The sequence below is a fragment of the Micrasema longulum genome, unplaced genomic scaffold (assembly GCF_059751315.1).
Source record: "Micrasema longulum isolate JH-2025_06_02 unplaced genomic scaffold, ASM5975131v1 h1tg000708l, whole genome shotgun sequence".
Taxonomy (NCBI): domain Eukaryota; kingdom Metazoa; phylum Arthropoda; class Insecta; order Trichoptera; family Brachycentridae; genus Micrasema; species Micrasema longulum.
This window is the reverse complement of record NW_028277904.1, coordinates 418,503-562,681: the sequence shown is the minus strand read 5'-3', so window position 1 is coordinate 562,681 and position 144,179 is coordinate 418,503. Positions and strand designations below refer to the sequence as shown.

At 31.9% G+C, this 144,179-nt stretch overlaps 3 protein-coding genes across 19 annotated transcripts in view; all 3 read left to right on the top strand.

The window, feature by feature from the left end:
* LOC148279531 (uncharacterized) overlaps nt 1–10,572 on the top strand; it is an 18,054-nt gene extending 7,482 nt beyond the window's left edge. For 3 of the 14 annotated variants that reach the window (XM_088229786.1, XM_088229785.1, XM_088229787.1), the window contains 9 exons: nt 1,378–1,404; nt 2,234–2,399; nt 3,210–3,251; nt 4,463–4,629; nt 5,640–5,732; nt 6,899–7,061; nt 8,017–8,101; nt 8,288–8,440; nt 9,098–10,572. In XM_088229786.1, coding sequence (XP_088085912.1) covers nt 1,378–1,404; nt 2,234–2,399; nt 3,210–3,251; nt 4,463–4,629; nt 5,640–5,732; nt 6,899–7,061; nt 8,017–8,101; nt 8,288–8,440; nt 9,098–9,237 — 1,036 coding nt within the window. In that variant the 3' untranslated portion in view covers nt 9,238–10,572. The remainder of the gene's footprint in view (nt 1–1,377; nt 1,405–2,233; nt 2,400–3,209; nt 3,252–4,462; nt 4,630–5,639; nt 5,733–6,898; nt 7,062–8,016; nt 8,102–8,287; nt 8,441–9,097) is intronic. The other 11 variants (XM_088229797.1, XM_088229796.1, XM_088229798.1 and 8 more) reach the window with 7 other exon arrangements.
* A 2,881-nt stretch (nt 10,573–13,453) lies between these two features.
* Nucleotides 13,454–28,837, top strand: LOC148279530 (UBA-like domain-containing protein 2). Of its 2 annotated transcripts, none has more exons than XM_088229803.1 (4): nt 13,454–13,659; nt 19,042–19,119; nt 23,238–23,441; nt 24,294–28,837. In XM_088229803.1, the coding sequence occupies exons 1-4, from the start codon at nt 13,549–13,551 to the stop codon at nt 24,318–24,320; spliced, it is 420 nt and encodes a 139-aa protein (XP_088085929.1). In that variant the 5' UTR covers nt 13,454–13,548; the 3' UTR covers nt 24,321–28,837. The 2 variants fall into 2 exon arrangements, with proteins under 2 accessions (XP_088085929.1, XP_088085928.1); XM_088229802.1 differs by having other exon boundaries at nt 23,235–23,441.
* Nucleotides 28,838–50,074: 21,237 nt separating this feature from the next.
* LOC148279529 (transcription factor Sox-8-like) lies at nt 50,075–106,274 on the top strand. Of its 3 annotated transcripts, none has more exons than XM_088229781.1 (3): nt 50,075–50,982; nt 77,580–77,726; nt 104,300–106,274. In XM_088229781.1, exons 1-3 carry the CDS (start codon nt 50,549–50,551, stop codon nt 104,976–104,978), a joined length of 1,260 nt encoding a protein of 419 aa, XP_088085907.1. In that variant the 5' UTR covers nt 50,075–50,548; the 3' UTR covers nt 104,979–106,274. The 3 variants fall into 3 exon arrangements, with proteins under 3 accessions (XP_088085907.1, XP_088085909.1, XP_088085908.1); XM_088229783.1 differs by lacking the exon at nt 50,075–50,982 and adding an exon at nt 73,417–73,473; XM_088229782.1 differs by lacking the exon at nt 50,075–50,982 and adding an exon at nt 73,423–73,759.
* The last annotated feature ends 37,905 nt before the right edge of the window (nt 106,275–144,179 follow it).

Here is a 144,179-nt window from a genome sequence, read left to right as displayed (position 1 = left end):
TTCGCGCATGTGTGATCCTTTCCATGATCTATTGAGAAAGAGTTGACGCCATTATGAGTTAGCTGACTGTTGTGTATGCTTCGTGGTGCTTGTTTCAAAAGCTAAATAAAATTGAAAATAAGGTCAGCAATAAGTTTCCTTAATACCAAGAACATTAAACCAGTCCACATTCATTGTAAGATTTGCAGAGAACATGTGATAAGTGATTCAATAGTTAGGAAATGGGTAAGACAGTTCAATGAGGGTCATGATAATATGCACGACGACGAACGAAGTGGGTGTCCATCTTTGGTTAATGATGAACTGGTTCGTCAATGTTGATGAAATTGCACTGGTTTAATATTCTTCTCATTAAGGAAACGAATTACAGACCTTTTCCCACAAGCTGTGGGATTTTATTCGGCATTTCAAACAAGCACCACGAAGCGTACACAACAGTCAGCTAACTTATGATGGTATCAACGCTTCAATAGGTCAGGGAAAATACCACACACGTGCAGAACTGCAAACGCAGTGCTGTGATGGCAAGAAATACTCCCTTGATTTCCTGGTACAGAAATATTCCACACCGGGAAATCACATGAAAATAATGTGTAATATAATCATATTCATTTGTTACTTTTTAGACTAATTTCAAAACAGAAAAACGTACTGCCCAGTAGTAAAAATTTGCAAAATTAGCTACAAGATATCTTGTTCACTTTTCTGATTCACGTAATGTGGCCAAATCTGTAGCTGCAATCCTTGGTACACATTTAAAAAAAAAATTACGTTAGTCATTGGTTTTTGCTGCCTACTTAATAAGAAAGTTCAGTGATTTTTTTCTTTGTTAATAGACTATTAAACCAAAACAAAAAAAATATATATACAGTATTATCAGCGCTATAATTTTTTTAAGTTTTGTATTTCTGAAATTAGTCCGGATGTGACACCTCAAGTTCCTTCCGCTTCTTCTCGGTCAGTTCTGTGGAATGGTCCGTTGACGACAAGTAAACCGGAAATCTTTTCACAACTCTTTTATCAGTGGTTGATTCATATGAACTAGTGACGTAGTTCAAATTAGTTAGTTTTTATTTTAAAAAAATTTGTACGTTTTCAAGAAACTTTGTTTTACAATTTAATGCTCTAATTTTTACTGCGCGTAAGAAAACATTTTTTATATCCAATTTCCCTTAGGGATGAAGTTCCTCATTATCCAATACTTGTGAAATCGCAAAAAAAAATTCTTACATAAGTTGATTATTTCAATGTATGTTTTATATATTCCAAATTAATAGTGTTATGTGAAATTATAATGTATTATGTACACATTTATGTTTTTTTTTTTTAACAAATTGGCTTTCGCTTTACTAAACAATACCGTGTTTTTTTTTTCAGGGAAGAGTATTACAGACAAATTGAGAGGTATGCACTTGCAATATTAGTGTATTATCATCTTTTTCTTTCTATTTTTAAGAAATTATAAATCCATGAATAAATAAATAAATTTTTAATTATTTGAAATACCAAATTTAAGTTGATTGATCATTCCAAGTTTAGTGATAAAAGAAGTATAAAATTATAAAACCTCATTACATTCTTGACTCTATTTAAGGCTCGTAAAATTTTATTGCATTCTAGTTTACAAAATTTCAATATCCACTTGATAGTTAATTTTTTTTAAACATATTAAAATACATATTAAGAAGCATATATATGTCATTATTGTGGATTTGATTAAGGGTATTTAAATCAGAAGGATATGGTATTGATAAATTGAAAAACATGTCATATTTACTGCATTATTGTGGGTATTTAAATTTAAATAATCATCATCATTCCTCTTTCCTCACCTAATGGTGCATAGAGCTCTGAATTGGTGTACCAATTGCAGTGTACCTTGATCGTTTTTGTTACATGAAGGTAAGATGATCAGTCTTACGCTTCAGATTCCAGTCCAGGGACTATGAAATATTCCAGCCTAAAACAACTTTTAAATACATATGTCAACCATGTCAGAAATCAAACAGGAGGCCCTTTGCATGGTAGGCAAATATAGTAAAAGTCAAATTCAAAAATCACACTATTCGAATTTGGAATGTTTTGGTTATGAACTACAATTCGTTACCATCGCCTGTAAACTAGTTTTTTTGTGGGCAAAAAGATATCATATCTTATCAATTCATATAGTTCCATTTAATTTATTTCAATTTTAAAAAATTTCGTAATTACTTAATCTTCGTTTGGTTGACAGAAGGGCAGTTTACGAGGAAGTTCCACGCGCCGTAGTCTACCCACCCCGCGAGCGTGCGCGTGTTCCAAGATATTCCTCCCGTATTGAAGGACCCCCGGAAGACTCTCCCCCTCACCACTACTACCAAGAAAAGGGGACGCCGGTAGACATAGCGCATCATAAATCTGTAAGAATAAAATAATAATTTTTCATTTCATTAAAAATAATGTAATAGCTACCTATATGTAAATATATAATAAAAAAATAACTATGTTAACTTTAAATGCCAACCAAATTTAACAATTTTTTTATGCTTTTGGGGAAAAAAATAATATTGTGAATGGTGATAGATATTTTTAACGATATCATGCGGGATTTAAAGTGGAATTGTTTCTATTAATTTTAGGTAGTTTTTTAAAACGGCGGCAAAATATTATTTGTTATAGGCAGGCAGCCTTTGCTGGTGCGCCTATATTTGTGTTCTGGTTTTTGTCTGCGTTCTTCTTTCTGTAAAAAAGTATCCAAACTGTTTTAGAACTGCTAAACCGAAATTAAACGGACAACTGGGCTTGGAAATTTATTCAATTCTGAAACCACCCTGCTTGAAAGAAAGTTTTTTTTAGGATTAATGTGGAATTGAGGACGATAGAGCTTCCAGTTATGACCCTGTAAATTTGTGTTGGGATTTAATTGATGCATCTCGTGCAGGGGGCAGTCATAGTAATCATTGAGTATCTTAGTTTTCTATCAAGTCTCCCCTCTTCCGTCAAAAATTTAAAAAAATGCATTAATCTGTAATGATTTCTCGTCATTAAATTTATTTGATGAATGGATTTTAAAAATCATCTTTGCTTTGATTTCAACATAAATTGTTTTAGTCTTCTAAAACATGTGATAACAACTCTAATAATTGTGAATAGCTTGAGGTTGAATGTAATTGATAAATCTTAATTTCATTTGTATTACTAACATTGTTTTTTATTTCCTGGGAACGAAGATTGAAGAGAGGCAAGTTCAACCCCAAGGACAACACAAGCCTGTAATTACTTTCTTCATATTACAATATGTAGATAATAACCACCATTGTATTAGTTTCAAACAGTTGTAGTGAGTGTCACATGTTTGTTTTTTTTTTAGAAATATTTTGATGTTTACAAATTTATTATATATTATTATATATTATGTGTATCTAGAATTTATCACTTTTACAAGGGTGAAACAATTTTAAAAAAAAAGTTAAAACAAACAGGGCACTTAAAAAGTAAAGTAAATCATCATGTAGATTCGCCATTGTAATATTTAGCCCATATTTTTTTTTTAAACTTGTTTGTTTGTACTTTACAAATTATGTAATAGAATAAAACCACAGTGAAACCTCATTTTTTTTATTTTCGAATATGGGGAGCCTTACTTTCTTTGTGAATTCAAAAAATATTTACAATAACAATTACTTTGTCCCAAGATCATAAAATTAAGCGCAGTTGGCGAAATTTATAAAAATTTTCAATCTTAAATCACTTACCTGAAATAACCACGTACAATTATTTATTGAAAAATGCCATTTTTACGTTTATTTTCAATTTTACAAACCTAGTTTTGTAAAATTTCCATTGAAAATAAACGTAAAAATGGCATTTTTCAATAAAAAAATTATAAAAGTGCCACCTATGAATAATTAGTTTCATATTTTCGTTTAGAATCACCTTAACACTATTTTTTGTGTTATGCAAAATATCTATAAGTATATTTTTATTTCCTAGAATGTCATAATAGTCACTGCTTTCTTCTGTAACATTTATAAAAGCATGTACATATCATCATGATCGTAGAACAAAGATGCATGAGATTTTCTTTAACTTTACTTGTGAGCGGTTCAAATTTTTACACTACTATGTCATAACTTGATAAGTACAAAGATATGTAATTTGATACTTGTGTTGGTTAAATATATACATTTTTTTAAAACCTGGAATATAAAGCTTTTATATAACCTTTTCAAGATCAAATATGAAAGAAAGTCAACGTCGCATTTTTCGCACATCCGTCGTTGTTCTACGATCATGACGATATATAATCTAAGTAGAATTAATGTATCACTTTGTGTGCGTTAAATGTATTTATTTATTTAGTGGTAGCGTGTTTGATTACTATGAATAAAGTCTCTTAAGTTATGAGCTTTTTTGAAATATGTACCTACATCATTTTTTACATTAGACTGTTTGATAGAATGGGTTCTGGTTATTATTCTAGCGCCGACCACGCACAACACGTGAAGTAATCGTCCAAAAGGCCATGGTGTCTGCTCGAGCGGACGAGTGGGCGGATCCGTGGATGAGGAGTGGCGGTCGCAATGCTCCGGCAGAGAGGAGAAGGAAGCCCGGAAAATACAGTTCAGCAAGCTCATATTCTTCATCGAGGTATGATCTGACTCAGATCTTAGTCACAAAATATATTACGAACAAAGTCGACATCCGCGTGGTCATTCATTAAAATTGGACACAGCTTTTTTCATGTCCAACGTAGATCCATAAGTAGAACGTCTTGACCGAGGACCGAGACTCGACCATTTGAATGGCGAAGTTGCGCGACACTAAATGTACCCCAACTGATTTTTTTTTTTTTTGCGATCGTAAAGAACAGAACATAATCGCGGATGGATTGCAATTCTTAGTTGGTCTCTATATAAACTGATTATTTTTGTACATAAATATTATATTTTCAAAGTAATACATAACTAAAATTTTGTACTCTCTTCTGATGTGAATTGACTTATGCAAAATATTGTGCCATAATATTGAATTACTGTCTTATGCAAACGAGAGGCAAAAAAAACAATGATTAGAAGATTTTTTACATTTTAATGTTCTTGGTTAATTCTAAAAAATGAAAAGTTCTATACTCTTGAAGTGCTTTTGAATTTATTGATTTTATTTGTGTGCCATTACCAAGTTTCTCGTCAACTTGCTGCATTTAGTCATTCTATCAATAGTTTAGTTTTTAAAAATATCCAATGAAAAAAAAAAAAAAATTTTTCAAATATACATGTTTTGCGCACTTTGTTACTAAGTTAAGCACCTTGTTTGGATTGACTAACTGATTTGTGTTTATATTCCTTCCTTCCCACACATCCAAATATCCATTCCTGTAACAATCACACCATATATCATAATACATTTCCTCTGCTTAATTGCTTAAAACCCTTCACTTATCCATTCACCTATCGTATCCGGCGTTGCTTACTTGATTATCCTATTGGCAATTCATATAACATTACTCGGTGTAATATTCTATCATTCTTCCTGATAACTATTCCCGCTTCCCGCTCGGTTATGTCATTTCATTGGTGGTTTACTAATACGGTTGTGTATGCGGGTGATTGTTTTCATCTGGTTTCCTTTGGTTGACATGTCTACCTCTGTTCCACCAGTTCCTCTGATTCTAGCTCTCGGTCGTCAAGTTCAGCTAAGTCCCCGTCACGACCATCGACCAAAAGGAATGCGAGATCGCCACCACGACAAAGGTAATAATAATATCCACTATACTACCTATTATGCTATGGACTTTATTTAGTTTTTGCGTTAAAACTAATAGCATGAAAGTGGAAGCAGCTAACGTAGTATATCAAGTGAGTAGCATTCCGTTCTCACTGCCAGAAACCACAGAAAAATGTCTGTGAAATTAAAATCTTCGTCCAACAATGTTGCGAGTATGTTCAAATGTTTGCAGACAGGCTGGATTTCCTCCCTGGGGAGTTATGCATAGTTTCAGCTCCTTTACTTCACAAAAGTCAACAGATGGAAGAATTGAGGAAATGTAGATGTTTAAACATGGGCAGAATGGTGAATGTTACACAGTGTGTAAAGTGGCCGCTTAAACCAGCCAGGTCATAAGCTCTGTAAATGCCTAGACTTCCATATCCCCTTCTCAAAAATGATTTCCCTCTCTATTGCAATAAATTGAATCTTTATCATAAAAAAATGGAAGTACATAGTCATTGTCCTGCGGTGTTATTCTGAACCGCCCTCGCAGCCGTAGAAAACACTTTCATCTTGTGTATTAACATACAAAATAAAAGTGTTTTCTACGGCTGCGAGAGTGTTTAGAATATCACCCCTGAAATAATATAAAATGTTATTTAACAAAACAAATCTCCACTTGTGGGGTAAGTCACTGGAAGATGTCTCTTTGGATTCCACTTACTTTCCAGCAGAGCAATCATTAATACTTTATCAAGCATTTTTGAATATTTCTTAATGACCTACTAATATGTACATATTTCAAAGGCATTTTTACCTGTCCACATGCTTAATATTTAAAGCTAGTATTATAATTTTAAATCTTAAAATTATGGTGCTAAATCTTAAAACTGGTCAAAATGCATATCGTTGCCTTAATTTGAATGCAACCTAGGTCACTAGATGATAACTTTACAAGAGAAAATAAAAATGTCATAAATCATTTATTTTTTATGAAACTTTAGTGTCTATTTTACTAAATATTTATGATTACATGATTTTAAAGAGTTTTGTCCTAACAAATGTAAATTACTGTACTACTGACCACTTGCTGACTTGCACTGTATTCCAAGGCATATACATCTTCTTTGAGATACGCGTTTTACAAAAATAGTTTTACAGTAATAATATTTATTTTCGGCAATTAGTAATCGTCATTTTCTATCAACAGAGTGGCTCGACCCGCACTGTCTCCCTCTGTGATAGTTCAGGAGCGCCGGGCGGCCACCGCGCGTGCCCTCGCCATGAACCCCCCCGCCCCCTCAGCGCGGCGCCGCGTACCCTCCCCTGCTGCCGCCCGCCAGCACGCAGCCAACCCCCCTCCCCCACCAAAGGTACCACTGCGTGATTTCATTTATCGCGATGTTCATTTTGATGCAAAATAACAATCAAACTACGATGATATGTCTCACTCCCCTGTCAAGAGTCCCACAAGTCTAAAATTTCATAGAGTAATAAAATGGCAGCCTTCGTGGTGTAGTGGTTAAGATGTTTAACTCACGCACGGAAGATTCGAGGTTCGATTCCTGGTGAAAACACAATCAATTAAATGTGTTTTTTTTTTAAGCCTGGGTAATGTAATTCTACACTGTAATTGGGCCTAAATTAGTATGTATTCAAATGGTTTATTTTGCAGACCGGTAACTCTGGTATAAAAACATTAATTTATATATTATTTTATTTATTGGTTTTCAATATCAAAACAGGTGCAGAAATAACAAATGACGCTTTTTTAGTACACAAATGGGCCTCCTGGCCTGTTGTGCAAAAAAAATATTCAGAAAAAGAATGGTCTATGCTCAGAAGTGAAGTCTTTGCGGGCATTTTTTCAAAATTGCACTTATCTGGCTGAAGTTGTATTTTTTGTAAGATCAATTTTTTTTTGTCAATAGTATTTTTGTATTTTGCGAAAGTTCTAATGTATTGTAGTTTGGAAAAATAAACAAATAAAAAAAATCTGTGTATGTTTATCTACTACTTTGATTTCCATTAAAAGCTGAAGTGCATTGATGTTTATTGTCCATAAGTGATAGTATAGTGCCCGGAGGTTTAAAATGAAATTAGTTTATTTATAATATTGTACAGTATTGAAACAAGATGGCATTCTATTAACATGGTCAAAGAATTAAGATTTACTGTGGATGCTCAAAATGTATAATGTTATCTGTGGTGTCTAACAAATGGAATATCACATGTGTAACAAAAGCATCACCTACAGAGTAACATACATCAAAGATACTACAAAGATATGTCTGTAATTTGTACTAATAATTTGGATTTCCTTACCAGGGTGGAGTAGATGCTTTTGGAAGAACAAAACCAACCAAACCAAAACCACGAAAGCGATACTCCAAATCCTCGTCATCGGGATCAGGTAAAGCAATATTTTTCATTGATTATTATTTTTTTAAATTAAAAAAATTTCATTATAAGATGGAATAAAAATTGAACTCTATTTTTGTGGTTTAAATTCGTATTTTGATTCACCTATTTAAATTTTGAGGAACTTTTGTAATTCGTAAAGAATTGTATTACTTACATACGCATGTTCTTGTTACAGACTCATCATCAAGTTCCAGTGATTCTGACTCAGAGTCAGGAAGCTCTAGTACTACTTCTGGTAGTGCCCCTCGGCGCACTGCCCCTCCCCCCGCCCCTGCCCCTCCGCCTACTCTCCCGCCCAGACAAACAGACACCAAAAAAGATGGAATAGGTATAAACTTACCACTCATAATTTATTTATTAGCTCTTCTTTTTGTACATTTTAAAACTTAACAGTACATTTTTAATTACAGAGTACATTTATAAATGTAACGTTTAAATATTATTTATACATTTCAATTGATTATGTAATTCTAGTGAACGAAAAATTGGATCTTTGAATATAATATGGCAAGAAATCTCAATAGAAAGCTAAATATGAAATCTGGAAAGTTAAATGTTTTTATTTATTATGATTTTTGTTATAATAAATAAAAACATCAACAAACATAACTGTATTGATGAATAGTACAGTTCTGTGTGTGTGAAATGGAATCAGAATCCTGGATGTTTATTTTCCGGTCAATGGCTACTCTAAGGTAAAAATCCCGGAAAAGGAAATTGTCCGCTCCGTAGTGTAATGGTTGAGGCATTCACTTACCACACTTTGAGATCCTAGGTTCGATATCTGGCAGGGTGGAGATTAAATATTGTTATACGATGTTTCTACACTGCAATATTTCATCGTTCCTGGACTGGCACCTGAAGTGTGAAGACTGAAGACTGATTTACTCCGCATTTGGTTTACCGAGACAGTGCCCTGTGCACAATTGGGCCCGGATAAGGGCGTGATGATAGTGATTATTTATTTACTACCATTTTTTTTTAGATCCAGTTTCCAAAAAGAGGGCAGCTACTTCCCCAGTTAACAATATACCAGCGAAGCGGCCAGTTTCACGGCGGGAAGAACTCCTCAAACAACTCAAGGCTGTTGAAGACGCTATCGCCAGGAAGAGATCTAAGATCTGAGGGAGAAATTGTCTCGTGATATAGGATTCTTCTCTAGTTCTCTCGAATGTTAATTGACCCTCATACATTCCCCTTTACGCTTAAAGTCGAATGGGTCTTTCAAGATTTGGTGTTTGCCAAACACATCCGTTTGTTTATAGAGTTAAAAAGTATTTTTATTATTCGTAATTACTACATTCTCGAAGTATGAACGCACTGCTTAATTTAGTACCATATCAGAATGTTATAAACCGCATACATTAAAAATAGTTTGAGTGTTCCGGAATGTGTGGTTGTTCAAATGTTTTTTTTAGGACAGAATCGTGTCAATTACATCAATCTTATTTCTATTGTTTGTTATAATATTATGATAAAGGAAAATGATTCCACGAGTGTAGTTTGTTCTTGTGCTTCAATTAATTTCACTACTTACATGACTTGTTTGTTGACTGATTTACCACAAAATGATTAGTTAGCACTTTTTTGAATTGGCTTATTGATGTGATATTTTTTTAACACAAGTTGCCAAATACACAATTCATTATTGTATTGAATAAACAGTGATATGATGATATTGATGACGCTTGCGAGTAGAATTTTTGTGTAAAGATTAAAAATAAAAAGTAATCAGTTATATTCAACAATTTCCCATTTTTATGTTTTGTGATACAATCATTTAGACTTGTGATTTCAGTAATACAGATTTTAAATAAATCTAGCTACATACTTGGTTATGTATTTATATTTCTCAAATCATCAACAGAATTTGTAATATATGTATGTTGTATGTATTTAGATAGTAAATACTTATATAATATCCACAAGTATTAAATTGATAATCTTGTTGTGTTAAAATAAATATTTGTCAAGATGTGACACAGTTTAAAATTTGCAAACCTTAAACAATCAGGCTTGTAATGCTATGTTTACCAAGGAAAGGTTCATTTAAAACAAATAAAGTATCTAAATCATTATTTAATTGTTCACTATGCACTCCTGTTGATTTTCCACAAGTACTATTACAAATTCCTGTTTTTCAATGTTTCAAAATCTGTGAAATAATCACAATTTTGTTTTTGAAGTAACAAATATATCCCTTATATATAAAAAATAAATATTTTTCTTGTGTAGTTCCGTAGAAAGTGCTCCAGTTTTTCGCTAACTCAACTTGAGGTTTTTCAGCCCAGTGAACAAATTTGCTTTAGTATTTTAACTCCCAATGAGCATTCTTTTATATAGGGCTGTAGGATTTGCCATAACCCATAAAATATTATGTAAAATTACAACCATTTGACATATTAAACTGAATTCTTAAATGTCTGTAATTAAATTGCAAGTAAATATTTTTACCTATAATCCTGGTGTTTTAATTTTACATGTATGATTCCTTTTTCCCATCCTTTAACACATCTTAATTTGACTGAGAGATGATGGAAACAGAGTTAAATAGCTCATTGAATTGTTCAGAAAAATATGATGGAATAATAAATGTAATAAATAATTGAAGTAAAATGGAATAATCTGATCACTATTGTCAGAGGCGCGAAAAAATCAGTATTTTGGGAAGCACAAATATTTCTAGGCAAGCGCTGGATAAACATCGGCAGAATAGCAAATATCATACAGTGTGTAAAGTGATCACCTAAATCAACCAATAGCAAGGTCATAAGCCCTGTAAATACCTAGACTTTCATATTCTACCATCATGAAGAGCTTCACAATATCTGCTAAAATTATAATAAAAATACCAAGTCAGTCCTTCAATGCTGAGGATCATGACCACCATGAACACTTCTGATTAGTCCGTTCCACTCCAGTCTGTCCTCAGCCCGACAAACTGACACATCAAATTTTAGCCCCATAGCCTCCTTTATTTGGTCAGTCCATCTGTATGGGATTCTACCCCGGCTTCTCCTTCCTTCAACTCCGCCAGACATTATTGCCTTTTCTAAATTGTCTGGCTCACGTCTAGCAAAATGTCCAAATTAATAATAAATACATTTCATTCAATAGTAATTAAACTAAGGAAACATGTGTATCTCTTTCTTACATGAATTATTGCATGTGTATCATGATTCAATAAATCTCTATGTCTGCCCTCCGTATGAAGAGTGCAGTAGGTACCGCAAAACCGTTTGGTACCAAATTTACCAAAATCAGATGGAAATATGTTTTTTTAAAGGTTGATCATAGATTTGACTGTTTGGGCGAAATATCTATCCAGGGCAAAATTGGACGGTTTCGCGGTAATAGAAAATAATGTTGTTTTTTATGTAGTTTCAACACTATGCATGTATCACTATATGCCATATAGCAAAAGAAAGGAAAAAACTGAGATTATTTTAGTTTTTATTTTATTAAGATAATTATTAAATTTATAACATAAATAAAACTAAATTAAAGATAATAAACTAAAAATCTAGTTACTGCAGTTTTGTTTCCCGGATTTCATGGTTCGTGAAGGAATATTGATATGTAAGACTAAAATAAAGATCTTTCCTTCGTGATTCCGAATCCGTATGTCGTCAAGAATGCTAGATATTGCACTCGTAAGGACGGCAGATGTGGCTAGTATAGGAATAACGTGTCTATTTACGTCGCAGACTAAACTTTTACTAATAACTGATAACCAAGTAAATAAACATATTGAGTGACCTATAAATATTTAAACGGCGATCACGAAGACGGGAGATATAAATATGGCTAGTAAAGTGGATACATAGTGCCAGACAGTGGTTTGTATTCCAAATAAATAATAAAAACGCTGGTTGAAAGATATGATGTACCAATTTCCTCAGAAGTTAAATAAAGCGAAAATGACAAAATTCAAAATAGAAAAAAACTGACGACTCGACATACGTCAATGAAAACATTATTTTTTGTGATATAACATTTGCTTGACGCTCAAGTAAACAAATCTGATAGATTTATTGAATATTTGAAACACCTCGAAATACAAATTTTAATTGTTTTTATTTTATCGTATGAAACTGGTAATTTGAAATTACCCTAAAGCAATAAACCCGCCTCTATATATTATAACAAATTAATTATAGCATAGGTATATTACAAATACACAGTGTATAATAAATCAGTATTTAATTTTGTAAAGCCCCTTGTGGTTATTAAAACACGAAAATGGGATAACATCTTTATTTAGGTACTTGAAGTTATCAATAACATACCTACAAGGAAATAAGAATATTTATTATCTACTACTCTCAAAATTGAAAAAAAAAACATATTACTCATATAACTTGGGGTAATTACTAAAAGTCGGCCTCGTGGTGTAGTGGTCAGTGGCCTACCATACAAGAAGTCTCGGGTTCAATTCCTGACATGGTTGAAATTATATATTTTTTTAAAAGGGTGCTTTCACTAGAATATTTCATAGTTCCTGGACTGGTACCCGAAGCGTAAGACTGGTCACTTACAAGAATGTAACAAAAGTGATCAAGATACATGGTGATAGGTGTACTAATGTAGTGTCCTATGCATCATTAAGTGTGAAAAGGGAATAATGATGATAATTACTACAACTAAGTATGTAACTTAAAAATCAGCATTTTTGAGTTACATGAATGCTACAAATAGACAAGTCTTGATTAATTGACATTATATATTATTATGATGATTTCAGTACATGACTAATCTCTTTGTAGCATTCGTAGAGGAGTGATAATATAACATGGTAGGTAAAGTACAAGAGTTAAATCAAAATCAACGTAAAAAAGAAGTATGTTCCTTATTAGTTTTCGATAAAAAAAAACAAAATATTCTTTTATAAGAAATTTATGTAATAATTTTTAGCATATTCAAATATTGATATTAGTTAAGTGCAAGTCTTAAATTATAATCAACGAAAGAAGGAAGAATACTGTTTCTTATTATTATTATTCATTGAAAAATTCAAAATATTATTATAAAACAGATTTAAGTATATAATAGTTTTTTTTAAGTAGGTATTGTATGTTTTGATAACATAATCAGCATAAAAAGTTATAATCTATGTATGACTTTAGAAACACGAGTTTAAACAAATTATTTAGAGTTGATTTATGATGTGTATATAATTAAATATCCAATCGAATCTGGAAATTAATGGCTTTGACGTGGCACAGGCGGTCACATGTTCGCAATCACAATAGACAAAATCGTGTCGGGAGAAAAAACGGCAGTTTAATGTTATATGTTACAGATTCAGAATGATAGTACGTTTTCTTCTGAGCAGCCGGAGTGGAAGGGTGAAGTGGGGGACAAGTAAAAACAGACCATAACACGGACCGGTGGTAAAATTGTGCATTGTGTTGAAATTTATTAACAAAATTAGAAATGGATACATCATTGCGCGAGCAAGTTATGATAAATCAATTCGTCCTCGCTGCGGGATGTGCTAGAGAACAAGCAAAACAGTTATTACAGGCTGCACATTGGCAATTCGAAGTGAGTATTTCGGTTTATTCACATGTAAACAAACATTGATCATGAAATGGCTGCTTCCTTCCTTGCGGTGGTTTTGTAATCGGCGTATTGTTGTCTCGCTTCGGATTATGATTCGCATGCGCGAGAAAGAGATGGTTAACAAAAATTGTCGTAAACTTTTGCAAGGACACATAACGCGATATTTTGATTTCTACGAAAAAGATATTTGCGATTACGTTGCAACAACAATTATGTCCACTGTAGCTTACGATTTTATCTTTAGCTTTGTTTATTTACGCATGTATCAACTTATCATCATCAGCTATTAGCCTGTTTGTCAACACTTTGGCATGTGTATTGACCCCAGATTTTATAAGTCACAAGGTCAGGGAAGTATCCCGAACTAAATACAATCCCGTCCAGATATAGGATTATATTACATAGCTTTCGAAATGTTATAATGTCCGATGATATTAACTGAACTTTATTACTATTTACTTCTAAGTAGAACGCGCCTTTCTCAGATAAGTCACTTATGAAAATGCTGATGAAATTGCCGTGAAATTATATTTACATTCATAAAGACAGCATTTTAGTATTGATTCGCTGTAAAATTAAGTATAATCCATGTTTATGTTTTTTTACGATACTTAATGATGAATATTTTCTAAAACTACTTATTTATTTATCCACCTGTCAAAATATTGTTTATTGATCTTAATTATTACAATCAATATTCAAATGACACTTTTAGTCACCAAACTACTTATAATTTGTAACTGGTTATGTCCTTGAAGATTTATTTGTCGGAATAAACATTTGTCGACCAAGCATAAAGTTTATTTATCTTATTAGAGTTAGGATTGTAGTTCCGCCTGTTGAAATAACCTCAATCTTTTATTTTTATCAATACTTAGCCGTTTATTAGTTTACACCAATATACTCATGAAAGAGTTCAAAATATAATTCTCAGATGCGTTAACTTTAAACTCTGAATCATACATGAATTTATTATCTACGACTTTCTATTAAATACTTAAAACTTGTTAAAACTAACTGAGAGAAGAAAATCTATAGATTTACTGAATTTATTTAAGATTGTTAACTTTACATAAAGCCGCCCAAATCTATTAGCACTCATTAACTTCAAGGTACCTGGACGAAGGACTCGTCAAGTACCTCCGTTTAGTTGCAACAAATCGCTAACAGTATACTCATATAATGCTATTCTGAATCGACTCCATGTACTCGGCAATAGCTATTCCGACGTTGCTGATATTTTTAACATAAAGTATAGTTTATATAAATCAACTCTATTTAATAATTTCAAAGATGGTGAATGGCAATTTATATTTGTTAGATTATAGTGCTTTCTATGTTTACTTTTGTATGGGTACTATTGTGTACAATATTTACATGTAAACTTAATTTTTTAATTACTTTAATTTTTATTATTATTACTATTTTTTTGATATTTTTTGAAATATAAGAATTATATTGTATTTTACATACTTTAATATATTATGTATCTCTAAAAAAAAACCCCTTTTCTTTTTAAAGTTTCAACAAAAATATAATTTATTTATTTACGGACTTATTCAGTCCTTTCAACAATGGCTTCTGCTTACATATTTCCTTATAATACATGCGGGTACAATTGAAATAAAATACAACCAAATCAAATTAAAGCTAGGACAAAAAATTTAATAATAATTACTACTTCGAGACAAGATCTGGTCTATTTTAGTGATAGTTTAAATCTTGAAAGACTTACACCATAAGAGTTCAGATCCTGTATCTTTTTTTAATTTAATTTTTATAATAAAATATTGTTGAATTTTTTTCTTGCAACTGGCGGGAATCGAAGCCGCGTTGCTAGTTTCACAGTTGGTCGTTTAACCAACTGCGCTACGGCGCCTGTCAATGTCGAGTTTACAATGCGACACAATCAGGACATTGGTACATGCAAGCCATAGTTTGAGCTGTGCTGACCAAGGAACAGCACATTGTTATTTCGCAACCGGCGGATCGGAACATTGAATGCCTCTCGTTCCAGTAATGACAGTACATCAATTAAGCCATTTAGTAAATTAAAAATAAATATGCAGTCAATGTTATTTATACGTTTTTGTAGACAGATTTTTAACATTGACTCCATTTCTCCGTAAGTGTTGTCTCCCTTCTCGAGGCCAATCATCTATGCTACTTTTCTTAGCAGACGATGTTGCACCTATTCGATACTATTTATCTAGCCTATATAGAAGAGAGACCAGATCACCGAGGCATATTCTAAAAGAGGACGAACAAGTGAGCAATAGTGTTTTAACTGTGAACATATTGGTAAAGTCACCAGATGTCCTGCTAACAAAATCTATACTGTTAACAATTCTTCAATCTTTCACTCTTGTGTGGCTGTGATGTCACACTAGTCTACATACGATACAGGACTTGATATATCTCTCTTATTTTTTTTAATGATGATGTTGTATTTTTTGTAATGGTTGTTGTGTTTCTCTCCAAATGGACATTTTCACACCGGAATTGGGAAGTAAAATTTGTATAACTGCTGGATTTTAATACAAAAAATATTTATCCTTGCTATGCGAAGAATGAATGTCCGCCAATACAGAAATAAATCTGTATAAGAGAGAGAACAAAGATAGAACTCATAACAAGGAAGACAGATACGCTGTTCTGTGGCCGGTGTTTGTGTGAAACAGATTCGGTCAGTTATTGATAGTGATGGGGGACGCACGCATGTAAGATGAACGGCGTTATGATTTTTAATTTATTTTGCTCTAATAGGTCTAATTTATATGTTGATTGTTATAAATTATGGAAAAGCAATTATGTATGAAACAGTATGTCTCCATGTTTTTTCATATTTTTTTTAATGTGATCTGAACTTGAGAACATTCTGTGTTTTGCTTGTGGTAACATGATGTTACATCATCGCGCGCAAAGAAATGATTTATTTATCACAGTTTTTTAAGAGTCAAGAATGTAATTTTCGAAATAAGAACCTAAGTAATAAAATCCAAATGGGTGGCTAACTTAGGACTGACGCGGCTGAGCGTTGGGATCGGATTACATTTATAACACTATATAGTATCCTAATCGGTATCACCCATATGGTTGAAATTGCATGTAAAAAATTAAAGCTTTGTGAACTCAGTAAGTACGGACTCAGTGGCGCTTCATTACAATTTATGTAGTTGACATCCTTGTATCAGGGTTTTTATGTTTTTTTTCAGTTTTTAAAATATTCTATGGTCAGTGCGTATGGGTGATGTCAGATTAGTCAAAAACCCTCGAATTATAAACTTGTCTGCTAACAAGAGGAAGTGTCTCTCAATTCGTGAAAAATTGTCAATATTTTATTTTTTTTAATTTTGAAGGGTGTAAAAAGTTTTCTTATCTGGTGTCAACATTGTGGAAAAATAAGAATGTTTATTTATCTGCATTTTAAAAGAACAGCATGGAGACAAACAAAATTAGAAAGTGGTATGTTTGTAAGCATTTATTATTATTTTCCTTAACAGTTTTATTTTTAAATTATCTGCATGAATTATATGTAGGTATATTTATTTGTTTACTTAGTGACAATATGCAATGGTGATTGTATTAAAAAAATACCTTTCTCTTGTATAACGGGTAATGCTTATAACAAACAAATTTAGTCACTCAATAACCAAGTTTATGTAGTACCATGTTTTGCCGGTAGGATTGTGTAGAGCTACCTTTTCTGTCAGTGTGAATTTTTTGTGACTTGTTTTGTATGCTCATCGTTTTTTCGATGAATGAACAAGTACGCGGCCGTAAAGTTTTGCATCCTGCTCGGAAAAAAATCATACAGAAACTCTTGAAATATTAATAATGGTCTACAAGTATGATGGTTTAGGGAAAACTCAAATGTTTTGAGTGGTTTTCCCGTTTTAAAAGAGGTGCAATGTCAATTGATGACTAACCTCGCTCTGGACGCCCTTCAATGGCAAGAACTGACAAAAAAGACGCTGCGATTGACAAAATTATCCTGGAAGACCGACGACAGACATGGAGTCCAGTGCAGCGATTTTAGGTGAGGATTTAGGGATGGGAAGGGTGGCTGCCAAATTTGCTCTCATACAGCCCTCTATTTGACCACAAAAGGTATGGCCGCTGCGTCCCAGCCCCCCCCCCCCCCCTATTCCCCCGATATAGCCATTTGCGACTTCTTTTATTGCCTCTATTGAAAAGAGACAAAAGATAGCATTTTGCCGACCATGCTGAAGTGAAGAAAAAAACCACAGAGGCATTGTCAAGCATCACATAAGAGTTTTTTTTTCTTTCCAACAACGGAATTGAAGATTGGATAAATACATTTTCTCCAATGGGGAGTACTTTAAAGGTCATAAGTTTTTTTTAGTAAAATAATGACTTTTATTAATATTTGTCTAATTTCTTTTGGGTACCCTCTCGTTTGATACGGAACTATTACGATTTGTTTATGTTGGCTCAGTTATTGTTCTGTTTTAGGTGACAATTTTACACCTTCTATTTTATATTATTTCCAAAATAGAAAATAAACATGTAATATGAGAAAGCTTTTTCTCACTGACTTCCATTTTTTTTTTCTCGTGCCACTTCTATCGGAGGTTGGCGATTGAAACTTCTATTACATGGCATTCTCAATTGAAATTATCAGATATTCTTATTTGATCTGTATTATTTCTTCGGTAAAATGAAGAATAAAATTATTTGATAGATTTTTATTAATGTTGCCTGAGCCGCGATTACAAACGCTCTCTTCGAGACGGTATAAGGTACAATTGATATTTTTGTACGAAAGTGTGTATATTTGCATGAAAATTTAAAGTACTTTCGTCGGCAATGTATAATTAAACATGTTTAGAAAAAGCTATTGTATACATATTCTATTTTTCATAGAAAATTTAATTTTACTCTGTAGATTAAATTTTTTTTTATTTTTTTTTTATTTATTTTTCAAAAATATTTACAAAAAATTCTTAAATTAAAGTCCTGCTGAGTTGCATACATACAACTCGTCAGCAGGTTCTTATAAATTACATTAATTATTTACACTTAGCCTACATTAACAATTGAAGATAAATGTTAGCTTTCCATTGTAATGTGTGCCCTGGAAAGACTTAAAGTCTACCTTTAAATTAATCAAAGTTTATCTTACTAGTAAAAAACTGTATTTGTTCAAATGAAAGATGTTTTTCTACCATTCATTTGTTATTTTAATTGCAGATTTTTTATAATTCTAGATAATTATGCAGATGACTTATTATAGTAAAACAATTCAATCAAATTGATTTGTTTATCTGTTTAGGATGTTAGCATTGTATGTAAATTATTGTATTGAAATTTTTACCTAACAGTTGTTTTGTTCAATTTCAGACGGCGTTATCAATTTTCTTCCAAGAAGTTGCAATACCTACTGGACCTAATGGAATAGCTGCTCCTCACTTTGGACAGGTTTTAATAAATATTATACTTTCATAATAGAGCTCGCACAAAAATATGAAGGGTACACGGCAAGAACAGACTCATTAACAAATAACAAATTTTACAGGAGACCAAAAAAGTGAAAATAAACCACCGAGATCATATGTTTAATAAAATAAGTTTTCAATGAATGTAATATGTATATATTTTTACATACGATCACAGAAAAAAAGGAACAAAAATGTCTACTTTTTATTTAAAATGGCAGCTTTGAAAAGGAATTCGGAGTGTGGCTAGGAATAGTAGGCGCCATATTGAACAGTATGAAGGTTTGGTAAGGTATCTAAAATAAATAACGTTTATTGGATTTAATTCTACTTTTATTTTTAATAAATACATGTGACGCGTTTCGCCTTGTTAGGACATTATCAAACTAACTTAAATATTTACAAAGTTTCCTTACATACTCACAATAGTTGCTGTTTAATGATACGGGTGCGTAATAGTGTTAATAATTTATGGGGGGTATTTAACAAATATTGAGGATTTATACACCAAGGAAAGTAACATAATTAAAAATCAATAAGAATATACTGAGTACATTATGGGCCTTAGTTATTAGATTTCCTTATACCAGGTTTATATTAAGAAATAACTATACCCGGTTTAACTATTTGTTACCGATATAAAAAACAGCTTACTTATAAAAATATTTATTACCTAGAATAACAATTCACAGGTTATTTCATGCTTAATTTTTTTAAACAGTCAACACTGATATGTGCTCATGCGCAGTAACTTTTATAACAACACAAACAAACGTCAAAGTCAAATCGAGACTACTGTCAGTGTAATCGAGAACATGGAGAAAGCCGTTAGAAAAAGAAATCAAAATTAGGAAGAAGAGGAGAAGTTAAAAACCAATTCTATAGTTTATTAGTGTTTCTTTTTTTATCACAATTAATGAAAACACATACAAACATATAACATATCATATTTAAACAAATAATTAAAAATCACTTGAATCGCATTGAGAAGGTCGCAGGACTTCGAAATTGTTTAAAATTGAAAAAAAAAACTGATGAACTATCCATTTTGATTACCGAAAAATATGACTTTTGACAGATCGCGTGCTTATTCCAGCGTTATACCACTTAATGTGCAGGTATAAGTTTCTATGGTCACTATCCCAGATTCAAACTGAGTTTAACTCTATGCGAGGTTTATAAGTAATACTTTTTGCTATACCATCATTATTCTACCACTATTCTCAAGCTTAACTTTATACCCGATTTATAAGTAAGGCCCTATGGGTATATCGGGAAAGCCTTGCATTATTTAAAATTTATTGTACGAAGCCATATTTTGATTTGAGTATTCCGTCTATTGAACTTATTCAGGAGAAAAAAGTTGGCATTAATATCTTGACCATCGAAAAAATGCAATGAACCCGTTTTAGCCGTGTACCCTTCGCATGTTTATGTGTGCACTATTTATGTCAACGAACCATATTTTAAAATGTTCTTTATAAACTAGAATACAAGGTTAGATTTCCATTTTTTCCTCTATATTTTTTTGGTTTTTAACAATTTTGATATCTTTCGATTATATATTACGTTACGTATCTTGGTTTATCATTGTGACAGATATATTTATGTCTGTGTCATCTGGCAAATTGACAAAATATGTAACATCTATTTTCATAGGGATGGACAGGTTCGTTTTTTTTTTTCCAATATGTTTTACAGTGAATTGTCAATTAGGAGAAGGCTTTGAGTCATAATTATAATAATTAGTATTTATCCTTCATTTCAATATGAATTGAATGAATGATATACAGTCAAACTTGGTTATTACCAGGAAGATGGGACCGACTGAATTAGCTTGTTATGAGCATTATTCGAAAGGTTTTTTTTAATATAATCACCATTGGATATTTATTGCCACTAAGTAAACAATTGTAGTACATATGTCATTCTTAAATGATCTGTCCAAAATTTCGTGTGCATTTTTTGAAATTTTTAAACAGTAAAATTTATTTTTTTACTCAATGGTATATTTTCCTATATTATCTACAATTTCTTGCCATCTAATCAGTAGATTTTTCATTCCATTAGTGTAGAAAGACTCTAATTTTGATTCAAAACACTTGAAAGTTCCTTTTGTACTTTAGAATGTTTTTTCCTTAGTAGATAAATTTGTAGGGAACGAAATAAGACAAAATCACTAGAAGCAATATCTGGGGAGTTAGAGACAGGCCTCATTAGTGCGTTGTGTTGCTTCGTCGCAACGGATCAACGCACTGTATGCCACACCCGTGTTAAATATTGATAGTCAGTTTTTTATGCGGCAGTATTGAGTGTCACCAACTTTGAGAATCTTGAAAACTTTTTTTCTTGAAAATTTGAAATCTGTATGAGATCAATAATTCAAAATCTGTATAAAATTTGTAAAATTAAATAAAATATGGTAGTTTATAGGAAAACTTACCTTTTTGAGAAAATAAAACTAGCAGTAAAATCTGTAACAGTAGCCTAAAATCTGTATATATGGCAACACCGGCTCCGACAGCGCAGTGCATCACCCTTCTCCCGCTTCGTCTCTCGTACGTCAATCCGTTCAAAGGTCGCCTGCGATGACGCAACGCATAATGTGGCATGTCATCTAAAAATATATGTAAAATGACGCAGCGTTGACGCAACGCAACACACTAATGATGCCTTTCTTTAAGCAGGATGCTGCAAAAGCTCCCTATTAAATTCCATAATTTTTTGTAGCATTTTCCAAGCTGTGAAATCATGATGAAATAACGCTTTCTTGATATTCACCAATCGCGGTCGTTTTTTAATCCATTTTGAGTTTAAATGACAAATTTGTTCACTGCATTAATGGTTTGATTTGGTTTTAACAGTTCATAAAAAAGAACACCCACCAAATACTTGATAGTATCTTCTTAGAATGCAAAGATGGCTTTGCTGTTGGAGTGGGCTGCTTGTCTTTATCTGTCCACTGTCTTTTTCTTGTGACATTGTGATAAACAATCTATAATGGCCTAAACAGGGCTCTTGTTGAAAACGAGATAAAAGAGAAGTGCAGTTGTTTATTCGCTGCTGGCAATTGTTTTTTTAAGTTAGCTGCCCGTTTGGGTTTTATTACTTAGGTTATTATTTCGAAAATGTTGTTTTCAAACCATTGATGAGTTTTTGCTCAATTGTTGACAATATTTTACGGATTTTTGTTGCGGATTCATGAATCAGGGGTCTGAGGTTCTAACTCCACTCCATCCCCAACTTGATTCCCATTTTGTGAGTTATTTGTAACTTGTTGAAAATGGGCCCTAAAATTAAAATATTTGGGTAAATTATAGGAACGCCAACAAATGTTTCCTTATTACACCCGATATCTTACTCCATAACCAAGTTCGACTTATATAAACATTTATCGTTTTCCCCGACTTTGCAGTGACACAATGGCTAAAGGTCCATTTTGACTTATACGTGTTTGCATTCAGTTCATATAAAAAGCTTCAGTGGTGGTTACACAGTACTGCCATGTTTGCGCAAAATTTAATGTGGAAAAGAATTGTTATCAAAATTTATTACAGAATCAGATCGATGTGACAAATTGTTTTCATTATAAGTATTATTATTTTGTTTATTGATGAGTTTATCGTCATCTCATATCGGTGGTAAAAAGAATTGAACCATAGAATTGACTTTTGAGAAAAGTGCCTTAAGTTGACAAATGAACAAAATATGCTTCATTCGGCAGTCTCAAATGCAGATGTTAATCCTTTGTTCCTTAACTTAACTTTTTTAGGAAGGAACATACTGTAAATATAGATTTATTTACCTCGACTTTGACGCAATTTAAAATGGAACTTTCTTTGAGACATTTGCGGACACTTTTTTCATAGGATCCACCACCCATACACCACATATTATGATATTATCATAACATTCTTATTGTTTGCAATATTTCCAATCGTTATCATATATGTGTCTATAAGAGTAGCTAAGAGAAAAACGTGTCCGTAATTGTGTTAAATAAATATTTCCAGACCTCTTAAATGGCCGACTGGACTTACTCCAGTATCCCAAAATCTTGCTAAAATAGAGTAAATGAGTATGTATGTCTTTGTACAGCAGCTGATGACTCCGTGCAACACTCCGGCCACCCCGCCCAACTTCCCCGACACCCTGGCCGCCTTTGGGCGCATGTCCGCCGGCAGCCCGCAGCCCGGTCCCTCTGCCCCTGCGCCCTCTCCTCTTGCCTGCCCTCCGCCGCACCAGTCCTGCGGGACGACCCCCCCCGACCAGAGGAATCGGACTACACTACACTTTCCCGCCACTGTGAGTACTGCTTCCTTCTCATACAAAGGCTGCTGTACGGTGTGTAATGTGGTCACAACGCGCTGTCCGTCCATAGACCGTAGCGATCCGAGATGGGTTCGGTGTTCATTCATTAGGAACTTCTAAAAAATTGCAACTAATCCCTCGTACAACCTTTCGCCTGCGCAGTTATGCGCGAACTGAATTGAAAGTCACCACACTTTGTCTAAATTATGGAATGGGGAACTGCACAAGTCTGTTTCTTTAAGGCGGGCGCTTGCAACTGAATTTAAATTAATTTAAAGCGTAAATTGAGATCTTTAAAAGCTCTGTGGAAACAGTTTTAACAAGCCAATCCATGTATATTTTTCCATATATTGTGACTGTTTTCTAACAAATTTAGCACTAGGTTGAGACAATGGTATTTTAGTATTAAACTTTGGAATAAAGTAAATATGGTTAATGAGAAAGTTTAGTGGTTTTTTGTTTATTTGTTGATAGACTATTAACCTAAGCCAACAATTTTTTCAATAATTTTTATATATCGTATTATCAGCGCTATAATTTTTGTTTTGTATTTCTCAAATAACTCCTTGTGTGACATCAGAGGTTCTTCTCCGCTTATTCTCGATCAGTTCTGTCCATTGGTCCATTGACGGCAAGCAAACTGGAAATCTTTCATAACTCTCTTATCATTGGTTGATTCATATAAACTAGTGGCATCGTTCAAAGTAGTTTTTTTAAATTAAAACATTAAATTTATAATACTTAATTGTGTCATTGCACAAAGTTCATACCGATTGCAAAATTCTTATATTAAATTTACCTGTATTTAATTTACAAGTATATGATGCATGGAATTTATAATTCTAGGTAGACGGACAATGCATGCAGAGATAAGTAGAGTTCGGAGCGTGTCCGCATTAGTTGCCAAATTGGGTAGCGTTCATACTTAGTAATCATCAAAACATCAGACACGGGATCCAACTTCGAGGACTTGTGAAGAATTATTAATGGTGGACGCTGGACAGATCTCTGTCTCTAGCCAACCCGAGTTTGTAGAGAGGAGGGGTGTTCATGTTTGTCAAAATTATTTAACATTATACATTTTGTGTTTCACCTCGTTATAGATAATCGTTTGGGATTTATTTTAATGGTGTTTTGGAAACCATCACCCGACGAATATCAATAGAGAGGTTAGTTGTTGAGGTTTTGCTCTCATTTATAATGGTATTCTCCATTTATAGTTCAATTTTTCATATGCTCTGACTAAAGTCACAATACTGCTTATGTTATGTCAATATTTAAAATATATATTCATCGAAATAATCCACAATCTAGGATTCATTCTTTTTGTAATAGTCAAAAGCGATTACGCAAATATTTTTAATAATTGTATATTTAAATATTCGAGGTGAGGAATCCTCACTCTAATATTATCATCAGAAGTTGTTTTGATGATAAATTATTTATACGTGTAGAGATTGTAACCCTCAACTGATTGACTTCGATACGACCTATACATATATTTAAAAATCATAATTGAAAAAGTTTAATTTATGTTCTGTGATGTGATCGATAATTCTTTTAAAATTATATTTGTGTTTGAGAATGTGGAAGAATGACAATGAGACCCTTAGAACAATTTTTCTTGACTTACTGAACTAGAAAGTGTAATTAACAGGATCTGGCTGAGTTATTTGGAATTAATTTACATATTTTCCTTTGAAGTAGTAACACAGCTTAAAATGATTCAAATTTGATGGCATTTCTTATTTGGATAAAGTTTTATGATTTGTTGGGTGTTGTCAAATATATTTAGTTCTACTCACCTCCATGTTCATGTACTTTATGGGAAACTACTCTCTTTGGTAATTTTTTGATGAATCGTAAATATTAAGTATCAGTGTGTATGATTTTAAATGATTTCTTGTTAAATATTAGGAGAAACCAAATTATATCAGCTCGTTCATATTGAGCACTGTAAATAGTATATAGGGATTTCTTTTTTTATGTTTTCTTTAATATCTTTCGATAGTATTGTATTGCCGAAAGTTACTAGATATTATAATGCAACCAATTTCTCGGTGTGTTTTGTCAAGTAAATATAAATCTTAAATATTTATTACGTAGATCACTTGATATTAAACTGCTTATTAAATTATTTGCCTCTGCATTGGGATGCTAATAAAGAAGGGTAAACATGTATTTGTACACACAAAACATTAATTAAGGAATTTATTAGACTACCAGGTTTCTTCAATCATGCGAAATTGTGATCAGCCGGTAATGTTTCTATTATTGTTCAAGCTAGATGATGTAGAAGAAGCAATCATCATCTAATTTGTTCAATTGAGGCTACCACCGAGACATTCTGGTTATCTAATACTTCCCAAGTTTTTCTTAAGTCTGATAAAAAGTAAGGAAATCATTCAGTTTAGGCACATTAAAATGCCCTTTTTTTTTAAAACTGTGCCATTAAAAAAATAACAAATAAATATTTCATAAATAAAATGTTTTTTTAAGGTATTTTTGATAAAAATTGATGTTTTATGTAATTGAAACATAATTACTTTTCGACTGACAGATAACACCTTTTGAAATTTAGACTACACTCAGGTACATTGGTATTTATATAAAAACAAAATATTGAAGCAAAATTAGTTAAATAAATCAAAGCTAATAAATTGAACACGAGTTGTGGGAAAAAAGATATAAATTTCCGTTTTTAAAAAGAAAAGCAAACATTTTAAAACATACAAATTTTGCGCTATTTTTTCTTAAATTCTGGAATATATCTTCAATTAAATCGTTAAAAAAAAAAAACAGTAAAATATGTTAGTTCCTCCCTTTTTGAAAAAAAACTTTTTTGGTTGTAAGTTTTTAATTTCTACCATATGTTTTTAGCAAAATATTAATGCTCAAATCTTAAACAAATTTTACTTCAATATTAGGTTTTTTTTTATGAGTGCCAATGTACCAAACTTTAGTCTAATCTACTGGTTGGAAAGTTTTAAATTATATTTCAATTACATAAAACTTTTAAGTACATTTTTTATCAAACTGCTATTTACTGTATGTATGTTTATTTACTTTCTTTTTTAACGGCACAATTTAAATCATAATGAATCATATGATTTCTTTACTTTTTATCAGACGTCTCAACTGTTTTCCTCAAAATGTAGGAGACATTTATTTCAGTAACATGCTGAGCATTTTTTTTAAAACACTTGATTCAGAATAAAAACATTAATTAATTAATAGAATTTTAAAACTATTGAATTTATTTATTTGTTAATTTAAGTGAAATATTCATTTTATAGGGCATTTTTTTTTCAAAATTTATAAAGTTTCATAAGTATCTACAAAATTTATTTATCATACTATTTAACTAAACGTGTAAAGGTTCATACATTTTCTGTGTATAAATATATATATGTAGTAATAATATCTGTCAACAATATTTTGAGTTTGTCCAAATTTTTGTAGACAAGAACTGGATTCAACTCCCTGGGGAGCTGTCAATATTAACATATTACAACAAAGATGAAGAACATTTTAGAAAGATAATATAGAAGTCTAGGCATCTACAGGGCTTATGACCTGTCATTGACTGGTTTTTGTGGCCTCTTTACACACTGTGTAACATTCACCATTCTGCCCATACCATGCAAATACGTTCAAATACGGGCAGCATGGTGAATGTTTCACAGTGTGTAAAGTGGCCTCTTAAACCAGCCAATTACAGGTCATAAGCCCTGTAGATGTCTAGACTTCTATATTATCTTCTCTAAAATGTTCTTCATCTCTGTTGTAATATGTTAATAATATCTGTTATGATAATGTATTATCACTAATTTATAAAGAGTTTCTTTTAACATAAAATTTGCATCAACAATAAAAAAATGTAAAAGACATTACAGTAGGGCCTCGACAATCCGGACAGGACCTTGGCAGAATTCCAAGTCATCCGTATTGTGGTCTAATGGTAATAAAATATGTATGTTTTAATTTTTTTCCTTTTATTATTAAAAGTCAACTTCAACAATATAAACAATTGCGAATAATACGAATGGAAGACTCCGCGTTTGAAATGAAACTAAATAAATAACAGAAGTTTAAGTAGTTGTCTTAAAAAAGTCTGTAATACTCTTCTGCATATGTTTTACCAACTTCATTTCAAAAGCACGGTCTTTTAGTCAATGAACACGTATAACTTCGTGGCTATCAAATTTGTTATCTTCAGCCCGATTTAAAGCAGTAATTATTGACTTCTGCAAGTAAATCACTCAATGTCTGGATTATCGCAATCACCGTATAAGCGGAGGTCCGGATTAGCGAGGCCCTACTGATTTATTAGCAAGTGCATATTTTTTTACTTTACCACATTGGTCTATATTATTTTATTATTTGAATGGAAAATTCTATTACTAGTGTTTATACTAAATTTGTTTATAGTACCTATACTTCTCTCTCACTACAACCAATGTGATGTTATTATTTTATTTGTTATTTAAAAATTATTAATTGGCACAGTTTATTGTTTTGTTTTTAGATATTATTTTTATTTTTTGAATAATGGTGTTTTGAACCAAATATTGTCATTTTTAAATTCACAAATGTAATTTAGTAGGTTTTATTTTTTGTATTACTTTTCTTCTTTAAACAGTGGTTTAGTAAACGCAGTATATAATCAGAGAGGGTTAAATTTATTTTCAAGACATACTCTTTAAATATAATCTCTGCCTTATGAATTTATTATTACTTACAAACTCATATTACACTTTGAAGAGAAATATAATATTTTTATTTTGTTGTAAGCGATAAGGAAATGTCTGTATTTAAAATGATGGCTGTTAAAATATATGAGTGGCAATGTCTTTACGATAATTCTCACATCCTAAATTGGAATGTTTCGGAGAAATACCAATCTTCACTTTTCTTTCATAATCGATTGTCATAATGTGAAGATTTTGATAGGAAACATTTAGATGAGTGCATTTTTAATCTTGCACTATTATGTATTCATAATCTTTATATTATACATTGGATATTCATGAAATTAAATGTCGGGATAAGAAAAATTCTCTATAAATTTTCTTATATGTATCTTAAATGTATAAATAAATATATAATGGTGTTTTTTAACGCCGTCTTCTGTAGAATAACTTGTTAAATAGTTGGGGACTCCACTACTGTAAATATGTTAATAATATTAATTGAAATTGAATTATTCAATAATTATTTGTATTCAAGCGATATTTAACATTTTTAGTTTTGTTTAAGACACTTTTTCTTTGTTTTTCTTGGTACACCCAGTTTGCTTCAAATCTTGCGATTGGATAATTGGTTCTGTGTACAAAACATGCAAAGGCTAATAGTATATAAGTATAAACTGAATAAAGACAAAAAACAAACTTGTTCTTTTATTATAATCTTCCTCGAATGTGTATTGATTACTTTATTTTGCCATTTTGAAAGCTTTTCTGCCGAGGATTTACGATCAAGAAAAATGAAACTATAAAAAATTTCAAGATTCCAACAAGGACCTTACGTAATATTTAGGTGAAGTTGATTTTTAAATCATATCTGTAGAAACATCTTCTTTCTATTTATTAATTTCACCTCCTTTCTTTCCTTATTCCCCTTTCCTATTGAATATTAGTATTGATTTGAATTAATCTATATTAAGTGTATATACAAATATTGCTATTTCTGTTTTGTAATTGAATATCGGCCTTGTGGTATAGTGGTCAGTGCGTTTGCCTGCCATGCAAGAGGTCTCTGGTTCGATTCCCGACATGGTCGATGTGATTTATTTTTTTTAAAACATTGGTTTGACACTAGAATATTTCGTAGTTCCCGGACTGACATTAAAGTGTAAGACCGATCATCTTTAATTCATGTAACAAAAATGATCAAGATACACTGCGATTGGTGTGCCAATGCAGTGTCCTATGCACCATTAGGTGCGGAAAGGGAATGAAGATGAAGTAATTGAATTCGTTTCGAAACTTAAATTAAATAAGTAACTCTTTTATTTTATTGATCAGTTGGAAGAAATAGCCATATTATTGCCCGCCAAAGTACAATAAAATGTATTGCGTACAAGTTAAATAAATAAAAATAATTATAGTCTCAGGCAAAAATCCTGAAAGAGGGAATCGAGTTGAGATAAATCCGCTTCGTAATTTCAGTAGTCGGAAGCAGCAATGCAACGCCAAGGAGACTTACGTCCTCGGATGCGGTGTGCGTTTTTTAAAAACTATTTTTATTTTTTGCCTTGCTTATTGTGCGGGGTGCGGGGTGCGGGCGGTATGTGGTGGGCAAACTGTAGTAGTAACGCGTATTTGGCCAGGAATTCAAATTGAAAATATCTTTGTATCGATTTCGAAACAGGTGAAATGAAAACATAAATATTACCTAAAGTTAAATATGGGGGCGTTAAAAGAAAAAAAATGCCACTGCTCATGATGACTGTTTTTGAGAAAACTAACAAAACTAAGTTCGCTAACTTGCGACATCTAGTTTTACAAGTTTTCATAAATAATAATGGTTATTGTGTCTCTCTTTTCAGGCCATGGAACGTTTCTGCGTACTAACATAAAAACTACAATTTTGTCATTTTATCCTACCCACAGAAACCCTTTAATTGTTCTGTTTATTGCAGTATTTAGGCGCAAATGAATTTCTAACAATTAGATAATAATACACATCTATTCTGCTTACCAAGGTAAAAAAATCTACTGCTGAATAGGACGCTGAAATATCGCGATTTTTTTGCAATTCAAACTTAATAAGGGTTTATAAAATACTGTTGAGAAAATGTTTTTTTGGAACTTAACAGCATAAAAAATATTTTATAATTTTAAATTCCCGCGAAAACGGTCCATTGCATTGACCACGCCCCTAATACGCCATGATTCGGTTAAATTTTGAAATTTGTTTGTGACCGTTTGAATTTAAATAGAACATCGTCACGAATCTTGATGTCACAATCAATTATTATATTATATGTCGACTTTTCGTTGACATATTTTTTTTACAATTTGATTTTAAATGTTATGTGGAAATCATTTCTCTACAATATCCATATTATGGATTTTGAAAATACAATTAGTCCACTTCACATATTTTTATTGGTGTTCACACTACGTGATATTTCCCTATTCATATATGTATATATATTTTAAACTGCTTAAAGTAACTTTTTCCGTGAAAGGAGGATAAAAAATTGGAATTGGAATCAAAATCCTCGACGTGTTTTTGAGTCTCATGGCTACTCTTTGGTAGGTAAATCCTGTAAAAGGAAATCAAGTGAAGTCCCGGGTTCTATTCGCGGTAAAGACAAATATCAGTGTAATGTTGGTTTAAAGGGGAGTTTTATAGTGCAATATTTCATTAAACTACTTAAAAAGAAGAAAAAAAAAGAAAACGTGTTTCTGGTATTTGTGAATATCTTCAAATTTTATTGTTATTTTATTTTATTTGAATAACCAACAATTCTAAACATTTATAGTTAACATTAAGAAATATTGCATGGGCTCAGACAGTGACGCACTCAAGGGGTCAAAACCGCCCCCCCCGAAATTCAACAAGTATGTACTGAATATAAATATATATCAACTAATTTTTTATTTATTTAATATTATATTTTTAAAACATTCTTGAAATTATTTTACAGGACTCCCCAAGCCAATTTATATGGCTTGTCGGTAAAGATCCTTTACATGAAAACGTATGATCACACTACATAGTTGTATAATAATAATTACTACTAACTTAAATATAAGGAGCGGAAAAAAAATGTACATATATTATGTTTTCAAATAATATTTTTAAAAATGTTTAAAAAAAAACATAAAATAAGCATATGATACCGCAATTGTAAGATAAAAAATAAATACAAAAAAAAATGAATCTCTGTTCAGAGTAATAACATGGCACTGTCTAGTAGAGTTGCCCATAGGGACAAAAACCATTCAACCACGAAATTAGCTATAGTTTACAACAATATAACGGGCCGTAGGTATTCAGGTCGAGAATTGGAAGCGCAAGCCGAAACCATCTGTTACGCATTAGTTGTTAAACTAAAAACCAAACACAAAAATTTCAACGCTTTTGTTCTCTATGCTAAAGGGCTTATCTAGTGAATTGTTACTCTGAAGTTCTAATACTATTGACAAAAACATGAAATACTATTTATTTTAAATATGGGTATTTTTGTACTTAAGAAGTTGCTAATAATATTTTCTTGCTATTTTACATTGCTAATTTTTTTTAATTAACAACTTTATATGATTACCAATTATTTTAATTTTGTTTTTATATTGCAATTGAATTATATGTACCTTACCTATTATTTTTTAAATAGGTGCGAAGGTTTTCACGGTCACTGCTATCAATATGTTTCTTTTTTGGGTGATACCGTGTGTGTTGGATTTGTTCCGGCGTTCGGCTACCATTGCCGGAGCCATCTTCGTGTTTAGGTACTAGTAATTTGTACCGTGTCGCAGTCGGCAGTAGGCACATTTCTATTAGTTTTTGTAGAATGTAGTGCTGGGAACCAGGTTGAGTTTAATTTAAGCCCGTCGTCTTTGTTATTTGTTATTTGGGTGTCTGTGTATTTCAATTGCCTCTTTATCATTCGTGCACTGTAATTACTGGGTTTATGTAAAAAATTTTGGTTCGAAGGTGAAAAAATGTCCGGTGTTTATAAAGTGTTTCGCTATTGCGGATTTGTCAGAGTGCCCAAGTTTACACGCTCTTTTGTGTTCGTCAATCCTTTTCTTTGCTGTGTGCCCTGTTTGTCCTATGTACACTATCATATTCTTGGCAATTTAGTTTATAAACAGCTTCCGTCTCTAGGGGATTCTTATCTTTTGGGTTTGCTATTTTTTGACAATAATTTCTAATTTCTTCCGAAGATATATATATATATAGATATATAAACATTTTAAAGTTAGTAGGTATGTTTCAATTGGCGGCACAGAATTGGGTGGTATTTCTCTAGACCACACTGACTTGCGGAATGCCTAATGATTGGTTTGACAAATTCCAACAATGTTTCCGCATGCCACCAAATGTGTCAAATTCCATCATTCTTCGTTCCCCGTTGCTTAGTCTACCGGAACAAGTAAAAAAAACTTTGGCGGCCCCTGTAGTATTATTATACTAGCTATTGCTAAGACGCTTGCTTCATGCACAAAGGATTCCGGGTTAGATTTCTCGTGGAATTACAATAATTCTCAATTCTGGGTGTTTTGTGCTTACAACTAAAATTGGGCCTAAAAGTCGTAACTGAAAAAAAATCGTTCTGCGTTTTTTCTCAATATTTATTTATACTTTTACAATGTTTGTATTTTTTTATACGGAATAATGTTCCCTCACTGGGGTGTCCCGTGCCGAGGGAAACATTTTACAATAAGTGAACATGCCTTAAATTAGTTATTCAACAAAGTTAACATAATAATAAAGTTAAAACGTAATAAACCTAATTATCGTTAACATAATAAGCAATATAAACTAAAATAATCATAAAAAACGTAACCAATTTATATAGACCTGTAGACCAAATTTTATAAACAGTACACAAATTTTACCTATTTGGTTTGATCCACTTATCGATCCGTGCGCAACCCACCTCCACTATTTATTTCTTAATAGCAATTTTATATTGAGAGTACTTACTAATTGTCCTTAAGGATAACGGAAGTGGATTGTACACTTTAACCGAGTAGTATGTATATATAAACTAACATTTCTGCTTCTCAAATATGAGATATTCTCTTTTTAAAAACATAAAAATAAAGAAATCAGACCGGCAAAGCACAAAACAGTAATATAATGTGAAATTTGTAATTCAGCAGATACAATATTTAGCCTAATCTGGGCAGTAGGTAGCTATGGTGCAAAAACAAATTATAAAGTTATTTGCAGGTATTTAAAATAGTTTATAAAATTATACCATTAATAGTGGGATAGCTTAATAAATATAGGAAAATATAAAATATATGTATTTTTAAAAGTAATAAGGGTTATGAAATACTGTAGAATAAAACAAATATTTTTTACTACTTATTAGCCGCATAAAAAATATTTTTTAATTTGTAATTTAGAATTTCCGCAAAAACAATCATTGCATTGGCCATGCCCTTAATACGTCACGATTCATTTTTTCTTTCAACATTTTGTTCCAAACCATTCAAGTTTTTTTAGAACATCGTCACGAATCTTGACGTCACGTCATCAATGCCAAACATGTCGCATTTTTCTAGTGACATATTTTTTAATTATTTTATTTTATTAAGTTATGTATAAAAACTTTTCTCCACCAATATATGTATATTGGTTTGGAAAATACAATGAATTATTCTTAATCCATTTATTATATTTTTATCGGTATTCGTAGTACGTGATATATCCCTATTAAAGCAACGTGTTTAAATTAAAAATCACAGTCAAATTGTTAAATTAGAGCCGATTTTTTAATTATAATTTAAATAATTTGGTTGTTTGTTTTTTTAATAGGTTTGTTCTTTATTCACATTTAAATCACGATTGAAATGGCACGATCTGAATATTTAATAATTTTCTTTCCTCTACTTCTTTCTTTCCCATTTTTACCCCCCTCTTCTCCTCGTAATATAGTGTAGATTTTTTACTTAATAATTTAAGTATATTAATATTTCTGTTTTATTTAAAAATAAAATTTTATCCGTGTTTTGTTTTTTATTGATTTATTTCAACATAAAAAATAATCATTTTTATAGAGTACATTTTAGATTTTTAGGTAAAAAAAACCGCGTTGAGTTTCCACTCAATTTCACATTTTCACGTTTTAGGTACCTACCTGCAAAAGAAAATATCGAGGCTATACTGAAAGAATACATCAAGTCAACAGTCTTTATATATTTTTAAATATTTTTTAATATAGGGTGCAAGATGTCGATTTTCAACGTTATGCAATGCCTAGAATAAAGAAGACTCTTTCGAAGCTTAAAAAAAAAGAAAATTGCGGGAGGAATAATGCGTTGAAACAATAAAAAAATCTTTAAATGCGAGTATTTCGGAACTTGATTTAATGACTTAATGCATTTTGTCAGCAAAGCCTCGATATATATATATATATATATATATATATAATGTATATTATATCTAGTTGTTAATCACATACTCTAAATTACAATTACAAATCATTTTAATTATAATAAAACTATACATAGGTACATACGTACCTATATCTTAAATTAAAAATACCAACATTTTTTTAAACTGAATTATTAGTATCTATTAATGTATAATTATAGATAAAACAATACTGTTAAAAAAATAAAAATAATAAGTACATTTTTGTCATCAATAATTATTTACAGCAAAACTGTAAATTCTTCAACAATATTTTGAGTGTGTCCAAATTTTTGTAAACAACTTCACAAACATCAACAGATGAAATAATTAAAGGAATATAGGTGTTCAAATATGGGCAGAATGGTGAAAGTTACAAAGTATGTAAAGTGGCCACTTAAACCAGCCACTGACAGGTCATAAGCCCTGTAGATGCCTAGACTTATATATTACCTTCTCTTAAATGTTCTTCATCTCTGTTGTAATATGTTCATGTAAATTCTTCTTTTCCACATCCGCTTTTAAGCGGAGAGTGTGGACGTCACTAGACGCCTCTTAATTTAGTTAATTTCTTATTAAACTTTGGAGAAATAAATATAAAGTATTAAATAAATCTGAAAAGTTCATCTTTTTAACATCAAAACAAATAAAACATTTTTTTTCTTTATATAAACATTGAAATAATTATGAATAAAATAAAAAAAAAAAAAAAAAAGTTCATTGAGACTTGACACTCATCCACGTTTCCCCATGCTTAACATTTTATGTTGTTTTGTAGTCTAGGTATAAAAAACATTTATAAAAATTAGCTGCCAAAATTTGTCTATCATGAAAAATGTGATAAAAGTCAGAAAACCAAAAACCGCTATCTATGGCGGTTTCAAATGTAGACTATTTATGAAAAATATATTTGAATTAGTTTGTTATTCAATTTTTGATTATTTATTGATAGGTATTTGTCATAGTCTGTTGACGGTGAGCAAACCGTAAATCTTTCACAACTCTCTTATCATTGGTTGGTTCATATGAACTACTGATGTCGTTTAGAGCAGTTCGTTTTAATTATTTTTTTCGTACATTTTTAGGAAACTTTGCTGTACAATGAGGAGTTCAGTGTCTTTTTTACTTTTTTTATTTGTCAATAGGATATTAAACGAAGACATTTATTTTTATTTTTATATGTATATCGTATTATAAGCGCTATGATTTTTTAAAGTTTTTTATTTCTGAAATAACTCCGCGTGTGACGTCAGAGGTTGTTTTATGACAGTTCTTCCGATTGGTTCGTTTACGGTTACCAAACCGGATATCCTTCAATGCTCTCATATTATTGGATGGTTCATATGAACCAGTGACGCCATCGAAGTAGTGCGTTTTTATTAAAATGTTTATTATTATTTTTTTCGTACATTTTAAAGAAATTTTACCTTACAATTTAGTGCTTAAATTTTTACTGCGCACAAGAAAATATTTTTGTATCAAATTTTCCGTAGGGCTGAAGTTCATCATTCGAATTATTTTCTTGACACTTTGACAGTTGACAATGCGTTGGAATCCGCTCCCAACACGTGTCAAAATCTTTGGACACGTGAGAATTGCGGAAATGAAGAGTACGTACCGAGAGCCAAGATAATGGGGAGACGAGCCAACAGCCAAGTGTGCAACAGTTTAATAATCTGACGTTCCCTATGTGCCGACAGAGATAATTAGGATGACTGAAGCAGACATATTGCTCATTAGGGAGTTACAGACGGAGGGCGGGCGGGCCGGGCCCTTTGATCTCCGAGTGTCGCCGACTAAGCGTTTTATGCTTATTTTGGGATATTGTGAACCAATTTTGCTACAAAAAAGCGGTTTTGTAGAATACTATTATTTAATTTAATTTATATATATTTTTTTATATTTTCTATTTTTTATAATGTTGATAAATCGAAAGTGATGGTTTTTGAAAGGGATGAAAATATAACTAAATGTGAGATCAGCGTGGACAAAGATATTCTGAATCAGGTAGAAGAATTTGTGTACCTGGGAAGTATGTTTACTAGGGACGGAAAGGCCGAGAAAGATATTGAAAGGAGGGTGAGTGCCGGGAACAGGGTGAACGGTGCACTAAAATCTACTTTGGCAAACAAATGTTTATCGCAGGAGGCTAAACTAGCAGTTCACAACGGAGTTCTAGTTCCAACTGTAATGTATGGGAGCGAAGTACGGAATTGGAAAAATAATGATGGAAGTAGGTTGAATGCTGTCGAAATGCGATCCCTCAGGCGAATGTGTAGTAAAACGATGTATGATAGGTGCACAAATGTCGAGATCCGTGAAGTGTGTAAGGCTGAGACATGCATTATTGACAGAATCAAGAAAGGGGTGCTGCGTTGGTTTGGACATGTAGAGCGAATGGACAGCGAAAGAACGGCTAAAAGGATCTACGATGCAAATGTTGATAGATGCAGAAAACGAGGAAGACCGAGAAAGACATGGCACGATCAAGTCCATCAAATACTTGAAGATGGACATGTCAAAAGTAGGAATAATCGGCGTGCGTGCATTAGAAGATGTATGAATGTAGAGGAAGCGAGGTCTGTATGCCAAGGTAGAGTGTTATGGCGTTCTATCCTCTCTGCCTACCCTACGGGGAAACAGCGTGATGGTTTGTTGTTTGTTGTTTGTTGTTGTTGTTGTAATTTAATTTTATTACAAACGAGCTGAACCCGCCAATGCTTTGCTATTGCTAGATTTAAATACATAGTAAGTTAGATGTGTACATATCAGTGGCGAATGGTGATTTTATTTTCAGGTAAGCTATAAAAAACTATCATATATTTGTACCTACATAGAAGGTACATAATATTATAATGTAAGTAATACATACTATAAATTGATATTTTTCTGTGGTCTATGTGATACTACAACTCTCATCCATGAAATCAACTCGAACAACGTAACTTCGTGATATATTATATTATATAGATATATTATCCATTACTTTAATACATAACTCACTAAAACTAAATAAAAAAATATCTCTATGAATTCAGTCGATATTAGGCATTCAATTGAAATGTCAACTAGCCGAATTGTTCTAGAAATAATTAGTGCTAAAAACGGCCGCGTCGAGCGCCATATGTCCTGCAATATGACGGATGAAAGTAATTATGGTCTTATGTCAAAAGTACCATCTAAAAGAAAAATAGCCCTTAAGAAATAATGTTTGAAATACTGTTTTCCAAATCAAGAAAGTTTAATATAGGAGAAAAGACCCACACTGGGGTTAAGACATTAAAAATATAGTACACTTATTTGTATGAAAAAATAAGCTGGAATAATCGGCTAGTTTCTTGGCTCACCGCACGCGCTGGGCGCGCTTTATTAATATTAATATTTATATAAGGATTAAAATACGAACGGTGGAAATGATTGAAAATAAAAAGTCATTAGTTATTTGTTTTTCTGTAAATAAAGTTACAGTAAAACATTATTATGGTTAGTCAAATATAATGGTAAGCTGCGCATAATCGCTTCTATTCACGGTTCGCCCCTGGTACATTTACACAATTATTTTTGTGTTTCGGATTACATAAATTGTGAGGATATGCGGTAACAGGGAATTTTAAAAAATTGGAATTTGTACATTATTTTCTTGTCACTGTCTTGAAGATTCCTCGCCGATGCCATGCGAAAAAGACAACTGTATTTCGGACCTTTTATGCCTAACTAAAATTGTCAAAATCGACGATTCGCTGTCCCATTTTCCGCACCTCAAAATTGAACGGATTTCGTTATTTTTTTAAAACAGTGTATCAGAATGAAATTTTCTGTATCGGTGCGTTTTGTGGTATTAAAAAAAATGTATACCGTGCGCCCGAATACCGCTGATAAAACTGGACTTTTTCATGGGTTTTTAAATGGTTCTAGTTCCCATAATAAACTATTAATTTTATACATTTCAAAACAAAAATAAACCCAAACTACTGAGACACGTCGATGGTACTTATTTAAAGTGTCATAATCCAGGGTGAAAATATGGAAATACGTTTGTATGATGAAAAGTCAGACCGCGTTTCCCCTCAAGATTAAACATTATTAAGTATACTTACAAAGTTTGCTTTATAATGTTTTTACGTAACCAAAGAAACGGGTTCGGTTTTCTTAAATAAAACCATTGATTTATATTAGTACACATAGACGCACCCCGAGCTCTCTAAAATTATGACTCTTAACTCATGCCCAAACGCTCAGTCTTGGCCAACGCATATTTAGCCGTTCTTCAACTGCCAGCCGGTTTCGACGTGAGCTTGATATTTCATTTGAAATCCAAATGCCGGATTGTGCGTGAAAACGTGTAAAAACTGCCCGTATTAAAGGAAAAAAGATGGTGTAACTTTTCGTTGATAAGTATGATCCTAAGTACTTGTTTATGATTGAATTTTATATCTAAAAATAATTAATATTCAAATATTGCATTTGAGTAGGAACCTACCCAAGTACTTGTTTATGTTTGAATTACAAAACATAAAATAATTCGTTTTCAAAAATAGAGCTATTTTTGCATATGTCAAACTCTGCTCTTCTCAAACAGGGGAGCACTATATTTTTGCGATTTTCAAAAATGTATTGAATGTCTGTTAATATAATTTTAGTTTTACCAAAATCCAATAAAAACAAATAAATGGGTATAAATTATTAGGGATTTGAAGAAATAATTATGTGATTGGGATCCATAAAAAACGAATGTTGTTTGTAAACATTCAAAAACGATTTTTTTCAGAAACAAAAAAATTACATTTTTCAAATCTTCTGTACATGCATTCTTGGCGAATGCAGCCCTGGTGAACGATGAAAAAACATTTACACTTCTAACTTTTTTCAACTTAACACAGATTAAAGATTTTAAAAGCTCATGGCAAAGTTCATTATTTTGCTGAAAACTGCACGCAAATCGGTCCAGTAGTTATTTAGTCTATCGAGGACACACATACGAACTTTTTATATACATAGAATATAACAATACCTAATAATATTATCACTAGCAAAATGGCAGACGATCCAATTTCATAACACAAAAAATCGAAATACACCTTAATTGATCAAAATATATATTCAACAATGATTTGAATATATCCAAATGTTTGCAGACAGGCTGAATTTTTTCTCTAGGGAGTTTTTTTTTAATTAAAATGTAATTTTTCTAGAAACTGAAAGGGAAAAAAATCACACAGGAAGTCTAGGCATTTACAGGGCTTACGACATTAGCTGATTTAAGTGCCCACTTTACACACTGTGTAAACATTAATTATTCTGCCTATGTTTAAACATCCATATTTCCTCAACTCTTCCATCTGTTGACTTTTGTGAAGTAAACAATATTATGAAATAGGAAAAAACATTTATGAAGAAAAAAAAAAAAATATAACAGAAGTTTAAGAAATATGATTTGTGTTAAATAACTTATAAATTAAATATGTATATGTACCTTAGAGTATATACATATAATATGTACATTGTTATTATAAGAGCACACATAGGAATATGTTTATGTGTGCACTTTTTCAAGAATAAAAATAAAATATAAAATAAAAGAGACGAAACCTTTATCATGTGAGAGAGATTTGAATACATAAAATGGAGGATTTAATGTAACTGGGAATCTCATCAGTTTTTTTTCAAAGTACCCGCCTATCTATATTCATTTATAAATGAGCAAATTTATTTAGGTACTTACTTGAGCAGGTGTGGATTGGTAGGTATTATGTATATTGCAAAAAAACGATTCAACTTGTCTGTACTACGTGAGTTCTTACTTCAAATTTATTACCCGCCGTCCACCGTACACTCCAGGTATAGCCAACCGTCGACATTTGAGCGCCTTGAAATTTATAGTGAAGAGGGAATGAAAAATAACGTTGGAACAATTCACGAAATAAAGTAAACAGATAAGTGTTTGTAATAAAACCAAAACCCCGGATGAGTGTTTTTGACCCTTAAAAAAGACTAGTCCCTCTCGTAGTGTATTGGTAAGTGCGTTTTCTAGTAATGTATGAGGTTGCAGGTTCGATAACTGGGAAGGTTGATATGAAATATTTGTTTGAAATGGTATTTTTACACTGCAAGTGCCTTTTTTTATACACCTCCACTCGATTTTGTCTATTAAAAACAAGAATAACAAAGTTGAAGAACGCTTTAATGAAACGACAAAAAAAATACTCCGAAAAAATATATAATGTGAGATGTTTAAAGAGTTAAGTGACAGTAAAATATTATTACCGTCTAAATTAAACGAACATATCACATGTAATTGTGGGCTAAAAGTAAAGAGGGACATTCAATTAGTCTTCATTTAGGTCAAAGAAAAATATTTTTTGTGTACTCGTGTACACATTTGTGTAAAATGTCAAAACAATTATATATTTCTTAACTCTGTACATATATGAGTATATTCACATATTCCATGTAAAACTATTCCCTATTTATCCTGCCTTCGTTAGTACAACGAATGATCGAGATAATAATTCATTACATTCGGGTTTTGACCTCATGGTAACGTCGTGGACTCACAGATCAGATCAGAGATCCGATTTTAAAACCCCGATGAATCACAATTTGATTCACATTTTTCACCGAAAAACAGTTTTCAATAAGTCTACACATATATTTTCACTATCATCTCTATCCGCATCCAACGGCGCATAGTCGCGCCAGTCCAGGAACAATAAAATATTACAGTGTAGAACCACTATTAACCTTAACGCTACGAGGCGGAATTATCTCCACTCGATTTCCATTTTTAGAATTTTAATCTGAAAGTGGCCATTGAGTCAAAAACACGTGTCCGGAATTCTAGTTATGTTTCACACACAGTACTCCTCTCGGATATTGAGACCTATCGAATAATTATTGAGAAACATTGGAAGTAGATGCGTTTTGTTATTATATTACGAGTACCTACATAAAAAGGTTTTGAATCCCCGATAGAGAAAACTTTGTATTTCATCTTGACAGCTGACAGAGCCAATAAGAAGCCGTGGGAGTGGCTTGGTCCACCGGTCAGCCGTGATTGGTCCATCTCCAGTCCAGTGGTGGCGGGAGGATGTCTATTTGAATGATGCAGCCATCAATCTATTTCGCTTTTCGTAAAGATTCGAGGAGATAATTTAAATTAGGAATGCATAGATTTACATCTCTGGCGTTTGCAGCGAAGCTGAACCAAAAGTATCAATTTGTTCGGAGAAATCGGTAGTTTATGGCGGGGAAGATTTAGATCTCAAAAGAAAGTAAATTTATTTATGGCATTCCATATAATATACATATATTTGTACCTCAGAGGCAGACGGATGCAAATCCAGAATTTGATGAAATGACATTTCGATTTTCGTATCCAGTTTATGATCATGTCCATTGATTTTGAAGAAATGTACCTAAGTCTTAAAATGAAGGAACCAATGTAATAAGATACTAAAAATACAAACTGATGTTCTGAATTATTAGAAATCACTTAGAGAAAGTAGATTCTTTAGGTTATTGTTGAACATTTGACGTTTGGATTTGCATCCGTCTGCCTCTGAGGTACAGATATATACTCGTAGGTACCTCAATAATTAAAAAAAATAACCTCCCGAGACTCTATTTTTGACTTGTCAACAGAGGATGTGGAAGGAAAAAATACACAACACTTAAACCAATTGAGAAAAAAATCTTTCTTGGATTTCTTTCTTATAACTGGCGTGAATTGAACCCAAGACGATAGTTTCACAGTTAGCTATCTAACCCTGCGGTTCACTTTTTTTTACTATGGAACCCTAACTGATCTACCTTTTTTTAGCGGAACTCCATCTTGACAGTAAAAAAATAAATTGTCAAAAATATATTTTCAAGACCCATGACGATCTTAGTATTTGCATGTTGCAATGTTCCAATTTAAAAAAACGTATTTTGAATTCAAAGCCTTTACTGCACGTATTTAATATGAATGAAATTTTTTCACAGTTTTACTTATAATACACCCTACACCCTAACACTCCAAACCCTGTGTTCCTTTCGCGGAACCCCAATTGGTCTAAGCAACTACGCCACGGCTCCCGTTTAAATATTTTAAAGCATTAAAAAAAAAAACATAACACCGGAATGCTTTTAAAATTACTCATCTATTTATTTATTTATTTTTTACATATTTATGACAGCAATTTACAATGAATTATTTGTACAACAAATAAATTAAGTACTAAAAGTAAACATAGGTATATATTTTTTATTTTTGCTGGTTGTTCATCTAAACTGCCTAACTAGGGATAGCTTCCCCGTTCTAAGGCACTAAATGATGTATTTTATAATAATATTAAAAAGTAATTACAGTTTTATTATTTTGTGTGCTTTTTCAGTCTTAAAAGTAAATAATAAATATAGAGCGAAAACATAAATAATACCAAAATCTCTATATCCTAAGTCCTAAGTCATTACTAGTAAAACAGGAAACCAGCTTACGTCCTTCTACATCGGACAACAATTTCTCTGACTCCCTCCGACCAATATGGATCAAAAATGCAGTCAACACCTTCCTCAGCCTGGCAATCCCACCATATTTCCGTGAATCTGGGACAAGGTTATTATATCTATTAGAATTTTTGATATTTACGAAATACGAAGTACCTACCGAAATTGAAAAAATAATATTTTCAGGCTTTGCCTAGTATGTAAATGAAATAATGCAATTAGATGAATCTCAAAGAATTGAAGGAATATAGATGTTCAAATATGAGCAGAATGGTGAATGTTACACTGTGCGTAAAGTGGCCACTTAAACCAGCCAATGACAGGTCATAAATCATGTAGATGCCTAGACTTCTATATTACCTTCTCTTAAATGTTCTTCATCTCTGTTGTAATATGTTAATAAAAACATTACTACCTACAAGTTAATTTATTATACAGTTAAAAAATATTGATTTCTATCATTTTTTATTTAAGAATGTTTTTGAGTAAATTTTTCGATTTTTCTCTAGTAACCATTTTTTTTACATATTTATTTAATTAAATCCGGGTCATGGTTTTGCAGTGTTCAGGTTCATATTTAATATTTTGGGGCCCAGAAACCTGAAATTTCTTTGCCCGAATTCAGAGTTTGTGATAGACCCCATGATTCATCCTTTCATCAAATATTTAAATTTTGGTGAACATTTTCAACGAGTTGCAAATAACTCAGTATTAGAAAATGGAAATCAAGTTGGGATAGAGTGGGGTTCGAACCTCGGACCTCTGATCCGTGAGTCCGCAACACTAGCCACGGGTCCACAAGCCGATTAAAATAATATAGTAAATCTTAGCAAAAGAGATTTTAATGACAATTTTATCAAAATCATTATTTTATATTTAGCGAGTAGGTACTCTCAGGTAAAAATCCAGCAAAAGGATGTCGGCTGGAGATTAGTCGGTCTCATGGTGCACCGGTTATTGCGTTTTCCAGGCATTAAATAAACAAACAATTGTCATACAATAAATATCGATCCACGGTATTATATTTTATCATACAGTGTAGATTTTTTCCGTGGTGTGAATGGGCCAATCATGCGATATCACGCAGTGGGCTCGTGGTTTGCGCGTGCACAGCGGTCCAGTCTCCGTGAATGTACGATAGATAAGGATATAAATTAATTTAAAAATGTTCTTCTGGCGTTCTGGAACACCGTGTATATCTACAAACAATTTTCAGTAAAACGCCATTTTATATTAGATGTTAACATAAGTTGTGTCAGTTTTTTCCAAATTTAAAAATGAGCTCCAAAAACAAAACAAAATGGTAAAATTTGTTACAACAGAGAGAGAGAAAACATTTTTGAGAAGGTAGTATGGAAGTCTAGGCATTTACTAGGCTTATGACTTGTCACTGGTGATTTGGTTCAGCCGGATGAATCTCACCCACATGATCAAAGATTTCAGCTCCTTTACTTCACAAAAGTCGACAGATGGAAGAGTTGATGAACTGTGAATGTTTAAACATAGGCAAAATGGTGAATGTTATACAGTGTGTAAATTAGCAACTTAAACCAGCCAATGACGGGTCATAAGCCCTTTAAATGCCTAGACATCCATATTACCTTCTCAAAAATGTTTTTTTTTTTTAAATAAAAATAAATATTTGCGTTCTTATGATTTACACAAATATTCAACTTTGAGGACCATTTTCAACGAGTTGTAAATAAGTCACTATTAGAAAATGGGAATCAAGTTGGGGTAGAGTGGGATTCGAACCACAGACCTTTGGTCCGCGAGTCCGCAAAACTAGCTACAGGACCATAACCCAAAATTTTCCCTCTGTTGCGACAAATTGAGATCGGAATAACTATGAAGGAAATCTAGCCTGTCTGCAAACATTTGGATATACTCAAAACATTGTTGAATCAACTGGTAAAAAAAAGTATGAAAATTGGAAAATTGTTTTCAGGCGTTGCCTAGTAGGTGATTTGGTTCGGCCGGATGAATATCACCCATATGATTAAGGTTTCAGCTCCTTTACTTCACAAAAGTCAACAGATGGAAGAGTTGAGGAAGTGTGGATGTTTAAACATGGGCAGAATGGTGAATGTTACACAGTGTGTAAAGTGGCCGCTTAAACCAGCAAATGACAGGTCATAAGGCCTGTAATGCCTGGACTTCCATATTCCCTTATCGGAATAACTCCCTAGGAAGGAAATCCAGCATTTGGACATATTCAAAACATTGTCAAAATGGTAAAGTTTATACGTCATTCAAAAGAAAGTTTTCGGCTCTAAAAGATATTGTATTTGCTTTTACGTTATATGTATCATTTTATTTGATAACAAGCCTTTAAAATGGAATAATAAGTAGACAAATGTGAGAATTTTCGACACCTCGTTCAGTTCGCGTTCAATCGAGAGAATACATCTTCCAAAGCTACTCGCGATATTTGCGCAGTATAAGTGAAGATGCTATGAATTATTGACTCATTTGTTATAAAGTAATGAAGGATAAAACATAATTGTTTAATTCGTTGATTTTTTGTTGCTGTGTCTTCTTGTTCTTAAAAACGGACTCAACTTTCAACATCCAATAGTTTATTTATGGTTAATTGTTGTATTTTATCTTAAGGTAATAACCTAATAGAGTCGCCCATATGGAAAAAAACCATTCTATGATTATTGACCGCGAACTTAGCTTCAGATTACAGCAATACAACGGGCCGTCGGTGTGTACTTGCGTTTAGAATTGCGAGGGCGAACCGAAATCGTCCATTACACGTTTGTTAAAAACCAAACTAAAACAACTTGTTAAAAACCAAGCTTTTGTTCTATGCAAAAGAGCTTAATGGCTTCTCTAGAGAACTATTTCATTTCTTTAAGAGTATTATAAAATACTCTTAAAGAAATGAAAGTATGACTAAATGTGAAATCACTGTGAATGGGGTTATACTTTATATTAAAACAGGTAGAGGAATTTGTGTATCTGGCAGGGGTGAACCGTATATAGAAGCGATTTTGCACAGCTTACCATTATATTTGACTAACCATAATAATGTTTTAGTGTAACTTTATTTACAGAAAAACAAATAAATTATTACCATTTATTTTAAATCATTTCCACCGTTTGTATTTTTATCCTAATATAAATATAAACTTTAATAAAGCGCGCCCAGCGCCTGCGGTGAACCAAGAAACTAGCCGATTATTCCAGCTTATTTTTTCATACAAATAAGTATACTATATTTTAAATGTGTGTCTTTTGAACCTCAGTGCGGGTTTTTTATCTTAGATTAAACTTGCAGATTACACAAATTATTTAAAGATTCTCGATTTGGAAAATAGTAATTCAAACATTATTTCTTAAGGACTATTTTTCTTAAGATGGTACTTTTGACATAAGACCATAATTACTTTCCTGCGTCATATTGCAGGATATATAGCACTCTACGCGGCCGTTTTTAGCACTATTAATTACTAAAACAATGCGGCCAGTTGACATTTCAATTGAATACCTAATATCGACTGAATTCATAGTGGTATTTTTTATTTATTTTTTAATGAATTACATATTAAAGTAATGAATATTATATCTATAAAATATAATATATCACACATCGTTTGAGTTGATTTCATGGATGAGAGTTGTTGTATCACACAGAACCATAGAAAAATATCAATTTATCTTTACTTACATTATATTATGTACCTCCTATGTAGGTCCAAATATATGATATTTTTTATAGCTTACCTGTAAATAAAATCACCATTCGCCACTGGTATCTGGAGAATATGTTTACTAGGGATAGAATGACTGAGAAATATATTGAAAGGAGGGTGAATGCCGGTGTGCAAAACAGTGTGTACAGTGTACGGTGCATTTAAATCAACCTTGGAAAAAAAATGTTTGTCACAAGAGGTGAAATTAGCAGTTCACAATGAAGTCCTGGGGCCTTATGCTGGACTCGTTCGTCTTTAGAATCGTATGCGACTTCCGTAATTCAACGAGTGACCGCATTCTTGAACCACCCATACGAATGCAGTCGATTAAAAACCAATCGACTTTATCTTGAGAGCCACAAAGCACTCGACATTGACAATCGAATGCGACATCGTAACTTCAGCTGTCAAACTTCCTTATTGTAAAACGCTCGGCATTCAAGATATGCAATGAGCATAAACTTTGGGGTACCTCTAAGTAGAACTGCCTTTTTTCAGAGGCATTTTGCAGTATTGGGCCCTAGGTTTTTTAACATGTTGGACCCTGACATAAAGACGTCTGTCAGTTACAATGTTTATAAGAAGAAGGTGAGCAAGTGGATTAGGGGTAGACCTTTTTATATCCTGTAATTATTTTCATGACTAAAAATTGTGTTGCTTTTAATTGAAAAAAATCTCTTATTGTTTTTATGTATATTTCATTTTTACTTTTTATGTTTATTCATTTACATATGTTTTTTTTTTTCTTTTTAAAACTAGTATTTTAACCGTATCTCATTTAAAAAAAAAAATTATAAATGGTATATTCTGTAATTTATTTTTGTTCTTCAATTTTTATTATTATCGGTATGTTTTCCAATTTATATTTTTGTTTAATTTCTTAATAACTCATTTTATATATTATAATGTGTATTTGTGGTTCAATTTTTATTATTATCGGTATGTTTTATAATTTATAATAATTGTGTCTCATTTATTTACTATTAATGGCATATTTTCTATTCTATTTTTATGATTCAATTTTTATTATTATTACTTGCATGTTTTCTAATTTAAATTTATATTGATTTTTAATAATGTTATTATTATTCTTTGAATTTATTAAGCATCATTTAATGAAATTAAAAATAAAAAAAAACACATGAATAAAATAAGGTCCTTCCTAAACACAGGAATTTCCTAGCTAGTCGGGACCTGAAACAAATAAACTCTGTACATTTTAAAACTGTGAAATGCTAAATAAATAAATAAATTCATGTTCGAATGACGAGTAGGTATTTTAGTTGTATTTTAGGTTAAAATTTACAACACTGATTAATGTTATGATGATGGCGTATCAACAAATGCCAGTGCCACAGATATAACTTTACTAATTTTCAATCCATTATCAAATGAAGTTTCACTAGAAACATGACTTTAAAATTATTTTATAGCAAGTTTATTTATGTCAAAAAACGTATTTGAGAAATATATTATACAATATGTTTTTAAATCCATGAAATATTTCTAATAACATGTAGATGTGTGTTATGTCAACAAAGTTAAATAATAAATATCAACGTTGCAGTGTCTCAGTAAAACATTTTTTTTTTTTATTTTTTTTATTATTATCGAATATTTTCGATACACAATATATCCAACGGAAGAAGTCTGACAAGAAACAATTAAGGTTAATGTACGTGTGGCAGGAGGGCCATAGATAAATACGGATTTGTTAGTGTTACCACTTTCTCAATCGTCTTTTTGATAAAATTGTCGGAGGGTTTTCAAAAATAGCATTATGACAAAGCAATCGAGATGCCCAATCGACTATTGTCGGGTGACAAAATGTCACATATTTCCAGCATAGGGCTTCTGGTCTCGAACTTGATATATGGGAGCGAAGTATGGACTTGGAAAAACAGAGATGAAAGTAGGCTGAATGCTGTCGAAATTCGATCTCTCAGGCGAATGTGTGGTAAAACTATGTACGATAGATGCACAAACGTTGAGATCCGTACACGTACAACCGGGTTGTGGTCCCGTGGCTAGTGTCTCGGACTCACGGGCCAAAGGTCCGTGGTTCGAATCCCACTCTACCCCAACATGATTCCATTTTCTAATAGTGAGTTATTTACAACTCGTTAAAAATGGGCCTCTAAATTAAATATATGGGTAAATCATAAGAACGCAAATATTTATTTTAACTGAAATATAAAAAAATAAAAAAAATGCAAGGCTGATTTAAGCACTATGGACAAAATCAAGAGTGGAGCTCTGCGTTGGTTTGGACATGTAGAGCGAATGGACAGCGAAAGAACAGATAAAAATATTTACGATACCAATGTTGATGGATGGAGAAATAGAGAAAGACCGAGAAAGACTTGGCATGACCAAATTCAACAAATACTTGAAGATGGAAATGTCAAAAGTCGGAATAATCGGCGCGCGTGCATGAGAAGATGTATACATGTAGATGAAGCGAGATCTGTACGCAAAGATAGAGTGATGTGGCGTTCTATCCTCTCTGTCTACCCTTACGGGGAAACGGGGTGATGGTTTGTTTTGTTATTTATTATTATTTCAATTTAATACACACGACAATTTAATAAAAGCGTATTTGAACTTTCCACTTCATGTAAATAGCAATACGTGGCATAAGTATGGACGATATTTTATTAGGCACTTCATTTCACGAACACAGGTAAATATAAAAGGTAATATCATTTCTCGAAACCACTTAATTATTTTTATGCATTTTAAACAAAAACATGTTGTTTCAGTTAAACTTGAGATTTCAGGAAGGGCTGAATAACTCGTCACTTTCAGGAAAAACCAATTGTTTATAAAGAAAACCGCGAGGAAGAAAACTCACAATGGAACTGTCAGAAGCTCACCACGTTTCATTCTAAACACGGGGTTGTTTAAAGCCACGCATATTATTATTTGCGTCTCTCTCTGTCGCGTTACGAACATTAAAAACTGAACAGGGACATACGGAATGTTTAGCGATATGCTGGTAAGCCATCTCCCTCACGCGTATTGAATCACTGAAAAAGAAAAAGAGATGCCTGGCATAAGTCGTACTTCTGGTTGACATACTAACCACTTCAGAGGCACACGAGTAAAAAAATATTGTAATTCATACGATCCCATGTTTATGCGCACGCAGTGACGCGTAGTTTGTTGTGTATGTTTTAATTTTAGCCGAGTTTTTGTTCAGTCGCGGATCGTCTAAAGCGCGGGACGTCACGGAACGAGATGAAAACGAAGTTCGTATTAGTATATCTATGTATAAAGAGAGGAGGCCGAGAATAAGGCACTCTTTGATAGTTGACCGAACAGTGCGGTGGCATTCACTCTACTATATTTACTGTGAAAAGATCGCACCGGTACTAATATTAGAAGTGAATCGGAATAATAGAGTCCACTCTTCTCGAGGTGTCAGTCTGCGAACAATTCAAAAGACAAAAACTTCGCTGTGTACTATTTTAAGAGTTTCCTGGCAATACGGCAAGTGGTAGCATGAATGAAAATTAATTATTGGCGAAACAAGGGGTGTCTGTTAGAGAAGAACTTCACCACTGGTCTCTCCGACCTCGGTCTATTTATCTCTGATCAACATCTCACACACGTGCCTCGTTTGACCAAAATTATTTACTCAAGTGCGTGACAGATGTTTTGCGAAATGCCATCAATCAGTGTATATTAATAAAAGACTAAATCTAAACAAACTTTGGCTAATTTTAGAAATCGATAGCGCGTAATCGAAGAAGCGGAAAAATAAATAAAGACACCGTTTTAAAAGTAATTTGTGATACTGTGAAGGAAATAATGCTTCCATCCATATCTTCGGCCATGGAAGTGATCCACCCGCCAGATATGAAAGGAAAGGACGTTTCGTATCAGAACCAAGTGCAATTGCACGCGTACAAAATGAAGGATCTCCACAGAATTTCCGAAGCCGAGATGGCGGCGCACCGAGAGGCCATGAGAGAAAGCATGGTCCACAATCCCCACAGAGAGGCGGGAGTCCACAGAGAGGCGCCAGGTGCGAGGGATTGCGCGGCGGGAAACTCGGGATCCGCGGACGGGTCTCGGAGGTTCCACGAAGGGGTTCCGAGGGAAGGGAGAGCAGAACTGCCTTTGGCCTTGGGAGGGCCGAGAAGATCTCCCGCAGTGCACAGTATGGAGCACACGGAGATCACAGCGGCAGTGACCAAAGTTCTTCAAGGCTACGACTGGAACTTTGTGCCTGTCACGTCAAAGTAAGTCGATTCCATTTTATATCTATTCATGAGGCATTTCATGTTAAGTTAAAAAGCTACGTAAATTTTGAATTTCCAGTTGTCACTTATATGTTTAATAATAACATAGAAAAATGTTTTTTTTCAATCTTTACAAAAAATATTTATCAAAATAATAAATAATGATTTTTTTGTCTATGAAACTTTTACTTCACACAGAGTTACTATTTAGAAATCCCTCTAGTCACAAAGCTTTGTCCCACCAGTCACAATTTTTTTTTCGATAATCCAATCGCTATTAGTCTTCTATTTTGTTAAAACATAAGTGCTAAATATTACATGCTTTATAACACATAAAAAAGTCTCATTAATATTAAGTAGTTTGGCATAAATTCGTCTTCAAATGCCCAAAGGTAGAAGAAGGGATTCTTAGAGTCCCACGGGTCACATTCAATCAAATAATAATTACACAGAACATGTTGATTGTTTGTTTTTTTCTTGAAAGCAGTATAATAAAATAGTCCTTTTTCTAGTTTTAATATATATTTTATTATTGTATGAATATAACTGTAATAACTCAAAGTTGGTCAAACTTTGGAATCAAATGTTCCACCCCTCACAATGGAATGCCCGTACCTGATGTTTTCATTGAAAAGATAGGTATCATAATTTTTTTTCCGTTTCGTTTAATCGAAGAATCAAAAATCGGAAAAGTACCTAATTAAAAAAAAAAGTCTCATCCAGAGGTGTGTTCCGTGTCTTGGTGGATGAAAAATACAGTTCTATGTGTGAAATAGAACCTGAACCCTGGACGAGTATTTTTGACTCGATGGCTACTCTCAGGTCAAAATCCGGAATAAGAAAATCGCGTGGAGATTAGTCCGCTTCGTAGAGTAGTGGTCGCGTTCGCCAACCATGCTTGAGGTCACCGATTCGAATCCTGGTAGGGAAGTGATCCATTTATTTTAGTTCATTGAAAAATTTCACTCTCTCTAAGACTGATTACGTTATCTTCATGCACCAATGTAGTGTCCTATGCACCACTGGGTGCGGAAAGAGAAATGATGATGACGAGAGGAGTATAATTGGTGCGATATTAATTTTAAAAGAGTCACTTAAATACTGTATGATTACAGATTACCTATAAAATAAAAAAAATACAATACAATAATTATAATTCTCATTCATAATTTACTTATTTATTTCATAGTTTTAAAATATACAGAAGTTCTTTGTTTAAGGTCTCGACTAGCTAGGAAATTCCTACCTAAAGAGGCAGGACCTTCTTTTTTACATGGGTTTTTTTTCATTAAATGAAGCTTAACAAATTCAAATAATAATACCAAAAAATTAAAAATAAATTAGAAAATATACCATTAATAATTAGAAGATGGAAAATGAAGGTAAATTAGAAAACATAACGATAATAATAAAAATGGTAATGAAATTAGGTGAAATTCTACATGTATATTACAATCAATTTCTTAAAAATATGTTTTCATAGTTGGTTAAGAAATGTAAAACCGTCGGATTTTATTTACAGAGAAAAGCGATTGTTAAAACATAATCAGTGTGTAATAAGTTTATGTTCCTTTAAATATGTTTATTTTATTATGATGTTAAAATTTTGAATTGGTCAATTATAGTATGAAAATCCCTCTCCTCCACTCTATTTCCTCATCCCTTAAACTTCTTACGAGCTCTTTTTTTCTCTCATGTTTTATATAATATATTATTTTTCTCTTTACTGAGTAACATGTTCTCTCATTTTATTTGTGAAAAACTTTAACTGGATGTATGTACTATTTTTTATATTTTGTATTCTTATATAATAACTTTTGTTTTTCCTTAATAAATAAAAAAATATATATTTAAAAAAATATCATGACAATAAAAAAAATATTAACACGGAAATCGATTGGAGATAATTCGGTTTCGTTATTTAAAGAATATTTAAACCAATAGACAGGTTATTAAATAATCCCTTATAGATTGGTATATAAATAGTTAAATAATTTAAAATATGTAAAGCATTATTAAAACAACATTTAGTTACATATTATAAACTACATATAAATACAAAATACAATTAAATCATTATCTCAGAGAGACAAGTTATTCAGTGGTTGACAGTTCGTCTGCTATTCATGAGGTCCTAGCTGTGATTCCTGGCAGGGTGGGTATGAAATTTTGATTTGGAGGGTTGTTCGAACTGCAATATTTCATTGTTTCTAGTGACTGTCGCCTGAAGCGTGCGACTAATCACTTTACCTTTATGTAAAAAAATATCGAAATAAGCTGGGTTTGGTTTACCTATGCAGTATTTTATGCACCACGTACGTGAAGGGAATAAAAGGTACGCAAAGGCATTAGTATACAACGACGGGAGCTAATCTCAAAGTTTTTTTTTTGAACTTTTATTAGAGTAGCCGTCGATTTAAAAACATGAATACTTAAGAAATAATAATCACGAATAAACAAGAGTACCTACTGATTTAAATACGTATTTTAAAATTATTAATTTAAAATAGGTTAGTTTTACTCCCAACTAAAAACTAAACCAAAAATTTGGAACACTTCTGTTCTATGCAACAGAGCTAAAGGACTTCTCTAGTGAATTATTATTCTGAGGATAAATTAATATCTCTAAGTCAAATAGGCACATTAATTTTGTTTCCGAGAATTCACTCTCTCAGGAACAAACACACAGACGGCCAAAAAATAGATATATATGTTACAACCATAGAATTAAGAATGGTCCATAAAGAGCGTAGAATCATATTGGAATACATCGGACTGTGTCCAATAATTCCACCACTATGCCCCACTTTCACCGCGCGCATTCGTAATGTTGCCGCGTACGATGGGAAAAAATATAATTATAACACAAATGTAAGGTAAAAAAAAACAATTTGTTAATTTTTCTAAAATTTTATTGTGCACTCGGAAACATTGATTGACACAACACAGTGGATAAGTAAAGGGTCATTTAATAAGAGTAATTGAATTAATGAACTTTGAACTTAAAATATAAAACAAATGTTATTTTACATAAAATGGATATTTTTATATCATGTTAAATAATATTTTATGTTTTAAAGATAATGTCGGTCAAATGTCCACCACGGCGTTGTTTAATCCGAGGTTCAATTTTCATTATTTCTCTTATTCTATGAGCAAAGTAGGGTAAACATTTTTGCTACTCTGGCAACACTAACGAAATTTTCATTTTGTTTCTTCGACAATCTGACAGATGGAAAAATAATTTAATTTTTAAGTAATGCATTTGTGACAAACACATTCATTTGATAATAACACATGAAATGTGATTCCATCCCGTTTCTTTACGATCCTAGCAGTATTTCTACACTTTCTTCTACACAAAAAGGACACAACACGGCATAGTTGAATTCAAATCAGGAGTTGCGTACTGAGCGACGTCTACAAAGAAACCCATAAGTCAAAACGTAAACTTACTCATTTATGAGTAGTTTAGTCGCCTTCTGTTTGATGTGCGTATGCGGTTTCGTATATGGTTACAAATTTAACACATTTTAAGAGCCAATTATTTTAGAATAAAATAGTAATTGAGTACCCAGTATTTTTATTTGTTTTTTTATTTTATTTTAAATTATATTTGTAAATTATTTGTATCTCTGTACATATAAAAGCCCTTTGGGCGATAATAAATAAATATTCCAGGTTTGAAAAAAATGAAAAAATAATTTAAGTATTAAACAATATTATTTTATGCTTATCAAGTTATGACATAAAGTCTACAAAAAAATAATTTATCGCTCTCACGTAAAGTTGAAGAAAGTCATGACGATTATCCTCGTAAAACGATATTCACCACCTCGTGGAATGCATCATAGTTTAACTTCCTCCGCCAGATAAGCACCCCTAATTCAGTTTGCCCTAAGCAAATATTGTAACACCTCACTCACAATGATGTCTTGTTCAAATATTTCTACTTTATTTCGAGGTGTTTTGGTAATCATAGCCTGGGAACCAAAGGGTTAAGGGGGTAAATTTCATTGATAAGTAACAAATATTTTATCGTTATTTATAGAGTAAAGTTGATAAATAATTGGAGTTGTATTTTTACAATTTATAGAATAGGGTATTTTCACAAGTCGGGAATAATGTTAACAATATGCAATATATTTAGAGCGGATTTTTAGGATTCTAATGATATAATTATCAATTGATTCAAAACAATTTTCTATGTAATATATGTAACGTAAAAGCGAACACAATATCTTGCAGAACTGAAAAATTTATTTCGATTGACGTATAAACCTTTATCATTTTATTTTATTTTTGATACTCATTTAATTTAAAAATTTGGAAAAAAAACGGATAGAAATTATGTTAACAACTTGCACTTTAATTTTTTTTTTAAATAGAAAGAAATTATTTAAACATTATTTATTTTTCGGAGGCTGGGTGTAGGATATAATAAAAAGTTTTATAAAGTAAAAAAAAAAACAATAATAACATAGGTATGCAAGAAAAAACAGTAAGCATATAAACAAAAATGCAAAGATATAAGCTTATGAAATAAATTCTGTAAAGCAAACAGTAAATAAAGTGTTACGGTAAGCAAGAAAGACAAATTTAAGTTAAATTAATAAATAAGCAAGCATATATTATCACGAGAAAATAAGTAATAAAAATATGTATATATGAAATGCGCATTTGCCAATACTACAATATGACCTGTTATTGACTGGTTTAAGTGGCCACTTTACACACTGTGTAACATTCACCTCCACCTGGTCCATAAAGAAGTATAGAAATTGAAAAAATAAAAGATTTAGGCGTTGCCTAGTATGTAGGTTAAATATTTAAATTACAGGAATCTCACCCGCACAAATAAAGGTTTCAGCTATTTAACTTCACAAACATCAACAGCCGAAAGAATTGAAGGGATATAGATGTTCAATGCGGAATGGTGAATGTTACACAGTGTGTAAAGTGGCTACTTAAACCAGCCAATGACAGGTCATAAGCCCTGTAGATGCCTAGACTTATATATTATCTTCTCTAAAATGTTCTTCATTTCTGTTGTTACATGTTAATATTTTTTATTTGTTAAAAGACTATCAAACTAAGTAAAAAAATACATTTTTATGTATCGAATTATCAACGCTATGATTTTTAAACATTTTGTAATTTTAAAATCACTCCGCCCGTGACGTTACAAGTTCTCTTCGATAAGTTCTGCTGACTGGTGAGTTGGCTTCCCGGAAATTATAACAACACTCATTGGTTCATTCGGAAGAACTTGTTACGTCGTTCAAACTAGTCCGTTTTTATTAAAAAATAATAGGGTATTTTCACAAGTCGGGAATAACGTTATCAATATGCAATATATTTAGAGCGGATTTTTAGGAGTCTAATGATATGATTATCAATTGATTCAAATCAAATTTCCATGTAATATATGTAACGTAAAAGTGAACACAATATCTTGCAGAACTGAAAAAAATATTCTGAATGACGTATAAACTTTTATCATTTTATTTTATTTTTGATACTCATTTAATTTAAAATTTGGAAAAAAAACGGATAAAAATTATGTTAACAACGTACACTTTATTTTTTCTTACATAGAAAGAAATTATTTAAACATTATTTATTTTTCGGAGGCTAGGTGTAGAGCGTAGAAAAGAAAAATATGTTTAGATTGGTACTTTGCAATAAAAGTAGTCCAGTTAAATTCAATGAAAATTCGCGTTTTATGAAATTTAATGCCTTGAAGAGTAACTCGTTTATGGACAAAAAAACATTTTTAGTTTTAGGGAAACCGATAGGAAGGCCCACGGTCTTTGAAACGACTTTCGGGTATGTCGAGGGAATGTTTTCACGCGTCGTTAGTCTCGTAGGGCGCGAAGCGTCTCGTTTTCCTGTAATTAAAAATATGCATATTTTAAATCATCGTAAATAATTTATTCGATGTCGCAAGGAAGAAATAATAATACCGTTACCATCGTAATTTCTTAATTTAAAAATAATCATAAAAAAACGTGAAAATATCATATTCAACTCATTTTTAAAACTTTATATTCCCACCTTGTTTTTATGTAAAGTAACTAAACTACAGTATATCTAAAATGAAATAAAACGTATCAGAAAATACGTTGACTCAATATTTGTGTATGATCTTCGATTATTGAATTTTCTAACTGCGAAACCATTTTTGTGTTTTAACTGTAAATTTTGAGATAGGTATATTTTATGCACGAGAATTTTCGATACCAGACAATTTTGATTTGAATTGTTTGTTTTCCTGTCACTGTACCGTACGTCCGAAGATGGCAGTAAAACGTTAATGTTTCCAAGTGTTAGCTCTGTTTTTTCGCTACAAAATGAATGACTAGAATCTGACACGAACATCAAATGTTAAGGATCTGGGCGTTGAATTTGTGAGCACCCTGACATTTTGTGATCACATAGAGGCAATCAGTGGTAAAACATTGAAGATGTTAGGATTCGTTCTGCGTACTGCCGGGGTTTTCGAAAATACCCGCGTAATGAGAACTCTTTACAACTCCTTGGTGCAAAGTAGACTCGAGAGTGGCTCGATGATTTGGGGGCCACATGAACTGAAGTACTTTCTTATGATAGAGAAAATCCAAAAGAAGTTTCTGAGATATTTCTACATGAGAGAGTGCGGGTATTATCCTTGGCTCTACCCGACCGAGCTTCTCCAGGGTATGTTTGGCTACAAAAGTTTAGAGACTAGAAGGAATGTGTATTTGACTACACATTTTTATTGATTGCTGTGATGTATGGTAAATAATCCTGAGATTATGAGGAGAATTGGTTTGTATGTTCCTGATAATGACCTAAGACAGCGTTAGCATAGATTCTTTCATATTATTATATACGGGACCAACCTGCCGATATTTATGCCTGTTGGAAGGGCTGCAGCTATGCTGAACAACATCGCTCTGGATGTTGATCTATTCCATGCATCCAAAGTGGTTTTCCGTAGCAGGATTCTCCTACTACTTTGACAAGTCTCTTTAATGTATTTTTTTCTTATTATAACATGTACGCTTTAAATTTTAGTTTGTCATGTACCTACATGACATTTTAAATTAAATGAATTGAATTGAATTGAAAACTATTTATCAAAAAAAAAAACAGTAAAGACACTCCAATAGTGCGTAAACAAATCATTACTCTAGTGCCATACTGCGGGGAGGAATACGTTCGTATAAGGAAAGGGAGACCACGTTTCCTTTTAAGGATTAATAAAGTTGACACTGGTAAACGTTTTAGTCACCTGTACTAACACTTTAATGACAATAGTTAAGATAGTAAGAAAGCCTCAATAAAAATGTATTAAATTTTTATCGATATCGACAAGAGTTCAGAAGTAACTCAAGTGGATATGCATCATACAGACACGCGGACACCGTGGGAGTATATCAAAACTCTCACTGTCGACTGTCGAGTGCCATAACTATAGCTTATACTATGTAGAACCTACCTTCAGCATATTATTATATCAATACTGTACACTATATCTTTACTGTGTTTTAAACTTCCATATTCTTCAAGATGTTCTGAAACATTCTAGAGATTTATCTATATACATTTTCTAATACGTTTAACCAGTTCACTAATATGGTCGTTCCATTACAAATTTAAAAATATTTTTTATGCTACTAATAATTAGCCAAAAATATTTTTTTACGGGACAGTATTTCAAAGACCTTTATGACTTAAAAAATGTTTTAAAAAAGTGATATTTCTCTATTATAACGTCCTGGGGGGTTATCAGATGTTTAATATTTTTTTTCAAAATGGTTGAAAAACACTTAAATAAATTCGAAATAAAGGCGCGCAATTTAAGAGTAATATTTGTTTCGTCATTCCAGAATTGAAACACTTTGAATTGACCAATCCGCGGTGTGATCTCATTGTTTTAATTTTAAAGTGGTTTACAGCGGAATTGACCACTGGCTGGTAAACAGAACCTCCGCGCCTTCCGAACCTATTAGCGCCCAGTATATTATTCGGCCAAACAAAGCAGATCAAGGAATAAGTTCAAAGGAAACGCCGCGCCGATAAGTTGTTGTACTTCAATTAGCTGGCGAAACAGTTGCTATTGAACGTGTTAAAAATGAGTCACTCGAAAGTATAATTAGGGAGTGTTTTTACAGTTTTTGATTGGTCAACAAACATCGGGTAAATTACGAAATTCAGAACGATACAAGATGGATGCTCGAAGGAAATTACTAGGTGAAATTGTATTTTCTGTGATTTTTATAAGTTACACCAAACTGCAAAAAGCTGGAAACGATAAACTATTTCTAAATTTGTTGCAACAAGCCCTATAAATGCCTAGACTTCCATAATCCTAACGAATAACTGTATAACTTTCTTAATAATAATAATAACTTTCTTAACCTCAATACATAGAATTAAGAATAGTCCAGAAGAAGCGTAGAATCATATTTGAATACATCGGACGGTGTCCAATAATTCCCCCACTTAGACACACTTTCGCTTAATGTTGCTTGATGGGGAAAAAAATAATCATAACACAAATGTAAGGTAAAAAAAAGCAATCTGTTAATTTCTCTAAAATTTTATTGTGTACGCGGAAACATTGATTGACACAACAGATTAGATAGTTAAAGGGTCATTTAATAAGAGTAATTGAATTTTTGAACTTTGAAGTTAAAATATAAAACAAATTTTATTTGACACAAAACGTATATTTTTATATCATGCTAAATAATATTTGATGTTTTAAAGATAATGTCGTTCAAATGTCCCCCACGGCGTTGTTTAATCCGAGGTCTAATTTTCATTAGATCTTTTATAAAATGAGCAAAGTAGGGTAAAAAAAAATTCTACCCTGGCAACACTTACGAAATTTCCATTTTGTTTCTTCGACAATCTTGACAGATGGAATAAATTCAATTTTTAAGTAATTCATTTGCTACTTAAACATTCGTTTGTTACTTACACTTAAAATGTGATGCCATCCTGTTTCTTTAAGATCCTGGCAGAATTTCTACACTTAAAAAGGACACAACACGGCAAAGCTTAATTCAAATCATGAGCTGCGTACTGAGAGACGTCTACAAAGAAACTAATGGGGCAAAACGTAAACCTACTCATTTATGAGTAGTTGAGTCGCCTTCTATTTGATATGCGTATGCGGTTTCTGGACTATTCTTAATTCTTTGCCTCAATGGTTATCATGATTTTACAAAGAATCAAATGTATCTTGTAATTAATTTTAAAAGAAATTATCCTTCAGTCAAGTATGACTATACATGTAATTTAATCAGTCCTTTACAATATGTATATGAAATACAACACAAAAACTGTTCTTTCGACCTATTGATTATTGTCAATATAAACGTTATATACGTGATTTTCCGTTATTCACACGACCACAATTTATTATTCGTTTTTGAGAGATAATAAATCTATGGAACAAACACCGATTAATATTATGTCAAACCTCTATGATTTTTTCACACATATAAACAGGGGCAGGTTGATAGAATTGTTTCACATGAAAAACGAAATATTGTATAAAATTATTATTACGTTACTTCCCTATTTTGATGATTGTAATGGAATGCTGATTTATGTATTTCTTGGCAATTGAATATGTATCTTTAACTTATACTCATTGTGTTGTGTATATTATATGGTACATTTTTCCTATTATTTTATTTATTTTACTAATGTTATTATTTGTTATCATATTTATTATATGCACCTTCGGTGTGGCTACATGCATAATGTGTGGATATGTGACTTGATTTGAATTTATCATTCGTGCGTTTTCTATTATTATTGTATTCTTATTCTATATTCTTTTATTCATAATTTAAAAAATACTTTTAAACATTTTATTACGGTTATCGCACAACTTACATTTTAAAATTCTGAGTCTGTATATTATGTCCCTTTTATAGATTTCCTGTTTTTTGAATTTACCTAAATATTTTTTTAATATTTTTTTTTTTCACGTGCTGCATGAAATTTATTTGTTACTTATTTTTTTATTAATCTTACTGTTTGCACTTAGAACATATTTTATCACATTTTTATTTATCTACATCACCATGATACATGAAATATTTTACCAAAATTTTAGAGTGGTTTGGTATAAAACAAATGCTTTTCGAAATAAAATTCTAAATAATAACTTTAACTTAGGGTGCTTGACTGAAACATGGCTTAATTCTAAAATATTTAGTGGATAATTATTTGACGACCGCTACACGGTGTATAGAAAAGATCGTGAATCAAGTGCGTCAACATGTAAAAATGGAGGGGGAGTACTAGCTGCTATTTCTAATAAATTAAATTCAATAAGGAAATACTCCTGGGAGAGTGATGGCGAAGACCTATGGATAGATATTAGGCTTTCTGCTAACTCAAATATTCATATTATATTATTAATATTTACATGCATTACATACAATTTATTTCATATTGTCGAACTAATTTTTACAATAATTTAATTTAAATTTTAAAATTTTATTTATATTTATATTTTTTAAAATTCGTATTTTTATTTAAATTTTATTGTGATTATTATTACTATAATTATTGTTATACATAAACAACTTACTATTATTACGAGACTGTTTAAATTTATTAATATACTAGTAAAATTCTATTCGATTGTATAAATTGCATCTATTTTAAATTTAATTTTATTAAAATTAACCTTTTATAAATTTTAATAAACTGCTTTAATAACATATAATGAAAATTAAATTTATGTCTATTTACAATTTTTTATTTTTGTTTTGTGACTTTTGGTGTTCACATATAATTGGTGAAAGATGTTCAGTGTTATTATTTTTCTTTTATAAATTGTATTTATATTGTGATATCTTTTACTGTTTGTGAACTGAAAATAAATAAATTGCCTTCTCAAAAACGTTTTCCCCCTCTGTTGCAACAAATTTAGATTAAAGTTTGTGATTAAAATAGATTAATTTTTGAGTGATATGCATTTTTATTCATGATTTGGTATTTAGTATTCGCCGAATAGTATGCAGTATTCGGCCGAATACCGAATAGTAGCCAAATATTCGTGGCATTTCTAGTCTACATTATAGTGTATTGCAATCTACATCCCAGAAAATATATGCAAATGGTTCTTAATTTCTTCTTGCAAAAGTTAACACTAGAGGTGACCTACAAAATATCATTCAACACTATCCCTACGCAAACATTTCGAAATTTAACGTAAATACACAAGCATTAGTTTCTTGACATAAAACTGCGGAATTTCATTATCTTTCCAGTATGCTAAAATTATCGAAGACAAGTACTGAATTCAACGCTTTAGCGAGTTTATCATCACGTCGGTTTGAAGATAAATCTTACTAAGTGATATTTGTAAAAAATAAGTATTAATTATTTACTATTGAGATGTGACGATGTAAGAAATTTACATGAAAAATGTTTGTCATATTGTATGGCTTTATGTTTATTATTATTTTAATTTTAAGCGATTTGCTTAAATCTATTTGAATGAAAGTTAGCTGTTGGCGAACTTCAACTTTTCCGAAACAAATCTAATCCATTTTTGAACCCATTGAATAGTTTAGAGTATAGTTACTTTTGTGGCAGCTTATTCCAACCGTCAACAACTTCAGGAACCAGCTCAGGAAATGCTTCCGTGGATTTAGATTGAATCTTGTTTTCTCCAGCCTGAAACTGTGGCCTCGAAGACGACCATTTTGTTTATGCTTGAACACGGGATCCAAATTTGGGCAGCTATAGTGACTGTTGAGTATCTTGTATGTCTCATTATTGTTCCAATTCAACACAGAACCAATGTCAACGGTCTCCTAGTCGGGATAATTTTATTGGAATAATTTTGATGCAGGGCGGTTCAAAGATAAACAAATAAATTAAACAGTATTTTTTAAATATCACGTATTTTAAATAACATCTACATGAATAAATATTTAAAATACATCTATTCTTACAAGATTATTCATGGGAATTAGAGAACCCAGTTAAATCAGTGTTTGATTTCTAATATTTTAAATTTATAAATATTTTCTAATGTAGCACAAAAAAAATATTTAAAGAATACAATTTAAAAAATAATTGCAAAAAAAATGGAACCCCTAAGGATTCGAAGCCCCGCCTTCGTCATTAGAAAGCAACGATCCATCCGCGCAGCTATTACGTGTTTTGGTCGGACGCCGAAAAAGTCATAAATAAAACTGGATAATTTATTAGCGTACCGGCGCATCTTTGTTTAAGTCTGACTATTATAACTTGTCTTGAAATAAAACACTATTTTTAATAAATGAGGTAAACACTAAATAATTTTAAAGTATTCCTTACCGAGTACGATAGTTCACCAAACAAAACATAAATTACGTTTTAAGAATCATTGTTTCGTCGACTTTTATATCACATTATTATTCACAAAACGACATAAGTTATACATTTTATAATTCTGCATATATATTTATTCTTAACACTTTACACTAGTAACGTTTTTATCATAACTCTAACTGAATTTTTAAAGTTTAAATGGATACTGAAGAATAACCTACAATATTCAACTGTCATCGAATGCACAAAAACGAATTACAATAAAAAAACAATTAGCGAATCTTTGTTTTTTAAAACCCACTAAAGGATTTATACTATATTATGTATTAAAATATCAATTCGTTTTGATTAAAATATCAAAATATTAATTCATTTTAAAGCAAATTTACTTTCAAACCACCGAAACATAAGTATGATCAATTACTTACTTATTATTGTAACTTCCGTGTTAAGACATACAAAATATATTCGTTATCTCTTTCTCACACATAACGAGTGCGTATATTGTCACCTCCCTTAGACTGTCGTAAGTCAAATTGATGTATTTTAAAGGATACTAGCCCCTATGAAAAAGTATTGAAAGACTAAATTGCATTAATGAAAGCTGCAAGATTTTACTGTAATCGCAAGTGTAATTTTTCGAACAAGATTGTAAAATTTTAGGTTTAAAGACATACTTCAATTAGTGTTTTTAAGTCAGCCGAGTAATCTCGTGTAATCCAGCAGTAATAATTTTGGCCAATAGAGGCGCAACTGGTCGCTGTATGGAATAAAGGTATATGATATAAATTTACTTACCCAAGAAAAGTAATATATTTTTTTGGTGATGTATTTTTTCCTAATAATACTGTAACATAAAACATTACTTTCGATGTCAAAAAAATATGGTAAGCTGCATGTAATCGATTATAAGGAGCATTCGCCCCTGCTGTCTACATACCCACATATCCTGGTAGAGCCATTTAGTACCTTAACAGTTAGAGCTGCTAGAGCCATGTCTTACAGAAATCTACTATACTGATTATATTGAATCTGGGATATTATTCTCATGGCTTAAGTATCCTATGTAACAGTATCAAACTTTATATATGTTTTTTTTTTCTGTTGGTTCCAAGGTATATTATGAAGTCTTTATCTGTATTATAGAAGAACAAATAAAATAAAAACGTTCTCACAGTTTCCCTCACTGGTGATTCTTGCTAATAACCATTAGTACAAACGACAAACATAATATTATATGTGAGCACTATTTCCATTAGTAGAGAGTTGCTAATGTGGCATATTGTGTCAAAGGTTGTATCAAAGTATCAACAAACCCTGTAGTATACCTTTCCCACCATAAGAAGTAACACAAACTTGTAAATAAATGTATGGATCAAAACTTACACTTTATTTTACATTATATTATCATTCAGTATTTAATACAATATTTAATATCTTACCATTATTATGTAAAAACGACACGTTTTTGCCAACAAATAATGCATTGGGTACTATTAACTAATAAATAAGTATAATCACAATTAAGAGCATTAGAGATCAAACGTCAAATTTTAGTTCAGAGGCTGTCGGCGTGGAAAAAAATAAAACGATATGTCTTCTGTTCTTTTTTGATAAAGTTTTGACAGCGCACTCTGTTTGTCGGTCATTGTGGCACATTGTGCGATGTTCGGGCACAGAATCTAACTTTTTAGTTTAGTTTTTTTGGTACTTTTTTTGCACCTTTACAGGCCAAGAGTGACGAATTACATCACAGAATACTTAGGCATGAGTTTTTTTTTTGATCTCACCGGGAACAGAACTCCAAACCTTGCATGCATGAGGTCCATGACAAACGGTCTTCAATTGACAAAATCCAAAATATATTTGTGGAATATTAAATTATTAATTTTATATTAAAAATTGGCGAAAGCGCACGCAACGTAGTCGCGATAGAACGTGAACTTTGATAAACCAATTAGAATGATTTGCAAACGTTGTTGAAGCGTGTATCTATTCATAATTAAATGGCACAGACTGTCGTTAAAAATTTGAAAAAATAGCGAAGCTTACTTGACTCCTATACTCCTGTTTGATAAATGCCAAAAACAAAATTAATCGTCTTTATTGAAAAACCTTATATTAACAATGAGGAACTTCAGCCCTACGGGAAATTGGATACAAAAAATGTTTTCTCACGCGGGGTAAAAATTAGAGCATTCAATTGTAAAACAAAGTTTCTTGAAAATGTACAGAAAAAATAATAAAAAATATTTTGATAAAAACGCACTACTTTAAATGACGTCACTGGTTCATGTGAATCAACCTATGATCTGAGAGCTATGGAAGATTTCCGGTCTGCTTGTCGCTTCTGGACCAATAGGAAGAACTGAATGAGAATAAGCGGAAATGAACCTCTGACGTTACACGCGGAGTTATTTCAGAAATACAAAACTTTGAAAAATCGTAGCGCCGATAATACGATATATAAAAATTAAAAAACTTTTTTTTGACTTAGTTTAACAGTCTATTAACAAATAAAAAAAAATAAAAAAACTACTGAACTTCCTCATTAAGATACATAAATATTAAATTTAAAAGAAATGAAAATCTCATTTTTTACATATCATATGTTGCCGCCCAACAGAAAAGAGCCTGTTCAAAGGCTAATAAATTGTGGATTTACTCGTTACAAAAAAGTAATGGAGCACATGATATACAGGATGTTCTTTTAACCCTGCCACATTCAAAATCACGATGATCAGTATGAGCAAGAAGACATATTGGCACATTAAACTTTATAGAACGAATAAAATTTTAAAAAAAAAATGGTTGCTAACTTCTGCAGGGGAGAAACGAGGAGAGAGGAGGGGGGAGTCTGACACACCGTTAACCACGCGGCCGAGCCCCCCTCGCTTCTCCGCTGCAGACGTAAGCAACCATTTGTTCTTTTTAATAATTTATTTTTACAAATTTTATTCGATCTAAATATTTTTTTAAATATGCCAATATGTCTTCTTGCCCATACTGATCATCGTAGTTTCAGATGTGACAGGGTTTAAAGAACACCCTGTATAGACGTATATAAAGAAATATTAATAATAAATAGAAGAAAGATAATCAGCCTCGTGGTGTAATGGTCAGCGCGTTTGCCTACCATGAAAGATGTCTCGGGGTCGATCCCCAACACGGTTTCCATGAAATATTTACTTTAAAAAGGTGTTTTTATACTAGAATATTTCATAGTCCCTGGATTGGTACCTAAAGCGTAAGACTGATCATCTTACATTCATGTCACAAAAATGATCAAGATACGCTGCAATTGGTATACCAATGCAGTGCCCCATGTACCGTTAGGTGCGGAAATGGAATGATGATGAAGAAAGATAAAAATAAAATTTTATGTTTGGTTTCTCGTACCTAACCTGAATATAATCAGAAGTTAAGTCATCTTCAGCTGTCTATTAAGTAACATCGATATTTATATACGAAAATGTGTGTATTTATACAAAAAATTTAAGTATTTTCTTCAGTAACCTATATTTTTGTGCAACAACTATGGTGAAGGTGTATAATGGGTTTTGCATGTTGGTTTGCACGTTGGTTTAATTGGAGTCCCGACGAAGAGACGGGTACGTCTCGAAACCGGTAGACATAGAAAAGTCGGTAAGTGGTTACATACAAATATTTAATAACATTTATTAAAATGTTTGACCACAAAGTTAATGCTTTAAATATTAATAATATTCAATTATTATTTTTACCTGCGCATATTTTAACGCGCAGACAATATGCTCAATTCTAAATCTTGCGACTTCAAATAGTATTTCTAAATTAGTCGGATGTAAATGTTATTTGAAGTTGTATCTCTGGCAGATGTTTATAATATGATTTAAGTCTTCTTTGAATGCAAATATTATGAGTTCAAACCCACAACATCAGTGTAGTGGATTTTATTACTGTCGTGAATTCTTCATTATGGGAAGCCATTAGGAGATATGGGATATAGGAAATAGATAATTTTATATTTCTATTCATTCCATGATATATCTACGTATAATCAGTGTAAAAATGCAATGGGATAATAATATCTGAAAATCGTAAAATGTAAACAAATACGTTTAGTTTTTTTTTATTATTCACTCGAACCTGGATGAAAGAGAGCCCAAGGAACCGGGAATTTTTGCTCTTATAAAGAGGTCTCTCCTATTTCCATGCTTTATTTTACAGAGGTCTAGAAACATAACCAGGCTTCCTAATTATATTATAGAGGTACAAAAAATGAAAGTATGTACATGACATATATATGTATAAGGTGAAGAGGTACATAAAAAGATACACATACATACATCATACAAATTGTCAACTTATCAGCACGTGCACAAGCAGTAACGCTGCGGCGACATCTGCAAACCAAACGATCTTTTATAGAAGTCACGGTTTCAGCTCTCTCTTATGTAGAGGTCAGTTCAGATAGAACTAATCTCTTATACAGAGTTTTTCCCACTGTCTTTTACTGAGGTTTTCGGGGGTAAAATGACGGGAACTTAAGCTAACTCTTTTTCAAAAGGTTTCTCTCTTAGGTCCAGGGCCCCGATTACAATGGGAAGTTTATCATTTATCTTCGATTTCATCTACCAAGTAAAATTAAGTTTTCTGTATGAAAAGCAGAATATGCACACAATTTTTTCTTCTAAACGTGTTCAATTATAGGTTACCGACGAAGATACTTCAAATGTTCATGCAAACATACCCATTTCGTGCACAAAAATCGGGTTTTCTTTATAGGTAGCCGAAGATAACTCTGTTGAATGAAGGGACTATGAAATATTCCATGTAAAAACACAGTTTTTAAATAAATATTTTACGTCGACCATATCGGGACTCAAACCCGAGACCTTAAAAAAATATTTAAAAAGGCAACCAGCTAGTGACAAGTCATAAACTCTGTAAATCCCTAGACATCTATATTCCCTTCTCGTATATGTTTTCCATCTCTGTTGTGGTATGTGAATCTAAATAATTGTCTACGGAGTTAAATTCAGTCCTTGTCAGTGGGGTGTTTTATAGTAAAGAAAAAATAAAATGTTTATGTGAAATATTTGCAAACTCAAAATACTGTTGATTGAATCAGCTGGTTCAGGAAGTACAACAAATGATTTTTTAATTTTTTATATATATAAGTATATTATATATTCTCAGGCGTTGCGCGTTCCCTAGTACGCAGGAGAAATAATTCAGTTAGATGAATCTCACCCTCATCCATAAGGGTTTTGGCTCTTTGATTCACAAAAATCAGCATTAAAAGCCCCCGCACACTTACCCGGATCCGGTTTAGAGGTCTCATGGCCTCTTTTCAGATCCGCATATTGCAAAAAAATTTTTTTTTAGCTTTAAGGAAAGGTTTATTACTTTTTTATGTTTTTTATTAATATTCTTTGTTTATAAAAGATTCGCGTTTTCTTAGAATTTATATTTACTGCTCTCAATAATCTTATCAGCGTCATTGCACCTCAGTTTATAAATATAGTATATTTGTCCGTAACCATTAATCTATTTTTTTTAATTCTGAGGGTGATAGAGAATGTTAGTTCATTAGCTTGTGAGTATACCGGAATAAAAATCAATATTGAGGGGATCATAATGCTGACTTTTTTGAATTATAGAATTTGAGAAATTTTATTTTTTTATTTTTTATTTTTACAGAAACAAACAGTCGACGAAGATATAATAACATAAAAAAGATACGGTTTAAAGGCAGACCAGAGAAGTTTCTAAAAAAAAAAACATACATATTAAATTGTGGTACAACAAAAGGGTGTGTGTTTATGTGTATTTGTATAAGAGAAAATGTAGAGGTGTGTTTGATAACATTTATTAACCCCCTTTTCCTAGGAAACCATTCTCTAGTCACCGTTACGACGGCTGTCCACCGCATCACCGTTCACTACGGCCATTAAGATACGGGCACCGCTGTCCTAGGAACCCCTAGCTTAAGTGTTCAGGTGTGTGTAAGTGTGAACATCATTAAAGAGCAAGTGGAATCGTATCGCAGCCAGAAACATTGAGTCTTAATTTATTTTTGAATAAATTGAGGGGCGTGATGTTCAAACATAGCCAGAATGGGGAATGTTATACAGTGTTGAAAGTGGCTATTCAAATCAGACAATGGCGTATCATAGGGCCAGTACATTCCTAGACTTCCATATTCTCTTCTCAAAAAAAAAAACAAAAACAAAATGATGTTAATTTTTGGAAAGTAAAAGAGCTAAGATTATCTATTTCTATTGAAATATTAACGAATTCTAGTGGTGCATAAGACACTGTATTGTTACGCCAAATGAAGCGCATTTTGATTAGCTGTTACATGAACGTAAAGTGATTAGTCTTACGCTTACAGTTTATTAGCCCGATAATAGGTATTACGTATTTTACTTTCCGAAATTTCCATGTTCCCTTTTTGAAAGGATTCTTCGTCTCTATTGAAATATCTCTAAATATTTATACTTACAGTTTACAAATAAACATTGCTTGAGTAAATGTGGACATTAAATAGACATAATTAAATAGAAATTACATGGTCTCGTGTATTTTTTATTATCAACAGTCATAGGAAAGTTCCAGAATCAAGTGGCTGACGGATGGAAGCTCTTAACGTTAGCTTTACGAGAGATAAATCTGTGTAGTGTAAACAGTGGCAGTGGCAGGCAGCTTTGTGTCATGTAAACGTCACTAATGTATTGGTCCATCAGTAACTGCATGTGATGCATGTTTTGATCCTTATGTACCCACTCGTTCAAAATGTCACTACTTACAAGAACGGTACAGGAATTACAAGATATAAAGTATGAACGCTTTGAGATATAATGATATCAACATTGTCGGGGTATCAATAACAAAAATGAAGACACAGAGCAGAAACCCATCGCACAGAACAAAAGGCAGTGTCCAATATAAAGATAATAACTCCTTCGAAGTGGTCGAGCTATTTACCTACCTGGGCTCCAGTATAACAGAGAACAACGAGGATCCAGCAGAAATCAGAAAAAAAGACTCAGAGCAGCCGACAAAACATTTTCTGCTTTTCTCTTTGAAGAATACACGGACACTTAACTTACATATAACTCAGTGCCTGCAGGTAATTTTTTTTCGATAAAAGTGTCACCCTGTAGCTCAATCACAAATAACTATCAAAACATGCTAAGCATTTGAGCGATCACAATGAACAATAATGAACATGCTTAAGTTATCGCAGTCATAAGTCAACGCGTGTGTAATCTCTAATCTAAGTCAACGCTCGTGTCGGTTTGCTTTTTGTTATCCTCGTAAAATACAGTTTACTGGCGAAAAATCGGCGTTTACTATAAAAAATAATACGAAATATTGCATTTGCAAAATAGTAAGGAGTATCTAATACAAAAAAAGTGAAAATTAAATTACAATCACTACGGCGACTGCTTTTCTTGACATTTGGCTTGCCAACCGCCGGCTAAATGCAATAAATAAATAAAAAAAGCAGTTTTGGAATATTTTCTATAGAAATCCAGTGAAATTCAAATATGTGATTGCGCAGCAGGATTATACGTCGCGAAACGTAAATATTTTGACATTTAATATTAGGTGTTCACGGATGTTGCATTGTGATCGCGAATACGATATAAACAACCACGGTGAGAAATTGTTATCACGTCGCTTATTAGCTCGTCGATAGTTGTTTGCGATTGAGCTACTGGATTACTACAGTAGTCAGCGCGAGTCTCTCTCTCTTCAACCCGCGCCTCATGTCTGAGGATGGTGACCACGCCTGACTCCAGGCGTGGCTCATCTGTGGACAGTCTCCCTCCATCTGGAACGGTCTTGTGCTCTTCTGTAGGCATTTGTCAGTGATAATTTTGTTACTGCTTTGTCATTTGCTAAAAACGTTTTCGTTATATTTGTTTCTCTATATGTTCCTACATATTTTATTCTTTATGTAAATAATAATGTATTAAGATTAGAGAAACTTCAAAGCTTACGACTTGGTAATGCATTGACTTACAATAATAAATAGGTGCGCAGTTAACGTAACCGAGAACCGATTCTGTGTCACCAGATCTATAAATCAGTTTTAACAGTCCGGCATTAAATTTGAAATGTTTGGTTTCCGCAGTAAAAATAGGTCGAAGAGCGTAGTTCTAGGTATGACAAAAAAGCCAATATCCTCACGGGTTCGACAACCTTTTTTATCGAATAGTCATGGAGAAAGAAATGATACTGAATCCACTACACGTGTTTAAGCCACACCAACCTCGAACCGAAATAATTAATTGATTTTTGGCATCAGCCACATTAAAAAAAAAAACGATTGATAATTCAGATTGTCTGTTGTTTAATAGATAAAAAGTACTTAAAAGAACAAAAAAGGTGAAAACATTTTTATATTTATTATTTTTTAATACAAGATAATTAATTAAAAAATGTAAAAATTTAGCGGGATAACACATTTTTACAGAACACTTTAAAAACTATTAACTTTGTTATAAAAATGACGCAAAAATTTTACTTCCCAAAACAGATAAATCTATATTTTTTTATCCTTTTCATAAATGTAAAATTATCCATTTAATATTTTTTATTGTGATTGATTGAACATTTTGAGTTGAAAAAAAAATATAAAACTGAATTAAAAGCTTCGTGTTCTAAACCAGATGTTGAAAATACCTTGGGATTTACTATCAACATGAATCCCTAAATTATTAAAAGTTAGCTGCCGTTTGTATTTAAAAAAACTTGTCGGCAAATCTGGCAAAGAAAGCGTCTATTGCAGGGTTAAATAATTTTTACAATATTGTTACAATATCAGCCATATATTGATCCTAATTCGCAACAATACATACGTTAAGCATCTTAACGCAGTGTTAGATAGTTTTTAGTCCAGTTGTATGGTTTTTGGTTAGAAAATTGAGGTATTGCAGAGAATTTGTATGTTCAAACTCGTAAAACCTTTTTTATCGAAATAAGAATGTCACTTTTGGATGATGATGACCTTAACTCATTTTATTCGATTTTGTGCCTTGACACATTTTTGAATAACACTATCTATATACATATGTTTTGTGATAATTAGCATAAATATGTATATTGAATACATAAGGGTCATTTAATAAGAGTAATTTAATTTACGAACTTTGAACTTAAATAAAACAAATTTTATTTCCATAAAATGGATAATTTTATATTACGTTAAATAATATTTGATATTTTAAATATAATTTTGGTCAAATGTCCACCACGGCGTTGTTTAATCCGAGAGGTCCAATTTTCGTCAGTTTTCTTATAAGTTGACCAAAGCAGCGTAAAAAAATTGACTACCCTGGCAACTCTTACAAAGTGTCCATTTTGTTTTCTTTGGCCATCTGACAGATGGAAAAATAATTATTTTTTTAAATAATGCCTTTGCTACTTACACATGCATTTGCTAATTACACATGAAATGTGATCCCATCCTGTTTCTTTAAGATCCCAGCAGTATTTTTACTGTTTAAAATGACACAACATGGCATAGTTGAATCCAAATCGGGAGTTGCGTACTGAGTGCCGTCTTCAAAGTACCTAATAGGTCAAAACGTAAAACTACTCTTTTAATAGTAGTATAGTCGCCTTCTGTTGATGCGCATATGCGGTTTCTGGACTATTCTTTATTCTATGGGTAAAGGTTGTAAATACGTCATTCGAATGAAAATTATATTCTTAATCCATATTCATCCATACTAGTCCATACTTCCATATCCAAACTGATATTAATTTGATTTTATAATTGCGAAGGTGATTTTGTTTGTTTGGTTGTGTTTCCTTCACGTTTTAACGAAGCAACCGATTGTCATTTTTTTGCATAGGGATAGCCGGAGAGGCTAGAAGTAAAATAGGATACTTATTTTTCATCAAGAATTAAACGAAAGAAATATTTTTTTTAATAAGAAGGCGGTAAGATGTGTCAAAGCGAATCAATTTTGTTTAAAGTTGAAAAATTGACTTTATTTATCAGTTGTATTGTATACTAAGTAGGCACTTGCTTTGTACAAATGTTCAAATATAGAATAAATTTTTTGACATATTATTATTAATACAAGATTGGTTTACAAAACATATCTAATTATTATAAATTCAAGCTCGTTAATAACAATTAAACATTGATTAGTATGATTTACTTTTTGTTTTGGTTTTATAGTAAGATTGTAAAGTGTGTTTGTCTGTTTGTTTGTGTTTCCTTCGCGTCACAACGGAGCAACTGATCAACATGGTTTTTTTAAATAAAGATAGCCAGAAGGGTGAGAAGTGCCATAGGCTGCTTTTCATCCTGAAAATATATAATTCCTTTGGGAACATTCTTAGTGGAAAAATAATTTGCTTTTTGTGCGATTCTACGTCGCCATAGACATAAGGATCGTTTTTTTCATGGCGATAATTGAAGGCCTGGCAATTGGTATTAGCAAGTTTTTATCTTGAAAAAATATACAATTTCACATGGAAATTTTTTGTGATTAAACGACAAAACTAATTAATTAGGTTTTCCCCTTTTACAATGCGAGCGAAATCGAAAGTAAAAGCTAGTAAATTAACTAAAATTAAAATCCAAGGACTGTGATTAAAAATTTCTGAATTTAGTTTTAAAAAATAATAATAATCTATTGTCGATCTCTGCTCAGGACTCGAGCCTAAATGTCTACCTACTGCCAGCTGCCACATTACACTAGTACTTGTATATGTAATATTTGTTATATTTTTTTGTCAATACATATACAGCTATGGGTACCTAATATCTATTAAGTTGCTTGATTAGTGTTTTTGGTGGTTGTATTTTTTAAAGGGGTTTTATTGTTTCTACCTAGGTCTTGCCTACAAAAAATATTTTAAGCAAACAATTTGTAGATCCCGTCGAATGATGAAGGATTAAGAAAATTAAAAAAATTGGTATTTTTGTGTTAATTTAGATGATCATAAATGGGACAGTTAGTATACTCCGTTCGTTTAAGAGGGTAAATCCACGAACAAATCTCCGATTAACTTAATTGTTTTCATTTTAATAAATCATATAGAAATACAGTATTATTTTTAAAATAAAAAAACATTAAACTTTTAATTTTTAAAGCTTTATTCATTTTATGAATATTAAATGTGAATAATTTGTTGACAGAAGGTACTCATATATACGTCTGTGTTTAATTTAATTCATTCTTCTATCATTTTATTTGCTAATTATATATTTTTATGTTATTATATTTTTTCGTTATTTTTTAAAAATTATTTAATTTAGCACTCACTGTTATATTTTTAACAATAATTTCTTACTCTATAAACAGTATCTCAATTATTTTTTATTATGCTTTTGAATTGTTTTCTATTGATTTTAATGATCCTATTAATATATTTATTCGATTAAGTATGTAACTAAATTTGTAAAATATATATTTTAATATTTAAATCTGATTATTATTTTATGTTATCATCTTTGGGATGTTATTATTTATTTTTTTTTTTTTATTATTTTTACTTTGTTTTTCTGAATTGTTATTCTATTGCATCACATGTTATCACAATGGATTTTTTTCACTACGATTTTTAATTTTAATTAATTATTATGGCTTAACACGGACACAGCCTAAAAAGCCTCAATAAGTTCACGAATATGTAAACGAGCGTAATTTTTAATGAATAAATAAATAAATATTAAAAAAATAATACTGAGTTCTGCAAAATAAACATCAACTCAATAAATATTGAGTTTTGAGCTTTTTCCGAATATTTTTTTTTACATTCGCAGTTTTGCACTTCTAGAGAGTTCGAGGTATAACGCTTCAAATTTTTGACGTTGCTATAAAAAAATGTCTTCCTTGGCCTTCCTCTTCCTTCCTTCAGTGTATGTATTATAATGGTCAATCTATGAATAATGAAATCCCATGAAGAATTGTAAAAAATAAAAATATAATCAAATGTGTGCTTAACGAACATACTGTACTAGGCAAATGGCGACATATTTTCATGGCGACATCAAAAACTTGAAGCGTAACACTTTTTCATGGACGTGGCATTTTTTCACATCTCTCGACGTGACATGTGTGCGTGGAGTGGAGACATTAAAGCGGTTAGGAATCACCTCCAAAGGCGATGTTGAGAGCTTGACGAATTAGCTGTGTGATTGGTGAATGGAGGGGAAGAGTTGGGAACGTTAAATTATTATCTTAGACATTTATAATACGCTCGGATGACATTTCAGCTCTTTCAGAACGATTTCAAAGAACAATTTTTCGAGAAAGATTCTTCAAAATTTCTTGGAATATTAAAAAAAAATATATTAAAACCATTTCAGTGCTTCTAGAACGATTTTAAAGAAGACTTTTTTTAAAAGAATTTGATTTTTTTTTTCTTTTAAATTTTAAAACAAATTTCGTGTACATCAAAATCACGATTTTCGGGTTTATCTCACTGTTGTTTCGGGCTAGCGACATGTAAGGTATATTGTTTTTCCATTAATTTTTTTTTTTAAATGTGTATTTTATTGTTATTTTTATATATTTATATTTATTTTATTTTATTTTTTATTTGATTATTTTTCCATACATATATTATTGACATACAAATATCATTACAAGAATACACTTTAGAAAAGTACATCTTAAAATTAGGCTATAACATAAATTGGAAAAAATGCCCACAAAGACTTCAGCGTCTGAGCGTGGGCCATTCCTTTTTCAATTATTAATAAGTTTATAGCATATAAATATGGTATGACATGACCATAAAAAGAAAAATAATAGAAAAACCAAATTAACATATGCTGATATTACAAAAACATGATTCATTTGCAGTATTTTACTTTAATTTTTTTTTCAAGAATGTGTCTATCTGTTCCTGTCATGCTAATCTAAGACCTCAAACCTACTTTAAACTGTACAAGTGATTTAATGTTTTGTAGTTCCTTAGTTAGAATATTGAAGGATCTTGGACCAACATGTAAGGAGTGCCTCTGTGCGAACTTAGTTCTGCATCCTGGAAATTACAGTAGACTATCGGATTTAAATTATTACTAAACAATTCCCTATTCAAGTAAACATATTTCAGGCACTGAAATATATATAATTTTCTAAAACTAAGTAGTCCACTCTCTACGTATAATTTATTACTAGGAAATAGTTAATGTTTTTTGTAAATTATCTTAATTATATTTTTCTATGCAATTTCTCACGCCCAAGACTCTTTCCCACCCTATTATACCATATGTTATTGAAGATTGAATTAAAACTTGCCAAATTGATAAAAAAATATGAGCGCAGTTATGCAGAAAGCAGCCAGCCATAGAAAAGTGAAACTGAGATAATAACACCTTTGTGAAAAAAGTAATCAAATCTACACAACAGTTGGAATGTTTTTTACTTTAGCAAATGATAAATAATGCATGCATTCGTTTTTTCTACAATACAAAAATAATTTTATTATTTTAACATATTACAACAGAGATGAAGAACATTGTCTACAAAAATTAGAAAAAACTCAAAATATTGATGAATTTTATTATGTATTTGACCAGATTTAATGATTTAAATGAAAGCCAGATATAATGAATTAAACCTCATACAAACTCTGAATGTATTAGGTGACATTCATTTTTATGACATTTTGACATCACGAAATTTTCAGAAGGTGATTATTACTGTTTTTTGTATGAAAGTGGCTTGACTGTTTTAAGCAGAACATAGAATTGAACTTTCTGAATTTAATAACACCAATATCTCATTTTTTCAAAATTGTGGACTGGTTGCTTTTGCATAACTACGTTCAATTATTATTAATTTTGCGATATACATAGCTTTATTCTACATCATCAACACTTGTGAGCACCGGCCGATTCCTTTTGAAATGAATAATTTCAAAAACGGTCACTTCAAACGCCACATGTCCTATATGATACGTAATATGTCCATGGTATCCTATCAAAGAAAAATAGTCCTTCGGAAATAATGTTCGAAATACTAGTTTGAATTGACCTTCCTGAATGCGATAACTCAAATATCGAATTTTTCTAAAATTGTGGATTGGCTGCTTTCTGCATAACTATGTTCATATGTAATGTCTATTTTTATGTGATATTTGTATTTTAACATTATTTTTCAACCAAATACATAGAATTAACCAAAAAACCATCTACGCTCTTCTACTGAATTCGAACTGAATTCCATTGATATATTTTTAACTTGGGTAATTTGAATCTTGTTGACCTTTGTTTAACGATACATTTCGTCTTGCAGGTCATCATCAGACAAGCGCAGGCAGCATGTCAAGAGGCCCATGAACGCATTCATGGTGTGGGCGCAGGCAGCGCGCCGTAAGCTCGCCGATCAGTACCCGCAACTTCACAACGCTGAGCTTAGCAAGACCCTTGGCAAAATTTGGAAGTTAGTGCACACTTATTTATTTGATGTAAACACTTAAATGCATTTATAGTTTACACGCATATTGTTGGCGGTCATATTAATAACTCCATTGTTATTTATTTTATTTTATTTGGGAAACCAACAGTACTACATACATATTCATAGAAAACAAACAGATATAGTGTATAAACTCAGAACCAATAACAGATTTCCACACAGTATACAAAGTTAGTGAAGAAAATATATTACATATTAATTAAATGCATATGAGTTTATAAATATAAAAATGTTATTTTCATGTACTTGTAAATATTTTTTTAATAATCAAAGAATTTTTTAAAGAACAGTAAGTTATTGAAAATTGGGCGGGATTAGAACAAGAATGCTTGAAGAGAGGATAAGGGTGGGAAGGGAGATGTACATATTTATTGTTATAATATCTACCAAGTTACATTATTCATTTTTAGTGTAAATTTTAAATCTGACAGAGTTATGTTTGTGTAATCTATGACTTTACATTTTGTATTGTACACTGGAAAAGTCCTACGAAAAAAGCATTTTCAACATACGATGTTTTATTTATTAGTACATGAAACAAGTGGTACCGTCTACAAATCCTGGCTGGCACATGTATTGTTATTAAACTAAGTAGTTCTGTACAGTCAACTATTCCTGTCATAATTTTGTGAAACTGTAATTGGTCCCCACACACTCTGCGGTTTTGTAGAAAAGTGATTCCATGAAGTGATTCATTCCGTGTAATGTCACCATGGTTGTTCAACATATACATCGATAACTGTATGAAAGAACTGAAAGATTTAAGAATGGGAGCAAAAATGAGTGGTATAACTGTTAACTGTCTTCTGTATGCGGATGATGCCGTGCTTCTTGCTAGCAGCAAAGAAGACCTTCAATTCTTGGTAACAAAAGTCTACGATGTATGCAAGAAAAGCGATTTGCTTATGAATGTTGATAAATCGAAAGTGATGGTTTTTGAAAGGGACGAAAATATAACTAAATGTGAGATCAGCGTGAACGGAGATATTCTGAATCAGGTAGAAGAATTTGTGTACCTGGGAAGTATGTTTACTAGGGACGGAAAGGCCGAGAAAGATATTGAAACTAGGGTGAGTGCCGGGAACAGGGTGAACGGTGCACTAAAATCTACTTTGGCAAACAAATGTTTATCGCAGGAGGCTAAACTAGCAGTTCACAACGGAGTTCTAGTGCCAACTCTAATGTATGGGAGCGAAGTATGGAATTGGAAAAATAATGATGAAAGTAGGTTGAATGCTGTCGAAATGCGATCCCTCAGGCGAATGTGTGGTAAAACGATGCATGATAGGTGCACAAATGTCGAGATCCGTAAAGTGTGTAAGGCTGAGACATGCATTATTGACAGAATCAAGAAAGGGGTGCTGCGTTGGTTTGGACATGTAGAGCGAATGGACAGCGAAAGAACGGCTAAAAGGATCTACGGTGCAAACGTTGATGGATGCATAAAACGAGGAAGACCGAGAAAGACATGGCACGATCAAGTCCATCAAATACTTGAATAATCGGCGTGCGTGCATGAGAAGATGTATGAATGTAGAGGAAGCGAGGTCTGTATGCCAAGATAGAGTGTTATGGCGTTCTATCCTCTCTGCCTTCCCCTACGGAGAAACGGCGTGATGGTTTGTTGTTGTTGTTGTTGATTCCATGAAAGGTGGAGGCAGTGAGAGTTGATACATAATAAATAACGGTTTTGTATTTTACGTACTTAAATATTTATGTCGCCATTTGACCAGGTTTTACCTAGGTTTTCACGGTCGTCATAAAAAGGTGTTGATTTTTGTATGTCCAATGTTTTGACCCCTTCTGCAATAGCCATATACAAAATATTTATGAAAAAACCTTAGTATTTAAGCGCCGGTTGCTGGCGAATTGCAAATTCGGACAATGAATTGAATTAGTTCGAATAAGCCGAGACCGTCTCGTGTTTATTTTATTTGGTAACAAAAAAGAGCTGTGTAAACTGAACTCGGCGCACGCGCCATTTATTTGGAAATGTCTGCAGTACTATCGCTAAACTCAAATCTTATCGAGAGAGACGATCACGTTGCTTTCATCGCCAAAAATAAAACATCGACTTTAATTATAATAAATAAGTTCTAATGTTAGCGTATCTCGATACATTTTTTTACGTGAAGGTAAATGATCAGACTTACGATACAAGAGCAATGAAATATTGCAATGTAAAACACCTTTATAAATAAGTATTTAATGTCAACCACGTCGGGAATCAAACCCGAGAACTGTTACATGGTAGGCAAAACGAGAAGTCTCAGCAAAATGTTCGTACAAAATTTACCAGAATATTAAATAATCTAATACCCAAAACTCGCGCATGACTTTTTCTAAACGGCACCTCTCGTATATCGCATCGAGAGTTTGAAATATTTAAAATATTTTCTCAATTATTTCAGTTGGTTATTTCACATAAATCAAACGTTTGTCTTTGTTTGATGTGCTTTACCGGTGTGCTAATTTATTTTTAATGACGTTCTTGTTTTACTATAAAATTATTGTTTTTCTATGTATTGATCACAACTCAACACAGGACTTTAGTCCCATGGAGTTAGTACTTATAAATGAAGGGTACAGGATATAAAGGATGGGCGTATTTTTTATGTGTTTTAAACTAATAATGTCGTCTTACGGCAGTTCACGTGATTTACATTTCTGTAGATCTTAAATAAAATTTGACGTAAAGGCTCTACCTTCCAAGATAATAAGGTATTACCACTTTTTTAAAACATATTTATTTTATTTGGGAAACCAACAGTTCTATATACATATTTATAGTAAAAAAACAAATATAGTGTATAAACTCAGAACCAATAACAGATTTCCACACAGTTTACAAAGTTAGTACAGAAAATATAATAAATATGATATAAATACATATAAAAATGTTATTTTTATTTACACATTTTTTAATAATCAAAGAGTATTTAAAGTAAAAAAGGTCCATGAAATATTGTCCGGTAAAAAAACTAAATTTTTGTTACTTAGTAGCATAAAAAATATTTTTAAATTTGCTGGTTTAAGTGGGCAATTAAGATCTAAATAACTCCCGAGGGAAGAAATCCAGCCAGTCTGCATGCATTTTGACAAACTCAAAACATTGTTAAACTGGTAAAAGAAGAAGTATAATAATTTGAAAATTGTTTCAAGCGTTGCCTAGTAGATAAATTGGTTCAGCCGGATGAATCTCACGAAGAAGAGTTGAGGAAATGTGGATGTTTAAATATAGGAAGAATGGTGAATGTTACCCAGTGTGTAAAGTGGCCACTCAAACCTACCAACGACCTGTAAATGCGCAATTATATTAAAGCCTACAGGGGTTTAAATAAATGTCCAAGAGGTTTGAAGAATACTCTCAAATATCTCAAAACACCCTTTTTTGACTTGACATTCACATCCTATATCCTTCAAATGTAAATAAATAATTAATTTGTGAATTGATAAATAAATAAATACATGATATGTATCTACGCGTAATCGTCTCTCTAATAATTTTATGCTGGTGAAAGTAAACTTAGAAAAAATCCTAATGTTTGTAAATTGATTAGCCGATACTAAAAACAGGCCACGCCAACATTGGCGGCCGCAGCGCCGCAAATTAAAAATTAATCCATTTTAGCCGCAGTTTAAAATGTCCAAGTGCGGACTTGTAATGCGAGGTGCAGTAATAAATTTAAACATTATTACCAGGTAGGCGCCATAGGAGTCGGGCTAGGAGTCAAATTCCGAAATGAAATAGTTTCTGAGGGCGCCGAAAAGTTTCACGAAATTCAGGTCGAATGGGTCCCTGTTTATAAACAAACAAAACTGTTAAGATTTTTTCTTGAACCGAACCACAAGAGTGCAGAAATATATTTATTTTTTATAATGCAATTCAAATTTAGTGTCGTCGAAATTGGCGTTAATTTTTGAAAGGTACAGCTTTATTTTTTCAATAGGGAAAACGAACAATAAGGTAAAATAGGAACGTAATATAAACTGTAAGTCTCTCACTATATTTAACCAGGGTTGTTATAGAATTATAATATACAGAAGGGGCGTAGAACCGTATTTGGATACATCGGACTGTGTCCAAAAATCCCCCACTTTCACCGAACGCATGCGTGAAGTCGCCGCGTAATGTTGCCAGATCGCGAACAATATTATCTAAAAAAGCGTTTTTTTTTTAATTTCTCTAAAATTTTATTGGATAGGCGGAAATATTGATTGACACAACAGAATAGATAAGTAAAGGGTCATTTAATAAGAGTAATTGAACTGTAAACTTACAAAATATTTTACATAAAGCGGATATTTTTATGTCATGTTAAATAATATTTGATGCCATTATGTTTTGATGATAATGTCAGTCAAATGTCCACCACGGCGTTTTTAATCCGAGAAATCCAATTTTCTTTAGTTCTCTCATTAGATGACCATAGCAGCGTAATAAATTTGACTACCCTAGCAACACTAACAAAATGTACATTTTGTTTTCTTTAAAAATCGGACAGTTAGCAAAATCATTACATTTTTAAGTAATATAATCTGTGAATTTGCAACTTACACATTTTTTTTCCTGTAGTTTTCATAGAAAACATTTTATTTTTTTAAATGGTCGTTTAGTCACTCTGTGAGGAATATTTCATGATTTTCATAGCGCACTGTCTCATTTCAGTCCATAGGGCAGTGTTTAATATTTGTATTTTTTCGCCCTTCTCACGTAAAGAAGCCGTTCTGTCACGAAACATATAATTATTCATTAATAAACTACTTCAGAGACGACCAAGGGCTCAAAATAAAACAAGAACAATAAAATCATAGTAAAAAAGTACTCGTATTTATTTTATCAAAATGTTTCATATTTTTTTACCTAAAAAATAATCTACCAAAACTACGGTAGGAAACGGTAGACTACCGGTATACTACTGAGGGATTTGGTAGACTACGGTATTTTTACTATTCTAGTTTTCTAGCAGAAGCAAAATAATAAAATAAAAATTCATGGAAACTTCAATTCGGTCCGTAAGGTTGAGTTTTATTCGTAAAGTTCTAATTTATTACATTACGTACCTCTTGTTTAGTTCGTGCATAAAAAATAAAAAATAAGATGCTTGAAAAGGCCGGCAGAGATTGTAGCCGAGTTGTACCATAACGGGTGGTAAAGTACCGAAATGGTTCAGCAATGATATCGATAATTTGGAATCATCTCCGTCATTAGCTGTGGTGACTTGTATTATCTTGGCTTTGAGATTTTCAAATACCGCCAACTACCTCCACATAACGACCGTGGAATGTATCTGTAATAAGTATAAACAAACAGTTAGGTATAGGTGGTTATTTATTTTATGCAACCTATTAGGAAGGTTCATTTTATTTTTAAAAATTCATTAAAAATAAATTTAGAAAAAAAAACGAATGAAAATTTTTAACCAAATACCGAGGATGTAGTTAAAAAAGAAACAAATTAATTTTTAATTGGTGGCAAAAATTTAAAAAAAATATGGAGTTTAACTGGCTTGTTGGTTTAATTATCATAATTCATTGTTATAAAATTAATTATTGTATTTATTATTAATAAGAGTAATATTTTATATGACCCAAGCCCGTAATATAATAAGAAGTAAACATATATTTTTTTAATTAATAAATATAGTTGCATAAAATGATACATGTATTTATTTTTCTATTACAATGTACTGTTATATATTTAGTTGATCTTATAACTGAAACATTCTAAAAAAGAGACTAGCTCTTGTGCTTGGAAAGTGATTTACACTGTTATAATTAATTAGTAATTTGAATTTATATGATTTCGAATATACATGAGAAAAAAAAAAACGAAATAAAGAGAAAAACAGAAAAAAATTATACAGTAATACTAATTGATGCATGCCACGGATCGGAGAACCTTACTGGATGTCAAAAATAAAATATAAAAAATAAGGAATAATTAAAAAAATATATATTTATAGATGACAACCATGAAGTTTCGCATAAATAAATTGTCTATGTTTTTATGAATGTATGTATGTGTATGCGCATGGGTGTATGTACGGGTGTGTGTATGTACATGTGTATATATGTGTATATATGTATATATGTGTATGTCTGTATGTATATGAATCAAAATGTGTATCCGAATAAGTTTATATTTTGTTTGTCTGTGCTCTATATTAATTTTTTAACTATTGTAATATAATAAAATGTAATTGCCTAGCTTGGAACCGGGTATGTACCCTTGTTAGCTGGGCAAAGTGAACATGGAATTGTATTTTGATAAAGAGTGTGAATAAATAAATTAAAACAAAATGTTATTTTTACTCGGGTTAGTTCGTTTAATTTACTTTAAATTTATTTAGTGATATCCTTATTATATTTTTTTATCAATATTCCTACAGAGATGAGGTAGAATTTTTTCAAATTCAGGATTATCGATATTCGAGCGTTTACAGGGCTTATGACCTGTCATTGGCTGGGTTGAGTGGCCACTTTACGTTTTTTACAACATTCCCCATTCCGCTTATTAGCGAATATCGACACTGGTACCATTTTGATTCTTGTATATATCTTATTAAATGAGAAAGCATTCACTAGCGTGTTGGAGCACCATCTATGTATTGATATTGAAGTTAAGTATTTTTCATATCCTTATTAGTTTTAATAGTTTTTAGTTCATTGGGGAGATTTTTTAGCACGAGTATTCTTTTGAAACATTTTTTATTTAAACATTTAACATTTGTCCTCAATTTTATCTACAAAGTAAAATTGAGATTTCTGTATGAAAAATATAATATTTGGAAGCAACCAGATTCCAAATCCGACAGGACCCATATAAGGGCTACGGATAATAGAGAGAAGCTCCATTCGATATTCATTAAGAGAGGAAGAGGCATAAGACAACAGGATGTATTCAGATGATTGATTAGGATATCCGCAGCATTTTGTAATTCATACTCTCATATTCCCTTCTCAAAAATGTTTTCCCTCTCTGTGGCAACAAATTTAGTAGGTAATATATTAACAAATAAAGCTTAACATCCTAGTAAGTAAATTCATCCTGTTTGCAAGCATTTGGATATTACGCAAAACATTGATTATCGTAGACAAGTTTTGAATTTTGTTTCTTTGGGTGTTTGTCAAAAATGTCATTTTTTTATTTAATATATCTTGTGATATAAATAAGTATTAAATAACTTAGCGACCACACATACAGTCTGGATCTCTGGATGACTTCTGGGCGAAGTAGACTATGAATTTGTATTACATTGTATGTTGGTATGTTTATAAGCCGCGAGTCCCTTATCTAGATTGGCTCAGGATCTAAGCAGATCCAAAGCGGAAGACGCTATTCGTGTCTCCAAGGTGATTTACACAGCAAAATTGACAACAAAATCATCATCAGCATTTTTCTATCCACACCCGGTGGTGCATAGGGCACCGCATTGGTGCTTCAATTATTATTATTATTATTATTTTTTGTTTTTTATTTTATTTATTTAAATATATATTATAAAGTAATGCCTAGTAGAAGAAGACCCGTGCTAAGGCAGACTAACATAAATGTTTATTTATATATTGCCATATACATACACACACACGTGCGAACCCTTATAAACATCCATACACATACACACATACATACACGCACATACACACACACACATACACATACCCACATAAATATTCATACATATGCAGTGATCTTGATAATTTTTGTCTCATGGTAGGTTCAAGAACAGTAAAATGTTGCAAAATTTTATTCTGACCTTCCTAGGAACCGAACCCGGGATCGCAAACAACACTATGAGGGGGACTTTTCTCTACTCGGTTTCCTTTTTCAGAATTTTAACCTGAGAGTAGGCACCGAGTCGAAAGTACTCGCCAGGGTTCTTCATGAACGAAATACTTGCCCAGAATTCGCATAAAAATATTCATCAATCCATTAAAAAATCTAAATACGAGTATCTAGTGTCTACAGCAATTAATTCTGATGAAATTTATGTGAAAATCGCTAAAATATATCTTTTTGTTTTCATTTTTTATTTGATGATTTACCTTTTATACTATTTTTAACTACATTTTTGTAAAGGTTTTACGAATATAAAAATTCATGTTTTCAATTTTAATCAATTAACCCTTGCTTCCGGACGATACAAATTTGTCATGGTGCAAAATAACTTATATATCTTTTATATGAGAATGAATTTTATGTAACTAATCGCTGTCAGTGCATATTTGGACATTTTTGAGTAGTTTCGGAGATTTGAAGTAATTAATTGCAAAAATTGACTTCTGGGGAACAATTTTGCTTAGAGCTGTCGCCCGTTTGATTGTGTAAAATAACTACCCCTTTAGAATCTTCAATATTATAACCAATATCGTTTGTTAATGATATTGGTTTTTCATTTAACTCCTCATTAAAATATTACACTCTTTTATATTGCCCTAACGGTACAAATTTGTACCGCTACTTTTTTAATACATGCAGTTTAAAAAACACTATTTAAAATGCCTAATTGTTTTAAAGATATAAATAACACAATTAAAAAAGAAAACAATCGAAAACTACCAAATCTAAAGGGATGTTCAGGGATCAAAGGGTTAATGTGACCATGTTTTATCTCCGTATCTTTATTAAAATTGTGGTTTGAAGTTACAAAATTTCTTGACGTTGTCCCAACTGCTGATAGTTATATCTTGATGGGCACATACCCACATCCCCAAATTGTTGAGTATATTATCACTTAGTCTGATTTAAAAACGCGCGCATATAAAATGTCTTGCAGTTAGCGTTACGTCATTTTGACGTCACACATCATGCCCTCCGAGTGCGCTTCTAACAAGTATTACGCGGTAGCATATTACGTACCGTTTGTCCCATAGGGCGAGAAACGTCTTGCTTTTAGGTAGGTAATAAAAAATATCAATAATTAAAACGCTTCTCCAAAAAAATTTCCGACGCCACACGTCGCACGGAAAAAAAGTTTCGTTTTCATTTTTTTTGCTTAATTTAAAATAATTATAAAAAAAAGTAAAAAAACAAAAAATACTCCATTGTGTAAAACGTTAAACGTTTTTTTTTTGGGAAAAACTTCGATACATTGGTCACAAATATAATTATTCTCCTTTCACTATTATCATTTTAATCGTTGTTCGACTTAATAGACGGATATAAGATCGTAGGTACAGTGCGTTCGAATGTTTAAAAGGAAACGCGGTCTGACGTTTCTTCATACAAACGTATTCCCGAATTTTTTCCCTGGATTATTGCACTAGAACAGTGATTTATTTACCCACGATAGGCATTTACCATTAGCGTGTCCCAATCGTCTTGTCTCTCTATGGGAACTAGGACCATAAAAAACTCTTAAAAGAGCTTTGTTTTGTCTGCCGTCTTAACTTACGGTATACAAATATGAAAACTATTTTTGAAAGACGAAAAAGAAACGACGCAGAAAATATCAATATGATACTTTTTCTTAAAAAACCAAACCAAATCGGTTCACAAACCAGTTTTGGGGTGCGGAAAACGGGACAGCGAAATATTGATTTTAGTTAGGTATGGGCAGTCCGACATGCAGGTTTTCGCAGTATCGGTGAGGCATTTGCGAGAGAGTGTCAGAAAAACAATGTTAAAATACTTATTAATAAAAACTATCAGCCATCACCCATCTTCTTCATAAGCCTATGTTAATGAATTACTGTCTGTCCAAGTTAAAATACAAATTTCGTTTAGGTTATGTAACGGGTAACATTTGCTACTCGTCACTGAAAATAATTGCAACTAATCTTTCTCCTTTTATCTGTGGCGAACGTAACTACCAATGTCGCTTTTTTCAAAGCTTTCTTCCGTGACAGAACGTAAACAGCGTGGACGGTCGATGATAGCGCTCTTTAGTAAATTTCCCACACGTTTGTCTAGGAAATCACATTTTGACCGCGTTCACTCTGATTATATATTTCCTGTGCCAGTTCCATGTTTCACTTTCATGCATAAGTGTTGGGACTAAAACTTCGTTGTGCACTGCCAATTCAGCTTCGATTGATATGTTTTTATCAGCAATTACTGTGCTTAGCACGCCGTTCATTTTGCTGCCCACATTTACTCTTCTTTACTTCATTTACCCCTTATTTGTACATTTATTTACTATTAACCTCAATACGTCAAATACATAGTTAGATTTCTTATTATCTCTAAAATTATAATTCTCCGTGGGAATTTCAAGTTGTTTCACCCTGAAATGAGGTGTTTGTATATCTTTATTCCAACAGGAAATATGCCCCTTTTGATAATATCCCCCGATACCATATCTTTCCTTCCCCTACACCGGATGTTTGGATACTTCTATTGTATTAGATGATTCCATTACATGGAAAAGATTGTACAATTTCTGAGCTTTTGCTGATAACTTTGTTTGATCACGGGGGACTAGTCAGTGCGAATCTGTTTTGTAATTTCGTTAATAAAAAATCGTTTATATTTGCCGTACCTGTATTTTATCCGTAAATATTTTAAATCACATAAATATCTTAACTCTCAACCGATGTAAAGGAATAATGAAGGAATATAGTATCAGCATTTACATGGCCTGTGAACTGCCACTAGCTCATTTAAGCGATCACTTTACACACTGTGTAGGTAATATCATATAATATCACCATTCCGTCTTTCTATTTATTTATTCATACAAATATATATATTACAAAAAAAAACGTATACCTAACTCTATGAGGCCATGAGTTCTCTGTTGAGTTGGGATACAACATAATAGAAAGAGGAGGCAAGCATATTATTTATTTATTTATATATCGACGGTTCAAAGAACCTTTTACAATAAAAAGTTTTACAAAAATACTCACAGCTTACAGCACAGAAAATCTTATGCTTTAAATATAAATACAACAAAGTAAAATAAATAATAATTTAACATAAACATAAAGTGTCTAGTATTTAGCTAGATAATAATGAAAAAGAAAAAGAATGCTACAATAATACTTTATAAATAATACTTTTTTCGGTCAATATGAAAGCTAAAATGATCTTAATAACACCTTTATTTTATCAGTTGGAATTTGGCATTAAATCCACAAATGTATAATTTATACATAAAGAAATAAACAAAAATACGTATCCAAGAAAACCAAGTTGAATTTAATATTATATTTTTTAATAAATTCATTCCTTTTCTAAAAAATAACGAGTGAGATTACATTTTAATGTATTAACAGAGTTAGTATTGAAAATATCAAATTTTTTTTCTAACTTATTTCCATACCTATGTATTCTGGATTTATATCCAGAATACATAGGTATGGCACTTATGTGAATGTATTTCGAAGTTGGCACGAGAATTGTTACAATAAAATAATTCTGTACTTCTAGTGCACCTACCAGATATTCGAATTTGAATTAGTTCAAGTAAAGCAGGGCTGTCAATTATTGATTTTATTATTTTAAATAAGAATAAAAAATCAGCTCTAACTCTTCGGTCTGACAATTCAAGTAATCTCATTTCACTTCTAAGAAAATCATAATTTAAGGCTTTAACAGGTATTTCTAATTTATAGTTTATAAAGCGCAAGAATTTATTGTGTACCCTTTTAATAGCATGATAATGAATTTCATAACAGGGTGACCAAACTGAAGAATGGTATTCAAATCTACTCCTTACTAAAGTGCAGTACAATTGTTTAACAGTAAATACATTTTTTGAATTTGACGCTACTCTCAAAACAAATCCAAGCATCTTCATTCCATCATTAGCGATCTGATTAATATGAAAGGTAAACTGTAGTTTCTCATCAAGCAAAATACCTAGATCTTTTATTTGAGACACTCTTATCAAATATATACTATTTAACAAATAAGTAAATAAAATGGGGTTTTTACATCTACAAAAGGTTTTGTTTTGACATTTACCTATATTTAACTGAAGTTTATTTAAACTACACCAATTGTACAATCTATTTATATTCTCCTGAAGAGTATAACAATCAGCTTCATTTTTTATAATCTTATATATTTTTAAGTCATCAGCAAACAGTAGAATAACATCTACGATATTTTTTATTACGTCATTTACAAAAATACTAAACAAAATCGGTCCTAAGTGGGATCCTTGAGGAACCCCACTTGTCGCCAAAAACGGCTGTGACATAAAATCATTAACTTTCAGTATCATATTTCTACCAGTTAAATAACTTTGAAACCAATCCAGCATATTCCCTCTAACTCCTAACAATCAAACAATCATCATAATCATCATTCCTTTTCCGTACCTAATAGTGCATATGGCACTGCATTGGTTACTACACCATAGCAGCGTATCTTGATAATTTTTTTACTAAATGAAGGTAAGATTTCAGGATCCAGTCCAGGATCCATGAAATATTCTAGTGTAAAAACATCCTTTTAAATAAATATTTCATATCAACTATGCCGGGAATCGAACCCGAAACCTCGGAGGCAAATGCGCTGACCATTACGCCACGAAGCCGACCTTTTATTAAACAATACCAAAAATTAAAAATTAAAAATGATTTCATAAACATGTATTTAAATAAACATCGGGACAACACGCTTAATAGCATATACATCTATATAATATCTCGCAGCAGTCTCCTGCAATGGTCTCTTCTCTTAGACAAAATTCAAACTTTTACACCTCTTCTGAAATGTACTCTCATGTTAGATAGAGAACTATCTCAAGAAACAGGACGACATTTTACGATGTTAGACTTTTTAGTTACACAAGTTAGACTACATGTAAAGGGAACAGGATATAAGGGTTGAATGTAACGAACGGAAGTATTGAGATATATCGTCTTTTCTTTTTTTTTAAACTTCGTGGACATTAAAATAAATTCATAAATATGTTTAAAGAAACGTAATATAAACAGCCCATACTGTTTTAAATATATTTTTTATTTTATTTTATTTATTAGGGGTATCAACAGTAATCCATGTAAAAAAATATAACATAAAATATACAGAGAATAAAACCAATGACAGATATCCACAGAAATACATTAAAAACACGTACAATACATACTAGTGTGTTTGTGTGAGTATCATATTGGAATGAGGGTGGACATGTGTGTAAATATTATTGCACAAGTGTCAACGATAAAATATTAAGAATTAGAGATAAAATAAGATTTTATTATAAAAACTTAATATAAGACAAAAAAGTATGTTTTAAAACGCGCATTCTAAATGTTAATTTGTTACAATCAAACGGATCAATAAGGGGAAAGTTCAAATTTTATTCACGAGCTAAACGATGTGGAGAGTTCTGGGCATAGTTCGTACGAACTGCTGGCACATGAAATAGAGAGCTCGACGTGTGAAGGGTGCGAGAGTCAGGGACATTTAATGATAACTCCGACATGAGAGCCGGGCTATCAAGGCGTCCACTAAGTATGTCATGAAGGACCCCCGTGTCTAATAGTAGACGGCAATATTCTAAACTAAGCAAGTGGTGCTTTTTGCAGGAAGACCTATAATTGAGATCGGTATTCCTGTAATATAATGTAAAATTGCTTTCATTTATATTGAATTATCGGTTTATTTCTAGTATTTAACTGACATCGACCCTGTATGCGTTTTTTTCTTGCTCAATTATCTTGGAAAGCAGGGATGACATTTTTTTTTAACAGATCATGTAAACTGCCTTTAGATGCCATTATTAGTTCAAATCACATGCAAATTGACATCCATCCTTTTTATTCTGTACCCATCATATAATGATAACAGACCCAACAGAAATAAATAAATAATAATAACGTTTAAGCATTTACAGCGCTTATTACTTATCTTCAGCAATCCCTTTCCGCATCTCATAGTGCATAGGACGGTGGATTGGCACTTGGCAGGAAATCTTGATCATTTTTATTACACTAACGTAAGATGGCCAGTCGTATGACTCGGGTGATAATCAAAGAAGTGATGTACAGCTTTTCAAATATATATCTATTTTCAACGATATCCATAATTATCTAAAGATAAAGATACATTAGTTGTACAATACATGTCTTCAATGATTAAGAAATTCTATAAATCAATGTTTATTTTAAAAAATATTCATTTAAACAAAAAAACATAAAAATGCAGGTTAATAAAATAATTTACATAATGGTTTGTCCGATTTCATTTGATCGTGAAACGGCACGATGAAATTAAAAAGGGTAGATTGATTTTAATGGTATTACTATTATTTATTCATAATTGTGAATGTTACACAGTGTGTAAAGTGGCCACTTAAACCAGCCAACGACAGGTCATAAGCCCTGTAGATGCCTAGACTTTTATGTTTACTTATCTAAAATGTTATTCATCTCTGTTGTAATAGTTTAATTAATTATTTAATGTCAGGCAAACGCTCTTATCAGTACACAGCGAGACCGATGAATCGCCGAGTGTAGCCACTAAATAATTTTTTGAAAAATGAAATTCTAAAAATTTCAATCCACCCTAATGTTTACACGATTGTAACACTGTGCACGGGAGATTTCATATTGTTTTTTATTATAAACAAAACAACTAACATCTGCTATGAAGAGATTGCTGCCTCTTATCAGATTCTGGTGATCCTTAGTGAACTGTTAATCTCAAATAATGCTGCGGCCGTTCTTTGAAGAACAAATCGAATTATGATATTAAAATAAACATCTAATTACATGAAAAAAAATTCTAATATGTTATTGGAAGTACTCGTTTTTACATTGTATAAATAACGGTATATTCATTTACCACCATGACTTAAAAAAATAGTCTATGAAGGCAAACTATTGACTATGTAATTAAGCAGTGTTAAAATCTTGTGTGGCTGTGATGTCACACTAGTCTACATACGATTCTAGACTTGATATGTCTCTCTTCTTTTTTAAATGATGAACTTGTATTTTTTGTTATCTTCAAATGGACATTTTCACACCGGACTTGGGAAGAAAAAAATGTATAACTATGCTGGATTTTATTACAAAAAATATTTATCCTTGCTTTGCGAAGAATGAATGTCTGCTAATACGGCAATAAATATATACAAGAGAGAACACGAAGAAAAAATTCATAACAAGGAAGACAGAGAAGCTGTTCTGTGGCCGGTGTTTGAGTGAAAGAGGTTCAGTCGGTTATTGACAGTGATGGAGGATGCGCGCATGTAAGATGACTGTCGTATTTATGATTTTAAATTTATTTTGCCACAACAGTGCTAAATAATGTAGATTCTTATAAATTATAGAAAAGGAATTATTATACAGTATGTTTAAATTTTTTTCCAAGTGTCTAAACTTCAAGAATACTATTTGTTTGCTTGTGGTAACATGTTATTTCATCACCGCGCTCAAAGAAATTATTTACCAGTCTTTTTAGAGTTAACAACCTGTGGTTCACAACCCCTATGGGAATCCTAAAGCCTCGTTTGGGGGGTCGCGGTCGCAAGCAAGGTAATAATAAGAAGCAGGTATTTTAGGTCGTTCTCTACAGTAAAAATACAATAATTCCAGTGAAAAGGCTATGCTTATTTATTTATTTATAATTTGTCAGATCGTGGTCTTATTTTTGAGATGCAAATAACCAACGTTAGCTCACATAGAGAGAGATATGTCTTAGATTAATGAATCAAATTAAATTATAAACACCCCTCTCCCGCTTCCAGTTTACTTTATACCATTGTGTCTTTCTACTTTCTTTTATAATAATTTTACATGTATAAATAAGTCCTTAAAAATGCCAATTGGCCGTATATATATAAATACATACAATATTATTATTAATATTTATTATTATATCATTATATTATTTTTATATTATTACATTATAAATACTAAATTAAATGGTATATAAAAATATGATAATCTTACAAAAAATTATGAAACTAAAAAATCAAAACTGTCAAAGTATATATTACTGAAAAAATATATGAAAATAAATAAATATGTAAAACTGAAAAAAAAGATACAGAAAAAAAATTACTCTATAAAAGGGATAAATTCATTAAAGGTAGGATGCAGCGAATAATTTCAGAGCTTTCCTTACCAGCTTTAGTTATTCTTGCCTCTTTATCCAGAAGACATCCATCTTATTCGAATTAAATTCCATTAGCATGCCGTCTTCAGCGCGGCTCATATATCTTCCTCTTGATTTCTCGATTGAACGTAATTTTATAAATGTGCTCCTTTTAGAATGTATTTATTTGTGACAAGCAAGAACTTACATAAATTTAACAATCTCGACAATACCTACATTTTGTAAATGTGGTTTTTACTATATTAGAGAGAGAGAAACGTCATTATTAATTATGATGTACAAAATATTTGTAATATCATACTTATTTGTAAGTATATTTTTTTCAATATATAGTACCTATAATACAAAATAAAATGCAACGAAAGAGACAAATAGGTATAAAATAGGAAAATGTGATAAGTCCTGATACAGATCTCAAAATGATTGATAAAAGTAATTTGATTTAATTTAAATAAAAAAATAATATTTAATAATTTATATGTATACATATTTCTTTATTACATCTGTTTTTAAAGTAGGCAGATAAAGCTTTCTTATACAAATGTATTATCAAAAATACTTTCGTTATATACATTACATGACGAGGAAAGGAGGGCAAAGAATGTGGGATCGGGTAAGAAGTTTGGAAGGAGACAGGAAGAGGATTCAGGAAAGGATGAAATAAAAAAATCAAGTTCTAAGGATTAATAAAAATGTTTCAGGCGTTTCTTAATGGCGGCTAAAGATGGTGCATTTTTTTAATATAAAGAGGCACCAAGTTCGTTCCAAAGTTTAAAAAAAAAACATGTTGTGATTTTTCATTCAAGAGCGCATTAAAATATTCATCACCTCCGTGGCGTAGTGGTTAAGACGCTTGACTTACACACGGAAGGTTTTGACTTCGTTTTCCGGTGTGAACATAAAAAAATCAATGTGATTTTCCTCAAGCCTGGGTGTTCTGTGCTGTAATTGGGTCTCGATATCGAACGTATCGATTCTATATTTGAAAAATCTAAAAAATCATAGGTGCCGAATCATTATTTTGGATAAATAGCATAAAATATATGGTCGTAAATAAACCTAAGTTCTAATCGAATACATATTTGAATAATAGTTATATAACTCATTTAAAATATCTAATTTAAAATATCACAATTTGCCACTGTCGACCGGAAACTTCAATGACCCGTGAATATCAATCAAATTAATTATAAATTCTACGTAATTATTTGTCTACCGCCATTGTAATGGCAATCAATGAAATAATAAATATTTTAAAGAGGTACATACGTCAAAACTATTAAAGATACAAAAAATCAGGTTATGACTCCCACTCCTCGGTTGTTATTCTGAACCACTCTCGTGGCACGATAAAACAGTTTTTCTCGTGTATTTTGTATGTAAATACACTAGATAATACGGCCACGAGAGCGTTTGGAATACCAGCCCTGTTGATTTATTTTAACGACATGTTTATCGTGTTTACCCTTAATTGCATGGTGTACCTATTTGAGATACCTACCTCAAAAACGAAAGTAAAATTACCTACAACAAATGATACAAATGATTTCGTGACGTTAAGAATTAGATACACAGCCAAGATAGTATAAAAGAAGCGTAAAGGTTTGATGGCTCAGGTTCCTCCATCTGAACTTCACAAAGATGAAACGAGTCATTGGATGATATACGAATAAACAAGCCAACGCTGTGAATTGCCTAAATTCAAATGTTTATCTGCTATACAATTCATCATTATTATCATCATTCCCTTTCCACACATAATGGTGCATAGGACACTGCATTGGTACACCAATCGCAGTATATATATATATAATTTTTTATTTTTTTAAATACATAAAGTTAAGATGATCGGTCTTACGCTTCAGGAAATAGTCCAAATACTATGAAATATTCTAGGGTAAAAACAACTTTTTACACTGAAATATTTGCACACTAGAAATCGGGTAGTGGTCCCGTGGCTAGTGTTGCGGACTTACCGATCAGAGGTCTGAGGTTCGAACCCCACTCTACCCCAACTTGATTTTAATTTTCTAATGAAGAGTTATTTACAACTCGTTGAAAATAGGCCCCAAAGTCTAAATATTTGGGTAAATAATAATAACGCAAATGTTTCCTTTTTTAAAAAAATAAAATAAATATTTCATGTCAACCCTATCGGGAATCGAACCCGAGACCTTTTGCATGGTAGGAAAACGCGCTACACCACGAGGCCGACAATTATATAATTGTGTATAACAAAACATAAAAATTACTTTCTCGCTTTCGATCAATCAATGTATTTAAGATAAACAAATTTTTTATACCGAATATTTCCATGAGTATAACCATTGCACAGTGTAGCAAATTTGATACATACCTGTTTTCCTAAGATTTTCAAAATTCATTTTCCATCTAATTTAGCGCATGAAATTTCATTAAAAAAAAACACAAAAAATAATTAAAAATAAAAAATAAACCGCCCTTGAACCTGTAGCAATTGCACAGAAATCTTTAATCCGAGTCATCTTAAAAAAAACATTTCGCTATCCAAGTGACTTGCTCTTCAAAGAATTCAGAGTACTGAATATTATTCAACAGTATATATTGAGAACGGTAGTGGTTACACACATAAATAGAGACATTTACCCAAGCGTCAACCACAACCATAATACAAGATACTCTAATAGGGATCTGATACTAAGTGAAGGGGTCAACACTGTTCTGGCATCGAGACAACACTATAACGTAGGCAAAAAGGTCCATAACCTTTTGCCAGAATCGTGGAAAGACGGGAGTGTTGTCAAGTTACGGAAGGTGTTGACCTCGCTCTTTCATGACATTGGTCGTAGGGAGTCAGAAAAGTTGATGCATGCCACGGATTGGAGAACCTTACTGGATGTCAAAAATAAAATATAAAAAAATAAGGAATAATTTTAAAAATATATATTTATACATACATAAATTGTCTATGTTTTTATAAATGTATGTACGTGTATGCGCATGGGCGTATGTACGTGTGTGTGTATGTACATGTGTATATATGTGTATATTTACATATACATGTGTGTATATATGTGTATGTCTGTATGTATATGAATCAAAATATGTATCCGAATAAGTTTAATTTTATTTGTCTGTGTTCTATATTAATTTGTTAAGTATTATTATATATTAAAATGTAATTGCCTAGCTTGGAACGGGGTATGTACCCTTGTTAGCTGGGCAAAGTGAATATGGAATTGTATTTTGATAAAGAGTGTGAATAAATAAATAAATAAATAAATTCAATAAAAGGTTAAAGCGTTTGTAGAGATTTTAATCAGTTTCAGTTTTGAATTACATTGATGCCCAAACATGAGCAGAATAGTGAGTGTTCTACATTGTGTTAAATTATTCACTTTAACCAATCAATGACTAGTCAACACCATCGTCATGATTCCCTTATCAGCACCTTATGAGGAACAAATACAACATTGATTTATCTATTGCAATCAATCTCGTTTTTTTCGTTACTTCTTCGAGTAAATTACTTCTTTAAGCGAGCGTCTTAAGTTCGATCATTTGCAAGGTGATTACCTTCCATGTAACTTAAATGTTTGGACACTGAGTTTGGATAGGGAAATGATCATCTTACGCTTTAGTATCCACTCCAAGGAAAATGACATAATTATAAAGGTTCTAATATATTACTTTATAGTATTTTTAAATTACAAAAATATAACGGATGACACATGTGTTTCTGCTAATAAACTATATGAGTCATTGATATTCAATTTTATGTATGAAAACGATTTAATAAAAAATACGTTAATTAATTCAACAATATTTGCTTTAGTCTCAAAGAAAGCCTTTCATTCGAGAAATTAGTAATCTTTGATAAGGTCAAAGGTTTTATGATTTCCATGTGCAAACGATAACCCCTACGCATATTATATCTACATTGAGAATTTATTAGTTTAGATAGAAAAATGGCTGCAAACTTTGAAATGGTTTATTTTTTATTAACCTCACACGAAATCAATGTTAGCTATGACATGGTGGTTCGATTTTAATACTAACATTGATGACCTAGAATGGTCGCAGCAGCTTCCTTGGACGCGTGCTTCGCATGCCTCAGAAGAACCTTCTCCCGAGTTGCCTCTTCGCATCTGCGCTGTCAAGGAAGGCCAACGATCTAACGGCTTTATTTGACAAAATTAAGGGACGCGAATTAAGGAACTTCAGGCCTGCGGGAAATTGAATACAAAAAATGTTTTCTTGAGCGCGGTAAAAATAAAAGCATTAAATTGTACAGCAAAGTTTCTTGAAAATGTACGAAAAAAATATTTTCATTAAAAAACACTACTTTGAACGACGTCACTGGTTTATGTGAGTCAACCGATGGTAAGAGAGCTGTGAAAGATATCCGGTTTGATTACCGTAAACAGACCAATCGGCAGAACTGACAGAGAATAAGCGGAAGAGAACCTCTGACGATACGTACACACGTACACACAGCTTTTATATTATTTACAGTTTTTTTTTTAATTTGCATCAAGTTGACAAATGGTAAAACGTGTCATATCTCAAAATATGACTTTTGAAAATAACTGTCTTTTTGCTTATGACGGCATTATAGCAGAATATTTGTGAGGATCTTTCGTTTTCTATAATGGCATACGGCTTAATAGGGAAATATAACTTTTTTGAAACATTTTTTACGTAATAAGGGTCTATGAAATACTGTCCAGTAAAAAAAATGCTTCTTATTAGTAGCATTAAAATTTGTAATTTTGAATTAATTTCCGCAAAAACGGCCATTGCATTGGCCACGCCCCTAATACGTCACGATCCGTATTCTTTTTTAACTTTTTTCCAAACCATTCAAGTTTTTTTAGAATATCGTCACGAATCTTGACGTCACAACTGTCAATGCCAAACAGTTCGCATTTTTTTATTGACGTTTAAAAAAAAATAAATTTAAAGTTATATTTATTTATTTATTTATTAACGGACATTGTCCTTGTATACAATTTATAAGGTTTAAATATTACAATAAAAGAATAGTTTAAAACATTTAAAGAAAAAAGAAAGAAGCATTGACAAACATAAGGGACATCGAGACAAGATCTGGACTATTTATGTAGTGCTCGTTTAAATCGTTGTAAACTTAAACCAAAAAAGTCCAGATCCTGTCTTGAGTTAACAATACGACAAAGGCGGGTCATTGGAGAATTTAGGCCATAGTTTGTTCTATGTTGATCGATGAACAGTACTTCATTGTTTCTCAATCTACGAGTCGGGATATTGAATTTTACTTGTCCCAGTAATGATGGAACATCGATTATACCATTTAGTATGCCGAACATATATATGGAGTCAATATTAGTTCTACGTTTTTGTAGACTAGAAATATTTAACATTGACTCTATTTCAGCATAAGAATAATTATCTCTCTCTAGTCCAAGCATCCACGCTATTTTTCGAAGCAAGCGATGTTGGACTGATTCAATGTGATTAATGCGATTGACATAGAATGGAGACCAGACCACTGAGGCATATTCAAGAAGAGGGCGAACAGTTGAGCAATACAGAGTTTTGATTGTACGGACATTAGTAAAATCAGAGGATATTCTGTTAATGAAGCCAAGTAATTTCAGTGATTTATTTACTGTATTATCTATATGCTCGTTGTATGTCAGTTTATAGTCCAAAACAACTCCTAAATCTCTGATGGACTTGACTACATCAATTTTGGAGTTTTCTAATAGGTACTCGAAGGAAATTGGTTGTTTTGTTCTATAAAATGACATTATTTTGCATTTTTTAATATTTAGTTCTAATTTATTGACTTTACACCATCGGTTAAAAGAGTTAATGTCTGATTGAAGAAGAAAGCAGTCTTGTAAAGTTTGAATTATTTTGAGAATTTTGTTGTCGTCCGCGAAGAGCCAAAAACGAGAGTAAGAGAATGATTTAGCAACATCATTAATAAACAAATTGAAAAGCAGGGGTGCCAAATGAGCACCCTGAGGTACACCCGATGTAACATCAATACTGGTTGATAAATAGTTATTTATCCGAACATTTTGTGTCCTACTAGTTAGATACGATTTAATAAATGATAGTAATGGATCTCTTATTCCCAAGGCATGTAATTTATATGTAATTTATATATGAAAACATTTCTCCAAAATATCCATATTGATTTTGAAAATACAACTAATTATTCTAAAACAATTTAATATATTTTTATCGGTATTCGTAGTACGTGCTATTTCCCTATTGTTAAAATGACAAGCTTACTAGCATATCTTACTTTGGAGTACTAATTTTATATTGTTTCGATTGAATCGAAATAACACGACAAATTAAACAAAATGTTTGGGGCGTTAAATTGGGACAAATAGTGTGTTTTGTTTTTGTGTGTTTTTTACAAAAATGTTCAGTAGAAACAAAAAACATCGCTGACTTTAATAGAAATGTCTGAGAAAATTGTTTTTTTTTTTAAATACTTAATTTGCAGTACGTTTATAAAAATAATCGATACATTATCATTTTGATTGTCGTTAAAAATATTTTTTTGACATTATTCGACTTAAAAAAACATAATGATGTAATAATCTGTATTAACGTATACGTCTATTTATTTATTGACGGACTTATGCAGTCCATTCCTACAAAGGTAAATACAAGTTCTCATCGTAAATACAGGTACTAATCAAATGATTAAATAATAATTAATTACTTATTAAAAATACTTCGTACACTTCCACTTATTTGTTCGACTAATTTGCTCTTTCACCCTCTAATGGGCCTCTTCAGACTGTACCTAGTATTTTTATTAGTAACTTATATGTAAATATAAGTTTTTACACTATTAAAATGGAATTCTACCAAGAATTGTCAATAAATATTTTAAATCAAGTAAAAAACGTATTTAGTCAAATGAATGCACATAGCAGGTTTCCAAGGCGCAGCGACGATAAATTAGAAAATGCGTGGGCTTTAGCAGATTTCCGATATATTATTTCGTATAAACAATTTCCTGACCGCGTTATTGATTTCTTAGAAATTAGATATGTTGCCAAAAATTAAATGCAATAATGTATCTAGTAATAATACATCATGTCATCGATAAATAGAAGTATAGACGGGGTATACGTTCAAGGCGCACGGCAAAACGGTAGCGTGTTGTATCTTATATTCGTGAATATTGACGAGATAATTTTTACCTAAACTCAATCGGGCAGCGTCGATACGCATTACCGCATTCCTTCCGCGCGCCTTGAACGTAGACCCCGCGGATACATCTCAATTCTTGGGGAATCTTTTTATCCACCTGGGAACAGAGGGACCCTTGTGGCATAGTAGTACTTATCTTTCGCAGGTTTATTTATTTACGTCATAAGTTTTCCAAATGTTCTTCATAAAACATGCATGTATATTACTTTCTGCATAACTTACTAGAGTGATTTTTATATTTCACTAAATACATTTTGTGTGCCATTATTGTTTAAGTGTTGTAAAATAATAAACCGTTTTTTTTTTATCCACTTCATCACTTATTCAAAAAATTTCCTTTTCAAAAAAAAATAAATGTTTTTTGTCTTTGAACGAGTAACGCTTTTAAAATTTTCATAAATCGCGATTTTAATTAAACTTAACTCTACTATTTTCACTACCCCTTTCGAGCTTGGAAAATTATATGGTGGGCCTTTATCGGATATTGTCATTCATCTCCATGACTATTGTAATGTATTGTAAATAAAAACTGTACTTGTATCGCAGTTGCCTATGTTCATTATAGTCACTTTGTAACGTCAGATTTAGGCCTGTTATAGTTAAATACATAATTATTTTAAATCTGGATTTATCAAGTCTTGTATTCTATGGTTTGTACACTCATGTGACATCATAGCCACACAAGGGGTAAACTCATTCAGCAACATGGTAGCTACAGTATCGTGAGAAAGTAGAAAGTAGAATGAATTCTTTTTTAAATAAAATAAAAAAAATGTATATTAGAAAGTAATGCCTAGTATGAGAAGACCCGTGCTGAAGCAGACTAACATATGTGTTTTTTAAAATATATTTTCATATATATGCACACAAACGCGTGCACCCTTATAAACATTCATACACACATACATACACGCACATACACACAAATCCATGCATATACACATACATAAACACATACCCGCATAAATATTCGTACATACATGTACATATACAAATACATATACATATACTCATACCCACATAAATATTCATACATATTTTCACACACACCCTTACATACACATTCGTAGATATATATATTTACATATATATATTTATAAATTTTATCCTTCTTGTAATTGTATTGTATAGTGTTTAAATTGTCGTGGATAATATTAATATTAATATAATTTATTAACAAATTACAACAGGGATGGAGAATACCTCAAATAAGGGAATATGGAAGTCTAGGCATTTACAGGGCTTATGACCTGTCCTTGGCTGATTTAAGCGAGGGGGTGAAATCCAGTCTTTTGTCTACGAACATTTGGACAAACTCAAATATTGTAATATAATTTATTTTGCAATGTAGTTTAATAATTTTCTTAATAATATATTTTTATACATAAATATATATCTACTATTTACCTAAGTATCAGTTTTAAATAATAATACATAATTTTTTATTTTTTTTATTTCATGTTATTCAAAATTGTTTTCTTAGTTTTTTTTTAACTAGTTCAAAGTATTTCTAAAACCAAATTATCTTTTTTTTATCGATAATTCTATAACTGGTAATATTTTATTATTTTATACAGTTTATCTTTTTTAGACTTTCTTAATTTATTAATTAATAATATTGTTTTAAATGCTCTGTATTACTTATAATTATGCTAACATGTATGTATATTTAATTGTATTTGTAACTAATACGTAAAAGACACTAAGTGCCGTTTATTTATATAAAAAAAATAACAAAAAAAAGCCACTGGGTTATTTTATTTTTTTGCATAGTAGTTACATCGTGCTGGGTGAATAAAATATCTTCAACCTTATTATAAATTCTAAGAGCCATAAACAGTGGCGTGGCGTCTTTGATACCAAATTTCTAGTGAAGCTCAGATTTTATGGATAAGTATTATATGCGTAAATGTTAAGTAAATAACACAGTACGGACCATGTTTGTAGGCATCTTTGAGCATTTTTATATTGGTTGCTAGTTTTTTATCGTATAATGTGTTGATATAATGCGAATTAAAATACATATTAGGTACTGGTGAATAGCAATGATTTCTTAGTGAGGCTCAGCCTCACTTGCTTCATATGCTCCTTCGTCCCTGGCCATAAAGCTAAAAGATCTGAACCGAAAGAGAAGATTAAAAAAAAAATAGAAACGCAAACAGTTTGAGAATGATTCTGGAAGACACGACTAGGATGTTAATCGCGGGTCATTTTTAGGGGAGATTGTCGTCTTATTGTCACACGTAACACGTGCGCGATATAAATATTGTGTTATTACTAAGTAGGTAAACTGCAAGCCGCCTCTCTGCTCTCTACATACAGCTGCTCCGGCGTATACTACCGTGTTCCGGTCTCGTATCAAGATACTGGTAACTGATAACGTTTGTACCGCAAATCCTGGCGTTCTCGTCTTTTAACTAAATTATCAGCTGTTGTCGGAGAACTTAGCGAATGTATCAGGACTGTAGATAATTCGAAAGTCTACGGAGAAATAAATGCTGGGAATATTCTCTAGGGTACTGAAAAATCAACCGAACCGGAAATATGTTTTCAATGAGGAAGTTCAGTGATTTTTTTTATTTGTTAATAGACTATTGAAGTAAGCTAAATTATGTTTTTAAATTTTGTATATATCGTATTATCAGCGCTACGATTTTTTAAAGTTTTGTATTTCTGAAATAACTCCACGTGTGACGTCAGAGGTTCATTTCCGCTTATTCTCATTCAGTTCTTCCCATTGGTCCAGAAATGGCAAGCAGACCGGAAATCTCCCATAGCTCTCATATCATAGATCATAGGTTGATTCATATGAACCAGTGACGTCATTCAAAGTAGTGCGTTTTTATTGTTTTTTTTTGTACATTTTCAAGAAACTTTGCTGAATAATTTATGGCTTTAATTTTTACTCCGCTCTAGAAAACATTTTTTGTATCCAATTTCCCGTAGGGCTGTAGTTCCTCATTTTCACTTAAAACCAATTTTCACTCAATTGTGCTAAGATTTTTAGATTATTGGACGCAATTAACATTTAATGTGTCTGATGGAATTTTTGGTTTGATAGAAATAAGACATCACACATTCATTCCCTTAAGGTTTTTATTAATTTTTAAACCCTGAAAAAACATTACCAAAATATACAAACACATATAATATGGTATAATATTAGTCTGAACGTGTACACGTACACATGTACACAAACAACTTAAAGCGGTGGTCAAATGATTTTTGGTTAATTAACGACAGTGAAATTTAACTTACACAGATTTTAAAGTAAGTATTTTTTCTCATCAGACTTATTTGTTTGTTACAGAGAGCTCAGTGAGAATGACAAGAGGCCATTTATCGAAGAAGCAGAACGTCTGCGGGTGATCCACAAGAGGGAGCATCCTGACTATAAATACCAACCCAGGAGACGCAAGCAACCGAGGGGATCTAGCCCTCTGCACGGGGGAACCCACCCTCGCCCATCCAAGATGGAGGACCATGGAATGAAGACCGAAGATTCGCTAAGCTGTGGTGCTTCATCTCCCCTGTCTTCGTCTCCCAGGTCTTCAATCGATACTCCTACACCCCCTGTATCGATCCAACAGCAAGAGCCCCAGAACCACACGAGCAGCATAGATTTTTCAAGGATAGACGTTGATCCTTTGATCAACGGAGATTGCGTGGATGGCTCAGAATTTGATCAGTATCTTTCGCACCACGCTGTTCCGCATTATCCCCAGGTTTCCTTGCACCAGCACCATCAGAACTACTGGTTCAAGTACCAGGGTGTCGGGGAGGAGTTCGGGCACCAGGGGTGGTTTGGCGATAGGGTCAGGGGTGTAGAAGGAGAGGAGAGTCGCTACCACGAGCTGCAACCTCCCTCGGCTCGCTACCCCGGGGGTGTTGCGCCCTTGCCCGCCCTCCCTCCGTGTCTGCCCGCTTACCAGTGTCTCCCGACACAGACACCGCCCTCCTCTGCACCGTGGCAGGGCGGTTTCGCATAGAACAACTTTATTAATTATGTTATTAAATCTAAATTATATAATCTTAATAAATTCCATTTGTGTATCGTTAAAATAAAATTATATTCGTGTTATTTATTGACATAATCTATTCGTGCGATTGTTTAAGAAGAAGTAATTAGTGTTTTATGTCAATAATCAATTATTGTATTTAAGTAAAAAAATTTACAGTATTATATTTTTATATTTGCAGATCTACGATGACCTGCAATAGAAATATTAATTTTGAATGTTGAAAATGTCAAAATTTATGAACACATTTAAATGTATAACCGCGTATTTGAAAACGACAATATTACATACCTTACAAAGCTCATTCTTATTAACTTACTGTGAAGTATAGATGTATGCTTGAAAAAATAGGGTCTCGTAATTTAGCAAATAATTTGCACAACTGAATTTATGTAAATATTAAACATTTTAACCAACAACTTCGTCTCAATTGGCTTGGACTAAAAAAAATAATGACAAATAATCCGATTTCGTTGAGATTTTTCTCATTCGAAAAATTATTTATTTTCACCAGAAAAACAGAATTAGTCATTCTGCGTCAGTATAATGAATCAAATATGTTGACGGCAATTTGGCCGAGATGAAAATGTCAGCAAACAAATTGGGGTACTCTTTTTTTTGCCAATATAAAATTTGAAGGTTGAAATCTCGTTTTATTATATATTTTAATTAACGTAAATTAATTTCTAGCTTTAAAACTTAATTTGTTTTTAAATTTAACGAATCTTGTTTTATATAAAATAGTATCAGGTTTACAAAACCTTCTCGATTTCTCTTTGTTTTTACTTTTAATGCATTGTAATTTGAGTGGGCAGTGTTGCGGGCTCCGGATCCGGAAATCCGAGGTTCGAACTCTGCTTTATATCAAGTTATTTTCCATTTTCTAATACGGTTATTTACGGCTAAATATTTGGATAAACCATTTCAAAAATCTTTCAAAAATGAAAAGCACTTTGAGAGATCGATCAGAGTAAATTGTTGTGAAGCAAAAAAAAGAGTTCTGTACATTTACAACATTTACAAAGAATCCAAACTTTAAACTAAAGACTATTTTTTATTATTAAACACAAATGTATTATGTGTTTTAAATATTGTAAAAATCTTTACTATATTTGGGGCTCTTTAAAATATTGTCATTTGTTAACATTAGTTGTTTAACAAACCTATATATTTTTGTTTATTTACACATAAGAAATCAAATATTCCTAGTTTTTATATTTTAAATCATACAAATCTCTTAAGTTCCAAAGAAATATAAAACGTTGCAAAGTGTCATTTTAAGTAAGCATTATGAAGTTTATTATAAAGACAGAGATATTTAGTAAACCTGTTATGACTTATTGTTTAACATTTTTTAGAATTGATGAGAAAATGAATTGAATTAATTTTGGCGTTTTATAAAATTACAAAATTCATGATATGATTGAATATTAATTTGTCGTATTATTATTATCCAGGTAAAACGTAATCGAAGTTAGTTTTGTTATTAAATTATAAATACAAATATATATTATTTTATATTTAAAAATAAATATATCTTCATAGCATCAGACCTCTGCGAATGAATAATGCGATTTGAGCATATAACTTATAAAGGTGTTCCACAGGCGTTTGGCTTGCCTAGTGGACGCTTGTCCGGGTTGTCACGGCTTAGGATGATGTCCGTATTTTGTGCACAGTTTAAAAGAATAGGCTTAATCAATGAAAGCTACGGACTTAATGCTGCATTTTCAATCGTATGGATGCGGACGTTTGGCTGGCTACGCTTGCCAAACAGCTTGTGGCAAGCATGTTGACATATTATAACCCTCGAGTATTTTTAATATTAAATTACACACGTATACAAATAACAATTGATAAACATAAAAAATGTAAAAAAAAAAATTGAGTTTGTCCAAATTTTTGTAGACAAGGACCGGATTCAACCCCCTAGGGAGCTGTTAATATTAACATATTACAACAGACATGAAGAATATTTTTCAGAAGGCAATATACAGATAGAAGAGTCGAAGGAATATAGATGTTCAAATATAGGCAGAATGGTGAATGTTACACAGTGTGTAAAGTAGCTACTTAAATCAATCGATGACAGGTCATATGCCCTGTGGATGCCTAGACTTCTATATTCCTCCCGAAAAAATGTTCTTCATGTCTGTTGTAATATGTTAATAAATAATGTCTAACAAGTCTCAAATGATTTCATATTAGTACTAATTCAATGCTAGGCAATTTATTTTTAATGTAAAGTGAAGGGATCTTGAGATATTTTTATATTGACTGTTAGAGGGTATAGGTAATAATTTGCAATTCACAATATTTTCGAAAACCATCCTCAGCGATGTACGAATTTATATTTCTGGTTGTGTAAAAAAATATTTTTTTCATTCAATTAACATATTACAACACAGATATAAAATATTTTTGAGATTTTGAAAATCTAGGCAGTTACGAGGTTTATAATCTATTTGGCTGGTGAAAGTGACCACTTTACTTACAGTGTAATATTCACCATTCTCTCCATGTTTTAACGTCCATATTTTTTCAATCTTCCATATATTAATTTTTGTGAAACTAAAGAGCAAAAACTATTTTCTCTGTTAGTGAGTGAGATTTATCTGACAGAATTATTTCACCTACATACTAGGCAATGCCTGATAATATTTTTTATTTTTTATACTTCTTCTTGGACCAGTTGGTTTGGTAAAAAATAATTTGAGTTTGTCCAAATGTTTGTAGACAAGGACTGGATTTCACCCCCTAGGGAGCTTTCAAGATTAACATGTTGTTTATAGATAAGAGGCGGAGGTGGTTTTATCTTATTTGAAATAATTAAATAAATGGTTTCTGCAAGTTTTTGGTAAATTTAGAATAGTTTTTATAAAAATAAAGGCTTTTAAGATTGCGTTATTATTTTTTTATAATTTTCATTAGTTTTAAGTAAGAATGTCTACAAAAAGTATTTTGAAAGATACGGAAATTTCGTTTTATCTATTGCAAAATGATCTTTATGAATCAGGCAGTTATATTTTTTTAAATACCATTATTTATAACATTTTCATAATTACAGTATTTTTAATACAACTTTTTAACATATTTCTAAAATTTGATAACCTTATTGAAAACCTTTGGTCGCTTATTTTCTTTATATATTATTCTATTGATGATAGTTTGAAATGAATGTAATTTACTAATTTACTTATGTTTGTAAGTCTTGTACATATTTTCAAAGTATTATGTAATAAGAATAAGATATTTTTTAATAAAAATCAGTGAGAAAAAATCGATTTAATTATTTATAACCATTATTTCGTTGGATACGACGATTTCTGACAATTATTTATTTTTAGTTGAACACAAAATTTACGAACATGATTATTCATATTTCAATAAACTGTCATTCTACAAGGAAGGATTGAAGGAAGACGCAGTGCAGGTAGAAAGCCCATCTCTTGGCTGAAGAACTTGCGTGACTGGTTCCATTGCAGCACTCAGGGAAGCTGCCAACAAAGTGGGAATTGATGCGAGGTTTACCAACCTCGGTAAGATTATAAGATCTTCAATAAATTGTGTGTTTGCAATATTGTTGCTCAAAATCTTAACAGAATTACGAAGGTGCAGAGTTTGAAATGGTTTTAAGTCGATAATCTGATTTGTTTAATTTTGAAAGATTTTGTAAATCAAAGATGCTAGAAGGTAATATGGTGGTGTATACATTACATTGCATACAATAATGGTTGATTTGTACGTGAGGTATGAATTGAATTGATGAAAAATAAAATTATCTCTTATCACAGTTATTAGTGCTTTTATTTTCAAAAAACGTATCAAATATTCAATGTATTTTTTCGGTACTAGAACCGTGGTAAATGTTCATTACAAAATTGATATAGACATTACACTTTCGCTAACATAAGTTACTAGTATCTGGCTTATTGAAGAGTATAACACGTCTGGTTTTATTTCAAATATATTTATTGATACCGTTCATACATTAAATACAGCACGATAATTACGAAATTAAAGAAATTCAATATCGTTTGTAACACGAGTTGACGAGCACTGACTTGACAGATTGAGAGGCGGTGGAGTTATTGTTTTACTACACGGGGTTGATTTATGGTTCCGGGTGGCCAAAACACATGATGCTTTGGACAGCCGAACTATCTCTTCCTAGTTACTGATGTTTCAAACCGTATTCAGAAGTTGGCGGGGCCTAACAGCCATCGTTCGTACTTCACTGAGCAGGTACCGGGGATCAATTACTGGGATCCGAGTCATCAGATTATATGTCTGGCCAAAGTACCCGGTTGAAACAATTCAGATAAGCGACTAGGTGGCAGACACCGATCGGTATAACATGATCTTACGTGGTGAGAGCCAAGGCGTTTCTTAGTACCAGAAAGTTCCTAACACGGTAAACATACTGATTAAGCTAGGGGAGCCCCGAGAACGTGAGAACCAAGAAAATAGGTAAAATGGTAGAAGACGATCACGATTACTCTGACTTCTGGAGCTAGAAATCCGCCTTATAAAGGTCAGCATTAAGGAGCAATGACAAATTTAGGGGTCTCGCTGGGCATGGGGTCAGCGCGGGTGGCTAAAGGGCATTGCATTAGGATGTGGTAGAGTATGCAAGCCTATACCATATGTTACAGGAGTCGATAATAAGTAACCATGTTATAGGAGAAGGATAGCAATATGCGAAAAAAATCATTAGGTTTAAAACGGGTGCTGTAAGAGTAGTTTATTATCTTACTAGGATGGTGGTCAAATAATCAAATTTATTGATATAAAGGGGGATACCCGGAGAAGCGTTTTCCATTTTTTTTACACCCAAAAATCAGAGAAATGATAGCACTAAAAAAATTTATTAAAAAAGCAGTGTTTTTAATACTTATTTTGTATGACTGTATGTTTTCTGAATAAAAAAAAATAAAAAAACAAGTTTTGCCACACCTTCGCCTGAGAGATCGCATTTCGACGGCATTCAGCCTACTTTCATTGTATTTATTTACGAGGAAAACAAAAAAAACAAACCGACACGAGCGTTGACTTAGAGATTACACACGCGTTGACTTATGACTGCGATAATTTAAGCATGTTCATATTGTCCATTGTGATCACTCAAATGTTTAGCAGGTTTTTAAGCACGTCGATAGTTATTTGTGATTGAGCTACTGGGTTTCTACCCCACCCTGTGTTTCGATTTTTTTTTAAATGGTTAACGCTCCTTACTCCTTTTGCTCAAAGTCCAATATTTCTATAATACGGACTTGTTCATATTACATGGGTGCAGTTTGATGCAGTATGGTACCAATTAATAAATTTCCTTGTATCCGTTAGCGGCTTATCCTAAGTTTACTTGACCGTGGCGACAACTACCGATGCCGCCCACAGTGAACGGTAGGTATACGATATGTTATATTGAATCATAATACTGCATCCTTAAAGAATAAATGTATGTATATATTCTGAGACTGCATCCACTCATGCCGCCATTTACTGGTCCGGCTGCAATCAATCTTCATGCATGTGTGGCGTGCTGATTTATTTATCCATTCCAACCCTTCGTCCACTCGATTAAAATCTTGGAGTTTATATTTTATACGTCTATTAAAACGTTTTATTAAAAACGTTAAAAAATATTTTAAGGTATATGAGTTTTGAGGGCCGTTTACCCGTAGACAATACGATAGACATGACAATCCCTGGCGGCTCCAGACGAAAAACCTTGGCAGTGCATTTCTTTACATTTTGTCAACTTGTTGCTATATTTTATTTTATTTTATTGAAATAAACGGCACTTAGTACCTTTTACATATTAGTTATAAATACAATTAAATATACATACATGTTAGCATAATTATAAGTAATACAGAGCATTTAAAACAATATTATTAATTAACAAATTAAGAAAGTCTAAAAAAGATAAACTACATAAAATAATACCAGTTATAGAATTTTCAATAAAAAAAGATACTTTGGTATTAGAAATACTTTGAACTAGTTAAAAAAAACTAAGAAAACAATTTTGAATAACATTAAACAAAAAAAAATATGTATTATTATTCAAAACTAATACTTAGTTTTAAATAATAATACACATTAATTTAAATAATAATACTTTAATAATATTATAACAATATGATAAGTCTGACATGGTTACGAGCGATTATAATATGACAGCCCGCGCTCCGGAACACCATCATCGTCATCATTCCACGTCCGCTCCCTAGTTGGAGCATATGGTATCCCCAAAGAGCCTCCATGCGTCTCTATCAGCTGCCTACTCCTTTGCGTCCTCCCAAGTCAATTTGTTGTAAACTTATGAAGGAAAATTCATTATTGACTAATTTTTTAATTTTTAATTTTTATATTTATTTTTATTTAAGAAGGTAAACATGAACAGAAAAATATAAAAGGAAAAGTAATGAAACCTTCTAAACCGCGAAACCTATGAGGGAGAACTCATTATTGACTAATTTGTTGTAAACTTATAAAGGGGAATTCGTTATTGACTAATTTGTTAAAAACTTATGAAGGAGAATTCATTATTGACTAATTTGTTGTAAATTAATTAAAGAAAATTCATTATTGACTAATTTGTAGTTAACTCATAATTTTTCATAAAGAAGAATTCATTTTTTGTTTATTTATTTTTATTTTATTATATTTTATTTTATTTTATTTTATTGGAAAGCCTACAGACATTTTTTTTGTTTTTTTTTTAAATTCAAAAATTTCATAAAAAGTATAAGTTTTTGTAAAATTCTAAACATAACTACGAGTACTTTTACACATCTAGTAAATTTTATCACTTTAACTCTCCAAAAAAAGAGACTAACTCTTGTGCTTGGAGAGTGACTTACACTGTTTTAGTTGTTTATTTATAGGAGTTTATATAATTTTAATACGAGTACATGAAAAGAAAAATAAAAACATATATAAAGAATAAACATAAAACAATAATCAATAATGAACCTTAAATATTTTAAAAAGACTTTCCGTATTGAATGTTGAGGGTTTCTTTAAAATTACTTTGATAATTAATCTTTGTACTATTTTAAGAGGGTTTAATATATTGGCACATGCACCACCCCATCCTACAATACCGTATTGTAACAAAGATTGTACATTTGAGTACAATTGTGTTATTGACTAATTTGTTGTAAACTTTTGAGGGAGAATTCATTATTGACTGATTTGTTGTAAACTAATGAAGGAGAATTAATTATTGCTTAATTTGTTGTAAACTTATGAAGGAGAATTCGTTATTGACTAATTTGTTGTAAACTTATGAAAGAGAATTCGTTATTGACTAATTTGTTGTAAACTTATGAAGGAGAATTCGTTATTAACTAATTTGTTGTAAACTTATGAAGAAGAATTCGTTGTTGATTAATTTGCTGTATTTTTTTGTTACGTCTCCTTGTTCTCTTTCCGTTTAGAGAAAAACGGACACAATTTATGTCAACACCAAAAAAATGGCCAAAAATGTATTCAACTTCATTATATTACAATAAAAAAACAATAATTCATTGAACCGTCTTCTATATGCTGATGATGCCGTGCTTATTGCTAGGAGCAAAAAAAAACTGCAATTCTTGGTAACAAAAGTCTACGATGTATGCAAGAAAAGCGATTTCCTTATGAATGTTGATAAATCGAAAGTGATAGTTTTTAAAAGGGATGAAAATATAACTAAATGTGAGATCAGTGTGAACGGAAATATTCTAAATCAGGTAAAAGAATTTATGTATCTGGGAAGTATGTTTACTAGGGATGGAAAGATTGAGAAAGATATTAAAAGGAGGGTGAGTGCCGAGAACAGGGTGAACGGTGCACTGAAATCTACTTTGGCAAACAAATGTTTATCGCAGGAGGCAAAACTAGCAGTTCACAATGGAGTTCTAGTGCAAACTCTAATGTATGGGAGCGAAGTATGGAATTGAAAAAATAATTATGAAAGTAGGTTTCGAAGTGCGATCCCTCGGGCGAATGTGTGGTAAAACGATGTATGATAGGTGCATAAACGTCGAGATCCGTGAACTGTGTAAGGCTGAGACATGCATTATCGACAGAATAAAAAAGGGGTGCTGCGTTTATTTGGACATGTCAACCGAATGGATAGCGAAAGAACGGCTATAAGGATCAACGATGCGAATGTCGATGGATGCAAAAAACGATGAAGACCGAGAAAGACATAGCACGATCAAGTCCATCAAATACTTAAAGATAGACATGTCAAGAGTAGGAATAATCGGCGTGCGTGCATGAGAAGATGTATGAATGTAGAGGAAGCGAGGTCTGTATGCTTAGACAGAGCGATATGGCGTTCTATTGTCTCTGCCTACCCCTGTGGAGAAACGGCGTGATGGTTTGTTTGAACAGAAACGTGAAAATGAACAGAAAATATAAAAGGAAACATAACAAAACCCACTAAACCGCTAAATTGGCTTGTCAGCAGGTTTCTTTTGAAACTTTTTTTCTTTTGAAAAAGAAAAACATTAAAATTAGATAAATTGAAAAAGTAATATAAAAATTATTAAGAACTAAAAGCATACGTATTTTTAACACAAAATTTATTTACATTTTTTTAAATAGATGACTGTTAACATAAAATAATAATCAATACAAAGCCTTGTTACATATTAGCCATTGGATGATTTTTTTGTTAACAATATCTTTTAAGATCTGCTTAGGAATCGTATTGAAAATTTTAGGAATTTTAAAATTGGCATATATACGATCACAACTTACGTTAACACCCAATATATTAAGTCTTGGTAATATTAAGACTATAGCCCGTGCTGTGTATAGCCGTTGCTCTCGGCCTGCATTTAGCTGCAGCAGTCCGTCGCGGTAGATTACCAAGAAATTGCACTGGTTATCGGTCATTTCTGAGAAAAAAACAGACTTCCCGCGCGATTACTGCGGTATCAAATACCGTCACATGTGAATGATTTAAATTAATTAATACTAAATGATTTCATCGTCTTGCAAAAAAACGATTAAAAACATTCGGTATCAATTAGGCGATAGTAAAATATTTTTGTCATTAGTGACCCGTCGCAACACGCCTACTGAAACGAATAAACATTGCGAAATAAAATTTGTGATGACTTTGACTAATTTTTAATTCGATCAATTATGTCTTATAAATAAAAATACCGAAATATGCAACACTACTTAAATTCAAATAGGCGCAAATCGAAATTTGTCTTTTTTCAATACGGCTAGTAAAAGTTTTTAACGTAAGTTTTTGCTACAATATTTGGGTTTGTCCAAATGTTCGTAGACAAAAGACTAGATCTCACTCCCTCGGGAGTCATTAAGATTAACAAATTACAACAGGGATGGAGAATACCTTAAATAAGGGAATATGGAAGTCTAGGCATTTACAGGGCTTATGACTTGTCATTGGCTGGTTTAAGTGGCCACTTTACACACTGTGTAGCATTCACCATTTTGCCTATGTTTGAACATCCATATTTTTTCAATTCTTCCATCTGTTAATTTTTGTGAAGTTAAAGAGCTGAAACCTTTATTCTTGTGAAGAGATTCATCTGACTGAATTATTTTACATACTAGGCAACGCCTGAAAACAATATTCCAATTTTTAAACTTCTTCTTGGACCAGTTGGTTTCATTACAAAATTTGAGTTTGTCCAAATGTTTGCAGACACAGCGTGTAAAGTGGCCACTTAAACCAGCCAATGACAGGTCATAAGCCCTGTAAATGCCTAGACTTCCATATTCCCTTCTTGAAGGTATTCTCCATACCTATTGTAATTTGTTAATAAGTTTTTGTTTTTTTTTTTAAATCTTACTTTTATATTTTAGTTTTTAATATCATTAGATGCGTTTTTTAAATCTGTATCTAACTAATTAAGAAGTTTTGTGCTTACTATCACACAGAAAGCTCTGAAGTTATCCACGAAAACGCAAAATGCCATAAGGGCTGTTGTGCGATTTTGGTCATTTATAATGCAAGTCATGGCAGTCTTTTTCTTGTTTAAAAATATGACAGAATTAATTCTCATTTTTGCCATAAAACAAAATTTCGGGGTTTTCGATTTAAAGCCCTTTCAGAAAAACGAACTTTAAACGAAAATATGAAACAAATTATTCATAGATGGAGCTTTTTTTAGTTTTTATTGGAAAAATATTTTTTTTACGTTTATTTTCAATGGATTTTTTTTGAACCTTAGTTTGCGGAAACTGTACACTATATTGATTGTATTAAATACCATACCGATATAATTCATGTCCTTTTTACCAAATGGTGTAAAAAACAAAAAATATTTATCTTATTTTTGTTTTGTACGCCATTTTGTGAAAAGAATTTATAAATGATTTTTTTAATTTTTTTATACGTTTACATTGTTTGTATTCTTTTTTTATTCAGAATAATGTTTCCTCACTGGGGTGACCCGTGCCGAGAAAAACATTTAAAAAAATGTGAAACATGCCTTAAATTTTTTTTTATTTTTATTTTTTTATTATATTGAAAACATATTATACATAATTATATACAATATTCCCAAGGAGTTTTTTTAAAAAAAAACTCATTTAGGGATATACAGATAATAATTTTTTTAGAGACGTTTTTAAATTTTAAACTATAATATTATTAGTTATTTAACCAAGTTAACAAAGTAATAATAATTTTAAAAAACGTTATTTATTTAATAAACCTAACTATCATAAACATAATAAACAATAAAAACTAAAATAATCATAAAAAACATAACCAATTTATATAGACTAATAGACCAAATTTCTTAAACAATACACAAATTTTACCTATTTGGCTTGATCCACTCATCGATCCGTGTGCAACACAGCTCCACTATCCATTTCTTAGTAGCAATTTTATACTGTGAGTACTTACTAATTGTCCTTTTGGATAATGGAAGTAGATTGTACACTTTAACCGAGTAGTAGGCCAATCCTCTATTAATTAGTTTCATATTTTCATTTAGAATCACCCTAAGCATGCGTTTTCATTACGTGCCATTTTATATTAATTAGTAAATCATTATTACTATCTGAAAAAAATATCTGAAACTCCTACTGTTTTTACCAAAAATCAAGTTAAAAGAATTAAAGAAATGTGGATGTTCAAACATAGGCAAAATAATAAATTTTGTACAGCGTGTAAAGTGGCCACTTAAACCAGCCTGTGACAGGACACGCGCCCTGAAAATGTTAAGACTTCTGAATTCTCTTCACAAAAATGATTTCCCTCTCTGTTGCAATGAATTAAAATATATAATAAGTTGTTTAAAACGGCAAATACATTGCATGTAATTTTTCGACGCCCATTAGAACCCATTGAGCATAGTCAAGTCTTCAAACATAATAACAACCCGTCCATATTATTTTAGGTATGTTTTTTGCTAGAGATGACTCATTCGAATGAAAATAATCGAATGCATTCGATTACTTAAATTCATTCGAATAAAAGTCCAAATGTAGTCATTTATTTGAATGAATTAGTAATTGCATTAAATAAATTATTTAGTAATTGAACTAATTGAATGAATTTGTAATAAAATCATATATGAAATTTAGTAACTTCGATTGCTACAGATTTTACTATGGCCACTCCCCCCGCCTCCCCCAAAGATACCAGGCCCGCGATTACTAACGTTACCTTCATCAGTAAATATCGAGACGGTATAAAGTAAAAATTAGACAGGCGCTGTGGCGCAGTTGGTTAGACGGCCAACTGTGAAATTGGCGTCGCGGGTTCGATTCCCGCTAGTTGTAAGAAAAAAACCCAAGAAATATTTTTTTCTAATTTGGTCTGGATGTAGAGGTGTATTTTTCATTACCTCCTTCAATATCCCTTATATCCCAACTGCTGACAAGCTTCAAAATAGAGGCTTTACGGGTTATTCCTTTAAAAAATTATAAAAAATATTCAAGTACGAAAATGTTGTATTTTTGTATGAAATATCTTTGTCGGAAAACTGCGATTAAATATGTTTGGAGAAAAGGATGCATATACGATTTTTTATACAGAAAACTTAATTTTACTTTGTAGATAAAATTTAAAATAATTATGTTAGCTTCTCACTGAAATACAGGCCGGGGCTGTGGCCAGGGGCCTGGGGCCGGAGGTCACGATTATAAACGCTATCTTCATCGGTAACCTGTAATTAAGCATACGGAAATCCCAAGATAAATTTTAACTCCCCATTAAAATACAGGCCCAGGTTACAATAACCAAAACCCCGATATTTATTTATTTTACAATTTATGTATTACTTTTTTAAAATCAAAGATAATGTTTCCTCACCGCGGTGTTCCGTGCCGAGTGAGACATTTTATATATTTTGAAACATGCCTTATTAATCACAATTAAATAATAATCTCAAAAACGTATACAATATAATCAAATCACATAAAACTTACAAACAAACGCACTTTAAATAAAAACATATTTCTAACTGTTTGGCCAGATCCACTCATCAATCCGTGCGCACCACCTCCATTATCAATTTTGTAATAGCGATTTTATACTTATAGTATTTACTAATTGTTCTTACGGACAATGGAAGTAGGTTGTACACTTCATAGATGAAGTAGACTAATCCTCTTAGACCGAAAGTTGTATTAATTTATATCTATGGAATATCGGATATCAATGATTCATTCGAATGATTCATTAGATTATTTAATTCATTTTATTACTTATCCATTCGATCAGTAAGTTCATAACATCATTTTCATCTCCGGTTTTTTCTTCTTTCATGGATATGGTATGAATTGACATAGATAAACATATCACTCCAAGCTTCCTTTCAAGGAAATATTTTTTCTTGTAATCCGTAATATTATCTGCAAGCCAAAAGGAGAAAATAATATCCCCATGGTCTGTAAAAATATCGAGGATATTATAATCACTTCAGTACTGTAATACGCCGACATCATTGGAACAGCGCTTCTCAACACTTTATTTTAAGTATGATATCCGTTTTTCAGAACAACATGATTCTCAAAATTAATCAGTTATAACAAAGACTAAGACTTTAAATAAATTGATGTTGTCACGGCCGATTCTCATGCAGACCAGTGAAATATTTTTTATTGAAAAACGGTTTTTTTTAAAACAAAATAACCGTTTTTTAAGTAGTATTTTCTGCTTTATAAAATAATTCATTTATTTTTTTACATAATTTTCAAACATTTAATTATTTAATATCTTGAATTAAAGTTGGTAATGTTTTTATTTTTAAAGATTTTTATTATATTTATTTATTTATGACAAAATACATCGGTTTATTTTACACATTAAAATACAAATTACATTACATTACATATTTTATTTGTTCAAAATATTCTCAATCAGCAAAAGTGCTGGTATAAGGGGATATAATATATTATGACACTATTTAATGTCGATAAAATAACATCACATATATCACATGAGCCGTGAGAACAGTTTTTCAAAGATTTTTAAAAAGTTTTACTCAGTGAAAATCAAATGCCGCCTATAAAACGCCTGCATAAAACCTGTTCTCCTCTACGGATGCGTATCGTGGCACCTGACCGGGGCCCAAAACACCAAAATTCTGAGATTTGAGAATAGGTGTCTCAGAAGAATCTTGGGTGAGCGGTGGTTTGACTTTGTGAGGAATGAAGTAAAAAGAGAACAGAAGCAGCAAACTCCGGTGACTACTGTCATCAAGCGGATGCGATACGGTTGGCTTAGCCATATGCTGCGGATGCCTCCTGAGAGCCTTAACTACGCTTGCCTACTTTACAAGGCATTAGGTTCTCGACATCCTGGAAGTTCATTTCTGACTGTTCTTCGGCAGTCTGTGTCAGAACTACGGGACGTGAACCTGACTTGGGAGAATGCACAGGAGCTGGCAGCCGACAGCGATGCTTGGAGGATCTTTGTGGACACCATATGCTCCAATTAGGGAGCGGACATGGAATAAGAAATATGTTTTACTAAATGTTATTAAATATAACCACTCACATACGTAATTAAATATTTGTATAAAACCACTTACGTAAGTAGTTAAATACAAATATTTAATAACATTTAGTAAAATTTTTGACCCCAAAGTTAATGCTTTAAATATTAATAATATGTATACGTTTTATTTATCGTTTAAGTTATTTGAAAGTGAATTGTTTAACTTACACAAACACACAAATAAATAAATTGAATTGAAAAAAAAATTGTATAGCATTGAATTGAATAAATGCAATAGGTTTCATCTTCCCTAAAAGTGTATAATCAGGAGAACATCAAGCATCATCATTCGTTTACAAAATAAAGTCAACTTTCGTTCAGGGGACGATGATAATATTGTAAAAGGTTCATTGAACCTTCGAATAATTAAATAAATAATTTGAGAAGCTTCGTTTGATGCTGCGGTACTTTTCAAGTGGCCAGTCCATATGGCCGCTTTACTATAGTATAGTCGTGCCAGCTTAGGAGAGACCGTGAAGACTTGCACCCGCTGCACCATGAGGCTTAGGGAAATCTGATATTCAGGCCTGACAGAACATTATGTTTTTATATTATATACCCTTTATCCACTACATATTAATTAAAGCAAAAAGTAATAAAATTACACAAACGTAACCCGGCATTAGCCTGAATTTAACTTCAGTAAATCCCTATAGTGTAATATAAAAAAATGCAATAGATACTTACATAATAATGATAGTTTATTTGTAATTTGTAAGTCATATAAAAAAAGTTTGATTCCTAGTAAGGTTGACATAAAACTTTAAAAAAAATATTTCATTGTCCCTGCACTGGCAGTAGGAAATGACGCTTGAAGCGTAAGACTGATCGCCTTGTCAGGTTGATTATAATAATTTCCCTTTTCGCATCCAGTAGTGCATAGGTAACTGCTTTTAAATCCGATTGCAGCGAATCTTGCTCGGTTGATTGAAAGATGTTGCCTTAAGCAATAGGTTCAATAAAAAAAGAAAAAAAGGCGACATTATCGGTTAAGCGTTAGCGCTTAGCATCTAGTTAGGGACAAACAAGCATACACAACTACCCGCTATTCCCCGTTAGGGTAGGCAAGAAGATAAAACGCCATATCATTATATCTTTGAATACAGATCTCTCTTCCTCTACATTCATACATGTTTTCACGCACGCCTGCCGATTATTCCGATTTTTGGCATGTATTTGCAGGATGTTTTTCTCGGTCTTCCCAATTACTGTATCCATCAACATTCACATCGTAAATCCTTTTAGCCGTTCTATCACCGTCCATTCGCTCTACATGTCCAAACCAACGCAAAACTCTTTTAATGATAATGCTTGTCTTAGACTCACATAATGCACGAATCTCAACATTTGTACACCTATTTTACATGGCTTTACATTTTTTAAATTGTATACTTCTTCTTATACCAGTTAGTTTAATCAACAACGTTTTGACTATGTCCAAATGTTTGTAGACAGGCTAGATTTCCTCCCTAGAGAGTAATTTAGATCCAAATTTGTTGCAACAGATAGGAAAATTGTTTTCAGGCGATGCCTAGTGGGTGAAATGGTTCAGCCGGATGAATCTTCCCCCATGACGGAGGTTTTAGCTTTATGCTTTATGTTTTAACATAGGTTGAATGGTGAATGTTACACAGTGTGTAAAAAGGCCACTAAAACCAGCCAATGACAGGTCATAAGCCCTGTAAATGCGTAGACTTCCATATTCCACTCTCACTTTTTTTCCACTCTCTGTTGCTAGAATTGTTGAAAAATAACATAAATCTAATAATTTTTAATGCATGGAAATAATATAATATGAGATCAGATAAAATACACTTAGCAGGTCCCCTATCTACTAATATAGATTGGATGGAACCAACGCTTCCCTAAAAAAATTAGTTACTTTTTAGTATATAAAGCTTTTTTTTTTCCAAAAAGTCATTCAAACAAAAAAAAAATGATCTCAAAATGTAGGAAATCCTTAATTTCTTGTACAAGCAGTCCCTCCACAAAGCAGACAGCCTGTAATTATTCTTCTGTTGTGGTAAAAAAAAATAAAAACACAAATATAAAACATAAACATATTTCGCCTTGCATTCCTGCGTCATGAATATTCATTAATTATATTCGTGTATTGCCCAAACTATTTTCATGGTAAATAAAATGTTTCAAAATTCTAAAGATACTCGGACTGAGACAAAAAAAAATTCAAGATAAAAAAATATGACAGCTGTTAGCAGACAGCTTCTCAAGCCGCCATCAAGAATTCTTGTATTTTGTGATATAATACCGCTAAATACACATATTATTTTTTATATTTGGGCCCAGCGCATAGCTTCAAAACCGCGGCTCGCGTCGAATCCGCGGCTCGCAAAACGGGCACGCAATAATAAAAAAAAATGTATACCTTAACCTTTTCAACTCTACAGTTGTTGGTTGCGTGCAGGAGTTTTAGAGTAAAAAAAGGCTGATACTCTTAACTTCTTTAAGTAAAAATGATCAAGATAAATTGCGGTAGGTGTATCAATGCAGTGCCCTTTGCACTATTAGGTGGATAAAGGAAACGATTATGATGATTTGAAGTTGATTAATATAATTTATTTTTAAGTCCATTACATTGAGTCAGGTTGTTGTCCTGTGGCGGTGTAGTGTTGCTGACTCACAGATCAAAGGTCCGTGGTTCGAATCCCACTCTACCCCAACTTGATTCCCATGTTCTAATAGTGAGTTATTTACAACTCGTTGAACATGGCCCTCAAAATGAAATATTTGGGTAAATCATAAGATCGCAAATATTTATTTAAAAAAATAAAAAAATATGTACATTGTTATTATTACAGCACGCATAAGAATATGTTTATGTATGCTCTATTGCAAGATTTAATCGAAAAATAAATATACACAATAAAATACATTGATCAGTTTTACTGGTTTTTAAAATCATAATTATGGTCACATGTGTAATTTATAGGTATTTATTAAAATCGTACTGTTTCAAATATTCTTATATTAATAGAATCGCTTTGTGAAGTGCCATTGAAGTATTATATTGAGAAAATAGCACTAAATAAGTAATACTAATGTTAAATATTCTAATAAAAAAACATATTTTCAAATGAAGAACCCGAGACCTCTAGCATGGTAGGCACACGTGCTGACCGTCAATTATTATACCATGAGATGGACGAATTTTACTGTTAATCTACTTCAAACGTATTTTTGGGGATATTTATTTGCTTTGAAATAAAATTGACATAAAAAAAATTGACCCGTGATAAATACGAAATTGATATTTGAATAGTTTTTTGATGTGTTGGTGCAGTTTTATGACAATCCAAGTTCTGCTGGGTATGCAAAAGTTTGATATGCCTGAACCAATACGATTTTTGATAAATAGATATTGAATTGAAGAGGGGAAGGGTGATCACTCACACTAACGGAGATACACACCCATTAGCTTATCATCATTATGAGACTCGAAGATCCAATAGCGATCTGATTTTCAGACAAATGGTTTGAACTTCTTTAGCACAGAGATGATACTCCGAAATAAGACAAAAAATACAAAATATAATCCCAGAACCATGGAAATGTTGTAAGAAACACAAGTTAAAGAAGTTACTGACTACTTTCCACAGTGAAATTGCTCGCGGAGGGTCTGAGGGGTTGAATGTGGCCATAAGACATTATATATTCTCCATTAAATTTTTATTTGTTTATTTTATTGTTAATTGAATTTTAGAGATCGTTGTTACTTTGTACGTTTTTTTAACACGTTTTTAAAAAATATTTTTATCATGTTTTTTACTAAGTTTTCAAACATTTTTTACTACCTTTTCCAAAAAATGCTGTTTTCAATTTGTTTTTTATTTGTATTGACTTATGTTTTTATATCTCAATCTGTTGCAACTGAGAGGGAAAACATTTTTGACAAGGGAATACGGAAGTCTAGGTATTTACATGGCTTATAACCTGTCATGGGCAGGTTTAGTGGCCACTTTACACGCTGTGTAACATTAACCATTTGCCTATATTTAAACTAGCCAAAGACAGGTCGTAAGCCCTGTAAATGCCTAGGCTTCCATATTTTTTTTCTCAAAATCTTTTCCCTCTTTGTTGCAACAAATTTAAATCTAAATAACTCCGTAGGGAAGAAATCCAACCTGTGTACAAACATTTGAACATACTCGAAACATTATGTTAGTCTATTGGACTGTTTCAGAATGGGGAAAAAACCCTAGTTAAACAGTCAAAGCAACTTTGTGTAAATAAATAAGTATAATATGACAAAAGAATGAATAAATAAAATTTTACAAACAAATTAAACTAGCTGAGGAAATCAACTTTTTACGTAAATTATACATTTTAATTGTTTAAATAGTCGTTAACTTTGCGGAATAACACATTTAAATAAATAATTAATAAAAAACTTTATTTTAAGACCACTAGAGTTTATTTCAATGCACTACTAGTTTCGGAAGTTCAGTACAGTTCCTTCAACTTTAGAGAGAGAGAGAGAGACTCTAAAAGGTTTATAATAAGACCTGTAGATGCAAGGAACTGTGTCTTTCGAAACTAGTAGTGCATTTAAATTAATTCAGGTGGCCTAAAATCAAAGCGTTTTATTAATTATATATTTAAATATCCTCAGGTTTAGAATTGACTACCCCTGGTGTAAGAGTGACGTGTCATAATAGAGCCCTCAACAATATATCGGCACTTAATGAAGAATGACGAGTAGAATAGAGATGGAGAAGTGTGAGTGGCGTGTCACTTGGGATTCCAGCACATCCAGCAATCTACACACACATATATACGCCGGACCCTGACACTGGACCGCGGGCCTGTGATTGCCCACCTGCTCAACCAAATACCGGTGTAATAATTTTAATATTAAAAAAAAAAAGTTCTTAGAATAAGCACTTGAAAGTGTAAGTCCTTCTTCCGCATCCGAAACCGTTTTAAAGACCGTGGGTATTCCTATCGGTTTCACAAAAAAAAGAAATGTTTTTTTGTCAATAAACAAGCTACTTTTTAAAATTTTAAAATGCACATATTGTGATTCTACGATTGGTGTACCAATGCAGTGCCCTATGCACAATTAGGTGCGGAAAGGGAATAATGATGATGATGATAATGATGATATTATTTTCATCATTATTTTTAAGTTTCTTAACTCCAACGCCCTTTACATAAGTCACCGAAATATAAATCCCATAATCATACATTTCACACGGCTTATTTAAAAGCAATCTAAGTCACAGTGAAAAAAATGTTAGTAGGTGGATATACGTTTGACAATTTCAACCCCAAGGGTTAGCGATACTTCTTTTCTTTGATGGGAAAGGACGGTGCAAAATATATGTTCAGTTTATGTCCAGACACATTGGGCTCATATTCCGTACGCTTTTGCGGCCGCAGAAAACACTTTTATCTCGCGTATTTTGTGTTTAAACACGTAAGATAAAAGCTTTTTCTACGGCCGCGAGAACGTTTGAAATAGCAGCCCCGGACAAAATCTACAATTTTATTTACAAACCGTTCTGCACATTATTTTTTTTTTTTTAAAGAAATATTTACGTTCTTATGATTTAACCAAATATTTAATTTTGAGGGCCATTTTCAACGAGCTGTAAATAGCTCACTATTAGAAAATGGGACTCAAGTTGGGGTAGAGTGGGATTCGAACTACGGACCTCTGAGCCGTAAGTCCGAGACACTAGCCACGGGACCACAACTTTCTACCTAAGACGAGAATCTCAAGAGTATCTAATAATCTCAAGAGTAATAATTCTGAGCTAATATTTCAATGTGAAACCACATTAAAAAACAAATATTTTATGTCAACCTTCCCAAGAATCGAACCCGGGATCATATCGACACGGTAGGCGATGCGCCACTCGATTCTCTTTGTAAGGATTTTACCTGAGTGCAGCCATTGTGTCAAAAACACTCTCCCGGGATTTCGGTTCTCTACACACAAAACTGTATTCTTCATTCGCCCGGACACAGGCGAATGAAGAATACATATGACATTTTTAATCTCCAGCCCTTTTATTATATAACATGTCAATGAATCCAAACTAGATGAATATTCGAAGCATTGATATTGAGGTCAAACATTTTATCAAATGTTACTAAATAGTGAAATAAAAACCAACGTGCTGATAGTGCACGTTAATTTTAGCTACTATAAACATGTGTTGTATCAGCACGTTAGTTTTGTGTTTTTGCGCAACTATTGTGGTAAAGGTTTGTATTGGGATTTGCATGTTAGTTTAATTGGTGTCCTGACGAAGAGACGAGAACGTCTCGAAACAGTTATTGAGTAATATTTAATAGTTTAAATTTAACAAGGTTGGGATCTTTAATTGAGTACCCCTGGCATATTGACAGTTCGAAAGGCGCGCTGGTGGTCTAATACTGTACTTGTATAATATTCCTGTCAAGTGTGTGTCGATTTTCTAAACTAGAATATTAAAAAATATATTATAATGAATATTATGATTCGTTATCTATTCACAAAAAGCTTAGACCTTAGCGCTGTCATTTTATTTTTACAATAATATTAATTTTTAGTTCGAAATTATGTTTTCAAAAAACTTTCCTTGATACTCACCCTGGCTCCTTCCTAACTCATTACTTGATCCCGCCTTCCGTATGATTTAACGTACGTATGTACGTTAAATAGGATTTTTTATCTAAGTTTATTATATCTGCAAGCTTTATCTGCCCACTAAAAAATATCTGTTATTTTTCATTAATTATGTTTAGGTTAATATTTTTTTTTGTAAAACACGTTTTGACCTCAGAGTAATAATGCGTAACCTAGAGAAAAGCCCTATCGCTATGTTTCATAGAACGCGAGCGATGTTGGTTTGTTGTTTAGCAACCAATTGGTGGCCATTTTGCTTTATTTGACAACATAAACATTACGAATCGATCGGATGCTTTTGTATCTGTGCTTGGCTTTGTTTGAAAAAACTTGGATATTTTCGTTATAATAAATAAAAATCGACTATGGTGAATTGCAGTATGTTTGGTTGCAGCAGTAAGAGCGTCAAAGGTGCTAAAGGAGTCAGTTTTCACAGGTAATTGGTTCCGAATATTTTACCATAATTTACATTAATTTTTGGCATTTATTGTCCCGACACGTGTAATATTTTGCTTAAAAACTTTCCTTATATCAACCATAATTACTTTAGATACTATTTTTTCTCAATTTAGGGGATAAATTTGTTAATTAAAGTATGTTTACTGTTGATAATGACAGTTGATTATGAGCAATATTTATTGTGTATGCAGATAATTGGTAGAATTCCATATTTAATTTGGTAATGTATCCAAAATAAAACAAGTTTATTGGATTGTAATTCTACTTTATTTTTTATAAAATATACAAAGGGTATATTGTGACGCGTTTCGTCTTGTTAGGACATTTTCAAACAAACTAACTTAAATATTTACAAAGTTTCCTTATATACTAAAAATAATTGCTATTTTATGTTTGTGGATTTCCATACAAGCCAAAATAAGTAGAGTAATTAAAATTCAATTAGGGAATACTGAGTATATTAGAGGAATATTTTGGTTATATTGGGGAAAAACCTTCCATTATTTAGAAACATTTGTAAGGGTATGACTTTAAAATTAATGTAATAATTATAAAAATATTGATTTCATTTATACAGGTTTATTTTGAAAATTATTGTTGAAATTCTTCATTGGTGTTTTACACAGGTAAAAAATAAAAAATAAAGTAGAATTACAATCCAATAAACTTGTTTTATTTTGGATACATTACCAAATTATATATGAGCAATATGTCAGGGCCGCACAAGGCACCCATATAAAGTTTGATTTTTTATCGAGTAGAGGTCGATTAAAATTTTACTCGAAAATAGCAACGTTAACCTTGAAATTGCATCTAAAATGACGTGTCCAAATTTCATGCCGCTACGACTCGCTATTTCGGAGATGAGAAGGACAAACAAACTCAACACAGGACTTTGGTTCAATGGAGTTGGGATTTATGTCTCAATAAATATAACATAAATATATTGGGAATAAAATGAATAATGAAATTAAAAAAATAACACAAACATGTATTTTCAGTTTTATAAAATAAATACAGGCGAATTATAGAAAAATAGATTGGAATAACCCTGCAATGATAAATAAACAGGTACATGTTTTCAAGTAATTACAATGCAAATTAATATCCATTTGGCAATTCTCGACCTGAGTACAGCCCATTGTTTTGCTGCGAACTGTGGCTAACTTAATACCCACTTGTCATAGAATGGTTTTCCTACGTTTGGGCTCCTCTCTAGGTTACGCATTATTACTCTGAGGTTTTGACCAATTCTTTTTTTGACCAGTCTGTTTTCAGGTTGTGGTTTTCATACTTTGTAATTGAAGATTAAAAAAAAATTATTAAAATTTAATTTATGCATGATAGTGTGATTTTATTATTTTTTTATAGACTTAAATATTTTATGGTAATATTAGCCAGAAACAAAAACTTAAGTTCTATACACTCAAAATACGCAGACCGTAAAGTCCGTCATCTTAATTTATTTTTTTTAAATGCTTAAAAAACTCACAAAATATTATAATATCTAGAAAAAAATAAATTTGACTCATTGTTCAGGCAATTATACGTCATCGTGTCTACCTAAATCATTTTAAAAAAAACATTTGTTCGATAAAATATACATAATATTTATTTATTTGTTTTTACATAAACGGCATAAATTGCCTATAACATACATTGAACATAAATATGTACGAAGAAAAAAAAACATATGTACATATATACATATAAATACGCTTAATAAAAATAATAAAATTGCATAACTATAACAATAGTAAACACGTAAGTAACCAAAAATATTAAGGCTGTATTCTGGTAAAACGAACGCAAACTAAGGAAATCATACGATTTTGCCATTTTGAAACGAATGTTTATTTTTATCGCGCAATAATAAAAAAAACATAAATTAGATAAAAACAATATTTTTAAATGTATTTCTGTTTGAAAGTATACTTAAAAGTTTTATGTAACCAAACTATTATTACTCTTAGACCGGCAGATTACGCCATTTCAAATTTAGACTGAACTTAGTATCTTGGATCGCAATAAAGACTAAGTATTGAACAAAAATTTGTTGCAATAATTTAAAGATAATAAATTGAACATGGAAAAAGCCGAAGCCAAATTTTAATTTTGAAAAGAAATACAAGCATTTTAAATCATATACTTTTTTGTGACATTTTCCTTTATTTCTACGTAAAATTATGCATTCGGTAATACTTAAAAAAAAAATTATTGAAATACTTTAGTTGAAACCTTTTTTTATAGAATTGTATTCTCTTTTTAAAAAAAAAGATAATTCTGGATGTAATATTTAATTTATAACGACATCGTATTGACATTTTTATGACCTCCAGCCTGCCCTTGTCGTTTTCCGTAATAACCATGAAGATAACGCAATATTTTTTATTCAAACTGTTTTTCTACAACATTACATTCGAGTTAAGGATTAGTGAATTTTTCTTTCCATTCCTGTTTTAAATATATACGTAGGTCGCATTATATTCGGACTTACACGTTATACACTTAAAAATTAAAAACAGGTAAGTACTTTATCTAATAGGCACATAATTATGTACATCCATAGAAAACCATTCAAGATAAAAAACGCCAGTGACGAACAGGTGTGTCTGATCTATACAAGTATTTAAAATATATTTTATTATTATGTTATATGATTTAGAAATTTTCAAATTGAAAAAAATAATAACATTTAGAATTGAACCAACCTTGGAGAACTTTTGCTTGGTAGACTCTGTACCACGAAACAGATGAAATAACAAAGCAGATTTTAGTCTTATTTAAAAAAAGGGTGTTTGCTGTGTGCTGAAAATTATCACAGTTGGAACTCAGTAAGTATGGCGTTTTTTTTTCAAATATCTAATTTCAATAAGCCTTACTGGCTGAAGAATGCTTTAGTAAACACTCGGAATAATTATTTTCATGCGCCGCGACAAATCTTTGACTAATCACATTTCACGTCAAATTTTTACTTCAATAAAAATGGCCGCGGTGACGCCACACCCGAGAGGCTAGAACCGCCTTGTTTCATTATAAATGGGGACAATTAGCGCCCAACGCTAATGAACATTTCGCGGCCACTCTGCGAAAAATAAATCATCCCGTTCTACGATTATTCCGGTAATAGATTCCCCTTTCCTCGCGTTAAGCGGAGCGTTCCAGTCGGCAGCTATTAAGAGGAATATTAGGCCTTTCTCCTACTCTTCACCTCCGAAGATCGCGGGCAATGGGCCGTAGGACGCCATTTTAGGATCTAGTGACTTGAAGCTTGAAAGTCAGCTGCACAATACTTTGTAATGCATAAAATATGTTTGTTATGTCTTTAAATAAAGCAAAATTGATGTCTTTCTGTCCGTATGAATTGTTCGACCACTTCTAAATGACCCATAACTAGGAATTTGGCACGTTGCGCCATACGTCTAGAGGCGAATTGTACAATAATTAAACTGTGACAATGTACAGCTAAGTCGATATTGAATTTGTTGCCGGGATAATAGAATCATAAATTAAAACCGAACGTTCATGCTTTTATTGTAATGTGAAAAAGCATGTAGGTCCACAAATGTTGATGAGTTTTCCCCACAGTACCTATGTATGTACTGGCCATTTTTTAAAGCTAATGTTTTGAACACACACGACGCGACGCGACGTAGGTACTGAGCCTGATTTTACAAGAGCAATAATAGTACCAATACCAAAGGTGAAAAATCGTTATAAGAGTTTTTACGCATAATTTTCAACTGTCCCTTCCCGGTAATGTGTAAGATTTATTTATTATGTATTATTTATTTATAGGTTAATATTTTCGGTATTCTTCCGTTATACATTTGCGTGTCGGTTATATTTATATTTTTATTGAGTAATTATTGCTGATTGCGAACAGAAAAAGCATTAATCAAAATCGGAGATAAATCATTAAAATATAACAAAGTTTATCAATGTGTCGCATGTTGTGGAGTACGAAGTAACAGAGTAACCTAATATATAATTGTCTCACACACTATTCACGTCTCAATTTTGATAATACAGGTATATTCGGTAACGAGATAAACAATTTCATCCGTCACACGCGCAAACAGCAAAGTTTCTAGTGCTTCTCCCAGACGCCAGTTAATAGCTCTTCGATTTTTGTCAGGGGCGATTCTTTCGCCCGCGCTACGAGCATGAGCTAATGGTTTTTTCATATTTCACTTTTGACTTTGACCACAAATAATTGAAGCGATTGCCTAGGAATATTATTTTTTTTCGATTTAATATCTCTTATTTTTTGCATGTGTAACGCACGGATGTTTTTGGCACAGTAAGGAAAGGTAATTATTATGAATTGTTAGAGAATTTTGAATTATTTGGGAATTATTATTACAATTATTACTAAACGTTTTTGAAGGCTTTTGTTCAAATCAAATTCGGCTTCGTGATGTAGTGGTCGGTGCATTTGCCTACAATGCAAGAGGTCTCGGGCTCGATTCCCGACATGTTTGACATGAAATATTTATTTAAAAAGGTGTATTTATACTAGAATATTTCATAGTCCCTGGATTTGGACCTGAAATGTAAGATTGATCATCTTCACTTCATGTAACATAAATTATCAAAATAAGCTGCGATTTGTATACCAGTGCAGTGCCCTATGCATCATTAATTACGGAAAGGGAATGGTGAAAAAATGTAGGATGCATCGAAATATTTCCAATTTTTTTTTCTTTTGATAATGCTTGGTTAGGATATCATGAGTGGAACATATTTCATATATCTATGACGCATTTTCATATATGTGTTTTAAAATTTGTACTTACTTTCAGAATATCTTAATCGTTTGGTACATGTAAGCAAAATGATGACCTTACAGATACGTGATATTTTTCTGTATTAAAAAAATTTAACCTTCACCTTAACATTAAAATTACATCAGTCTAAATGGTGGATACTGTAACGCTGTCCGAAACTTCGTTTTGGCAAGAACGAGAATCAAAACTCGGCACAACAGCTTGGAAGCATAATACAAACAAAATAATGATGGCTTTAGATTATATCCAGGGTCTATGATACATTACGTTGAAACGGTATAAGTATTCTTCGTCTTCTTCTTATTCTCTGTTTAGATCGGTTGACCTGTCATCGACTAGAGGGTTATTCCAGAGACGCTGAGTTCCAGCTGTCCTTCCATCTGTTTGGTGGTCTTCCAGGCAGACGGCGACCAGCTGGGATTTCATTGGCCACGGTATAGAGGATTCTGGAGTTGTCCATTCTATCGACGTGATTTCTCCCGAATCTTCTCCTTGTTCTGCTCCACTGTACTATGTCTTAGGTATCGTAAGTCCGTTTAGTATCTTGATTCCGGATTCCGCCCTTAGGGTTTTCTCTGCTATTGCCCTTAGATCTTTCATCTCTGACATTCTGAGCAGATTTTTTTGTTCTCACCGTATCTACCCTCGTCTTTACCGCATACGTCATGATTGTTCTGACACGCGTTTTGTATATACGGACCTCTCTTTCAATCCGCATGTGTTTATTGTGCCATACGATATTCCTCAAGCATCCAGATACTGCCGAGGCTTTATTCGTTTGTTCACTAACATCGGTAAAACCCAATATATTTTATACCCAATTCATGTCGATTGTGCTGGGAATCGAATCGTGTACTTTAGAAATTGTAGGCTAAAGTTTTAATCCCCATAAGGTGAACTAATATCAACTTGATTTTATTTTTCAGGATTTTTATCTGAGAGTAGCTACCGAATCAAAAACACTTGTCCAAGTGCACAATCATAGATGTTTATCATGTCGATTAAAAGTCCTTAAACTTCCATAAGAAATGTTTATCGCGTCGATAATTACCGACAAGTGCGGCTATTGTGATTGAATTGAGGGGTTCTGATTTTATTTCAATGATTTAGAGAAACGGGTTTTAATTATTTTTCCGAAACATCATTCATCTCTCAGTTTCGCACTTCTGCTGGCGAGCATTCCATACCAAAGGGCCTGCGACCGCAAATTCGCGTTTACCGAATTTAGTGGGCTAGATGCTTAGATGTATAATAACCTTTCCTCTAGACGTAGATGTAGCTGATCCAAGCGTAAGACTAAAAGTAAATAGTATTAAAGAAAGTAGAAACGCAATAGATGGAGAAGAATAAAATTTGGGGATTTTTTTGCATGCGACTACGATTTGCTTAATCGCTGATGATTAAACTTCAAATAAATACGAGCACGTGAAACTGAACACGATGATTTTTATTTAAATCATTATTGCAACTTGAAAAAATACCCAAAACACTTCATTAGGTATAATTGATCAAATCGTATTCGTTTTTTACGTTTTTAAACAGTTTAAAAATGTAGTATTTAACGTAGGTTGACGTTTAATCATCAGTGTGGTCATATATAAAGCAAAGTGTAGTCGCATGAAAACAAATAAATACACAAATCAACCACTCTCTACTTCCGCGAAAAGATTCAGATTAGCACCCTAGATATATTCAGAGTTGATCATTTCAATTTGTTTTTTGATCAGTAAACAATTCATTATGTAATATATAATATGAAATATAACTATATAAATCAACTGAATAATTAAAATTAAACAAATTAGTTTTAAGTAAAAAAAAATTTAAACTACAAAAAAGTAAAAAAGAAACATAAAATATCCAAGATGACAAATAAATGGATATCAATTAAAGTAAGAAAATCTAATAATCTAAATATAAATATAACAAAGTTGAATTAAGAAAAATTTTACATAAACATAAAGTGGCTAGTATTTAGCTAGGTAATAATGAAAAAGAAAAATAATGCTACAATAAGATTTTATAAATAATACGTTTTTTGGATCAATACGAAAGCTTAAATAATCTTATTAACATGTTTATTTTATCAGTTGGAATTTGGCAATAAATCCACAAATGTATAATTTATATAAAAATAAATTAACAAAAATATGTATCCAAGAAAACAAAGTTAAATTTAATAATATATTTTTATATAAATTCATTCCTTTTCTAAAAAATAACGAGTGAGATTACATTTTAATGTATTAACAGAGTTAGTATTGAAAATATCAAATATTTGTTCGTTTTATATCTGAGTGTTTGTTTGTTTGTCTAGTAATTTGTTATCATTCCAAAAATAAATACATATTTTTCATCCGCCCGGACGTGGAAATGGATATTAATAAACACAACCTTATGATAACAATATAAATTATTAAATGATTAAGTTTGTTCCATAAAAACCTAACCATCACTCGGTTTCTCATAAGAAGCAAGGGTTGAATGGATGATGCGGCATATTATTTATCGTAATAGACATTATTGGGATTCTTACAAAGATGATCAAGTCTATCTACCGACTCTAAAGAAGGTATAGTCTGGTTCAAATAAGATGGCAAATTTGTAGTTAGGCAAAAATCCCGAAAAAAAAATCGAATGAAGGTTAACCCGCCTAATGATTTGTACAATTCGATTTCTGGCAGGATCAATGTAAATATTTATTCTTAAGAAAATGTTCACTGTAATATTTCACTGTCCATGAACTGGTTAGTACCTGAAGCGTAAAACTGACCCTCTGTGATGGATCAACTTGAGATATTTGTTTGACAAATTAATTTTCATCTGTGTATTCAATAGTTCCTGGATCTAAAGCGTTTTTTTAAAAATTTATTATGGCTTTTACCATTCTTGGTAATACTAACCAGAAACAAACAGTTTTTACAAATGTTAAATGGGAGCAAAACAATATTACAGACAAGACAGAAAAAACAGATAAACCATAAACATTTTAAAAATAGGTACACGGAATATAATACATTATAATCTTGCCTTAATGAAATAAATAATAAAGATACGATTTGATTTAAAGAATTCAATGTAGTGCAAATAGGGAAAAAGTTAATGAATTATAATATTTACCACGTTAATACACCATTTGTTAAAGAAAATCTATATAAATGACTTAAAGTTCATACAGTAGACACTATTAGCCATATAAATTCAATAAAGAACTTTAGCCCTACGTGTAATTGGATACAATAAATGTTTTCTTGCGCGCGGTAAAAATTAGAGTATTTAGTTGTACTGGAAAGTTTCCCGAAAATGTACGAAAAAAATAATAAAAAACGTTTTAATAAAAACGAACTACTTTGAATGACGTCACTGGTTCATACAAATCAAACTATGATATGAGAGTTATAGAAGATTTCCGATTTGCTTGTTGTGGATGGATCAATGGGACGAACTGATCGAAAATAACCGGAAAAGAACCTCTGACGTTACACGCGGAGTTATTTCAGAAATATAAAATTAAAAAAATCGTGGCGCTGGTAATACTATATAAAGAAATTGAAGAAAAAAAATGGGTTAGTTTAATAGTCTATAAACAAATAAAAAAAAAATTAAAAAACCACTGACCTTTGAAAGAAACGAATTTCACATGAATACTTTCCACTACTACCAATACTTTCCAGTAAAAATGAGTTTTTTAAGTTGTGTGCCACTGTTTTATTCTCGAAGCACAATTTGTAATAACTTTTTAAAAAGTGTTTTTTGTTTGTTTGCTACGTTCTCCGTATTTAACAAAAATCTCGGTATGAAATTCTTACGTCTAAGATAACGCTGCTATCACTGTTACGATGATATTCACCAATATGTGCGGATAAAAAAAAACTTGCAGCCACTTCCACATAATCTTACTATAATGTATAATATCCATAATATTTTGTAGTAGGGTAAACCGGGGCATGTTGAACACAGGGGAATGTTGGGCCACCGTCAATGTATGAATAAGTTCAATGAAGCATTGGAAAACGGGTAATGAGACTAAGTGTAATTTATGAAAGACGCCGTGCTGTAGTCAGTTAGACTGCCAGCAGTGAAACTGACGTCACTGGTTTGGTTTCCTCCAGTTGAAAAAAAACAAAACAATAAATATCATTTTCTAAGTTGGTTTGGGTGTTGTGGAGTATTTTCATAACCTCGGGCCTCTAAAATAGAGGCTGAGCGGGTTATTACTTTAAAATAACATATATTACATGATACAGTATATTTTTATTTTGCTTTATTACACGGTGAGTATTTGTAGCAGAAAAACGAGTCGTGGTTTGACTTCCTTTGAGAAATATGACTTTTTTTATAAAAAATAACAGGATACTTATTGTTACATAGATTAATGTTTTTACATACAACTCGATTGTTTTTTTGTGGTATAATGATTGAATTTTTACCTTGATAAATATTATCGATTAGATAGCGGTTCGACTCACCCCGTAAACTGATTCAACACACCTCGCACACGGTAATTGCTGATCCATATATGATTTATAAATATTATGTTATTATGCTTTTTGTGCTAAATTTGTATTATTTCTATATTCTTACGCCAGATAACACAATTATATTTAAAAAAAATACAATACAGAGTTTAATGGTTTCGAGTGTAGACCAACCTTATAAAAAGTGTTTCAATACGCCCCGGTTTACTCTACACAAATGACAAGTCATTCCAAATGTAGTTTTTGTGGTCGGTGATGACAGCTTTGATATAAATCAATACAAATTCTTTTCAGAACTCATTCACGGTCATATTAATGGTATTCATCTTCAAATAGTAAATAAAATGATGGCCAATGATGAACTGAACCGTAATTTCTATATTGTTGTAAAATGTTGTAATTATGTGTCTTTATTTAGTGTACACATGTGTTGGGATGTATCTAACCTTAAATATGGTATTGTGTATGTCATTCACACTACTCACTCACATGTCCAATGATTTGGACAAAATCATTCTTAGAATTAAAAAAAATATTTAGGTATGGATGCATCAACGTATTATTTAAAATACACGTGTACAGTTTATATATATATTCTTAGTATTAAATTCTAAACGCTATTAATAATTATTTTACTTTCTTAGTTACTTATTTATAAGTAGTTTTAGTTTTCCTAATAATGGTATGTCAATATTGGTGTTTGTGGTACTCTTACGGAGCAGTTCTTTTAACAAGAATCAAGAAGGATTTGCAACAAATAGTCTCTAGAATGTATGATGCATGCTTGGAGAGCGAATGAGTGATGAACGAAATTAAGTAAAAGGTTATGGAATTCGCAAGGGGAAGAGAGGTTACTGATTGCTTAATAAGTAAAAGAATTTGTATATATTTTCAAGAGAAGAAAGATTAGAAAAAAAAATGTGAATGCGGGCAACAAAATGAATAGCGCACTGATCAAAGTACGAGTAATTGTTAGTAAAAATATGTCAATCAATCGCGTTTTTGTCCCAACACTTATATATGGTAGTAAAACACGAGACTGGCAAATGAAGGAAATGATCATAGAAAAGCGGTCGAAATGCGACCTATTAAACGAATGTTCGGGAAATCAACGTGTGACGGGGTTACGAATATCAGGCGAGAGTTCAAATCTGAAAAATGTGTAATTGATAAAATTAAGAAAGGGTCACTGAGATAGTTTGATCATGTAAAACGATTAGATGAAGAAAGAAAGGTAAAACCGATATATATAAACCGAGAATGAGCGGTACCGTAGGACGAGGACGACCAAGGAAAACGTGGCATGATCAGATAAATCAAAATCTTAAGACTGGTCATGTCAAAAGCAGACAGAACCGAAAAATATGTACGACAAAATGTATGAATTTAAAAAAAGCTGGTAAATTCTCATGTCTTACGTCCTGGTACCCGGTACGCGTGCTATCATTTTAGAAATGTTCTTTCAACCACCGGCCCCCCGTAATGGCGCACAGGGCAGTACATTGTTGAAGCAAGTATCTCGATAGTAAAAAATAAAATAACATATGCGTTCTTACGATTCGCCGAATTCTTACCCAAATATTTTTCAATGATTTTAATAAAATTATAAATAAACTTATCATTAAAACTTCTTGGTTTAGTTTTAGTTTTTATTATTTTGACCAACGAACGCTTTTGCCTAAGTAGGCATCTTCAAGACTGGTAAATTGTTTACAAAGTTTAAAACAAGACTTAAAGAGTATATTGCCTCCTGTATATTAAAAAAATGATAAATCTAATTTTGCAACCCACTTAAACTCTCTTAACCACACTTTTGATAGCGAAAACATTGTTTAATTATTACATTTTAAAAACAAAGGGAAAAATAAGATTAACTAGAATCAATAGAAATAAATAAGATAAAAGTTAATGCTGTAATAATTAACCAGCAATCGCAATTATCGAACTCTCCTTTACTTAAATCATTCATTTAATATATAACTATGCTCCGTTTTATTTATTTATTTACTACTAAAATAATATAACCAACATAAAATTAAATTAATATATTACAACAGTCAATGGCTGGTCATAAGCCCTGTAGATGCCTAGACTTCCATATTACCTTCTATTAAATGTTCTTCATCTCTGTTGTAATATATTAATATAAACAGCTCCCCAGGGAGTTGAATCCAATCCTTGTCTACAAAAATTTGGACAAACTCAAAATATTGTTGGTAAAATTAAATATCAAAATGAATTACTTTATTCTATCAACAAATGCATTATTTGAGTATGTATCTTAAATTTGTCATTTATCTATAGGTATGTAAACTTCCCTGTCATAAAATCAAAGAAGTGTGCTAACCCAACCTGTTGATGTGTTTTTAGTCTACATTATGTGTTTGTGTAGTCCTCAACTCTGGACTATTTAATTTATATGTAGTCGGTTATCAGGCTTCCCATTGGGGATTTTAGATCACTTGATGAAGACGTTATTATTTAATAGAATAATAATTTAAACGCGGACACGCGCCGTATGCAGATCTGGCGCTGGTGATGCGCGCCTGGTATGCTCCCCCAATTAGTCGGCCGTGTGACGGTCACAGAACATTGCGCGAGACGGGCGCGACGGCAACTCTTTTACGTCTTCTGCGATCCTGGTAGTTTGGGAAGAATTCAACGGGGATTTAAAAACTTTAATGAATGTTTTTTTATCGGGTGGGACGACATAATGATCAATAAGTAAGTTTTTAAGTCGAATTAAATTCCGACAAAACTGTCACTTTAATAAAGCGAACGCCTAGATGTGAAAGTAATGCCGCTAGGTTCTCTCCTATAAATAAATAAGAGTATCTAGGCGTCAGACACAGATTATATGCGTCAGAAAGTTACCACTCTAAAAAAAATTTTTAGTTATTTTATTTTTTCCATCTGTTTTACTATCTTTCCGAGTGTATGTATCGAGACGTTATAGGAGCCGGCTTTGTAGTCGATCGGTAGATACATACATACGATAGCTAAGCGTACCGTCTAGGCGATTTCCAAAAGTCATACAAAATTCATGTTCAAGCGAGCATTTTTTGCTTGAATTGGGATTAATTGGAGTTTATAATCGCTTTAAAGTAAGTCCTATTTATTAAAGAAGCCTATTTAAAATATGAATAAGAACTATTTTAAATGTTGATGACGTAAGGAACGCGGACTAATTGTTTGCGGTCATTCCATTGGCTTGTTTTGATCATATGATGTCGATATGACAAGTAGGAAGAACATACCGAGGTAAGATACAGATAGTACAGAAGTTAAGTATACCGTCTCGATATATACAGATGAAGATAGCGTTCATAATCGAGGCACTGGACTGGTACCTGGAAATCGATAAACCGATGCAGTTTCCTACGCACCATCAGGTGCGAATATGATGATGATGATTTCATACTTTTCCTGACCTGACTGTATCACCGTTCCATCTTGTAACAAAATGTGTACTAATCCAAATTGCCTCATACACCAGAATAGGGAAAAAACGAAGAAAAAAAAAACTCGATGATGCATTATTCCCTTTTCACACCGTATAGTGCATACAACACGGCATTGTTACAAAAACCACAGCTTATCTGAATATTTTTTGTTACATGAAGGTAGGATGATCAGTCTTTCGCTTCAGATGCCAATCCTAGGACTGAATCCGAACTGTTCTAGTGTATCTCTTCGTTCTAGTAACGAAATAACCTTTTTTTACCAATACCAATTCACCTCTATTTTTTGGCCTCCTTAACAGTAGTAGCTGCACGAATGTGGAATAATCTACCCATCAATGTCAGAGACGCCCCCTTAAAGAAGGGAAATAAAGATTTACATTTAAATCAAGATTCAAATGTCACTATCTGAAAATCTGAGTTTTCTTTTCTCCCCTTTCTTTCCTTCCCATTCCCCTCCTCTCTTCATATTATAGTGTAGATTTTTAGTCAGGTTTATGTAAAAAAAGTGTATATTTACTAATATGTCTAGAATACGTCCATATACCTACTATTTATTTTCTTAAACTAAACAATTTAGGTAGGTAGAAAGAAATTGCCTTAAAGCAATATGACGCTCTTATATGTACATAAAATGTATGCGTCTATAAAGTGTTTAGTAAATAAATAAATAGTGTAAAAACACATTTTTGTTACTGTAATACTTCACGGTTCTCTGAATTTAGGGAACCTGTAAGGAATTTCTTGTAGTGGTTAGTGCGTTCACCTATCATGCTTGAGGTCTTAGGTTCGATTCCTATCAAAGTTAACATGAAACATGAACATGTCTAAAAGGTGGTTTACGAATTTTAATCATCATACCAGCGCTGGTATTCCAAACGAAATTATAGCGCGGTATAGCGCGTTTTTACGTACTAAATACGCATTATAGCGCGCTGTAAACGCGTTCGGAATACCAGCCCTGGACTGCTGGACTGAAACCAGAAGTGTAAGATTGATCACCTTGCCTCCGTGTAACAGAAGATCTTGATGCACTAATCGCATACCTATGCTGGGCATATTATTATATCTTTTATGGGCGAACATAAGGGTATAACTGCAAAAGTGCAACTTTTCGGGGGAGCAAAAAAACGCTATTATAAACCCAATTATTTAGCTTTAGAACTTATATTTTGCAAAACGGGTAATTAATTACAAAAAATTTCATTTGTGTAACAACATTCAAGTAATTTGTACAAATAACAGAAATATTTCAGATATATTTATTTAACTTTGTGTACATAATGTTATTTGTACATTGGCGGGCTTATTGGCAAATGGCAATTTCTTCCAACCAACCAATAAAATTATAGTTTTATTTTTATAATTCAAGTTACATAACATAATCAATAGAAAGTAAAGATTAAACTGCTAAAGATATATAAAATAAAAAAACCTATTTGTTTATAAATTACCTTAAATTAAAACTATTACTCAATGGGAAAAAAGAGGAAAGAGGAAAGGAGGAGAGATTAAGGAAGAGAAAGGAGATGTTTCTTCAGACGTGATTTAAACAGAGATAATGTATTGACATATTTGATGGTGGATGGGAGATGATTCCACAGTCGAGCTGCATGGACACTATATGAGTTAGAGAAGAAAGAGGAATTGTGGATGGGTATTAAGAGAGTGTCTTGAGAATTAGAACGAAGAGGTAAACCATGAACTGATGAGCGTTGAAATTTTTCACGCAGGTATATAGGTAGAGCGTTAGGACTATGAAGTACACTACTTCACTACTTGAAAATATGAGATAGAAATGAGTCTACTTATATTTCTGAGACCATCTTGTACTATTTGTGCCACTGAAAAGATGACACATATGTGCCTACTTATTTTATTAAAACCAAAGTTTAATAAGCACAAAATTGTTTATTTATGTTTTGAGTAGTCATAGAAGTGTACTGTTAATACCATTGATGCAGTTACATTACATTTTACATTTTTTTTTGCACCACAACAGGCCAGGAGGCTTAATTACAGTGGTGAATTACATCACAAAGCACCCAGGCTTGAGAAAAATCACATTTTTAATTTTTGTGTTCTCACCGGGAATCGAACCCGGAACCTTCCGTGCGTGAATCAAGCGTCTTGACCACTACACCACGGAGGCCGCAGTTAATACCATAAAGAGCATTTTCGCATATAAATCACAAAATGAACAAAAATGCAGTTATACACTTATGTCCCCCCCATCAAAGATTATAATATTGTAAGATGTTTTACAAATAGCGCCTGGTTATGCATTCTGCATAGCATGACTGCTATATGTTTAAACATTATGAAGGAGTAATTCACATAATGATCCGTAAACTTAAATCAGCCAATGACAGGCATTGTAAATGCCTTGATTTCTATAATTCCATTGCATAAAGTTTCTCCATATCTGTTGAAATATTTTTTAATTAGTAAACGTATTTTATTCAAGTATTAATTTTGCTAGTGGTTTAGTGAGAATACAAAAAAAAAATACTATTCAATTGTACTGATCAATTATGGCCTTTTTTAAAAATATGGTTGCATATTTATTACAAAGTAATTTTTGAAAAATAAAATTGTAAAAAAAGTTAAGATTATTTTTAAGCGGGGAATTTTTGAAGTGATCGGTTACAAAATTCATCATTCTGAATATGTTTGAACTTTTTAAAGTTTTATATAATATATAGGTACACTTCTACCATTACAATGGGTTGGATATAGCGGTAGTCAGATAGCAGAAGAGACCATTTGTAATTTTCAAAAATGTTTAAAAGAGCTGAAATACGACTCAATTTCAAGACGAAAAATCCACAAAAATATTTTAGTGATACTTTGTAATAATAAATTATAATTCTAAATGACGCTGTTTTTTTTCTATTTGCACTTACTAAAATATTAACTAAATCTTTGGATAACTAAAAAAAAAACATTACAGATGGTACCTTTTGCAGTCTGACTACCGATAGTATTGAACAGGTATTTTTACTATGCCTAGTGAGAATAGTGGTGGTTTGACTTTGTGTGGAATGAAGTAATAAGAGGACGGACGCAGCAAACTCCGGTGACAACTGTCGTCAAGCGGAGGCGATACGGTTGGCTAGGCCATATACTGCGGATGCCTCCTGAGAGCCTCAACCACGCTTGCCTACTTAACAAGGCAACAGGTTCTGAATGTCCTGGACGTACACTGCTGACTGTACGCTGGCAGTTTTTGTCATAACTTTGGGACGAGAACCTGACTTGGGAGGACGCAGAGGAGTTGTCAGCCGATAGAGATGCACGGAGGATCTTTTTGGATACCATATGCTCCAACTAGGGGAGCGGATATGGAATGATGATGAGAGGATAAACCGTGCCTAATATATTTGTTTACAATTTAATTTGACATACTTGTATTTGACTTAATTGTACATTTTACCAATGATTTTTTAAATACATTTAATCTACTTTCAGAATATAACATTACTGTCATTTCAAAGTACTAACATAGTCAAATAACTAAATAGTTTAATACAAATTTCAAAGATGTCGCTGAATAATAAAAATCAAAAGGTTATTTTACATAATATTAACAATATTTTGAGTTTCTCCAAATTTTTTGTAGACAAGGACTGCATTCAACCCCCTGGGGAGCTGTTAATATTAACAATTACAACAGAGATGAAGAACATTTTAGAAAAATAAAGGTTTCAGCTCTTTAACTTCACACACATCAACAGATGAAAGAATTGAAGGAATGCAGATGTTCAAATATGGGCAGAATGGTGAATGTTACACAGTGTGTAAAGTGACCACTTCAACCAGCTAATGACAGGTCATTAGCCCCGTAGGTGCCTAAACTTCTATATTACCTTCTCTAAAATGTTCTTCATCTCGGTTGTAATATATTTATATAACATAATAATATTCAGTGTGTTTATACTATTTGTTTCTGGCCAAAAAAAAACCCTTTTTTTTTTTTTGTTTTTTTTATATGGTAAATTTACATTTAAAAGGTAATTGTGCTCGAAAAAAAAATAGTATTTTGTTGGATGTAAAATTATCGTTGACTGGATGCAGAACTATTTAACTATAACTTGTTTTTTTTTTAACAAAAATCAGTTTATAACGCATATATGTTCGCAAATGTTCTATTCACGCTGTACAGAAGTTTTAAATGTACGTTTGTAATATAATAACCACAATTATTATTGATGGAGAAGTATTTATGGTAAAAACGTATTTAATTTTCAAGTTAATTTATCTTCCGAAAGTTTTAAAGAAATGCAGTTGAAATCTTAGAGTATATTATACTCTAAGGTTGAAATATAAAATTTATTTTTTTATGTATTAATTAATTAAAATTTTACAAGCTTTGTGGGTATTAATTAATTAAAAAATTAATTTAATAGCGCTTTACTTATTTAATTACTATTCTGTTTCCGAAAAACAACGTACTCTTTGAGCAAGGTATATATTTATTTTTCCTTTTTTAGATGTAATATAAGCATCCATATTTTTTATTGATTTATTATAGGACTTACCAAGCCAATTTATGTGGCTTGTTGATGAAAATCGTTTACTTTAAAACATTATATTGTGTTTTCAGGCGTTGCCTAGTATGTGAAATAATTCAGTCAGATAAATCTCTTCACAACAATAAAGGTTTCAGCTCTTTAACTTCACTAAAATAAACAAATGGAAGAATTGAAGAAACATGGATGTTCAAGCATGGGTGAAATTGTGAATGTTACACCGTGTGTAAAGTCGCCACTTAAACCAGCCAATGACAGGTCATAAGCCCTGTAAATGCCTAGACTTCCATATTCCCTCATTTAAGGTATTCTCCATCCCTGTTGTAATTTGTTAACATTATATTATGCTTTAATGTAAACGATCTTCTCAAACAGTGTAAGTGTAATCATATATTATGATTACACTATTTGTATAAAAATTATTTTTATTAACTTGTCTATAAAGAGCGAGATTTATTAAACAATTATTGTAATAATTTTTTTTTAATTACACTTTATCGCATCTATAATATAAGAATAAAGAAATACAGAACAGGAATACTGAAACTTAAGGGGATTCTAAATGAAAATATGAAACTAATTATTCATAGGTGGCGCTTTAACATTTTTTATTGAATAATGCAATTTTTCGTTTATTTTCAATGGAAATTTTACAAAACTTGGTTTGCGAAAATTTTACACTATATTGATTGTAACAAATACCATAACAATATAATTTAGGTGCTTTTCACAAAATGGTATTTTTTTTTTGTTTTGTACACCATTTTATGAAAAGGACCTAAATGTTACTGTAATGGTATTTATTGCACTCAATATAGTGT

Coding starts and splice junctions, on each gene's coding strand:
- LOC148279530 (XM_088229802.1), top strand. CDS start 13,549: ATGGATACATCATTGCGCGAGCAAGTTATGATAAATCAATTCGTCCTC. Junction 13,660..19,041: donor CTGCACATTGGCAATTCGAA/GTGAGTATTTCG, acceptor GTTCAATTTCAG/ACGGCGTTATCAATTTTCTT. Junction 19,120..23,234: donor CTGCTCCTCACTTTGGACAG/GTTTTAATAAAT, acceptor GTCTTTGTACAG/CAGCTGATGACTCCGTGCAA.
- LOC148279529 (XM_088229781.1), top strand. CDS start 50,549: ATGCTTCCATCCATATCTTCGGCCATGGAAGTGATCCACCCGCCAGAT. Junction 50,983..77,579: donor TTTGTGCCTGTCACGTCAAA/GTAAGTCGATTC, acceptor TTCGTCTTGCAG/GTCATCATCAGACAAGCGCA. Junction 77,727..104,299: donor ACCCTTGGCAAAATTTGGAA/GTTAGTGCACAC, acceptor TGTTTGTTACAG/AGAGCTCAGTGAGAATGACA.